The sequence below is a fragment of the Lotus japonicus genome, chromosome 5 (assembly GCF_012489685.1).
Source record: "Lotus japonicus ecotype B-129 chromosome 5, LjGifu_v1.2".
Classification (NCBI taxonomy): Eukaryota; Viridiplantae; Streptophyta; class Magnoliopsida; order Fabales; family Fabaceae; genus Lotus; species Lotus japonicus.
Window position 1 is genome coordinate 13,089,746 of NC_080045.1, and position 122,276 is coordinate 13,212,021.

General features: G+C 36.9%; 8 protein-coding genes, 1 long non-coding RNA gene and 1 pseudogene across 16 annotated transcripts; 7 read left to right on the forward strand and 3 right to left on the reverse strand.

Annotated features, from left to right (window-relative positions):
• The first annotated feature begins 4,127 nt into the window (after positions 1-4,127).
• Positions 4,128-5,692, forward strand: LOC130718957 (uncharacterized). The gene has a single exon (XM_057569613.1). The coding sequence runs from the start codon at positions 4,484-4,486 to the stop codon at positions 5,681-5,683; it is 1,200 nt and encodes a 399-aa protein (XP_057425596.1). The 5' UTR covers positions 4,128-4,483; the 3' UTR covers positions 5,684-5,692.
• Positions 5,693-9,853: 4,161 nt separating this feature from the next.
• LOC130719984 (uncharacterized) lies at positions 9,854-15,439 on the forward strand. 2 transcript variants are annotated; one of them, XR_009012913.1, is made up of 3 exons: positions 9,854-10,069; positions 14,582-15,206; positions 15,303-15,439. It is a non-coding gene; the product is annotated as an uncharacterized LOC130719984 (long non-coding RNA). The 2 variants fall into 2 exon arrangements; XR_009012912.1 differs by having other exon boundaries at positions 14,585-15,206.
• LOC130719983 (putative white-brown complex homolog protein 30) lies at positions 12,571-30,832 on the reverse strand. 2 transcript variants are annotated; one of them, XM_057570570.1, is made up of 14 exons: positions 30,456-30,832; positions 29,420-29,493; positions 28,465-28,629; positions 27,810-27,873; positions 27,595-27,741; positions 22,435-22,469; positions 20,905-20,978; positions 19,673-20,601; positions 16,538-16,834; positions 15,897-16,376; positions 15,407-15,555; positions 14,871-15,160; positions 14,641-14,774; positions 12,571-12,962 (listed from the first exon to the last, which is right to left on the reverse strand). In XM_057570570.1, exons 1-14 carry the CDS (start codon positions 30,656-30,658, stop codon positions 12,806-12,808), a joined length of 3,198 nt encoding a protein of 1,065 aa, XP_057426553.1. In that variant the 5' UTR covers positions 30,659-30,832; the 3' UTR covers positions 12,571-12,805. The 2 variants fall into 2 exon arrangements, with proteins under 2 accessions (XP_057426553.1, XP_057426552.1); XM_057570569.1 differs by having other exon boundaries at positions 28,354-28,629.
• Positions 30,833-38,785: 7,953 nt separating this feature from the next.
• Positions 38,786-44,181, forward strand: LOC130717488 (serine/threonine-protein kinase PCRK1-like). Of its 2 annotated transcripts, none has more exons than XM_057567729.1 (5): positions 38,786-39,210; positions 39,659-40,075; positions 42,594-42,854; positions 42,946-43,068; positions 43,516-44,181. In XM_057567729.1, exons 2-5 carry the CDS (start codon positions 39,680-39,682, stop codon positions 44,020-44,022), a joined length of 1,287 nt encoding a protein of 428 aa, XP_057423712.1. In that variant the 5' UTR covers positions 38,786-39,210; positions 39,659-39,679; the 3' UTR covers positions 44,023-44,181. The 2 variants fall into 2 exon arrangements, with proteins under 2 accessions (XP_057423712.1, XP_057423711.1); XM_057567728.1 differs by having other exon boundaries at positions 38,786-39,148.
• A 3,312-nt stretch (positions 44,182-47,493) lies between these two features.
• LOC130719093 (uncharacterized) lies at positions 47,494-48,690 on the forward strand. The gene has a single exon (XM_057569737.1). The coding sequence runs from the start codon at positions 47,494-47,496 to the stop codon at positions 48,688-48,690; it is 1,197 nt and encodes a 398-aa protein (XP_057425720.1).
• An 11,456-nt stretch (positions 48,691-60,146) lies between these two features.
• On the forward strand, positions 60,147-65,529 carry LOC130716918 (OVARIAN TUMOR DOMAIN-containing deubiquitinating enzyme 12). 2 transcript variants are annotated; one of them, XM_057566958.1, is made up of 11 exons: positions 60,147-60,436; positions 61,237-61,635; positions 61,734-61,888; positions 62,441-62,514; positions 62,755-62,809; positions 62,922-62,996; positions 63,103-63,176; positions 63,277-63,325; positions 63,751-63,835; positions 64,288-64,344; positions 65,143-65,529. In XM_057566958.1, the coding sequence occupies exons 2-11, from the start codon at positions 61,308-61,310 to the stop codon at positions 65,202-65,204; spliced, it is 1,014 nt and encodes a 337-aa protein (XP_057422941.1). In that variant the 5' UTR covers positions 60,147-60,436; positions 61,237-61,307; the 3' UTR covers positions 65,205-65,529. The 2 variants fall into 2 exon arrangements, with proteins under 2 accessions (XP_057422941.1, XP_057422942.1); XM_057566959.1 differs by lacking the exon at positions 60,147-60,436 and adding an exon at positions 60,648-61,015.
• A 335-nt stretch (positions 65,530-65,864) lies between these two features.
• On the reverse strand, positions 65,865-66,695 carry LOC130716919 (transcription factor TCP11-like). Its single transcript, XM_057566961.1, has one exon. The coding sequence runs from the start codon at positions 66,617-66,619 to the stop codon at positions 66,011-66,013; it is 609 nt and encodes a 202-aa protein (XP_057422944.1). The 5' UTR covers positions 66,620-66,695; the 3' UTR covers positions 65,865-66,010.
• A 4,077-nt stretch (positions 66,696-70,772) lies between these two features.
• Positions 70,773-82,296, reverse strand: LOC130719094 (transcription factor TCP11-like; annotated as a pseudogene).
• A 9,595-nt stretch (positions 82,297-91,891) lies between these two features.
• On the forward strand, positions 91,892-97,350 carry LOC130718905 (RNA polymerase sigma factor sigF, chloroplastic-like). 2 transcript variants are annotated; one of them, XM_057569549.1, is made up of 9 exons: positions 91,892-92,198; positions 93,047-93,198; positions 93,825-93,949; positions 94,063-94,269; positions 94,390-94,660; positions 94,734-94,964; positions 95,213-95,353; positions 95,732-95,932; positions 96,723-97,350. In XM_057569549.1, the coding sequence occupies exons 1-9, from the start codon at positions 92,105-92,107 to the stop codon at positions 97,008-97,010; spliced, it is 1,710 nt and encodes a 569-aa protein (XP_057425532.1). In that variant the 5' UTR covers positions 91,892-92,104; the 3' UTR covers positions 97,011-97,350. The 2 variants fall into 2 exon arrangements, with proteins under 2 accessions (XP_057425532.1, XP_057425533.1); XM_057569550.1 differs by lacking the exon at positions 91,892-92,198 and adding an exon at positions 93,628-93,690 and having other exon boundaries at positions 93,065-93,198.
• Positions 97,351-114,934: 17,584 nt separating this feature from the next.
• Positions 114,935-118,078, forward strand: LOC130721538 (uncharacterized). Of its 3 annotated transcripts, none has more exons than XM_057572340.1 (4): positions 114,935-115,218; positions 116,342-116,426; positions 116,517-116,601; positions 117,335-118,078. In XM_057572340.1, the coding sequence occupies exons 1-4, from the start codon at positions 115,167-115,169 to the stop codon at positions 117,398-117,400; spliced, it is 288 nt and encodes a 95-aa protein (XP_057428323.1). In that variant the 5' UTR covers positions 114,935-115,166; the 3' UTR covers positions 117,401-118,078. The 3 variants fall into 3 exon arrangements, 1 of the variants encoding a protein (XP_057428323.1); XR_009013496.1 differs by adding an exon at positions 116,061-116,235 and having other exon boundaries at positions 114,963-115,218; positions 116,517-118,078; XR_009013495.1 differs by having other exon boundaries at positions 114,970-115,218; positions 116,061-116,426; positions 116,517-118,078.
• The last annotated feature ends 4,198 nt before the right edge of the window (positions 118,079-122,276 follow it).

The following is a 122,276-nucleotide window of genomic DNA, read 5'->3' on the forward strand; positions in this document are numbered from 1 at the left end:
TTTGGACCATGTCCATCTCTCCCTCCATTGATATGATTCTGCTTTGTTGAAACTGGCTACCATTTGGACCATGAAGGGGTCAGACTCAGATCGGGTAGCAGTGGTGGTGGTGGTAACAGCCGTAGCCAAGGCGGCCGTGGTGGATTGAGGGTGTAGAGTTCACGTGGTCCTGGAAGAGTCGCGAACATGGGATCGAAGCAGATTTTTTACTCCCATTTGCTAAAGCACGGACACGATTGAAGCTTCATCGTCATTATGTCGCGACCCAGTTTGAAAAGAGCAAAAATTCCACCAGTTCAAGAGGTATTTTGAATCTGCAACCCTTCAAAATTTCTTCTTTCTTATTTTCAATATGAAGATTCTTCTAAGCAGATATAAAAAGAAGTGTTTTTTCTTCTTTTTTCAATGAAACTACATGGGTATGATCAATGGATTGAGGATGGTTCTCTGCGCAGATTGGAGCCTCCAGATAAATTTTAAAATTGGATCTGTTATTCCATTTATGTGTCCCTGACGGATTTTATATGCGGTTTGAACTGTGTAGACTCCCTCTGCATTGGCTGACCAGACCCAAGTATCAGGTGCTGCTTCTCTTAATGGTGCAATTCCAGTTATATTTAAAGGACATGAGTTCTACATTGTCATATGCTTATGCTAGAAACATTTGTTTGCACAAATTTATCATAGTGATCAATCTGTATAGGATTATTGTAATCTGCTTAAAGTAATGTGAACCAAATAAGTAAACATCTACCTTTGACTGTGTTTTGGTAGAACTGTGTTTTGTAATCTGCTTATGCTAGAACTGTGTTTTGTTTTGACTGTTTTCCATTAACCAAATGTTGTTTGTAGTTGTTATTTGGTTTATTTTAGATACATAATGTTGATTTCTATGGGCTACTGTTTTCTTTTCTAATCTGAGGGCCAAGATACAAATATGACTTTGCTTTGAATTTTATGTAGCCAGATGCAATTCTTTGCTCTGTCAGTGACGTGAAAGCACATGATTTCTATGTTTCTAATTTTTTTTTCCTTATGAATCTACCTAAAATCACTGTAAAATTTGTTATAACAACTTCCCTGTCAAAATTTGAATTTCAAACCTCCTTCAAATTAGGGAATTTCAAACCTGCTTCATCTCAGGATTCTTATTTGATAAAATATCTGAATTATCAGACTAGAAAACCCTATATATATTAGTATATTATGTGAACTTAAATAGCTATTCTTCCCTGAACACAAATAACTCCTCTTCTGTGAACGCTAATAGTCATGGCATATTTACCTATTTCAGACTTAACAAAATCATCATCTCGTTCTGCCACCATTGTTGCTAAAGTGGTATACAGATGGTTTGTACCAAGCAACGATGGCTCAAGGCTTTCGCTGTTGATGGACTTCGTCTTAATGGATAATAAGGTTTGATAGACTTCTGATTTAAATTTATTTCTTAAGTTCTTTTCATGGGAATAACTTATTCTATGTTTCTTTGATCAGGGATCTAGAATTCATGCTTCTGTCAAACGGGAACGCGTCTACAAGTTTGAGTCAGCAATTGTTGAAGGATCTGTGTATTCAATAAGCAAATTTATTGTTACTGATTCTACTGGCCCATTCAGACCTGTCCGACATGCACACAAATCGACTTTTGAATTGGATACAAAAGTCATCCCTGTGCCTGCCAACCGGGTAACACATTCTGTGTTCAACAGTTTCACAAGCCTGGAAGATATTTTTTCTCCAGGATTTGATGCCAATTATTTAGTTGGTAAGTCTAACTACATTCGTTATTTCCATAAACATTGATCTTACACCTTTTCCATCTCTAATTATTTTATTGTGGCAGATTTCATGGGTGTGTTAATAGGATACGGTACGAAGAAGACATTTGAACGTTATGGGCAAATTAATAAACAGAATCATATTGAGATTGAATCTAACGGGTAAGGGATTTGGATTTATGGCATGTGTTTGCTTTCATATGAAATATCTTGACTTATATTGTGAGTTTACGACGATCTGCAGAAAAACAATTAAATGTACGCTATTCGGATCGTATGTTGATTCGCTGAATGCTTTCTTAAGTTCTGGAAATGGTGACAATGCTGTAGTTGTTCTTCACATGGCCAAAGTCAACATTTTTAATGGTATAGTTTCAATCTATTTTATTTTTACAAAAGTTTTTCCATGACATTGTATATATAATATTTATGTTATTATTAACCTTTTTAAATTCATAGGTAAGATCAACTTGCAGAATGCATACACTACCAAAAAACTTATGTTCAATCCTGATTTTCCGGAGGCAGTAGAGTACAAACAATGGTATCAAGCTTTTCTCTTTCATTATTTTTACTTTTGATATTATTTTAAATCACTGACAAAGTAATTTTCCTTTTCAACTTCCAGCTTCATAGACAATTCAGAAAATGTCTCTAAGTCTCTAACTCAATTGAGTGATCCGGAAAAAATTTCAAAGGAAGATGAGTTTCTGAAAGGAGGACCCAGAAAGACAATTTCTGAAGTTAAGCAATGGAAGATGGTAACGTTTCTTTGTTCACAAAGCTTTTTCATTAATATTGTATTATGTTTGCTATGTAGATTATAACCTTCATCAATTTTTCCAGCGTTCTACCTGCATTGTCATAGCCACAATCAGCGATGTTGATGAAAGTGGTTCTTGGTATTACATTTCTTGCAAGTGCAACAAGTCTGTATCAGAGGACTCTGACCAATATTTTTGTGCAAACTGTAACAAGCACGTGGTCAAAGCCAGTGTCACATCTAGGTATTTACACATGTCTTTTTGACCTTCTAAAACTTTAATGGTTTTCATTCCTGCTTTGTCAGCAACAGTTTCAAATTATATGATGCATGGTCCATGTGGGTTTGCTAACATGAATTCTGCCTGTATGAAAAATGGAAAGTGTGAGAAATTTTTCCCAAAACAATTTCAGAACTCAACTACAATTGATGATGAAGGCTATCCTAAATACATGAGAAGAGATACTGGAATTAGTGTTACAAAGAAAGACATTGTGATGGATAATAGGTATGTTGTACCTTATAATCCAGATCTCCTCATGAGGTATCAGGCCCATATCAACGTGGAGTACTGTAACAAGTCAAACTCCATAAAACATTTGTTTAAATATGTAAACAAAGGTCCTGATAGAGTTTCTGTTAAAATTTCTAATAGATATAAAGATTCAAATAAAGAAAAAGGTGTTGATGAGATAAAGCAGTATTACGACTGCAGGTATTTGTCTCCCTGTGAAGCAGCGTGGAGAATATTTGCATTTTATATTCATGACAAGTTGCCTCCTGTTAACAGATTATCATTTCACCTTCCCAATGAGCAGTCTGTTACTTTCAAGGATCATGAATGGATTGACACTGTAGTTGAAAGGAACCAAGATATGGACACTGAGTTTACAGCGTGGTTCAAAGCAAATCAGGAATCCGAACTTGGGAAGGACCTAACATATGCAGAGTTTCCCCAAAGGTTTGTTTATGATGAAGACAAAAGAATATGGACTGTCCGAAAGAAAGGATTTTCAATTGGGAGGTTTAATTATATTCCCATGGGTACCAGAGAACTATTCTATATGCGGGTCCTTTTTACAATTCAAAAGGGATGTACAAGTTTTGACAGCATAAAAACTGTTAATGGGATACTGTACCAGACCTACAAGGAAGCGTGCTACATCTTGGGTTTGTTGAAAGATGATAGAGAATACATAGATGGAATAAAAGAGGCAAGTGATCTTGGGTCTGGACACCAATTAAGACGATTATTTGTCATGTTATTGTTAGTGAATACAATCAGCAAACCAGATGTAGTGTGGGAAGTTACATGGAAATTGCTAGCAGACGAAATTTTATATCAAAGAAGGAGACTTCTTCAAATACCAGGTATGTAACTTAAGGAACTCATTTAAACCATATGAAATTAGTTTTTTAAATAAGTAACTACTAATGTACATTTCTTCCACAAGTAATTTTATATTCGATTCTTATTTTTTCAGACTTGGAAATTAGTGATGATGACTTAAGAAACATGTGTCTGATAAAGATTGAAAAATTGCTCCAGAGTAACGGGAGATCTCTCAAGGATTTTGATTGTTTACCTTATCCTGAATCTTCTGATCTACATCTATTTGAAAACAGGTTCATAGTAGATGAACTTAACTACGATAGAGATGAGATGTCTGCCAAGTGCACAAATTTGCTAAATTTAATGACAGATGAACAAAAGCATGTCTATAATCAGATATTGGAATCTGTTTTGTCTGACTGTGGTGGTTTTTTCTTTTTATATGGATACGGAGGAATAGGGAAAACATTTATTTGGAACACATTGTCAGCATCTCTACGGTCCCGATGATTGATTATCCTGAATGTAGCTTCCAGTGGTATTGCTTCGTTATTACTACCAGGGGGAGAACTGCTCATTCAAGATTGTGTATTCCACTACATGTGAATGATGTATCTACATGTAATATTAAACAAGGAAGCTTACGGGCAAATTTGCTTTTGCAGACTAATTATATGGGATGAAGCGCCCATGTTGAACAAGTTTTGTTTTGAAGCCCTGGACAGAACATTGAGGGATTTGATGAGAGCACGAGATGAAAGCAACGCAGACAAACCATTTGGTGGCAAAGTGGTAGTGCTTGGAGGTGACTTTAGGCAGATTCTGCCTGTTATCCCAAAAGGGTCAAGACAAGATATTGTTAAAGCTACCATCAATTCATCTCAATTATGGAAGCACTGTAAGGTGTTGAAGTTAACCGCAAATATGAGATTAAGAACTGCTGGATCCTCAGAATTTGCAGCAGATATAAAGGCCTTTGCTGATTGGATTCTTCAGATTGGCAATGGTGAATTTGAATCAGATGAGAGTGGAGAAGCTGATGTAGACATACCTACTGATCTGTTAGTTGAGCCAGGTGATAATCCTGTTCTTGATTTGGTTAATTTTGCATATCCAGATCTCTTGACTAACATGAAGGATTACAAGTTTTTTGAAGAGAGATGCATATTGTGTCCGACTCTTGAATCAGTTCAGATGATGAATGATTTTATGCTGAACTTAATTCCCGGTGAACCAAAAGAGTACTTCAGTTCAAATACAGCTTGCAGGTCTGATGCGGATTCAGAGATACACTCTGAGTGGTTTACTTCTGAGTTTTTAAATGATATAAAGTGCTCTGGAATTCCAAATCACAAGTTGAGTTTGAAGAAAGGGGCTCCAATAATGTTATTGAGAAATATAGACCAGTCGGCTGGGTTATGCAATGGAACTCGCCTCATAGTTAATGATCTTTCACCGAATGTTATTGGTGCCACTGTGTTAACAGGAACTAATATTGGTGAAAAAATATTCATTGGAAGAATGAGTATGGTGCCTAATGATTCGGGCTACCCATTTAAATTTGAAAGACGACAATTCCCAATTTGTACCTGTTTTGCTATGACGATCAACAAAAGTCAGGGACAATCTTTATCACATGTTGGACTCTTCCTTCCTCGACCTGTTTTTACGCATGGGCAATTATATGTGGCTCTCTCACGGGTGAAATCAAGAAAGGGTCTCAAAATTTTAATTCTAGATGAAGAACAGAAAGTAATGAATTGTACCAAGAATGTGGTGTACAAAGAAGTGTTTGCAAACATTTGACTATTGTGCTAGATACAACAAATTTTCTACCACTCTATACAGGTAAGATTTCATCTTCTCCTTCTTATGATTGCTGGAAAATTGTTCCACATGGTTCTATCCTACATTGCAATGACAAATTTAATTTACATCACAGGTGAGGCATTAAAAGGAATAGTTTTTAGGTATTTATGTTGTTGTTTGATCTCAAAGAAATTGGAAAGGCTGGGAGAGTTTGATAGAAGCATATATGTATTGTTATGACACTGAATATGCAGCGTTTTTTACAGCAATGTGAAGTATGTGGAAGGGGTAATTTGCTACTGGTTTAGAGGTGCTGACGCGTGGTTCATCACTTGAAAAATATGACATTGACTTGGATTAAATAAAGGCGTTTTGCGGGGTGCTGTTTTACTGTTTTTGATATTCTATTAGCTTTGCTTTAGCTTTTTTTTTTTCTTTCATCTTTTGTCTATGTTCTTGCTGTGAGTTTTTTATGTTGTCTATTATGACTCTTTCTTTAATTCTCTATTTTGAACCTTTGTTTTAAAGCTTACTTGGGAGAGCTATGTTCCCAAGACTCTTTTATTCTATCTAATGTGATCATATTTTTTAAAAAAACATTAACTTTTAATTTTAAAGACAAAATGTCTAATTAGTATTAAAAGCTTAAATGTTAATAAGTGTATAATCACATTTCCAGTATTTCAGTCAAACTTGCATTATTGCCTACATTTTATAAAATAAATCTATAATTTCAAAACCATATCAAATAAATACTAATATATACCAAATGTCACCCGTGAATGCACAGTTATAAAACTAGTTAAGAGGATTTGGGAAACCGGTTCCAAAGAAGAATGAGAATAACCAAGCGAGAGACAGCGCGTATAGAACACGGACAAAGCTAATGAAGAGAGAGAATAAATAATTATAAAAAGAATGACGTGGAAAATTATGGAAGAGTGTGTGAAATTTGAGTGTCTCACTCTCCAGAGTGAGGTCTCAAAATTATTAGATAACAGGGTGGATTGGGTAAATAATTTGGCTCCTTAAATATTTATAAGTTTTAGCTGTTAACTTTAAAAAGTAATTAAGTTTAACTGATATTGGCCCGTGTAATTCACCGGGTTGTGTTACTAGTTTGAAAAGGGAATTAGTTTTGGTATCACCTTAATCGATTTTCATATCATCCTCTTTTTTTACTTACAATAGAAAAATATTAATTTATTTTTAATGTAGGCAATGGAATGTGAAAAATAGTGACATAATGATACGCTCTAATTGATTGTAGATTTTTGAAAAAAAAATACTAGAAAGAAGCAGATGTATTTTCATAATTTATATACAGCTTAGAATTACACAATCATAATTTTTGAACAAAAATGTAGTTCTTTTTACAATATTTGGAGAAATCTCCGTACCTAAAATTTCATTTCGGAGAATTGAACCTTCTCAAATGGTTTCTTTTTGAAGAACCAAAAATATTTGTGCGAAAAGAATAGATGCCAAGAAGAACAAGAGACCTTGCACACATAACAGATCTATAAATTAAGGTGATAGACGAAGGTGTTGGTCCATCAGTGCCTTAGGGGCAATCATCTGTGCCAGTGTATAAAAAGAGATTTTCAATTTTTACAGTAGCGATGAGAGCTTATGGACATTAAGTTAAGATTACGGCCGCTTTTGCCACTTGTGATCAGTGTTCACAGGAGCTAGACAGTTCAATGTCTTACAATGTTCAAGGAACATTCTTGCCTAAAGGATTTTTTTAGGAAGTCCAGACACCTACCGAACATCCCTGAAGGATGGAACAACATGATGAAGAAGGTGGTGAGAGTTTAGAGGAAAATCTCGGAAGAGAACAAGGAGATCCCTAAAAATGGGAGGCAAGGAAGTAGTAGAAATATTGAAGAGAAGACAACCCACTCTTGAACTTAATATTATGCGCGTCGCGTGCTCGATCTAGCAATTGTTTTGATGAACTGTCATTCAAAAAGAAAGAAGAGAAATAAATGGGAGTTAGTGCCTGCATAACAGGTTTCTTCCTTACTAAGCCATGCTGGCTTTTCGCTCTTCTAGTTCGATTCTTTTTATTTTATTATTGACTTGACCCCCCTGGTCTTGCGATAATGGTTCCTCTAGCATTACGACCTTAAACACTTCCACAACAAGTGAGAGAGCAATGTTTATTGTGAGAGATGAGAGCATCAAATCATTACCATACGATTATAAATGGATAGTTGAGATTCAATGTCATTTAATGATCACGTGACTTCTTTAAAAAGTCATGTGACTTTATGTTTTAATCTTGGTCATTCATGTTATATTTAATGATCATAATTTGATACTCTCATCTCTCACTTGATACGCCTCATCCCCATACATACATACATACATACATACATACATACATACATACATACATACATATATATATATATATATTAAAGTCGGTATAGACATTGGAATTGGTTAGTGAAATTATACCCTGATGCATTTTCTCTATTGTTATTTTCAATATTTTAAATGTCTCATTTATCTATTGTCTTATTATTGATATTACAAACAAATCTCCCTTCTTGATTGTTCTTTTAGTATTAAAATTAGTAAATTAAGGTACTAAACACCATAATTTTTGTGGATCGCTTTTACAACTACGTAAGGAATAGATACACTTGTCCAGGAGTTATCACCACTCCTTTTCCACACTTTCTCATTGCACCAACGATCAATCTCCTCCCTACTCAACCTTGTGTGTCACACCAACATGATTATCAGCTAATAGTATGGATGAAAATAGAGGATTGTGTTGTGTTTCCTAATACCTGAAAGTTTACTTTAAAACATACTTTATATTAAAATATTTAAATAAGTCATAAGTCTATTTCTAAATAGGTTTATATTCTTAAATCATTATATAGGTCAACATGTTCGAATCTATAAGTATGTTAATAAGTATATAATGTCAGTATATTATAATAAAATATAACGTAATAATAATAGTAATGATAAATATATTTATGCTAATTATATTTAACTAACTGGGGTGACATGTTGGGCTTGCAAGATTTTTGAATGAGATGTTTCTAGCCTTTTTCAACTAATTAGACTTTTAAAAAATCCTAGACTTTTTTTTTACTTATTATACTGACTCGACATGGCCTAAATTTGATATGGGCGACCATACACCCATACGAGCGGCTGAACTATTCATAAAAAGTACTCATATGGGTTTAACATATCAACTCACACCAACTCACAAATATAAAGATTTAATAAATTCATAGATCCAAATCTAAACAGATAATAAATAGTGTGAATGTGGACGCAAATCAATAAATAAATATATATATATATATATAATGTCTCTCATAATTAAATATTTTTATTAGGAGAAAGTACCGTCATTATAATTCGTATATATATATATATATTTATATTAAAAACTATATCTGACACACTCATGACTAACCTATAAAATAAACTCTTATATCGTATTCTCTTGCAAAAGCTCCTATTAATTATATTTTTCTCGCTATTATATCAAAGAAATAATTAAGCCCAACAATATTCCATCAATCCACAACCCAAACTCAAACCACCCATTTGGTTAAATTTTAACCAAGGTTAGTATATCCTCTAAGTTACCAATATATAAGAAGGCGGTAGGGATGGCAATGGGTCGGGTAGGGTGCGGGTTTTGCCAAACCCAAACCCAAACCCGAAATCAAAAACCCACACCCGCACCCGAACCCGAAATGGGTGGTGAACTTAAACCCACACCCGAACCCATTGGGTTTCGGGTTCACCCGACCCGTACCCACACCCGCACACAACCTCAAACAAACAGTTGAACTCGGAAACCCGACCTGAAAAAGACTGTGAAGAGAGCTATATTATGTAATGTAACATTGTAATTGTCATGTTACTGTTAAATTAATATGCAAGATGCTGCATATATTGTACTGCACAAGCAGAATACTTAGGTTTCACTTATACAGATCCGGGTTCGGGTAGGGTTCGGGTGCGGGTTTGGCCAAACCCAAACCCGAACCCGAAAGTGATCGGGTAAAACCCGAACCCGAACCCGAACCCGAACCCATTTAACTCGGGTTTTCACCCAAGAAATCGGGTCGGGTCGGGTCGGGTGCCCATGGGTTCGGGCTTCTCTGCCATCCCTAGAAGGCGATGTTGGCGAAACATCTCATCAGGCAAACCCTAATAATAATCTCGATCTTTTACGTTTTATCAAAATGGATCTCTTCAAAATTCTCTGAAATCAAAATTGAAAATTGATAAAACGAAATAGAAAAGACACAACAGAAGGCAAGGTCAAGCAGGTCACAACACAACGCAAGCACATCACAGGGATCCATCGGCACAATCGATCTCTGAAAAAAATTGGTACATCTTTATCCCCTTTCTTTTTTACTTCAATCAAAATTGAGATTTTTAAGAAGGGGTCAACTTCTATTGAAACTTGAAATTTAGCCCCATCATCTCTGATCTCTTTATGCAGTTATCATTGGTGTAGGTAGAGAAAACAACTAGATATTTTTTGTCCCACTAAAAAGTGGGTAGAGCATGCAAGACATCGATCTAAAAAGATTATCTAGGGCCAGATTTCCACCCCACTTTGCAAAATTTGTTTTTTGAAAAAAAAACCTTGATTTTCAATTGATGTCGATTTCTCCCATTTAAATCCACATTCATCAATTTCTCGATAAAAATAAAATTTTGAGAAAAGGTTTGAATTTGAAAATCATGAAAAGGAAGTTCCTGAGCGGTGATGGTTCTTTCAGTAATGATAGCAGAGATATTGTGGAAATATTATACGACAAAGCTCAGTGCAAATTTGAGAATTTCCTTATTCATTTCTTAAGGGCGATTAATCCTCCGAATTTTAAGTTTCCTTTTCCTCCAATGATGGGTAATGGGAAGAAAGTAGATTTGTGCAAGTTGTTCTTGGTGGTGAAGGGAAAAGGCGGGTATGATGCTGTTTGCAATCAGAAGCTTTGGAATTTGGCTGGGGAGGAGTCTGGTTGTGGTGATAGTGTTGGTTCGACAGTGAAACTATTTTATTTAAAATACTTGAGTGCTTTAGATGCATGGATGGAGAAAAATGTTGACAGGAAGGAAGTCATTAACTTGGAGTGTAAAATGGATACATATGGTGTGTTTTTGATGGATTGCACTGCTCAGGCAGAAAAGTTGATATTTGACCGTGCTCCAAATGAGGTAGCTGGGGAGGAGCTCAAGCGTGAAGGCTATGATGATGAGTGCAAGAATTAGAGTGAGTTGAGTACTGCTAAGAGTTGTGTCAGCTGATGAATGAACTTGTTTTTGAAATTTGTAGGGCACTGATCATGGAAGTATAGAAATAGTTTGATGGAAGGGAAATGCTTGTAGAGCAATAGTTTAAAATGTTATCATTTTCACAATATAATGAGGTAAACAAAAAACTATGGTTAATTGTGTGGTTAGGAGTTCTTGCTATTTAAATGCTTATTTTATTTGTGTAATGTTTAAATTTTGCTTAACATTGAGGAAAAATTATTCAAAATTATGAATTATTTCATATATCTCTTCACTTAAGCGCATGATCATCATTATGAAGATAAATTTTGATATTTTTAGGTACTAAATTTCTCTCGCAATTTGACATGAATGTTGTGAAAACTAGAGGTGTAGTGGGTACAATCCAGACCATGAACCCGGTCAACCCGAAGAAACCCAATCATATTTTGGTGGGTTTGTTGGGTCTTCGGACCAGTTTGGATATTTTTTCACTCACCTGGTCACCATCGATTCTAGTATCGGGTTTGTAGATTGAAGACCTAACCCAACCGTTAACTCGATCAACCCGAACCAACCCAAATAACATAACTTAAAATATTCGAAATAATGAGCGAGTCTCTTTCTACACTTTTTTTATAAGCCAAAGAAAGTCTCTTTCTACACTTAACCTTTATGTTTTGGTTGAGTTTTAGCCCAACTGTCACCATCTCACAAAAAAATCTAGCAAAAAGAACCAATCTCTCTCACTTCATTGCAAATGCCATGGCATACCACTGACCTTTGAATGTTCCCATGACCTATCCATCACATTTTTTTATGATTTCCCTTTTCAAGTTGTGATTCAAGCTCTTTTTGTGACTAGCCCCTTTTTTCCGTTTTTTTTCCTGTTTTTGTTTGATTTATTATGTCCTTTTTTAATTCTTCTTTCAAGTTTAGCACAGAGTTCTTAAAAATATAATATTTAATTCAAATTCAATCACCTGATCTGAACCTACCTATTTAACATCGAGTTAGTTCGATTCAGGTTCAGAACCAACCCAACCTGAAGCTCATTGATTGGTTCGAACTTATAAACACCTCAAATCCGACCCAAGCCAACCCAACCCAACCCAATTGCACCCTAGTGAAAAAATATCTCCCCAAGATTGTGCCTCCTAAGGGTTGTACTTTCAACCTCGGGGACCAAACAACTACTTTTAACCATAATGATAGACCCCCATTGGTACGGAGCTAACTTTTAAATATTATATTATTGTTATTATTAATTTTTTCACAAGATTGTTTTTTCTAAAGTTTGAAAGAAATTATTATTATTATTATTTTTGTAAGGTCTTAAATAGTAAACTTATTTTAATAATAAAGCCGACCTAAAAGCCTCATGCATTGCACAATTCACCAGCACTAGTGTTATATATTTTTTTTTGAGATTATTACCTAGACCTGATTGATAGATTAAACACCTGTAGATAATATTTTCGTGAGCATTGAAATAACTAAATTGTCATCCTAATTGACAAGAGGATTCCAAGACTATTGTACCCTTAGTACTTCTCTTAATATCATCTTTGGCTTACCTAAAAAACTAGATCAATACTGCTGTAAAAAAATTTACAAACTAATGTACGTATATCTAGGTGAACAAGGGTAAGAACAGAGTAAATTTTACTTACACACAAAGCAGGCGTTAGTAGAAAAAAGCACTTAACCCTAAAAGCACTTAAACCCAAATATTTGACAGAACCTTGGATCACGTATAAACTATCCCTATTTGCTATGACACCTAGGGGAATGACAGGTTAATCATGTTTCTTTTGTACACTAGGATCACAGTAGTATCCTAAATCACTTCTTTTGGGTGATCATCAAGCAAAAGAAGGCCACAACTCGGGCAGCTATACCATAAAAAATGAGGATAACCAGACATATAGGATAATCACTGACATTATAACCGCTATTCATCAGTGAACTGCAACGAGTTATCAGCCACACTCCAGTGTACCTAACAAAAATAGAAGATTTGTAAGAATCATATGGAAAATTTAGTAACATGAGCAATGGGTTTTCAAGTTTGTCAACATTTTCTCTCAGTGGTATTGTTAGCATGTTTGGATTCACATTCAAATCTTCGGGAATCAATTATGCTACCACAAAAGCTACTGGGAGTAGCATCTCCCAGACTCAATTCTCCAAACGTGAAAATCTAACATGTATCCAAACACGCACATATAGTGTTTTCCTATGGGGATATCATTACCCAAAAAGACATGAAGAAATACCCAGAAACAGTGTGTGGTAAGGGCAGATGCATGAATTACACAGATAAACAAGGAAGTTCCATAATATATATCATATCACCTAGATATAAGTTCTGAGCTGCTTAGTTTTATTCATGTTAAACCGCATTGAAGGGAAGAAGATTAATTTATCTTTTATCAATTTTTCACTTATATAATTTTTATTAACAATTTGAACCTTGCCACTTTTGATAGTCAGCACCTGCACACAATATGAAAGGGTTCAGATCCTAATCTCAGAGTTCAAGTTGTTCTTTTTAGTGTCAGAAACTTAGAATGCAATGAATATTTTGCATGTTATGTTTCTCCTCAATGTTATGCTTGGTACATAAGACAGACGAAAGCAAGGGGATTGAGAGGGATGAAACAGTTTTAATTAACACTTTGTGTAAGAAGAGAAAGAGAAAAGCTAGGTACATGAAAATTGTTCTGTGTGAGCTATTGATATCACATCCTCATCTTATTTTGGGATGAAGAGTATTACAAATATAATTGAATTAAACCAGGTGCAATCCACTTTCATATCATCATCTTATCTTAGCTAGGAATCATAAATTGTCTTTCATTCCTCATCTTCAATCCCCCAGTTTAATACAATAAAACATGCAAGCCTCAGGATTAGGCACCGAAAAAGCATTGCAACAATTATCCTATACCTGAACTTGATTTTCCTCATTTCAGAAAGTAGCACTATAGCAGCTTATCACAAGGTCTCTCATTAATTACCAACTTCATCATCAGTTAAAAAGAATAACTAATTGAAGCCTTATAAAACAGTGTAACTAATTGTCCCATAAATTCTTGTATTTGGTAAAGAATAATTGAGATCTAGCCCTAATGAACTCCGTACCATCCTAAATCTTCTAGGACTTCATACGTAACACAAGGTGAACAAAAGGTATATAGTTTATTTCAATTACCACAAGTCAATAACATACACAACTAATATAATATAGTAACATAACATGCCTTGAATATTATATAATGAGGTTATCTAAATCACCCGAGTAAATATGGCGCAAAATCACCCTGCCTTAGGTGGTCCAGTAATATCTTGACACGTGTCATGAGCTGAAATTTCCCAAGACACGTGTCAAAATATTACTAGGCCACCTAAGGCTAGGGTGTTTTCTTCTCATATTTACTTAGGGTGATTTAGACAAGCACTTATATCATATATTAGTTATTTGATTATACCATTCTTTCACTTGTGAACTAACCTTGTTTCAATAGTATTATGTCACTAACCCAGTGTATACAGAAATGTGAATACGTATGTGTGTGTACATTTGTTTTCAAATTTACATGCATGAATGCATTCCAGCAGCAATCAATACTCCATCAGAAGGAAGGGGGAATAAGAAGTCACAAGTTAAAACAGACCTTTCAGCATTTGCAGTGATAAAGGCCTCCAAAGCCCAATTTGGGTAGCACAATTTTACCAGGATCTTCATAAGGGTGGTATCTCTTTTCTGGTTCGCAATGAGAGTCATAACAACAGGGAGAAGCACTGACCACTACAAGTGATGGAAAAAGACAAAAAAAAAAAAAAAAAGTGTGTTTATCAGCAATTCCACGTCCGATAACATGTTTATATATCGATATGATCATACCAGCTGAGCTGGAGCAGGCTCAAAGTAAATTGCTATTGCATAAGCAATGCCAGTCACACAGTACACAAGGCAGACCAGAACCATGTAATTACTTCCGAAGCTTGACCTTGGATTGCTAAAAAAATAGAACATGGACAGATACACCACGGGTTTGATGATTGTATTGAACAGATCAACTGTATCTTTGGACAAAAAATGAGCAAGACTGCTGATCCCAGATGCACTCTCCCTCCAGTATTGCAATTTATCCAAAGAAAATGATCTCAGAGCTGCAATCTTGCATAGTAGAGCTGCAAGTAGGCAACATAAATGAGGGAAGAAGACACAAATAGAAAGGTTTGTCTGATGAAAATTAAATAATACTTTTTGCTTCTTTTAAGGAAGTTGTAAGAATAAAATTTACCATGATTAAAACAACTGAATTTTTTTTAGGAATCTAAAAGTAGATGTTCAATTAACCCAAGAAAGAAAAGAGTGGTTCATTTCTAGGAGAAGAAAGAGGGCACTCAAATTCAACAAGGATCTTTCAAACTTACAGACAGCAATGACAGTATATGTGTATCCAAGAGACCCGAATGTTTCATCATTTACTTTGGTAAGAGTGCCTAAGATAGCACCAGCAACTAATAAAAGGAGATAGTCAACTGCTTGTGATTTTCCTTCTCGCAACTGCTGCTTGGAAATCCTGGAAGTAATGGACCTAGTTAATAACCAATTCATGTAATCAATGGAGTACATTATCTATCGCAGTTCAAAAGGATAAACAACTCAATTAGTTCAAAAAAAAAGCTATGAAACTTAAATTTTATGTTTCATGCAGAAAGCTCTAAATTAAATCTCAAAGATATATATATATATATATTTTAAATACACATGTTAGTTAATTAATTTACTGTAATTTTCAATTTTTTTATTGTCAGAAGACAGAGCTGATAAGCTTTGATTACAAGAAACTAGAAATCCAGCCTTGTTAGTTAATTTGCTCTAAGGGAAACTGAATATGTATCAAATCATGGGACTTCATACCGCCCAACGTAGTATCTGTATTGCCGGGCTACGCCAGGGGTTCTTCGGTTTGATAAATCCTTGGTCTTTAAGAAGGTTGCCTCTATATGATCTTTATGGTTCTGGACATTACTCTTCATATCCTCCCAAAACTCACCAGCAAAGGATTGTTCTTCATCAGGACCCTTTATTGCATCATTTGTATGTGAGGAAGATGATGCAGCAGCAATTTGATCAGCATAATGAAGCATATCTGGTGGTACTGGGTAGCCATTATGAAGCATCCATCTGACAGGAAGCTGTTCATGAGTCACACCAGAACTCGGTTTAACTAAACCTTCCAGAATGTCAATGAAATGGTCTGGAGGATTCACACGATCAGGTACAGTGATTCCAATGCTAGCAAAGTATTCTTCTACTTTTTTAACAGGACCATGATATGCAGTAAGCCCACCTTTGGCTAGAAATATTATATCATCAAACATTCTGAACAAGGTATAGCTGTATCACAACAAAATCAAAATAAGGTATGAAGTCTATGCTGGAGTATTTGAAAACATGTTTTATTCTCCCTAATGTTAATAGTAATACTAGCAGGTTGTTAGGTATATCTGTACTTGATAAAATAAAACTAAGAGAGAGAGAGAGAAATGTACCATTACCTTGGTTGGTGAAGTACCATGCAGATGTTTACCCCTTCGAGAGCTTCACGACGAAGTGCTTTAAGAAGTAAAGTGGAAGATGCACTGTCCAGACCAGTTGTAGGCTCATCTAAGATTAATAATGAAGGCTCCATAACCATCTCCAACCCAACATTTACACGTTTACGTTGGCCTCCAGATATACCTCGCTTCTCTACTGTCCCAACAAGGGAATCCCTTACTGCCTGGAGTCCCAAGGACTCAATTACTCTTTCAACAATCAGAACCTTATCCGGTTTTGGCATGTCCGCAGACAGTCTCCAGTAATAAGAAACAACCATTTAAGTGAAATAACAATTAGAAGGGGACAAAAATTCAAAATAATAAACAAAATCAATAGAAAAGTCAAATCACTTAGTAATTGGTAGATACAATGGGGAAACTATGAAGGGACATAGGGGGCCATGGCCCCCTCAAAATTATAGAATTTTTTTCTGTGATATATACATAATTTTTTCATATAAAGTTTGGTATATATAAATAATGTTGCACTGTAAACACGATATACTGCATATCTCAACAGGCGGTCACTCTTACATTTTGGAGGACGGTGAGTGTTCGAATCTCGATCCTCAATTTTTTCATATAGAACTTCTCTTTTATGGAATGTAATTTCACTCTCTTTCAATATTTAATTTGGATCTATATCTATATATTTTGACGTTAACTTTTAGAGTGTTAATTATTATTGTTATTATTACAAGTACGTGGCCAAGAGTAAAAGAATTAAATAAATTGCATTTTTTTATAAATTTCTCTTTCTAAAGTGAAAGAGTTGTGAGAATAGTTATAAAAATGTTATTTAAAGATTAAAAAAAATACTTTAAAATTCCAAAAAATTTAAAACATGAAAAAGTAAATTTTCAATATTATAAATTCCTTATTTTTATGTTTTATATGTATTTGTTTCAAAAAAAAAAGTTTTATATGCACTGAATCTTATTTTATTTTGGCCCCCTCAATTTTTCTTTTCTAGTTCTGCCGCTGGGTAGATACTTAGCGCGCATGTTCATATACAATTAAGTAATTGTAAGTTTTGTAAAACATGTAACCATGTAAATGTCTTGTAAAAAAAGGCAGCCTGGTAAAGCTTCCGCTATGCCGCGCAGGGTTCGAGGAAGGGTCCGACCACTTGGTCTATTGTACACAGCCTTACCTTATTTTTTACACAAGAAGCTGATTTCAGGACTTCAAACTGTGACCTCAGTCACATGGAAAAAACTTATTACAGCTGCGCCAAGGCTCCCCTCACATTGACCGGAGATATGGCCAACTAAGACCTTATATAGGGTAAAGCAATCATCTCCCCTAAGCTAACTTTTGGGGTAAGGCCTAGCTCAAATTCTAATATGGTATCAAAGCGCATCCTAGATCCGTTTTTTTTGGAACCACCCAGATATGGGCCACCCGCAGATGTTCATTACTGCCAATTTCCACGCTTCATGTGTCTAGCCCTAGGCGTGGAGGGTGTGTTAGGAAGTCCCACATTCACTAGAGATATGGCCAACTTTAACCCTATTTTTCTCACCCCTAAGCTAGCTTTTGAGGTAGAGTTAGGCCTAAGCCCAAATTCTAATAAGAGTAAATTACATACGCTCTTTTCAGACAAAACTATACAGAGAACACTTTTTTCTAGTATATTAAAAATACATAGACATCCTATATATTCAACTTTTAGTTGAAGTGTTGTTAACTATTATCGAACTCAAAAGAATTGTACAAGACAGTTATAAGACCAAAGATGCTCTATGGTAGTGAAGAATTAACAAGAGCGTGGAGATGATATTGGTAAGGTGAATGAGTGCATATTTAAGAATATGCAAGAGCAGGAACAAATGTATCCCAAAAGAGGTTGGAATCAATATTTGGAAATAGGATAAGATCCGACTGTTTCATCTAGTAAAACCACGAACCAGTTAGGTTTCTTGTTCAATTGTTCCTTAGTAAATGTTAGAAACCCGGTTTTTCAGCAAGGAAATGTAGAAACAATGTTAGACACTAGGAATAGAACTAGAAAATAGAGGTGGAATTGCATAATATCACTGAACCCTCTGGTAGAAACCCAGAAGCAGTGCTGCAGAAGATTACAGAGAAAAGGAAAAATGAAAAGATAGCAGAGGCAAATTAGAGAGTGCCTCTATTCTCTCCCAAGTCCAAGCCTAATCCCAATTCAAGCCTACCCCTCTCTCACACAATACTTGCTTATATAATCCCCAATCTCTCTCTCTTTCCCACTACCTGCACAGCTCATGCCACCTCAGCAGGTGGTTACACCTCTCATGAGAATTGATTTGGTGCATTGCACCTCTTCCTCTTACTTCCATGGACTCTAGTAGTATTGGGCCTATCCCTAACAATTGGGTTCCTATCAGTATGTTATCTGGTTTAACCTTGGTTCAAACCATGACCTAGAGGTCTTACTAGTTCGGTCCCCATTTGTTTTTTAAATCATTGGTTGGAGTAGAACCTATTGTGGAGAAGGTGATGACTGATGAGAGCTTGTTTAAGGTGATTTAGTTAAGTACGAAAAAAAAAACAGCAGTTCAAATAAGAAAAGTGGATCAAATGGAAGATAATTAGATTAAAAGGGATAGACAAGACCTAAGTAAGCTTTAAGAGACACCATTAAGAAACACCTTACTCTAATGGGAAGTTGTCGTATTGGGAAGTTACCATAATTTGAACCTAAACTCAAATCATCAGCCACACCAATCATCAAAGCTTCGACTCTTAATTAAGTTTTAAGAAAAAAATGATAAAATGAGGTTAAAGACAGAAAAACCTATGTAATTTAAGAAATAATAAAGGGTCGTACTTCTGGCACTTTATCATATATCTAGTTGACAATAATAATAACTCCAAAACAACCTCAAATAATATGAAACAAAACTGTGAAACAAAACATACCATTTGTTAATGATAAAAATAAACATAAAATTAGAAAAATGTTGCTAAATATATATAATAAAGTGTCCTAGTTTTAATAAGCTTTGAATCAAGTGACATGAATTAGAAGCAATATCAAAGAAAATACATGAATTTCAAGCACTCAAATAAAAAATGCACAAAGTAAGTTCAGCAAGGAAAATCGATTACCTGCATCTTGCACTGAAACGAAGATTTTCCTCCACTGTCAAGTTCCCATGCACAATATCATCTTGTGGCACATAACCAATAATTTTCTGATAACAGTGAATTGATTCAGGTTTTCCATTGATTAGAATTGAGCCTGACATAAGGCATCCTCTTGCTTTCCCTGCCAAAGCAGAAAGAAATGTAGTTTTGCCTGCTCCTGAGGGACCCATCACAGCTGAAACTCGACCAGGCATGATTTTACCAGTCACACATCTGAGTAGATGTTTTCTTTTCCCTTTCAAAGTGAGAGTTAAATCTTTGAAAGCTACTTCAATCACAGGCCTAGTTGTAACCTCACCATCAGTAGCCATTGAAATCACTCCTGAGAAAGTCAAGTTTTTGTTTTTCTCTTGTTGAGCTTTCTCCTTCTCAATCTGACCATAAGCATACCTTAAAATTTGGCTTTGTGTGTGTAAATTTTTTCCCTTCGGCATCTGCTTTTTAATATTTTTATCTCCGATTTGCAAATTGAATCCTTCATTGCCTTGAGGATCATTCTCAAGGGAATTCATCATTTTAGTAAGATTGCTAGGTTCCTTTTTTTGGGCTTTTGTAGCTGCAGATGACTGCTCAGATTTGTTTGAAGAATCAGGAGGCACTGGTGGCAAAAATGTATCGCCCGTAGCAGGTTTAGATTGATTGAAAACCTTTGATTGCTCTGCTTCCCTTACTGACTTTCTGCGAGAAAAAGTGCGGGATAATTGATCTTGCAATCCTGACTTGCCCTTCTTAGCAACATTTTTTGCTGCTTTCCACCTTTCTCGAGCTTGTACAGTTTCCCTTACTTGTCTTGCTGCAGCTTCCCTAGATTTAGCCTTCCTTCTTTCTCGAGTGGCTAGAATTTGATCAGAACAATTATAAATGATGATCAGGAGAGTACTCAATGCAACCTACAAGGGGGAATAATATCAACTATGATAAACTGGGTATAGAGAGGAATGGTCGGAAAATATTTGAAAGTGTTTCATTCTCTTTCAGAGTATATGAAAAACAGAAAGCATGTAAAGTGGCATGAAAAATTGGCCTTAATCACTCAAAAACAGATGGTAATAAAAACTTTGATTGAGCATGAAAAGAAAACTAAAGTTCAATGAATGTTTTACTTTTCCATACCACATAACTAATGAACCAAAATGAAATAAAGGGGGAATGATAGCATGACCTAATCCAATACCACATGAGATTCTACTTACAATAAGTAAGGCGCCATAAGCATGCATATTTTGGGTTGCTGTGCTTGGATTGCAGGAACTCAACTTAGAGCATCCTGCAAAAATGAACAATACAAACTAAGGTTCTACTTGATGTCCTCCATTCTCAAACAAAATTGTTGAAATTATAGGATTTACTCTTTTAGTTTTATGAAGAGAGAAATTGTAAGTATTCTAAATAACTGTTAATATCTTATTGATAGTTCGTTCATAATACTTGATTCAGAAGTACAATATTTATATACTAGATTCGGAGAGGTTTCCTAGTCAAATACTAACTCTAAACAATAAAATTGTGTTTTATCCTGATCTATCATAACAAAATCAAAATAATATAAATCCATATCCTAACAAATCTAACTCACCAAGATATATCCTAATAGATATCTCTTAATAGGTAATTTAGAAATCTCAACAAAAATAAAGCGTGTAAATGAGACAAAAGCTAAATCCAATTATTTATAGATAATCTTCTGGATCTAATTCTAAGGTCTCCCTAATATGCACCACTTTTACAGTGGTGCAATTTTACACCACTTACTTTGATCGGTTATAACAGGTTTACACATTAATTTTTTTTTTAAAAAAATATCATTAAAAATTTATTATATATTAAATTTCTTTAAAAAAAGATGTGTTGACCTGTTATAGCAGGTTAAAAAAAGTGGTGTAAAATTACACCACTCTAAAAGTGGTGCATATTAGAGGTCACTGATTACCCTAATTCTAACCCATTTTATCGTGTTATCTATGATGTAATGTATTCGCCCCTTATGAACAAAGTTAAAATACAAAGTCTTATTTTATAGTCAGTAAATTTGAATTTTCAGTAAGTTTCACAAAATATCTGAGTATAATTTTTTATGCTTAAGATTTACAATCTTAAATGTAATTCTTTCAAACAGATGTGAGGCTCATACCTAAATACTAGTTGATTATATAAAATCCAGACATAAGGTAAGTCTGTTTTACAAACTGATATGGTAGTCAATCCGAGAGGGAAATAAGGGGAGGGCAGTGAGAGGAGCTGACTTGTTAAAACCTCACTTCTGTGGCAGGGAAGGTGAGAGGAGGGGAAATGTTCAAAGCAACAATTAAAAGGACGGTGAGGCATGAGAGAGGGCATCTAGTCATTCAGTGGTTTTTTTGTGGGGCATTCAGCCAGGGAGGTTGCAGACCCTTCAAGTTCTGCAAGTTCTTTTCTGGTTTTGTGAGCCTGTAATTGGGGTTTATCCCCATTCTTCTAAAATATAATTTTCAGTTGTCAGTCTAAGTTACAAAAATTGATGAGGACCTTCCATCGAACTTTTTCATAACTAATGGTAGAGGAGTCGGTGGAATTAGAGAAAGGCAAAAGAGAGCATCCAATATGGTTGGTCAAGAAATGGTAAAATAAGTCATAATTCTATGATGGATAATTCAAAAAGCTATGAATTCATGAGGGATATTTAAGGACACAACGATGGCATAAATTAGACTTATAATACATACAAAATAAAAAAATTGACTTACGATTTTGGTGAGTAGAGCCCATCCTGCAGTAATATCTGAAATTGAAAAAAAACAATGAGCAGAAACACTCAGCAATGAGTACAAAGGTTAGTTGTCAACTTGTGATGGACATGCGATGTAATAGAATGTAATAGTGAACTTTCAGAGGACATAATCTTGTGTTGAGATATGTAGATAAAATAAATAGGGAATAAATATATTTAGTATATTTTATCTTTTATTAGGATAGATCTTTTCCTTATTTAGCTATCCCTAAACTCTTGTATATATATATGTACTCAGCTTCATGGAATAATCAATCAGAATATTTCATTCAAGTTGGTACCAGAGCTTTCTGATTCAAGTCTCCCTCTGGTTTACTAGTTTAGTTTAGGGTTTCAGCCATCGTAGGCTAACCCTTATATTTACCAGTTAGAATTCCGGAAGCAACCACCGGCCGCCACCACTGCTGTTGGCTGCTGCTACCATAGTCCGCTGCTGCCACCACTGTGTCGTGATCAGCCGCCACCGCCAGCCGCTGCCGTCGCCGCCGGTCGCCGCTGACAATTTTTCTGGGTTTGCTTGTTTTTATTCCAGGATTCCTCTTCTGTGGTTCGTTTCTGTGTTTGAGGTCTCTTGTTTCTGTTTTTTGGCCTGTTCCAGTCAGTGAGCCTTTCGTTTGAAGTGTGTTTGGATTTGTTTGGTTGCGGTTGTTTTCCCTGTCTCTGTTTGTTCTTTTTCTTCATGGAGGATTTGCTGAAGGATAAGTCTCCCAAGGGTGAGAAGAAGAGTCTCATCTCATTTGCTTTTTCTGGGACTCCTGTTATCACTTCTGAGAAGTTGAATGAGGCAAATTATCTAGATTGGTCCAATGCTGTTGAGATCTGGTTTTTGGGTCAAGGTTTGTCCGAGCACCTTACTAAAAAGTGTGCTGATATTGATGCTTCTGAGAAGAAGGAATGGGAGAAGGCTGATTATCAACTTGTTTCTTTATTATACCAGGCAATTGAACCTAGACTGATTGTTCACTTTCGTCCCTACAAAACATGTTATGATGTGTGGAAAAAGGCACAGGACATCTATGCTAATGATATTCAGCGGTTGTATGATTCAGTACGTAATTTGGCAAATCTCCAGATGACTGATCTTAATTTGCCGTCTTACCTGAATAAGGCACAATCTACCATTGTGGAGCTGAAGTCAATGCTGGTTAATGACGATTTGAAGAAGGTGCTGGAGAAACTTGACAATATGTTCATGGTGTTTGTTTTGCATGGTCTCCATAAGGATCTGGAATCTGTTCGAAACCAGACCCTTACTAATCCCAATATTCCTACAGCGGAGGAGCTTATTAATCGTTTACTTCGTGTTCCTTCATCTGCCACTTCAGCTAGACTTGAATCTCATACAGCCTCTGATTCCTCTGCTCTCATATCAAATTCTTTTGAGTCAGGGGGTCGAGGTCGTGGTCGTAAAGGTGGTGGACGTGGAAGAGGAGGTAGAGGAAATCTCCATTGTTCTTACTGTAAGAGGGATGGACACACACAGGATCGTTGTTACTCTCTAGTTGGGTTTCCAGACAAAACTGCTAATGTCGCACAGTCTATGGAGTCCAAGGTTGAATCTGATGGTGCAAAGAACCACTCATTCTCAGCTGATGAGTACAAGGAATATCTCCAGCTGAAGGGCGCTCAACGATCATCTTCGTCAGCAACTGTTGCTCAAACCGGTAATTCTACAGTTTGTTACTCTCATTCTACACCTGTTGGATCCTGGGTTTTGGATTCCGGTGCCTCAGATCATCTCACTGGTAATCCTTCCTTTTTCTCTAACTTATCTTCACCCAAAACTACACACCATGTTACCCTTGCAAATGGCTCGAAAGTACAAGCCACCGGTGTTGGGCAGACATCTCCTCTTCCTACACTACCTTTGAGTTCTGTTCTATTAGTTCCGGGATGTGCTTTTAATCTTATTTCTATCAGTAAATTAACCAAATCATTAGGTTGTGCCATAACTTTTACCTCTGATTCCTTCTTTATACAGGACCGGAGTACGGGACGGATGATTGGAGCAGGATCTGAATCACATGGTCTCTATTATCTACAACAACCATCTTCTGCAATTTGTGCGGCTGCTGCTGAGTCTCCGAGTTTACTTCATCGTCGTCTGGGACATCCGAGTTTGGACAAATTAAAGAAGATGGTGCCTTACTTGTCGCAGTTAGAGTCTTTGGAATGCGAGTCATGTCAGCTTGGGAAGCATGTTAGGTCGTCTTTTCCTAGTAGTGTCAATAAAAGGGCCCTACATCCATTTGATGTCATTCATTCTGATGTTTGGGGTCCAAGTCGTGTTTCTTCTATCTTAGGATATAGGTATTATGTCAGTTTTATTGATGATTTCTCCAGGTGTACTTGGATATTTTTAATGAAAGATAGATCTGAGTTGTTTAGTATCTTTCAAAATTTTTGTCATGAAATTGAAACTCAATTTGATAAGAAAATTCGTGTTCTGCGAAGTGATAATGCTAAAGAGTATTTTTCTGATTCCTTTAACTCTTTTATGAAGTCTCATGGCATTATACATCAGTCTAGTTGTCCACATACACCCCAACAAAATGGGGTAGCTGAGAGAAAACATAGACATATTGTGGATACGGCTCGTACTTTATTGATCAATGCTAATGCACCTTTAAAGTTTTGGGGTGAAGCTGTTTTGACTGCAGGATATTTGATAAATCGGATGCCATCATCTGTTTTGGGTAATCAGATTCCTCATTCCATGTTGTATCCTAGGGAATCTTCATTTTGTGTTCTGCCTCGTGTCTTTGGTTGTACTTGCTTTGTTCATGATCTTTCACCAGGTCGTGATAAGATGTCTGCTCGGGCTGTCAAATGTGTCTTTTTAGGTTACTCTCGTGTTCAAAAAGGGTATAAGTGTTACTCTCCATCCACACATAAGTTCTACACTTCTGCAGATGTCACGTTCTTTGAAGATACACCTTACTTTGTTACAACTGGTCAACAATCTGATCTAGATATCTTTCCTGTGGTTTTACCTGTTCCTCAAGTGTCTATGTCACCATCTTCGGTCGTTACTCCTCAAGCAGACACTTCCACTCCATCAGCGCCAGCTCCTGATATGTCTCGTTATCGCATTACTTATGAGCGTCGCCCACGACGTACTGTAACGGATGAGCCCCACGACTCAGTTTCTGCAGGAAATGAGACATGTGATTTGGTTCCTCATCCAGCCTCCTCTCCTGCTTCGGATCCTGTTGACTTGCCCATTGCCCTTCGGAAAGGTAGTCGTTCTACTCGTAATCCCCATCCTATTTATAATTTTCTCTCATATCATCGCTTGTCCCCTGCATACTACGCTTTTGTTTCTACCATATCTTCCATTATTGTACCTAAGACTATACAGGAGGCCCTATCTCACAAAGGTTGGCGTCAAGCGATGATTGACGAGATGACAGCTTTAGAGTCTAATAATACATGGGAGCTTGTTCCTCTTCCTGCAGGGAAATCTATTGTTGGGTGTCGTTGGGTCTTTAATGTTAAAGTAGGCCCTGATGGACATATTGATCGATTGAAGGCTCGTCTTGTTGCCAAAGGGTACACTCAGGTTTATGGCTTGGATTATAGTGATACTTTTTCACCAGTTGCAAAGATGGCATCTGTCCGTTTATTTTTGGCCATGGCTGCTATGCGACATTGGCCCTTGTTTCAGCTGGATATTAAAAATGCTTTCTTACATGGTGATTTGGAAGAAGAGATCTATATGGAGCAACCACCGGGGTTTATTGCTCAGGGGGAGTCAGGACTAGTTTGTAAATTGCAAAAGTCTCTGTATGGTCTGAAACAATCACCCCGAGCTTGGTTTGGCCGTTTCAGCAATGTTATTCAGCAGTTTGGGTTAGTTCGTTGTGAAGCGGATCACTCAGTCTTCTTTAGGTGTTCATCCTCAAAGACGTTCATTTATCTTGTTGTCTATGTGGATGATATTGTAATCACCGGTGATGACCAAGAGGGCATACAAGCTCTTAAGCAGCACCTGTTTCAGCATTTTCAGACTAAGGATCTTGGATCTTTGCATTACTTTCTTGGGATTGAGGTAGCTCAGTCAAAGTCTGGCATTGCTATTTGTCAAAGAAAGTATGCGCTTGATATTTTGGAAGAAACAGGCCTTCTTAACTGCAAGCCTGCGGATACTCCTATGGACCCTAATGTGAAGCTTCTGCCTAACCAGGGGGAGCCTTATTCTGATCCAGGAAGATATAGGAGGTTAGTAGGAAAGTTGAATTATCTCACAATGACCAGGCCTGATATATCATTCTCTGTTAGTGTTGTCAGTCAGTTTTTAAACTCTCCTTGTAAGAGTCATTGGCAGGCTGTTATTCGGATACTTCAATACATAAAAGGGTCGCCTGGAAAAGGTCTTGTTTATACTGATAGAGGTCATACTAGTATTACTGGATATTCAGATGCGGATTGGGCAGGTGATGCAGGTGATAGGAGATCCACCTCTGGTTATTGTGTTTTTATTGGTGGAAATCTCATCTCTTGGAAGAGTAAGAAACAAAGTGTTGTTGCTAGATCAAGCACCGAAGCTGAGTATCGTGCTATGGCTCATACTACGTGTGAGCTCTTGTGGTTGAAGCACTTACTTCAGGAGTTGAAGTTTTGTGCGATTACTCCTATGAACTTAGTATGTGACAATCAGTCAGCTTTACATCTTTCTTCTAATCCGGTTTTTCATGAACGAACAAAACATATAGAAGTTGATTGTCATTTTATTAGGGAGAAGATTCTTTGTGGTACTATCAAGACTTCTTCTGTTTGCTCTCAAGATCAGCTGGCTGATATTTTTCCAAGTCTTTACGAGGTCCCCGGATAAAATATATATGTGACAAACTGGATGCATACGATTTATATGCTCCAACTTGAGGGGGAGTGTTGAGATATGTAGATAAAATAAATAGGGAATAAATATATTTAGTATATTTTATCTTTTATTAGGATAGATCTTTTCCTTATTTAGCTATCCCTAAACTCTTGTATATATATATGTACTCAGCTTCATGGAATAATCAATCAGAATATTTCATTCAAGTTCTTGCAACAAAGAAATTGAGACAATATAGAAGGGATCAAAACAAGGTTTGGGATAAATCAATACCCACTATCACAAGAAACTTTACGTGTTGTAGTCGGGCAGTATGATCCTGGAGAACAGAAGATATCACTATTGTTCACAACGCCAGACCAAATATCAGCACTGCCACAAGTATGATTTGTTTCTCCCTGAGGTATCTGGTAGCTATATCTGCAAATTTGTTTTTTAGTAATGAAGCTTAGATAACATGGAGAAAAATTATCAAGTGTGGAACTTACGGGTCACATGTTCCAGTCGTATGGTTCAGTTTTGCCATTGGACAATAAGAACCTAGTGGACAAGCTTCATTGAGAAAAAATGAGAAAAGTTAAAAAAACAGGATACTTGAGCAGCTAATTTTGCAAGAACTGCAACATATGATGCTTGTAAGTTGTAATGCATTTCCTCAAATTTTGCTTTTTTTTTTCATAGACATTTTTTTTCGCAATGATGCTGTTAACAAATATTATTTTCTTGAGTCTTTACAACTTTGATTATACTCCAGATTATTGTCAGTAATCCTACATGTCTAGCAATCAGTGTTACAAACAACAAGTATAATTAATTAGGTATAAGTGTATCCTTTCATGCAATAGTCACATCCGTGATATAATGAAGGATCTATGTCAATTTCCTCATATCTTTATAAATGTATTATGAACTGAAGCAGTGAAGCTTGAAGATAGAGGTGATAGATGCATCAATAACAAAATATGCTTGAAATTCATAATTCCATGCTATATTCCTAATTAAAGGTGAAATATTAATATATCACATACTTACGTATCATGCAAGTTAGTCCTTGAGGACAGAAAAAACCCTCGCAACAAGGTTGACAATTTTTGGTTCTATAAGGAATTTCCTTAAAGTCCTTTTTCAAGTCAATATTCTTGCCTGCACTACAAGACCAACCAGGTTCACAACCAGAAACCCATGAGGTCAAATTGCAATTCTTGTTTGGTTTTGCGTAATTGGCTGAAGATGCTCCTCCCTGTTCCACGAAACCATGAAAGTAGTACCTTATTTCAGTTGCTGTACATATTCGATCTCTGAAATCTCCTGTCAATCAAATTACATCATATTTAGGAATAAATTTGCTTCAAGCAAAAAGAAAATCGGACAAGAAAAGAACTATGCAGACTAAATATATGCTGCAGAATGCAGAGTCCTAAGCCCACAAATTTCAATGCCTCAATTGCACAAAAGCATGTTTTTGGAACCAGGCTCTGGATAACAAACACCATCAGGAAAGTCTGCGGAAGTTGAGCAGGTCGGTGACACAATGCCATGCAACACAAATATAAGAGAATTGTAGCTTGCTTTTATCAAATGCTAGAAACACAAGTTAACAAGTAATACACTAGCCTCTAAACACAGTGAGTTGTTTCTGTTTGTGTGAGTTTCAAATGAAAAATTCTACACACTTTTGAATTATAATCCCAAATGGACAAACTTCTATTTTTACTTCTCTATCATCCTTCAAGGACAAAAAACCTAGTGAAGTATCTAAACTTCAGTAGTCACGAACATTCTGTAAATGATACTTTTAGATATAAAACTATCCCTAAACTTTCATCTAACACTTTTGGGGAGTTGGTTATTTGAAAGATGTAAAGGTATTAGAGCTTCTATAACCAAGTAGTCATGAGTTCGGTCCTTATTGTTCCCATTCTTCAAAATAAAAGGTGAATTTCAGTGCAAGACTGGTTGAAATAATAGGCTTTCATTTCGTGAGGGGGTGTTACTTGTTAGCCATTAAATTATTTGTGACTTTTCACCAACTAACTTAAGCTTTTGGAAGAATGATAGGACACAACAGTTACTAAACTATAAATATGAGAGCGCATACCTTTTTTCTTAACACAAGAATCAATGAAATCCAACTTCCCCTTAAAGTCAAACGCTTCCTCCCAATCATTTTTCCTGAAAGACAAGAAACAATACAAACATCAAGGAGACATGGACACTTAATAAACTTTGTTGTTCTGAATACTATAGAATGCATACTATATTGGACACTCCTAGAATGCATACTATATTTTTTTTAAAGATAAACCATGTCATTATCATAGATCATAAGAGAAAAAAGCATGAAAACATCCTTCTCAAGTAAGTCCCTTAATTACACCTTTGTTTCAGCACTACAAAACCAAAGAGAATTGACTCTATTACAACCTTTCTAGGCTAAGTAGTCTGCAATAGTGTTAGTTTCCCTATAAGCATGTTTAGGGTCCGACTCCTCTAAAGTGAATTACAGGGTAAAGTAAGCATCACAACCATTGATTGAATTACTTTATTGACTTTATCAGAATTAGTAATCATTATTAATGGTTATGATGCTTACTTTACCTCTAAAACGAGTGGAGCCAAATCTGCATGTTTAACCCCTAAGCAATTCACCTCTCCTAGCAAAACATCAATTAGGTTCAAATCATTGAGCAACTTCCACGGCCTATTATTTTTAGAATTTACCAACCCACTGCGAAAGAGGAACCGCTCTCAGTGTTGAAGTTTCTAACCATAAACTGTTTAGAATTTAAGCTAACCTCTAAACACGGCCTATCATATTAAATTGTTACAATAGTTGAGTTGGGGCATATAGTCTATAATAACTAATACAAACTTACTTTCAAAACATTAAAGTGTGTGTTTGGACACGAGCTTAGTGCAACATGAAGGGACTTTCATAGTGAGTGCTAGTTGCACCTGTGCGAACGAGCATCCAAACATAACCCAAGTTGCAAATGCACATGTATTATGAATTATGCTAAGTCTTAAATACAAATTTAGGATCATGTGTTTAGGATTATGCTAATCTTATGTCAAATATGCATGTAATGTGAGTTAAGTAAACAAAAGGCAATAGAAGAAAACAAGAGACTCACACATTCTTTATGCAGAAACCTAAATTTGCTTTGATATCCTTGTTCAAAAGGGTAGCGATATTCTGAAGCTCCTTGTAGATTTCTTCACTGTAAAAGGATGGGGCGAAAGCGTTATCAGCGCATTGAATCCCCTGGAGCAGAGTGAAATAGAGCAAGGAGAGAACAATGGGGATTCTGGAAGCATGGTTCTTCCTGGTTTCCATGATTGGGTGGTGGGCACTGAATCAAGCACCATTTGAAGAAGATCGTGGTGCCATGGCATGGGTTGCAGAAGGAAGAGAATTGATGGAGAGAATGAGAATGAGGATGAGAAAGTGGGGAAGGAGAGGGTGGCGTGGTTTTTGGAGGGAGAGGTGGCCGAGAGAAATGGGTGCCAAGATTCAAGGATGTGCATTGCATTGTTTCCTCTCTTCTCTTTCCTCTCAGCAGCATGAGCAAGTGATTGTATTGTATTATTGTATCAATCGAACAATTGTCATGCATCCTTAAAAGACACAAAGACAAGCGGTTTAAATTTCTTAAAATTTGACTATATTGTCTAATGATTGAAATTTTGATTTTAGGCTTAATTCCACTTGAGGCACCTGATGTTTCAGAAATGAGCGATCGGTGCCCCCGTGTTTAAACGTAGCGGTCAGGCACCCCAACGTTTCAAAAACGTGCGATCCAGCCCCTTCTGTTAAGCTCCGTTAGTCGACCAAACGGAGACCCTTTCATTAATTGACGTGAATTTTCTTTTTTAGTTTAACATTAAATTTTCCCAAACGCATTCCCCCCCAAATCAGAAACACGCGATTTCGAACCCAATTTTAACCTAATTAAAGAAAGGAAGAAGAAGAAGAGAAGGGGAGAAGAAGAAGCTCGAAGAAGAAGGAGAAAGGAAGAAGCTCAAAAAGAAGAGGGGAAGAAGCGCGAAGAGTAAGAAACGAGGAAGAAGCTCGTTCGATTCAAATGTCAAGTGCAAGTGGAAGCTCCAACACCCATGGCTCTGTTCGAACAAGGTACTGCGATTGTGGTGTCGAGTCGAAGCTGGTTACATGTTGGGTAGGTGATAATGCTGGGCGTCGATTCTACGGTTGTGGCAAATATCATGTGAGTTTGGTTTACTGGATTTGCTATCTAATTTCTTCACTGACATTTTCTCCACATCTGCCATTTTATTTGCTGAGTTTGGTTCACTGGGTTTAATTTGCAGGTTTATGGGAGGAGGATGTGCGGATTTTTCCAGTGGTATGATGGGGAAGGCAATGCACGTGAAAGGAAGGTTATTTCTGGCCTAATCCGCAAGATTGAAGTGCATAAGAAGAATGAGATGTATTTGACTAGGTGTTGTTTAATTGGGTGGGGACTTTGTGCAGCTTTGTTGCTTGTCATTGTAATGTTGTTGGTGAAAATTTATAGGACATAGGCTAGGAATGAAAGAGAATGATGGAATGTAAGGAGAATGAGAAAGACTATGTTATGTTTTCTGGGTCCATTTTCTAATGCAATGAGAAAGGTTTTTTGCTATCTAATGTTATGATGCTAGTTATCCCTGCTTTGCTTTCATTTCTTTCTCCTTTCACATAATGCAATATGTCACAATTAAGACATCATAACACTTGAACACAAACTAGACTTGACAACAATTATACGTCAACCTTACTTAGCTTATCATTCAATACAACACAACAAAATAGGGTCAGAACATCACATAGGTTCAGAACATCACATAGGTTCAAAACATCACACAGGTTCTTAGACATCACAACATGAGTAACTTCTCAGTCAATACACAGAGGTTCAAACTACAAAACAAATTACAAGTTCAAAGACATAAAAATAGGTTCTTAGACAAATGATGATCTTGAAGTCTGACTTCATTGAGTCCCCACAGCAGCCAATGATGCTCTTGTTCTCTTTCTGGTCCTTAATGCTCCTGTTTCCCTTTCATTTCCACCCTCAGTTATTGCACTTCCTGCTTGTGATGATCTTTGCTGACTCAAAACACCATCATTGAACACCGAACCCTGAGTAAGTGGCTGATTTGGTGGCTGAGATCCTCCTTCATTTGCTCCATGAGTTCCACTGCCACTTGCCCCCTTACTTTTCTTCTTATTTTTCTGTGAACATGCAACCACAAAGGTTCAAAACATTGAATAACATTAAACCAATGTTAAATTAAGCACCAAGATAAATCCATTACCTTATTTCCTCCTTGGTTTGGTGGCTGATATTCTCCTTGGTTTGGTGTCTGAGATCCTCCTTGGTTTGGTGCTTGAGGTGATGCTTGCTGAGCTTGTCCTTGTTGAGCTTGTCCTCCTTGCTGAGCTTGTCCTTCTTGTGTTCCAGGAGTTGTTCCACTTCCACTTGCCCCATTAGTTTTCTTCTTGCTTTTCTGTGAACATGCAAATCAAGGTTAAATAGATTAACATCATGAATGAACTAAAGATAAATGACTGAACCAAATATTACCTTATTCCCTCCTGTGGAATAACAATGTCAGCAGCTGTTTTAGCCCTGCATGATCTGATGTTGTGGCCTGACCTTCTACAGTTTTCACAAAATACTGTGGATTGAATTCTACTCAGCTTATGTGGATCTCTTGGCTCATCTGTTGCCTTGACCCTTTTTTTCTTTGGCCTTCCTGGTGCCCTTCTCATTTCTGGTGGTACAATTGGCAAGACATTGTCCCCTGGGCTAGGCCACAAGTCAGGACCATTGCAGGGCAATATGATGTTCTCATATGTCCTCAAAAATGTACTTTTCCTATATATGAATGTATTCTCATATTAGACAACACAAAATGTATGCATATACAAGCACAATATGAAAAACAACATGGCAGCAAGGAAATGAATGCACAAAATGGGAGCAAGCATGATGCATTTACCAGTAATAGGAGTCAACATACTTCTCAGGCCTAGTGTTGTTATACCATGAGCATGAAACAACATGGCAGCAAGGGATGCCAGTTAGGTCCCACCTTCTGCATGCACAAGTTTTTGCAGCCAAGTTCACAGCATACTTCCATGTGCCATTTGTGACCTCAAACAGAGCATTATTTTGATCACCAACATTCACTGGAAGCCAGGCAGCAGCATCTCTCTTAGACACCTCTAACTTCTTTTGAATGGTCGGACATAATATCCTTCTTATTTTGCAGGGCATAGTCTCTCACAGCATTTTTTTTAAACACAATTTCCTTCTTATTTTGCAGGGCATAGTATCTCACAGCATCTCTAAACAAATTTGGATCAGTAAATACATGGCCAACCTCAAATTTGATCACAGAACTTTCACCTCCCACCTTGAATTTTGGAAATTCCCTCCTCCTTAGCTTCTCACAGTCCTCATCACTGTCATATGGACTTTCTAGGTCTACAGAACTCTCATTCTCATCTTCAAAAAAAGAAACAACTTTCTTGGGCAAACAACAAGAGGAGCTTTGTAATTCATAGGAAGAACTTGACTCCAGTCATAGCCTTCTTCATAATCACTGTCATCAAGGCTAACTTCACTGTCAACCTCATCATCTGAATTACCAATGTAATCTTCATCTTCACTTGATGGCACAGGATCAACATCAACTGGTACAGGTTCAACATCAACTGGCACAGGTTCAACTTCAGGTTGAGCTGGCACAGGTTCAGCTTCAACTACCACAGGTTCACCATCAACTTGCACATGTTCAACTTTAGCTTCACTTTGAGGTTCAGGTTCAGGTGGGAGATGAGATATTGGTTGAGCATCACATTCAGGCTCAAGATAACTAGGTTGAGCAACATAGCAATAAACTATCTCTACATCATCATACACCACATCATCATCAATTACCAGGTTATCTAAAGATCCAGGAACATCAGTGAGTTTCTCAATGTAGAAATTCACAATATCACTCCCACTGTGCTCATTCAAGAACCTCAACACATCTGCATCATCACCAAAAGGTCTCAAACCATTTTGAAGACCAAACCCAGGTTGAAGGTACCAGACTTTAAATGAGCTATAACCTAGACCCTTTGCAATACAGTTCAACCCAATTGAGTTTAGGGTATCAATATCACATGTTTCGAGCTTCTCACATTCTCCATCAATATATTCAAACCTAGGGTGAGTAACAAACTTCCCTCCATGAAATATATTCACAGGTAAGTACTTAGAAGCCAACAACCACAGTAAAGACCTTCAATAAATTAACACCACCAACATATTCTATGTAGGAAACGACAGAGAAAATGCCATAAAGGTACCTCGGAGGAGTGACCGATTGGACCACAACAGGAGCTACAGGGACCGTTTGCCTTGGATTCTCTTCGACAGAAGATCCTCGCCGTCCACGACCTCTCCCTCTCCATGCCACACGCACCATCTTTGGCTGAGCACCGTTGGATTCGAAGCTTGAAGAAAACCAGGAACTTCAGGGGTTGAAGCTGCACCAACCTCTCGATCTCTCTTCTGTTGCTTGCTAAGTTAGGAATTGAGGTGAAATTAGGGTAAAATTTGGGGGAATTGGGTTTGTGTATTGAGTGGGAAATTCCTGGGTCAAAAATTTAATGTTAAACTAAAAAAGAAAATCCACGTCAATTAATGAAAGGGCCTCCGTTTGGTCAACTAACGGAGCTTAACAGAAGGGGCTGTATCGCACGTTTTTGAAACGTTGGGGTGCCTGACCGCTACGTTTAAACACGGGGGGGCCCGATCGTTCATTTCTGAAACATTAGGGGTCCAAAGGGGAATTAAGCCTTGATTTTACAATTAAGTAGTTAACAGATTAAAAAAAAATTATGACAATGTTTTTCTATATTAGCTTTTTTTCTTTCTCTTTTTGATTAGAGGAATAATATGATCTCATATGAAAAATCTTTTATGTTTTATCATATTAAAATGTAGGTAGCTTTTTATAATGAAACCAAACAGAATGAGACATAAAGAATGGAACGTAATGTAACATAATGGAGCAAAACAATAATAATTTATAAATTGTTCTTTTAATTTGTTTTCAAAGTTGTAATGGGTGTGGGGAGCTCATAAATAGCGACAAGGAGGTTATCATTTTTCAAAACTTTCAGAAAGGGACTGTCTCATTATCTCTCCAAGATCCAATAAAACTCCCCTTTAAATAGATAGGAATTGTTGTAATGATCTAGCTAGAGTAGCTCGTCCGCAACGTAACTGCCATGCTTTCCCATGACTGTTTGAATGAGTTGGCAAACTCCAAAGCAAGTAAAATTACTTATGTGAAGGTTCAAAGTGATTACCAATGGTCAGAAGCCGTCGATAATTAGAGTTTTCTTGTAGTGTATGTTCCCATTTAGAAGATAAACCTTCAAAAATTTTAATACATAGAGTATATTATAGGATCATCTCATTATAAAATTGTATCATCAAAACTCAACTCGGAGATTTTTTAGATTTAACAACAAATTTGCATCGGACCCCGAACTTGGGCTAGCTCAACAAACATTTCAAATTACTTAAGGGGAGATGATGTATGAGTGATAGTCAACTTAAGAGTTTAATCAAATGTCACTCGTATAGCAAGAAAGCTCATATGCTACAAATCAATGAAATTATAACTTTCGCTTAGAAGCTCAGACATTCTTAGTTCTTGGATACCCGACCTAGGGGTAATTATTACAAAGTCAACATTCCTAGGTCCAATCCACCAATATCATCAACGCAACCCATAATATAAAGAGTTATTAGGTCAAATAATACACGATTCGAGATCTTTGAGACCTCATAAACTCGAAATGGAAATTTGGGTTTAGTTGGATTCACAACAGAATTAAACACTCCATTGTTTGTATAAACAAGTGAGACTTATCATTCTAAGATATGCATGAGACTATAATCCTAGTTCTTTCTTAGCCTAACTGACTTGAGCGTTAAAATGTTTTTTTTTTGCAAGTGTCTACCTGAGTTGCATCACCATCCACCAAAGATGAGAGAGACGATCGAAATGAAGAAAAAGTATGAGTCAATTAATCAATGTATATCGAACCGAACAATCCTATTGCTTTGGTAGTTATTAGATGATTGAGTAATGATATATACACACCTCATTTTTAAAACACTTCATTTCCACCCCTTTTTGTTTCTATCTCTCTCCTCTTATCATTTATCACATCTCATATTTTCTCTTTCTTACTTTTTTCTTTCTTCCTATCTCTCTCCTCATTCCACCTCTTATACCTCAAAAAGAGGTGTGTATGTATAATTATTGGGTAAATGGTCACATTGGTCCCTAAATGTTCCCACCGACTTTAAAATCGTCCCTGGAAGAATTTTATTAGGCTCGCGGTCCCCAAATGTGGCAAAAATCAGTCATATTAGTCCCTGACGTTAAAAACCTCTAACGGACGTTAATCCAATTAATAAAAGTCAACATTATCTTTCTAAGTTTCTTTCACTTTAGTCCATTTCTTCTTTCTTTCATCATCTTCATCCCCCTTCTTCCATCATCTTCACCAAAAACTCCTCCCCTTCTTCATCAACCCATTATGAAACAAAAATAATAAAAAATCAAATAGAATTAAAAACCCAGAACCTTCTATCATCCTCTCTTCTTCTTCATCATCCATCTTCTTCTTCATCATAACAACTCTCAAACTCTCACACAAAATTATTTAAATCCATAAATCAATAAAAATCTTCAAACTCTCTCCTTAAAATCTCACAGATCAGATCTTACTGGTCTGAGGGTTGTGACTATGAGGCGGTGGTCGGTGGTGAGGCGTGGGTGAGGCCGTGACCTGGAATTGAGATTTGAGAGAGACAGAGAGTGAGCCAGTGAGGCGTGGGTGAGGGCCTGGAAATCTGGAATTGAGAGAGGCAGAGAGTGTGACTGTGTGAAAGGTGAGCGTGAGGGCTTGGAATTGAGAGAGCTGGCACGGCAGAGAGTGAGGCGTGGGTGGGTGACTGAAAATTCTGGAATTGAAGGCTTGCAATTGCCCCGTTGCTTGAGCAGACTTTGTTGGTGATTTGAAGCTTGTGATTCTTGAAATTTGGAATTGAAAGCTTGTGATTCTGCGACCCCCCTGTCTCTCCTTTGGTTTTTTTTTTTTTTTTTGTTATTTTTGCTGCTGTATATTGATGGCACTATTGAAATTGAACTCAATAGGCGTGGATGGCACTATTGATTCTCTCTCAATTGTATTATGATGGCACTATTCAAAATTGAAATGTAAATTCTAGACTATGTAAATTGATCTGATCTGGGAGATTTTAAGGAGAGAGTTTGAAGATTTTTATTGATTTATGGATTTAAATAATTTTGTGTGAGAGTTTGAGAGTTGTTATGATGAAGAAGAAGATGGATGATGAAGAAGAAGAGAGGATGATAGAAGGTTCTGGGTTTTTAATTCTATTTGATTTTTTATTATTTTTGTTTCATAATGGGTTGATGAAGAAGGGGAGGAGTTTTTGGTGAAGATGATGGAAGAAGGGGGATGAAGATGATGAAAGAAAGAAGAAAGGGACTAAAGTGAAAGAAACTTAGAAAGATAATGTTGACTTTTATTAATTGGATTAACGTCCGTTAGAGGTTTTTAACGTCAGGGACTAATATGACTGATTTTTGCCACATTTGGGGACCGCGAGCCTAATAAAATTCTTCCAGGGACGATTTTGAAGTCGGTGGGAACATTTAGGGACCAATGTGACCATTTACCCTATAATTATTCTTAGATGATTTGTTGCAATTTCTTCACCAATGATTCCATCTTCTTACCCTTTTAATTCTTTGACATGAAATGTCTCTCCGACATCATTCTTTGCCTTGGCAGCTCTAACGGTCTAATTTTAAAACATAATAATGGTTAACGGTCAAAAAAATGTATTGTATAACTGTAATAATAAACTTATTACAATCACCCGCGCCACGTGAGGCACAGGAAGGTTCATAAATGGCTAAAAGCATTCAATTTCCCTTTCGTCGAACTTTCTGATTTATGCACAAACACATTTTCACTGTCAATAATATCAATCATTACAGAATATAAGAGCGATCTGGGACATTAGTTTAGTTGGTAAAAACGAACCACTTCTCTTTAGAAAGTTGTATGTCTGCTTTTATTTAAGGACTGTGTAGATCAGTAATCTGTAAGTAACTCTATAAACAAACAAATGTTCCAACAACATGTGTTTGTAGTAGTGACCGGAGCCGAACCTACTCAATTTTTTATCCTTCTAATTTTTTTCTTAATTTACTGCAACATCTATCAAATCCAAAATGATGGAGACAAGACAAATCTGTGCCACCTTGACTTGGTAGATTTTGCCACATAACAACGACAGCACAAGCTGGCTGGGCCTATATATTTCTATCTTTTCTTCAAACCTTTTATCATTATACTTTGTCAAACACACGTTCACACCACACCCAGTTTCGATTTTTTGCAGCAAACAACAACAATATTAACAAATAAATATTCACAGTGCAATTGTCAATTAAGGTGGTTGTTTTGTACTGTTGTTTGCTTGATTTGGCTTCCAATTTCAGCTGCCGTGTGGGGACTTCTTCTTCATTATCATCATCTTCTCTGTGGAATTTCAACTCTTTCTCTTCATTCTCCTCTGTTTTGGATTCAATGGCTCAAGTGGGGCTTCTCTTTCTCAGAATCTAACTACAAAAAAAAGGGATTTTTGTCATTTTGTTCAGTTCAGAGAACCTGAAACTTTTGTTATAAAATTTTCTATTTGGATTAGAGGTGAGTTTCAATCTCAAGATACAATTTTTTTCACTTCAAGGCCTGCAATTGATCTTAAAAAGGTAATAGACATTTTGGGTATGTTTCCTCTTTTGGATTTGGTGCCATTTTTTACATTATTTCCCAACACACGTGGTTTCTGTTGCTATTTCTGTGATGTGTTTTGTAGTTTAAAATTGAATTGCTAGATTACTAAAATAGAGCAAAATTGACTTGCCAGACTAGGGTTTGTTCACTGAAACATATTAGGTTTCATTAGGTTAAGGAAAATTATGTCAAGGGTTATATGAAATTTGAGTTGTTAGGAAGGGGAGGGAGGGTTTAGGCATCTATGGAGTCCAATTGTGCAATGCTCATATGGTAACTCAATGCGATTTGGTTTTTTTCTTTCTAAACCAGTGAATTATTTGGAGGGTCTTCACCATTTATTAGTCTACAACCTTCAATTTATATGCCATGTTGCTTTTTAATGAGGTTTCTAAATTTTACTTCAACTTTGTGAAATTGCAGGGCTGTTACAGTTTGGTTAGAATGAAAATGAAGTGGTTTCTTCCATTCTACTATGGAGAGAAGAAGGAAGATCCTAAGAGCTTGCAATTGCCTTCATTATCGGGTCTGTCCAACATTTCTACTTATGATGAGGGTGAGGTGAAAAGAACTGGTTCTGAGTCAAGTTCCCTGGATGCCTCGAGCCATAGCACAGATTCTCTCAGGAGGAATGCATTTCCCAGTTTGTCTGAAAGACCCAGCAACCTGAGAGTATTTACAGTAGCTGAACTGAAATCAGCCACAAAGAATTTTGGTCGCTCTGTTATGCTTGGGGAGGGTGGGTTCGGGTGTGTCTACAAGGGAATGATCAAGAGTGTAGATGATCCTCCCAGAAGAACTGAAGTTGCAGTTAAACAACTTGGCAGAAGAGGAATTCAGGCACGTTTTTTTTCTTCAACATTTATTTTCCTTCATCAGGAGGTATCTTAATATGATGAGGGGTTGTCATGTATGTATAGTTATCTATCTCAGTGAGTCTATGGTAAAATGTGTTTTAGTATCATAATGCAAGTTAAAATAAGCATGATGTTATAAAGCTTCATAATTGAATTGTCACAGAAGCTGCTTCAAGTAGAGACCATAACATGTTAGTCTAATGGATGTTTTTCTTCCCAAACTTCAAGATTTTATTATATTTGCTAATCTAATACTCCTCAATAGACTTTTGTTGTAAAGTAGGATGCTCTGATTATTACAAACAGTGTCTAGTTTACTATTTAACTTCAAAATGGATACCTTACTTTTGGCTTCTAGGGGGATGAGGAGTGTGTGGGCGGTGGGCCTCGCCCATATGCATTGTGCTTCACTCTTAGTCTAGTATTATACAGTCTCAATTCGTGTACCACAAAACACAGTAACAACACCCATATACACCGCTTTCCTCTTCATATAATTTGGTGTCTACACCAAAAAGAGTGGTTCACCAATCGTTATTGAGTATTATATATATCAGGGGGACTGTTACAGTTTCCCAATCTCTCTCCACCCCCCCTCTGATTTCAATTCTTTTCCATCTTTACACGGTATCAAGAGGCTATTAGGTTTAGATCAACCCCTTCTAAGTCATCTTTCCAGACAAAAATAAATAAAAAATCGGAAAAAAACCCTCCCCGCCTCTTCAGGGAAGGTCGACCAAGGCTATTCGGGGTCAAAAAAAGTTATCAACAGCTATATCTTGGAGAAATCAGCAGAACTACGAAATTGTCATTTTTATGCGCATATGCAGTTCTTACTTCTGCATATTTAATTAATCACATGCCATCAAATATATTAATTGGTGTTGTTCTTTATTCAACCCTTTTCCTTTCTTGTTGTTTGCTTCCCCCAAGAGTATTTGGATGCATATGTTTTGTTCTTGATGTCAGGTGTCAGGTGACTAAGTTGGATCCAAAGTCTTTGAAGTGTGTTCTTTTGCTATTCTCGCAACTGTTGTTTCTCCCCAGATCTTGGTCACTATCTTGTCTCTGCTTATGTTACATTCTTTGAAGACCGCTCCTTCTCTGACACATCATCACCCTTAACTTAGACCATTACTTACCCTACTCCATTACTTACTTAACTTATATCTAGGTCTTGTTTTCAAATATTTAGTGATGTGTTTATGGAGTTTGAGCTAAGAAGAAGAGAGAGTGATTACACTAGTTTTTCAAATAAACTAACAAGGGCCGCATCTTACTAGTTGTTTATGTTGATGGTTTTGTGATATCACTGAAGGAATTAACAACTTGAAAACTTACTTTCACACCAAATTTCAGACAAAAGATCTTGGCATCCTTAAATTCTTCTTGTGCGCTGAAGTTACATACTCGAAGAATGAGATCTTTATATCACATAGGAAGTATGTTCTGGACTTGCTAGCTTAGTCTAGTTTTATGGGATCCGAAGCATGTGAGACCCCTATAGAACCAAGAATGAAACTTACACCAGAGGAAGTTCCTGTTTCTGACCCACAAAAGTATAGAAGACTAGTGGGTACGCTGAACTATTTAACTGTCACGGCTATATATTGTTTTCCCAGTGAGTGTTGTAGATTAATTTGTCCTCCCCGATAGGAAAACATAGGGAAACACTAATTCCTGTTGTTAAGTATTTGAAGAAAACTCCAGGAAAAGGTATTGTATACATGGATCATAGACATGTACAAGTAGAGGCCTTTTCGAATGTTGATTAGGCGGGGTCCCCTTTGGGTAGAAAATCCACCACATGCTATTCAATATTTTTGGTAGGAAATTTGATATCATGAAATGAAGAAGCAAAATGTGAAGGAATCGTCAGTAGCTGATTACCGGGCTATGGCTCAAACTATGTGTGGACTTATGTGGGTAGGAGAGATCTTGGGTGGACGAGAGTTGAAAGCACATCTCCGATGAAAGTGTGGTGTGATAACCAGGCTGTTATACGTATCTCACTAAATCTTGTCTTTCATGAAATGACTAAACATATTAAGGTGAATTGTCACTTCATTCGGGAGACGCATCGACATAACCTTATATTTACTTCCAACGGTAGGACAAATGACCAGCTAGCTGATGTGTTTACAAAGGCTTTGAGTCGGGTGTGTAATGGTTTGATTTGTAACAAGCTGGGCTTGATCAATATCTATGTTTCGTCATGAAGGGAAGTGTTAAGAGTTAGGATTTGAGTTAGATGCAGATTATTGATGGTGTATGTGCCTGAACTATATGTACTTGTATCTCGTACTTTGTACTACACATAGTACTTCATTCTTTAACTAATATTATATATATATATATATATATATATATATATATATGGGAGGCTACACGTAGCAGGGCATCCCATTACACTTTCTAATCTCTCTCTCTCTCTATTTTAATTATTTTCTATCTTTACTACTTGTTAACATTAAAATGTGTATGTTACTTTTGGCTTACAGGGACACAAGGAATGGGTAACTGAAGTGAATGTTCTGGGTATTGTTGAGCATCCCAATCTTGTAAAACTAGTTGGCTACTGTGCTGATGATGATGAAAGAGGAATCCAGCGGCTTCTGATTTATGAATATATGCCCAATAGAAGTGTCGAACACCATCTCTCCCCACGGTCAGAAACTCCTCTCCCATGGAGTAGGAGATTGAAAATAGCCCAAGATGCAGCTCGTGGCTTAACATATCTGCATGAGGAAATGGATTTTCAGGTATAGGCATATAGAATAACTTTCCCATTCAAGGATTTTTTGTTGTTGTGCAGCTTGTTATTCCAGTGCTAATTATGTGTGGAATATTCAGATAATTTTCAGAGATTTCAAATCTTCAAATATTCTGCTGGACGAGCACTGGAATGCAAAGTTGTCGGACTTCGGGTTAGCAAGATTGGGACCAGCTGAAGGGTTAACTCATGTCTCAACAGCGGTATGGCCATGTTTATTGATCTCTGATTTCACATATTAATCCATTGTTCACTTATGAAAAGATGTTATAAAGCAAGAAGAATTTGATATAAGAATAGTACCCGAGTCTAAAGGCATCAGTTGACGATTTTATGGGACTAAGAATTAACAGTCATGTCAAATATGTCATTATATGAATCATGGTCTAGTACTGGAAATCATAAGGCCTCTCATGGTTTCTTATGATATCTATCTTTCTAAGACTAACATACATGTTAAAAAATGAATTCATATGTGTTATGAAAAATTAGTCTAAGTTCAATGGTATTTTAACTTAGGTATTGATGCTTAATGTTACCCCTTTATAAGTAATGGCATCATGCTACCCAAACACAGTAGCCAGTAATTTATAGCTGAGATTCTTGAATCAACATACAGTTTATGTTTATATGACTGGTATGTTCATCAGGTTGTAGGAACAATGGGCTATGCAGCTCCTGAATATATTCAAACTGGGCGTCTCACCTCGAAGAGTGATGTATGGAGCTATGGTGTTTTCCTTTATGAACTCATTACTGGCAGGCGCCCTCTGGATCGAAATCGCCCCAAGGGTGAGCAGAAGCTGTTGGATTGGATAAGGCCATACCTTTCAGATGGGAAGAAATTTCAAATAATATTGGATCCAAGACTTGAGAGGAAACACATCTTCAAGTCAGCCCAAAGACTCGCGGTGATAGCTAATCGGTGCTTGGTCAGAAACCCGAAGAATCGCCCTAAGATGAGTGAAGTATTAGAAATGATGGATCAGGTTGTGAAGTCTTCAGTGAGTGCTAATCAACAGCCACCATTGAGGAGTGTTGCCTCAGCAGAAGCTTCTCCGGACACTGACATTAAGAACAAGAAAAGGACCATAGATTCAAAACCAGATTGTAATTGGTTTAGGATTTGGAGACCAAAGCTTTTGAGAACATTTTGATTACTTAGCTTTAAATGTATCAACTGTCAAGGTTATGAATTACAGGTAAAGTTTCATTATAAGAAGAATCATCTATAATTGTTAGGCTTTAAATGTATCAACTGTCAAGCTTTTGTTAATGCTATGCCGTCATAAGAAAAACTCTAACCTATTCATCTCTTTGCATATTGTTAGGGGAGATGAATGAATTCAGACTCCCTATGGCCAATAAATCGTCATGAATTCTTCAATTTAATAAGTTAAGTTTTATTTGAATTATCCATGCCATTGATTATAAAAATCTATGGTCTATAGTTGTGTAGAGGAAGTTAGAATTTCTGCTGCAGAGGATGTATGAAAATTAAAAGGGTGTAAATTTATTAGTCTAGACACACACAGACACACATTCACTCACTATAAAGAGTTCCTATCTTCTTCTTTTAATAATCCTTAATGGCAATAGCATTGGCATAAAGTTGAAAGTTCAAAAATTTATTATCATTATTGTACCAAAAAATGGCGACAATATTGATTCCTAGATGAGATTCAAACCTCTGTTCTAGTGTGGGTCGTAGTGAGCCCTCCAATTGTCTAGATCAAACACCATTCCTGCAGACAAGGGAATGGTAGATCTCTAAGCCTTGTCATTTGTTCTGTCTCTCCCCGACCCCGAGTGTGGTGTTGGGTCCTATGACAGCTTGTCGTCGACCTCTAGAGACGCCGGCCAACATGCTTCTTGAGCCGATATTTGGCGTTGATGGGATATTGGTCTGTAGGTCTAAATTAGATCATGGGGTCAGGGTGCGCTATTAAGTAGTATAACCCGACGATGATGGGTTTAGTCGTGCATCTAAGTCGTCCTATGTTGATTGTAAACTTGGCCAATGTACATGGTGTTAAACCAAATACTGAAATAGAAAGATATTTCATTACTTCAGTGATTGGCATTTTTTTTATATTACCAAGACATCTCAGACTGGCGGCTATGAGGTTAATTCTCTCGAGACTCAGACATCACATTAAGTGAGTATGTCTCTCCTAACAAATCTTTCTCCATACATGCTGCATAAGAATCGAATCCTCGACTAAATAATTAAAGAGTTCAGTTATCTACCAACTGTGTTGAGACTTGTTGATTGATTGAGATTATGATTAATGTCTAAGAAATCTTAATCTGTGAATATTTCATTGGTTACCAGAAAAATTAAAGGGTATAACCTTTATTATTCTAGTCATAATACAAGAGTAAGTTGAAACAAAAAAATACTAAGTTCATTCAAATGGTGAAACAAAACCTGGAAATTAGAGATGTTAAAGTGCATCTTCTTTAATGTGCTCATGTGAAACTGCCCCTCTAATTGTTAATCTGCATAACAATAAATAAACCCATAACTACAATACTACTACTAACTTGTTTACATTAAACTGCTCATTTAAACGTACACGCATGTATTCAGTCGTCACTTTTGGCACATTGTGTTATTTTCAACATCTGACGCTGAAGAGCACACGCACTTATTTTATATCATGAATCAACGGAGGCTTTTTTCCTTTGAATGATTGAGGGGTTGAAAATATGACAAAATTTTATGATGTAAATGGAGGAGTATTGGAGTTTAGGAATACATTTGATTGAATGGGACAGGATAAGAAATTCTTTACCACACAACTGTGGTTATAGAAATCAAACTTTGAAATCAAATAAACAAAAAATCTTCTAACAATATAATGATTTGTATACATACGTTGTATACTTGTATGTATGTCGACCACCCATGGATATAAGCGACGACACAATCAATAAAGTATACCAAAAGGAAAATTGTATTGACGTCCTCTCCAAATTATCATTATTGTATTTTCCCATGTACCAAAAAAAAAATTATCATTATTGTACGGACATCCCTTTTATTATTTTAGCCGACACTAACCACTCTCATTTTATTAGGGATATTACACTGATTTCCTCTGAAGATTATTTCATTTACCTCCCATAAGATTTATAAGTATAACACTAAATATACTTCAGTCCCTAAATTATCTAAAGTGATAAGAGTTAGAGACATAAGGTTGTGATGGATTGAGGGTGAAGGGGTTAGGGTTCAAACCCTTGTGAAAGAACTACTAATTTGCTAACATTATTACTAACAACTAATATTGACCTATAAAAAAAATAAAGATTTCTCTATTATTCTAAATAGCGTATGAAGGAAGGTGGGTCAGTACATTCAGCAAAATAGATGAGAGATTAATGTAAAAATGATAAACCTCATAAGAGGTAAGTCAATTTACCCTATTACAAAAGGGGGAAAATGACGACTTTAAATTGCTGCACTAGTCACTAATCGCCATAAAGTTGCACATTTATTTTCCTAAAATTGCCTTAAACTGCACTTATATTTTTACATTTATGCAGTTTGTGAGACCATCGAAATACATTTTAAGGATTTGTTGACTTCCTAATTTGTGACTGTAAAAAATCACTACAAATTACGATAGATATTTGTAATAATCATTTTCTATATCAAAATCCACTTTAAACCTTTGTTTGTTACGAAAGAGATAGCCAAGAGAGAAACGTCAAAGAAAGAAGTATCGAAGACTAACTTTCCACCCTTGTTTGGATCCCACCTACCATGCGAAGAGAGCAATGAGAAGGTGGGTTGAGACAATTTTTTCTCCTCTCTCCAAAGTCCAATTTGAGAAGAGATAGCATGTGGGTGTGTGTTCAACATTTTTTATTTCTATTTTCCTTATTTCTTGTAGGTTAATGGTCAAATTAGTCCCTGAGTTTGTAAGCGAATTTGATTTTAGTCTCTCTAAGGAAAAATGACGTTTAGGGCGGTCATTTTGTACAATTATTGACGTTTTTTTTACCACAATTAAACATTATTTTTCCTCAGATAGACTGATATTAAACTCGTTTACAAACTCATTAACTAATTTGACCATTAACCCTTCCTTGTACTACAAACCGCTGGAAAATAAAAAAATTGGGCTAATATGTATTTTATAAAAATTATATTTTAATTCTTTTAATTTTTATTATCTACTTTGTTTTTTCTCTCTTCTTTTTCTATTATACTAAACAACCCATAGAATCTATTATATTTCTTACATTTTTTCCACTCATCTTTTATCTTCTTTCTTTCTCTCTTCACTATTTTTTCTTCTAAACCAGATAAAACATACCTATAAGCCTTTTGGTGTTGGTCTGATATGGGCGAACCAAGTTATCATGTAATTGGGCTAACCCAATATTCTGTACTTAATGGGTCGGGTCACCCATAGTCTATTCGGACTAAAACCCAAGCTATAAATAAAAGGCACTACCCAAGCGGTAGGGGGACCTATCATTTTACGCATTTTCTTAGTTTTTCGTTACTTCGCTTGCTCTCAGTTTGATTAGCCTAAGTCTGAGGTTCCATACCGGAACATTGGCGCCCACTGTGGGGCCGAAGGAACTTTTCCTAGGCTTCATACGCAGAAACAATGGTGACACGATCTGGGGCAAACGGAGAGAGGAATCATAATCCTCCTGATGGTGTTTCTCCCGACGTTCTCCAGCGGATCATGGATGATCTCAACGATCTCCGTCAACACAACCAACAACTTCAGAATCCACTTACTGATCTCAACCAGACACATGGGCAAAGAGAGGGCGATCGAAGGATGGCGGAAACGGTAGTAGATTTCCAACCCTTCACAGAAGAAATAGCAAACACTACCGTTCCAGACAACCTGAAGACGCTTGTTTTGGATTCGTATTACGGCGATACTGATCCTAAGGACCATTTGGTGTATTTCAACACGAAGATGGTTATTGTGGGAGCATCAGATGCACTCAAATGCAAGATGCTTCCTTCAACTTTCAAGAAATCGGCAATGATTTGGTTTACCACTTTGCCTTCACGTTCAATTGTGAATTTCACAGAGTTATCGGCGAAGTTTTTGTCTAAATTTTCAACCAGCCGTGCTCAGAAGGTTACACCGGCGACATTGTTTAATGTTCGTCAAGGACCAAATGAAACTTTACAGTCATATATGGGACGATTTAATCAATTGTCTGTTCATTTGGAGGATAAGATGCCAGAAATTTGCATTGCAGCGTTTGAGTTAGGCTTAAGGCCTGGGAGTTTGAACAGCAATTTAAGCAGAAAGCCGGTAGAGACGATGACACAATTACGTGTGAGAGTTCAAGGATTTATAAGAGAGGAGCAAAGTGATCAAGTCAAGAAAAACTGCCCGAATGCGGCGTATACTGGACAACAACAACAGTTTGAGGCGAAGAAAGGAGCGGTTACCGATCAGCGTTCAAAAGGATCGGCCGAACGTGGGGATAAAGGATACAATTACAGGAACCGTTATGATAACCGTTCTCAATTTAAACATCGTGCTCAACTGTATGGGACTCGTGGGTATGGACATTCGATGACGTGGACCCGGAATCAAAATGATCGTGTAACACCTTTGGCGGTTAATTTAACCGAGGCTTTACACACGTGCTTGGAGGCGAATGTAATCCGTTTTCCCCGGCAACCAAAACAACCAACAGGCAACAACGTGGATAAGAGAAAGTGGTGTGAGTATCATAGAATTTCGGGACACGACACTGATGATTGCTTCACTTTGCGAAAGGAGATTGAAAAACTGATAAAGGCTGGATGCATGCAACATTTAGCTGGGTGAAACAATTCAAATGAGGCAGAAACTTCAACAAAGCGTGATGAAAAGGGAAAGGAGATTGATAATGATGAACAAAATAAACAGTCAGATGGAAAAGCAAAGGGGCGGATTCATTCTATATTTGGTGGGTTTCGTGGCGGAGGAACTACTAATTCAGCTCGTAAGAGGTACGTACATTCCATTAATGCTGTTTATTCTAATGATTGGGGAAGTTGGGCAGCCAATCAACCCGATATAACTTTTACTGTGCGCGATTTTGAGGGAGTTCAACCTCATGAAGACGATCCAATTGTTGTAATGTTGAGAATTGCTGATTACGAAATTGAGAGGGTACTTCTGGATCAAGGAAGCTCGGCGGATTTGATTTATGGCGACGCTTTTGAAAAATTGGGGCTAACTGAATCTGATTTGTTGCCTTATGATGGCTCTTTGGTGGGTTTTTCTGGAGAAAAAGTATTTGTTCGAGGTTATGTGGAGCTGAAGACTGTCTTTGGAGAAGGGAAAAATGCGGAGACATTTGTTATTAAGTTTTTGGTAGTAAAATGTACTTCGCCTTATAATGTACTCATTGGTAGGCCTTCACTAAACAGATTAGGTGCGATCATTTCTACACGACACTTAACAACTAAGTATCCGTTGAGCAAAGGAGGAGTTGGAATTTTAAAGGCTGATCAAGTGGTTGCCATAAAGTGTTATTCAGAAAGCTTCAAGCAGTATGGACATATGGGAAAGAAGGCAGTGAAAGAAGGGCATTGAGTATATGAGGTGAATGTAGATCAGACAGACATTAGTTTGGATCCTCGTGATGGATTCATTAAGCACAAGATGACATCAGAAGAGGAAACTAAGGCGATCCAGATTGGTGAGCGAAACTTGAAAGTTGGTGTCAATTTAACTACAAGTCAAGAGAACAGGTTGGTAAAGTTGTTATCTGAGAATATGGATTTATTCGCATGGAGTGCAAAGGATCTTCCAGGAATCGATCCGGAATTTATTTGTCACAAATTGGCTTTAAATCCCGGGGCGAAACCTATTGTTCAATTCAAAAGAAAGATGGGCGAAGAGAAGGCAGAGGCAGTGAAGGTGGAAACCAACAAGTTACTGGAAGCTGGATTCATTAGGGAGGTTAAGTATCCAACATGGTTGGCGAATGTAGTAATGGTGAAGAAGGCTAATGGAAAGTGGCGAATGTGCACAGATTATACAGACTTAAACAAGCATTGTCCTAAGGATTCTTATCCTTTACCGAATATTGATAAGCTTGTGGATAGGGCGTCTGGATTCGGAATGCTTAGCCTCATGGATGCATATTCAGGGTATCATCAGATAAGAATGTACCAGCCAGACGAAGAGAAGACAGCTTTTATGACGAATCAGGCGAACTATTGCTATCAGACTATGTCGTTTGGGCTGAAGAATGCGGGAGCAACATACCAGAGGTTGATGGATAAGGTGTTTGACAAGCAGGTGGGGCGGAACATGGAGATTTATGTGGATGACATGGTGGTCAAGTCAGAGGAAATAATGGCACACTGTTCTGATCTTGAAGAGGCGTTTGGCGAGTTAAGAAAGCATAACATGAGACTTAACCCAGAAAAATGTTCGTTTGGGATTCAAAGCGGGAAATTCTTGGGCTTCATGATCACAAAGAGAGGAATTGAGGCAAATCCTGATAAGTGTAGGGCGATGATATGCAGAGTCCAACCTCAGTTAAAGATGTGCAGAAATTAACAGGAAGGATAGCAGCTTTGTCCAGGTTTCTTCCGTGTTCTGGGGAAAAATCAGCACCATTTTTTCAATGTTTAAGGAAGAACAAAACTTTTCAGTGGACTGAAGAATGTGAAAGGGCGTTCAAAAGCTTGAAGGATCATTTGTCCAGCCCGCTAATTTTAGCCAAACCAATTCTAGGTATTTCACTGTCAATGTTTATTTCCATATCTGATAATGCAGTTAGTTCAGTTTTGTTGCAAGAGAATAAAGATGATTTGAGGATCATATATTTTGTGAGTCACGCTCTTCAAGGAGCTGAGGTTAGATACCAAAAAATTGAGAAGGCTGCATTAGCTTTAATTATATCCGCCAGGAAATTAAGACCTTATTTTCAAGGCTTTCCAATTGTGGTAAAAACTGACCACTTCGCCAAGTTTTGCAAAAGCCTGATTTGGCCGGAAGAATGGTCTCCTGGGCTGTTGAATTGTCGGAATTTGGAATCACTTTTAAAAGGAAATGTCTGGTTAAAGCACAGGTATTGGTGGATTTTGTCAATGAAATGTCTTCCAGTGAGAAAACTATGGAAGTTGGAGAATGGAGTTTGTCCGTGGATGGTTCATCCAATGTCAAGGGTAGTGGAGCCGGAATAATTCTAGAAGGACCAATAGGCGTGACAGTTGAACAGTCACTTAAGTTTGACTTCAAAGCAAGTAATAATCAGGCAGAGTATGAAGCTATAATTGCAGGTTTGAAGTTGGCGACCGAGATGGGAGTAAAGAGCATAATGATTAAAACAGATTCTCAGATAGTCTCCAGGCAAATTCAGGGTGAATATCAGGCGAAGGATGCACAACTGGCTAAGTATTTTCTGAAAGCTCAAGGGTTGATAAAGCATATAGGCAAAGTGCAGGTCAATTATGTTCCGAGGGAGGAGAATACAAGGGCGGATATTCTGTCGAAGTTAGCAAGCACCAAGAAGTCGGGGAACAATAAGTCAGCCATCCAGGAGGTTTTGAACAGCCCAAGCATTGAAGAGGATGAGACAATGATGGTGTTGACTGTAGCGGATTCAGATTGGATGGGGTGTATCAAAAAGTGTTTGGAAGCAGAAGGCTCTGATTTGCTGAAATTTTCTAAGGACCAAGTTCGTGAGGCAAGTCATTACACATTGCTAGGCGAACAGTTGTATTGAAGAGGGATTGGAGTTCCTTTGTTGAGATGTGTCCCTAAAGATGAGGCGAAAAGAATTATGTTTGAAGTTCATGAGGGCGTGTGTGCAAGTCATGTAGGAGGCAGATCTTTGGCGGCGAAAGTGCTCAGAGCAGGATTCTATTGGCCAACTTTAAGAGGGGACTGTATGGACTATGTGAAGAAGTGCGAAAAATGTCAAATTTATGCAGATTTACATAGGGCGCCACCTGAAGCTCTTAGCTCAATGAGTTCATCATGGCCGTTTGCAATGTGGGGAGTGGATATCCTGGGACCGTTTACTCCAGCAGGTTCTCAGATTAGATTTGTTTTGGTTGCGGTAGACTACTTCACTAAGTGGATCGAGGCGGAATCGATGGCGAAGATAACAGCAGAAAAAGTCAGAAAATTTTATTGGAGAAAATTGATTTGCAGGTTTGGCGTACCAGCAACTATCATCTCAGATAATGGAACACAGTTTACTAGCAGGAGTGTGAAGAATTTTTGTGCAGAAATGGGAATTGAAATGCGCTTCACCTCAGTGGAGCATCCTCAGACAAATGGTCAGGTAGAGTCAGCAAATAAAGTCATTCTCAATGGAATTAAGAAGCGGCTAGGCGAAGCTAAAGGATTGTGGGCTGAGGAGTTGATCACAGTGATTTGGGCTTACAACACTACCACTCAATCCACTACTGGCGAATCACCTTTCAAGTTGACTTATGGGGTAGATGCTATGATCCCAGTAGAGTTGCAAGATGTAACTTTCAGGGTGACGACTTATAATGAAAACCAGAATGAAATGAATAGATTGGTTAATCTCAATTTGGCAGAGGAAATGCAAGCAGAAGTTCGTTTGAGGAAAGCTGTGGTAAAACAGAGATCTGAAAGGCGATACAATTCCAGAGTGGTTCCGAGGCAAATGAAAGTTGGTGATTTGGTGCTGCGTTGAAAGGCAAAGGGACCTGATGATTCGAAGTTATCACCTAATTGGGAAGGACCGTACAGGATTCTTCGAGAGCTTGGTCAAGGGGCTTATCTTTTGGAGGAATTATCAGGGTGAAGGGTTCCAAGGGCTTGGAACGCACAACACCTCCGCTATTACTACAGCTGATTCGCCATTTGTGTTCTGTACAGTTTGTGTGTTTGTTAAGTTTGTAGCAGTATGTTGTGTTCAAGACTATGTTGGTTTTCAGTGTGTTGTTTAAGACTCTGTTATGTGTGTAAGACTTAGTGGGATGCACTCTTTTCTCTACCCCAGGCGGGAGAGTTTTTAACAAGGCATAACCTTTAAAAATGTTCATGTGTGCAACATTTTTCATTTTTGTTTTTTTGATTGGAAACATATCAACTTAGGTCTATCAATTGGGCGATGCCAGGCAATTGAGAAAGAGTAAGACTCTTAAAACTAGAGCATTTGACCACGAATTCATAAGCACAGCCTTAAGTTGGATTAAGCTTGTCCAAATTAAGCACAAGTCTCCACGCGAGCAAAATGATTGAATCAAAATGAGAATTTTCGATTCAACATATAACTAAGTTCAAATGAAATTTTTTGACTAAGTTAAAATTACAAAGGCCTTATGATTCCAATAGAAGTTGATTACTTAGAGATTTCTCTAGAAATTTCATAAACTTGCTTATGCAATTTCCCATTATACATGAATAGTATACTGGGCGAAGTGAATCAAATGATTTACCATTATGTCGAAGTTACACGATTTTCAGATTGGGCGAAGAAAGTAAAAGCAAGTCCAGAGTAAAGGTTAGTGAATTGTAATGCTTTTGGTTTAATATTAATTTAGTCATTAGCCTTGAAGCGTTGGAATATGTGGTAAGTAACTTAGAGTATTTTATGTTTCATGTGTTCCAGTATCAGAATAAGAGTTATAAGTGAAAGTATGACTAGGCAAAGCGAGTATAGTCATAGATTTCATAGATAAGATTTTAAGTTATGAAGGTTAAGATTTTTTAGCGAGATAAGAGTTAGTGTGAAGAATGTTCTGTTAGGACGAAAGCTGAGGTAGAAGTTTAGATTTGGATTCGATCAAAAGTATTAAGTTAAAAGTCAAAAGCGATAAGGTAGTAAACTGGGAAAAACATATTTCATTAATTAACGGGCGGAGCATTACATAAGGGCTCATAAGAATTACATATTAAGCAAAGTACTAAGGGCTGAAACAAACAAGCAAGAAACTTAAATACTAAAACATTTAAAGACTTAGATATTTAAAACACTTAAGTTCAAGATGTTTCTCCTTCGCCTTCTTTTCCTTGAGTGTCGCCCCCATTGTTCTTTTCCTCTTCATTCTTGTCTTCTTCTTCTTCTTCTTCTTCTTCTTCTTCTTCTTCTTCTTCTTCCCCTTCGGCATTATCGGGACTGATCAATTTGCCATCAACAATCCTCGCATAAGGATCGGAACCAACAAGATTGATAGAAATATTAGGATTAAGAAGAAGGATTTGTTCTTTAGCCTTGGCAAAACCAACCTCAAGTTGGTCAAGTACAGAGTTCTTCAGTTCTGAAATCTCAGAGTGTAGTTTGGAGTTTTCAGTTTTCAATTCAGAGTTTGCAGAAGTCAATTCTGTAATTTCCGCCTTAGCTTTCACGATTTCTTCACTTTGGGATCGATGGGTAGTGCACATTTCTTCCAGATTCTTTTGTAGATTCGCCTTCTCTGAGGTCAGATATGCAACTTTCTTCTCGTTAACTTTGTTAGTATTGTCCACGAGTTTCATTGTGGCTTTCAACTTGTTGATTTCTTTTTCCTTTTCTTCAAGCTGTTTGGCAGCAGCAATCCCATCAAAACCAGCAGTTTCAAGATCCACCATTTTGGAAATGGCGGCGATTTCCAAACCCTTAGTCATAATGGCATGGCAGGCTTCTTTAAGCCCAATTTTTCGTATTTTTTCACGGTCCGCCTCGAAGACTAGGTTAGTTTCCACCAGGGTGTTGAAGTCAATCTTAGAATCCCACAGCGAAGTGACTTCTTCAGAAGTCAGTTCTTCAAACTCCTTAAGCAAGTTTTTCCATGACGAAGGCGGGGCACTTGAGGAACAATTTTTGTTGGCAGCATTTGGGGAATGGGTTTTCACCATAAATTTCTCCATGGAGGATTGGTTGACATTCTTTCCTTTGTTTGGGTCTGACACGTCAGTTTTCCTCTTTTTATTTTGTGGGCGATTGGATTCAGTGCCCGAGTGACTTCCATCAGTCTCAGTCAAAGCTTTGGCTGGGTTTCTTTTCTCCCTGGCCGCCTGTTGCTCGCGGCGAAAACGCAAAAGATCTTCATCTGAAAGGCCAGTCATTTTCGCTGAAACAAAAAAGGAATATAAGGCACGGAAATAGAAAAGGAAATGCATATGAGCAAAATTCAAACATATTACCTATATACGCGCCCAGTTTATTTTCAAAATGGGCATCGAGAAATTCAGTGAGATTCAAGTCAATAGTAGATAAAAACTTGCAATCCACCATTTCTTCGGGGGTCAGTGAATCATCAGGAAGTTTGATCACGGCTTCAAATCGGTTAGTCTAGTAGAAGGGAAACTTTGGTTTTCCGTCGTCAAAGTAGAAAACATCTTTGCATTTATCGGTTTCATTTAGCCTAAAAAATTTCCCTTTAAAATGCTTATAGTGGCTTCTGAATAGGGTAAATAGACCTTTTCCCCTAGCGGCAGCCAAAGAGAGATATTCCCCTTTAACACTCCTACCACTAGTCTCAAAAAAATAGAAAAATTTGTTGCTGGTGGGTTCTATGCCTAAGTTTTGGCAGAGGAGTTCGAATGCTTTAATGTAAGCCCAACTATTGCAGTGAAGTTGAGTGGGCGCAACATTTAGAAGGGTAAGGATAGAACAGGTAAAGTCTGATAAAGGAAGTTTGTACTTAAGGTAAGAAAAAATGTTTTCAAAGAAGTAAGTGTGATTTCTTCCTTTATCATTACTTTGGCCAAAGCAGCAAGGCTCGTCAGGAGCGCAAGGAACAATGTCAAGATAAACGTCTTGACCGTCAGTGCGAAAAGTGTTGGAAGTAATTAAGTCCATTACCGTTTTAGTACTGCAGAATTTCGAAAACCTAGCTTTAACTTTACTAGAAACCCATAAATCAAGAGCGAGGGGAGGAAGATTAGAGGCTTTAGGAGTTCTACGGGTACGTTTAGCATCCATTTTTGGGGCAAATCCTGAAATTATAAGAGATTATGGTCATGACATGTGGGTTTTATTAAGTTGATTTTTGTGTGCAAGCTCTTTTTAGGAAGAATGGTGTAAGAGTATGATTCAAAGAAAAGATGGAGAAAAGGAATAAAAATCACGCATGGAAAGTAAGGAAGACAAGTAAATTACCAGGAAGAAGTGGAGGAGGTGGACGGATCTTCAAGGAAGGAATCTCTGGAGGTGATGTGATTTTGAAAATTTCCAGAAGATGAGAAAGAGTAAGAGTAAACTGGTGTGAAATTTGAGGGAAAGATGAAGGTAAATGGGAGAGTGGGGTAGATGGAATTTATAGCAGAGTGAAAACAGAAGATGAAAAGGTGAAAGAAAGCGCGTGTTTTGGGTGGAATCACGCGTCGTTCTGAGCCACACATTCAAACGTTTTGAATTCATGGATCGACGCGCCTTTAAGAAGGGTAAATGGTAAAACAGAGGACGCGACGTTTGCTTTTAGATTGTGTTGCTTTAAAATTTTTCTTCCTTTTGTTAGTGAGTTTTAAATGAATAGTGGGATGCAATGATGAGGGTGACAAATGTTACCGTGTCGAGGTTTAATGTCGTTGTGAGTTTCAAAGTATATTTATTGTACAGATATAGTAGGATGGTTATAGCAGGTAATGATGATTCAGAGTGCACCATGATGCACAGCGGATATGAAATGAACGAAATGACGTTTTGATCAGAAGCACATGGGAGAGAGGAAAGAAAAGTTGAAAATTCTTGGTGTCGTTGATGCTCGCATATTGTTTAACTTAACTTATCTATCATTATATCTAGGCGAATCATTATTTGCAGGTGGGTTAGGGCAAAAAATCGCCCTGACTATTGCTGGAGTTTATTATTCTATTGATTGTGTGTAACCATTTACATCCATATTGGAGCCTGCGCGCCCATATCATTTTTATCGTCGAATCATTGTGGGCTTATATAAGACACTTTCGCCTTATTTCTAAGTCTTAGTGTCTTGTGGGCTTGTGGTCTGATATGGGTGAACCAAGTTATCATGTAATTGGGCTAACCCAATATTCTGTACTTAATGGGCCGGGTCACCCATAGTCTATTCGGACTAAAACCCAAGCTATAAATAAAAGGCACTACCCAAGCGGTAGGGGGACATATCATTTTACGCATTTTCTTAGTTTTTCGTTACTTCGCTTGCTCTCAGTTTGATTAGCCTAAGTCTGAGGTTCCATACCGGAACAGGTGTGATGAATAAACTGCCAATTAGCATTTTTATATTTTGAAATTACAACGTGAATGATTCACAATCATCATCATGTGTATTAAGTACTCCCTCCGTTCCAAAATGGTTGTTGTTTTAGTTTTTCACATATATTCCAAATGGTTGTTGTTTTAGAAATTCAAGATTTGTCACATCTTCTTTCATATACACCCTCATTTAATATTGTATCTTTCATCTACCACCTTCAATTCTCACCAATCACAATGTCCACCAATCACTTAACCAATAATTATCATTCTCTATCTTTATATAACTCAACTTTAAATAGGGGTGTTCTAGTCAAATATTATATCAATTAATGAGCTCTTAAACTATGTGCATTACCTTAAATAACAACCATTTTGGAACGGAGGGAGTATTAACTAAGTTTTTTTTTGGTAGTTATGTACAATTAACTATATGTAAATAAATAAAAAATCATGTATTAACTATATATGGCTACTTGGATAGGTGTAAAACCAAACTGATAATCTTGATCTTAATCTTTTAATGCATGACCAAGACTAGAGTATTAAAAAAATGAAGTTGATTGATTGACATAAAACGAATATGGTACACTACCGGACAAAATAAACCTGAATATGGTACCCGCCAATCCGGACCTCATATTAAATATATAGATTCTCGTTCAATTAGAAAATGGAAATACGTGCTCATAGGAGTGCGAGTGTGACCTAAAACAATATATAAAAACGGATTTGGATCCTCTTCATTCCCTCTCCGTCCAAAATCTGAGCCATCAATTTTAAATTTTAAAGATGAGGATTAATTCATATTTTTTCTTTCTTCTTAAATTGATCCAAGCATTTAAATACAATTCATTTTTTCTCTCTCCTTTTAAATTGATCCAAGCCTTTAAATTTCAAAATCATGGCTCAGATTTGGATGGAAAGAGGATGGATGGAACATGGATGGAGAGGTTCCAAACCCGTATAAAAACTAGTACTAACTCAAAGAGTTTTGTGACATGGTGGGGTTCAATATTTCTTCCTTTAAGTAAGTAGTTAAATATTTGAATTTAAATGTTTGTGAATGGAAAAATTTCTTTAACCATCTCATATCATTTAGTGCGTTAATCGTGAACTCATGAATTAATCTCGCAAGTCACAATTACTAAATGTGAGTTTAGCCAAGACAAAGAAAAATAATAAAAAGTTAGGCAATTGTACATAAAATAAATATCTTAAAAATAGTTACTGAGACAATTTCTTTCATCTGGACCAAAATAAAAATAATGACTTTAATTAATATCTTAAATTGTGTTAGGCTTGTGATATTGGATGAAGTGTTAGGCTTGTGATAAAGCAATGACTTATGCACCAAGTTACGATAGGGAATCAGACACATGACGTGTCCTTGTGCTGCAGGTTTTCTGCACTTAATCGTTCCTTAAACCGACCAAACTCACCAAAGCATGTTGTTTTGCACTCTGATGCCTAGCTTACCTCTCATAAACTAAATCAATAAATAAAATGAAAAGCTAATAAAGAGTTTACAGAATTTTATTGATACTCATATCTGATGAAAAAATCTTTATATTAAATTTAGTTGTACTTTTGCTGTTATAGTAATGAAGTTGTAATTTTAATCCATATTTATTCAACATACATTAGCTAGACATCCAATCACCACATGCAGATTATGACAATTCTTAACTATTATTATCTGTAAAATTATTAAAAAAACAATATGATTGTGAGAGTTTTAAACGGTCACAAATCACATATTTTTTCTTGTTGGAACTTTGTGACGATTCTAAAACTTTGTAGATTGTGGTAATCTACTTATGTTGATTTAGTATCGATCCGTCAAAATGTGTATGTTTAGATAATGCAACAATTTTGCTTGTTACAATTTTACTCTCTAGCTTAATTTAATAATTTGCCTCATTTATTTTCTCATCGCAATTAAGGTTTCGATAATTGCGACCCACATTTCTTTACATGTGTAAATGTGATCACAAGCTCAACACTTGCTACTTTGTGCAAGTGTCTAGCTACTCAGGCTCAATCTCCCCCTCCCCCCCCATTTTCGGTGGGGGCTTCCCTCATGTCTCAATCGCAGCTTCCCTCTCCTAATTATGGGGCTCCTTCTTATGGGATATTTTTACTCACTTTAGTTGGGTGGGCGACCGTGGCATATTTGTTAGGACCGCCATCCCTACCCGCTCGTTATTGGAAATAGTTGTGGAAAGCGAACGATCTTTGCCTCTGTGCAAGGAGATGACATGACATGCTTGCATGAACCTCCTTTCAGTGCTATCTAACCTGATTGGCCAAGGGAAGGAGATGTACCATTGTGGATGCGGTGTCCTTCTACTCCTGAAGCAACACATCATTCGCTTTTAATTTGTCCTATCTTACAACCCTTGTGGTTTCCTTGATGTCTTGGTCTTAGAGTGCACTATATTAACTATATTAGGACTTTATGTGAGATTTTTTTGACCTTGGATGATGGTGGGCATGTACTCTCATCTCCTTGTGTTTATTCTATTTGGAAGAATCGTAAGAAAGTTGTTCTCCCACCAACCTACTGCATCACTAGATTCTCTACTACGACGTGGTGTTTCGCTACTTCCTTCCTTTGTGGTTGCTAATCCTCCAATCCGACCGACTTCTAGGGAGCTTTCTTTAACATAGGCACAACCTCCTCCAAATGTGGTGAAGGTCAATTTTGATGCTTTTGTTATCGCATCTAGCTTAGTTGGTTTCAATCTTATAGCTCAGGATGCCTATGGTCAGGTCCTTCCACGAAAGCTTGTATTCTTAATTTAGGATGATGTAATGACACTGCACTTAAATTTGAATAATAAGAAATGAAAATGGAATAATTAGGATTTGGTTTAAAAAATGTATGTATAATGGGTCCAAAAAAGTGTGTTAGTCTCGTGTCATAGATTGCCTACTGAAAAAAGGACCTTTAGAAAGAAAAAAAGAATAGATTATTCAAGGGTGGAGTATGTGACCATTCTGCACCAATCACAAACAAACATTGTTTTTTTGATTCCTTCTTCACTCAGCAACCAATCTGAGCCGTGAACGTCACAATCTCAAATCAACGGCCATCTATACAAAATCAAATCACCCAAACAGCCAAACTTGATGATGATCAGTGAGTGTCTTAATAATCCAAATGGGGGGCGTGGGAGATTCATGAATTTGATTTTTGCGAAAATTCAGGATTAAAGAAATGAATGCCGCCCAGTGCTTCAAAACGTGAACCTCTTCGTATATAAACGCGTGAACTGCGCCTTTTTCTCTCTTACCGTATATATATAAACAACACAACACAACACTCATTGCATCATCATCCTCGTTTGTTACATTGGTACCTCCAATTGATTTCTCAAGCCCTATGTTGTTGCTCTTGTCGTCAATTACGTTGGTGCTGAATCCAAGGTACGAGTTCTCTAATTTCATTTTTTGTTTTGCTTAGTTAATTGGTTGTAATAACTGATGATCTCTGGATTTCAATTATGCTTCCAACCCTATTTACGGTGTGGGAATTAGAGTCATAGCCATGAGCCAGTTTCTGCATGTTTTCCTTTTTATAGATGGGATTGGAGTTTCTGTTTCTTTATCAGGAATGAGGATCAAGGTAATGATCAGCCCAGATATGTTTTGATTTGTAAACTGTGGCAGTCCGCCCCCCAATAGATGACTTTCTTGGGGTTTGAACTTGTGTTCTCGCCCTTATAGAGATCTAGTTTGCTTATAATTAGACCAACGCCGTATTGGTGGAGGGTAAGAGTTGTTTGATATTAAAAATAAGAAATCAAGTCTTGATGGTTTCTCCTTTTGTGTTTTATGCCATCATACTTTTGTGAGGGAGATTTGTGGAATGATAAGGTTGCAGCCTCATTTTTGTAAGATCAAAGATGTCCCTACATCCTTTGGGTGTGAGACTAATATCCACTTGGCTTTGACTTTGACCTGGCCAGAAGATGGTTCTGGTGGGTTTCAAGCTCCTGCGAGAAGGTAAAGTTTAGCAGCCATTGGGCCAAGTCATGGAAATTGTCTTCTGCCTGTGTGCATTTGATATCCCCAATTCCTCCCCAAAGCCTAAAATAATAGAGCCTTTTTGTGTTGTAACACACTTTTTTATATTTTAATTTGTTCTGTTGAAAGGAAGATCAGAATATCGTTTTCTTAGTTACAGCTAAAGCTTCAATCTCTTAATTCAGAGCTTATTTTGGCAGGTGCATTCTTGCTTGTGTGGACTCATTTCAAAGAACACTTTCAGATTAGTGGTCATATTTAATGCTTAAAGATGGTTTTATATGAGCATCCAGATGTTGTTCAGTGGGGTATTAATCTTTTCGATGGTCACCCCAGTTATAGTCCAGGATACTATGATGATACAGTTCAACAGGAGACCGGTGATGTCTACAATGGACACTATTTCCATAGTCATTATGAACCTGAATGTAACCAAGTAGAGAATGATGAGATCATTGCACGGACTCTTCAAGAAGAGTTTTCACAGCTAGATATTGCTGAGGGTTCAAGATATTCTCAGGCAGATGAAGATCAGTTCCATGCTTCCGAGCCCGCATATGATTGGCATAACCAATCGTTGATGAACTATTGTTCAGGAGGTATCAGGAAATGCACAAAGCTTCTTTGCGATTGTTTATAGTACTAATTTATATTTTGCTAAAATTCGGTTACTTCAATCAGCATGTTACACATGCAGGTAATGATTATGCACACGAAGGTGCTGATGACATAGAACCCTCTAGTTCATGTTGCAGTCCTTCTGAAGTGGGGGAATACTCATTGGAGCTTATTGACAATTATCCACTTGATGATGAAATAGGGAGGAGGTTGAGTCAGATGATTCCAATTCCTGTATGTTTAGCCCCTATATTTAGTTATTGATTCAATAAATATACCTAGCACGTTTTAGTTCTCATTTATGTACTAAACAGTTTATTCACTATGTTCTATTTTTGCCAACTTAAAGTGATATTCATCTTTCTGAACTGTTGTCAACTTTCATTATTTGACATTTAGAGTAAGTCATTATTGTTTCTAAACTTTAATTGTGGATTCCCGAAACATTTATTGCTACAGTTCACCAGTCTTCATAGTTCATACGTAGTGATGGATGAAGCAGATTCAGTTTTGAATCTTCCACTCTGATATACAGTTGTTATTTTGTGAGGGAGGGGGTAGGAAACCAGAAATATACTAAGATTATTTTTTCCCATTCTTGTGCAGTGCTTTCTCCAAGCACTAAGTTTTAGAATTTTTATATGTTGTTATGTTTTGCTATGATGGGCTTTAACTCCTTATTTCCGTCCCATAGCCCTTTACATGACATATGACTTTTGGAAAGTTCATGTCTTTTGATCAGTTGTGTATGACTTGCCTAAAATTTGCTTTTTCCCTCTTGTGTAGCATGTTCCAAAAATTAATGGAGAAATTCCTTCACTTGATGAAGCAACTTCAGATCATCAAAGGCTTCTGGATAGGTACTAGTCATAAGGATTATTCCTCCTTGAGTTAAAACCTAATAAAAGCACTACCATGATGTGTGAATCGTTGTCCAACAATTTAATAATTTCCATTACAGTGAAACTATTGTCAACATAACGTAGTGTGATCCATATAGCTGACCTCCCTTAGTGGGATAATGTTTTTTGTTGTTGTTGTTGTTTCTTTTAAGACTGATACTCTTCATGTCAAATTAAACCACTCATATTTTTAAACAGATTGCAGTTATATGACTTTGTGGAGCATACAGTACAAGGTGATGGTAATTGTCAGGTCTGTTGCTTTTACTATTCTCTTTCCAATTTTTTGTTCACCTGCAGGTGCAGAGATTTTATTTATAATAAATATCAATTAAAATAATTCTATTATCTCTATTCCTCACCAGTTCCGTGCATTATCTGACCAATTGTATAACACACCTGATCACCACAAGTTTGTGAGACGAAAAGTTGTAAACCAGGTTTGTTGTTTATGAGTTAAGTCCTATTATGGTTGCTTAATTTTATCACTGCTTTATTTTGTACATCATTCTTGGATTTTGATTGTTCAGTGGCTTTTTCTAACAGCTGAAGTCTCATCCAGACATTTATGACGGATATGTTCCCATGGAATATGGTGAATATTTGGAGAAGATGACCAAGTAATAATTTGTACTCTTTGCTCTATCTATCCACCTATATATACAATTTTCTTATGAGCTAACTAGTATCTCATTTTCCTTTTATTGTTGATGAAACTAGGAGTGGAGAATGGGGTGATCATGTCACTCTTCAAGCAGCTGCAGATTCAGTATGACTTTCCCACTTACGATTTCTCTTTTACAAAACTTTGAATAGCTACCCATTTGGATGCAAACCAAAGAGCACTTATTTGAATGGAGCTTATTTAGTGAATTTTCTAGTAGATAAGCTCCAATAAGCCTGTATCCAAACGGGCTTGATTTGCTGTGAGGGTTTTATGTTTTTTAGAACCTAGTCACTGCGACTGAATTTTATTTGAATAGGTTGCATTGCCTGGTTTGAGTTTGTTAACCTTCTTTAGTCTTTCCCCTTTTGATTATGCGTGAATCTCATTTTCTTTTTCCATTCTCTGCCTGCTTCTTATGATGAAGCCAATGTCAAGTTTATAATAATATTTGAAATTGGTAGTAACATAATATACTTTTTTACCTATGACTACTGCCTCTGAACTTTTTGTTTTCCTTTTTTCTCCAGTATGGTGTGAGAATATTTGTGATGACTTCTTTCAAGGACACCTGTTGCATAGAGATTCTTCCTCATTTTGAGAAGCCAAAAGGAGGTAAGATTTTCTTAGTAGAGGGGGGCTGAAGTGAGGATTTAGTGTCCTATGAACCCTAGCCAACTTTTCGCCCAAGATTAGATTCAGTGGAAGTTGATTTTACCTCTGCTTCATGTTCTAAATTTTTCTTTTATCTTTTTTGGTATCTGACTCTCTTTAAACATGTTTGTTGTATTAGTAAACTCTGTTTACATCATATTGTTTCTTGAAATATTTCTGAACATTAGTATCAGTTTCTATTTCATGGAGTTCCATAGGTAGAAACCTGAAACCTAATTGTGGAAAATGTTTTAATAAAATTTGATAGGTGACCTATGATCTATATTTTGTATTATAAAGTGTGTGAACTTTAGGATCATTCATAGATTTGCCATTTTTGGGGGTATTGATTGCTTTAGGACCTTCTTTTATTGTTCATCATAAATCACTAGCATAATGTGCTTTTATTGCAGTGATTTTCCTCAGTTTTTGGGCAGAGGTGCATTACAACTCCATCTATCCTCAAGGAGGTACTTTACAAACTTTTCACATATAGCTTGAATAAGTTTGAAACAAAGCTCAGCAATAGTTTGAATAATTTAGTTGAAAATTAACATGGTTGGCAAATCAAATTTCCCTGTGTTGGCCGAGTTGTCCGCAAAATGAAAGAGAAATTTCAACACTTTTGATAAACACATTTAGACTAGTCAATCTGGCTCTTTTACCTTACTTTTGAGAGAAAACTAAGTAGTTAACTTATTATCATCATTAGAAAATCAATAAGATTTAGATGATTTCATAATTTAGCATACATGGATATATATGATCAAAATCTCATAATCAATTGCTGTAATTGCTTTCCTTTTGCTTTGAAGTTATCCATCATTGTAGAGGAGCCGAAGCGGAATCCATTTTTTTCTATAAATTTTTGGTATTGGGTAAATTTTACATCACTCCCACTAAAAAAACTGAGCAAACTGGGTTTTTTCAAGTCTGTCTGTTTTTCCTTTGGCTCCCTCCCCAAGTCCATTCACACACATTCCTGAGGCTAAAAAGCCAACAAATTTGAGAGGTTGGATTGGCTAAACATCGGTTTACATTCACCAAACATTTAAATAAACACACACTAAGACCACATGAAATTTGCCCAATAATACAAAATGCTCTCAAATGAGATTTCATTTTGACAATAGGTTGCTGATTTTGGCTCCCTGAGCCAATTAGAATTCTTCTCTTTTGATTTTATTTGGAGGTTCATTCCTTCATTTACTATTTCCGAAATATAGGGTATGTGTTGGTTTACTATATTCTTGTTACTCTTGATCCAGATATACCTTCAGACGAGTCAAGAAAGAAGAAAAGGTGGTGGAATTTTAGGACCAAGCACTGAAGTGTGGCTAGCCTAGAGGATGGACCCAAATTTTTGGTGCCCCTACATTTTGGACCATTGAATTCTGTCTCCAAATTCATCCAACAGCCAATAAGGATGCTTTCCAACTCAGCAGGGATACCAACCCTTTGGGGTGCTAGAGAATTGCTCTTAACTATATATTCCCATTTCTTTGATGGTCATTGTTACTTTGATTAAGTTGATTTTCCGTTGTATTAGATATAAATATAAATCTGGGTGTGCTGACCCAGCTACATCCCATAGGAATTTTAGACATTTTCCAAAAGAAATCAAAGTTTATACATAAAGGTAATGGTGTATTCAACCTGGTTTGTTTTCATCTTGATTTACAAGGCTCATATTAAATTTCTTTATAAAGTGAATAATCTGAAGCCTTTTTAGCCATAATTCTGGCCTAAACACTCAGAACAAACTTGTGAAATCAAAAGTGACAGAACTTTTGGGCAAAATCATTCATTCTGTATTGTTAAACATGAATAGGAAAATGGTTTTCTCTTCTCAATCATCACTGAATTCAATTAATTAGAAAATAGTCTTTTCTTCCCAAGCAATCATCACTGAATTTTTCAATTGATTGATCAATGGTGGGTCCAAATCCAAGTCTTGTACATATTCAACAATCAACAGCCAAAACACAAGAATCCAAATATAACTTCATATTTATATAACAAAACATCCTTCATATTCATATTCATATTCATATTCATAATAATTTACATGTTTCTCTTCCTACCCACAAAAACAAAGTCACATTAATTCCACACAGCTCTGAAAGAGAAACACGATTACTGTTTGCTGAGAGCCTGCTCTTGCTGATTCTCCTCCGCCGCCGTCGCCGGCTGCAGCAGCAACGCCGTGAACGGCATGTTCCGGTAACCACTCACCGCCGGGTAATCCATCCCCGCCGGCTGGCACAGGTCGAGCCGGCAACTCGGCTGCACGCTGAACATGCCCATGCCCATGCCGGCGGCGCTCACCTCGGAGACTGCCTGAACGGGGCAAGAGACCGATGGCGCGGGAGTGGAGGAAGAGGGAGCGACGGTGGAGATGGGAGCAGCAGGGACAGTTCCGGTGCCGGTAACGGCGATGATGGAAGGCTCAGCATGACGGAGGAGCCACTCGATTGTCTCGCCATCGGAGCGGTGGCCGAGTTCTCGGGTAAGCTGGAATATCCGGGCGGCGCAGAGCGGCGGCATGCGGACGCGGCGACCGCGGCCGTTAACCTTGGTGTGGCGGTCCTTGGTGGAGCGGGTGGTGGTGGCAGGTTTTCTGGTGACAGCGAGTTTCGCCTTGGAATTGGAGGCGGTTCCGGTGGTGATGGTGGTGGTGCCGGCGGTGGCGACGGTGGTGGTGGTGGGGTGAGGAAAAGGGTGAATAACTAAGTCTGAAGTCATGTTAGGGTTTGGGAATTTAGGGTTTTCAGTGAAAGTGAGAGAGATTGATTGTGATGACCCCACCTACATAGAGTGGGGTTTATATAGAAGAAGGGAATTGAGCTCAGAGGGCCTACTAATGATGATGAAAATAATATATATGAATAAATTTGTTGAAGATATTAAATAAATATGACTTTGGGTTAAAAAAATTAATGCACTTAATGATGTTTAATATTATTAAAAAAATAATTTATTAGCTTTCTAAATGTAATAAAAAAGTTTACTAAGTTTAATTCACATTAATGATGTAAATTTTAATTATTAAATTTAGTCAAACTTGCTTTTTAAATTTTTTTATGAGATTAATTTTTATGTATTGATAGAGTAAAAACTTTTATACAATCATTCAATCAAATTATTTCATTTTCTATTTTAAATATTATTAAATTCAAAATTAATTGTGACCTGGTAAAATAAAGAGATATGATTGAATGACTGTCTAAAACTTATTTACAATGCCAGTGTATAAAAATTAATCTCATTTCTTATTTGCAACAATAATAATTAATTACTGATAAACATTTATATTATTTAATATATAAACTATTTGTTATAAACTTATTTCTATAAAAAAAATTCAAAAAATAGAATAAGTTGAAATTTAAATTATCAATTCCAAGATGTCTATTAAAATTCAAGAATAATATAATGACACTAAGTAATATTATATATATATATATATAATTAAAATTAGGCAATGAACCTTTGAAAAAGAATTAGTCAATAACACGATCTTATTTATTAACAAATATTTTAGAACACTTAATTTTAAAACATCTAAATGGAAATATATGTATTTACTATTTTTTTAGGGGCAATCTGTATTTACTATTAACTTTATTGTATTTTACATTTTTATATTTAAAAACTTTGAAAGTAAAATTGTCTTAAAATTATATATTATTATAAATTTAAATGTTACAATTATTTCATTATTGAGGCTTAGCCCCCTCCATTAAAACAAAAAAAAAATATTTTTCCCTCAAGATATTAAAAATATTATATATTAATAAAACTTAATTGTTGATATTAAAAAAATATTACTTGAGTTGAAATATAAAGTTTATATTTATAAACAATCCTTCACGGTAAAGAGCTAGGTCTTGTTTGGGAATGTTCCGATGAGTAGGTCATTGGGAGGTGTGTGCAGTATCTCAAACGTACCCACCCCAATAAGTATGGGTCCCCTTGAGGCATTAGTTCTTTGTGAGTTTGGTTATTTTCCTTTCGTTTTGTTTGTTTCGATGTTGCATTTAGGGTTGTTTTAGTTGACTTATTTTCGTAGGTTTGGGTTGTTCATGATTTACTGTATTGCTTACCTATATGAGAGGGTTGGTCTCATAGCTATTAGTTTCATAATTAAAGTTGTGCTTTCAAGAAAAAGGAATAAACAATCAGAAATAAACTCCATAAGAACAAATCTCTCATATTCATATTCATAGGGTTCCTTAAAATTTACATGTTTCTCTTCCAACCCACAAAAACAAAAATTACATTGATTCCACGCAATTCTGAAAGAAACTAACTTTAAATCAGAATAAAAAAGAGATAGTTCATCAATGACACCCTAACATTCATAAACATGATTACTGTTTGCTAAGAGCATTTCTTGCTGATCCTCCTCCACAGTCGTCGTCGGCTACACCAACAGTGTCTTGAATGACTTGTTCAAGTAACCATACACCATCGTGTACTCCATCCTCGCCAGCTAGCATAGGTCGAGCCGGCAACTCGGCTACACGCTGAACATGCCCTTGCTGCGCGAAGATTGGATAGATGGGGCAAGAGACGGAGGGCGCGCGAGTGGAGGAAGAGGGAGAGACGATGGAGATTGGAGGGGCAGGGATAGTTCCGGTGCCAGTGGCGGCGATGATGGATGGCTCGGCCTGACGGAGGAGCCACTCGATGGTCTTGCCTTCAGAGCTGTGACCGAGCTCGCGAGTGAGCTGGAATATTCGGGCGGCGCAGAGCGGCGGCAGGCGGACGCGACAACCGCGACCGTTAACCTTGGTGGAGCGGTCCTTGGTGGTGCGAGTGGGGGTGGCAGATTTTCTGGTGACGGCGAGTTTCGCTTTGGAATTGGAGGCGATGCCAGTGGTGGTGGTGGTGGTGGTGGTGACTGTGGTGGTGGTGGGGTGAGAAAATGGGTGAATAACTAAGTCAGAAGTCATGTTAGGGTATGGGAATTTAGGGTTTTTGGTGAAAGTGAGTGAGAGAGAGACTCGATTGATTGTGATGATCCCACCTACATAGAGTGGGGATTATATAGCAAAATGGAATTGAGCTTAATGGGCCTACTAATGATAATGAAAATAATATATATGGATAAACTTGTTGAAGATATTAAATAAATATGATTTTGGGTAAAAAAAATTAAAGCACTTAATGATGTTTAATATTATTAAAAAAATAAATTATTAGCTTTCCAAATGTAACAAAAAAAAATTTTTAATTCACTTTAATGATGCAAATGTTAATTATAAAATTAAGTCAAACTTGCTTTCATTTTTTAATTTTAATGAGATTAACTTCTAGTCTTCTATGCACTGACACTTTAAAAAGTTTTATACAGTCATTCAATCACATCTTTTTGTTTCCTATTTTAAATATTATTAAATTTAAAATTAATTATGAGCTAGTAAAATGAAGAGATGTGATTGAATGATTGTGTAAAACTTATTTACGATGTCGGTGCATAAAAATTAATCTCATTTTTTATTAGCAACACTAAAAATCAATTACTGATAAACATTTATAATATTTAATATATTAACTATTTATAGTAAGATTATTTCTAAAAATATTAATTAAAAAATTCAAATAATAGAATAAGTTGAAATTTAAATTATCAATTCCAAGATGTCCATAAAAATTTAAGAATAATAAAATGACACTATGTAATAATATTATTATATATATATATATTATTAAATTTAGTCAGTGAACCTTTCCGAAAAGATTAGTCAATAACACGATCTCATTTATTAACAAATAATTTAGAACAAATAATTTTAAAACATCTAAATGAAAATATCTTTTATTTACTATTAACTTTATTTTATTTTATATTTTTAAAATATGAAAGTAAAATTATCTTGAAAAATAATAACTAAAAAGAAAGAATATATTATTAAAATTATATAATTATAATATTAAATGTTAAAATTATTTCATTATTGGGGGTTAGCCCCCTCCATTCAACAATTTTTTTAATGATTATTATTCTTTCAAGATAATGAAAATATTATATATAGGCTAAAAAGCATATTTGACCCTTGATGTTTTAAGTTTGTGCAAATTCTGCCCCTACTCTAGTTTTGTCGACGTTTCTACCCCTTGTGTTTTCAAACAATGCACTGTCTACCCCTCCGTCAGTTAGGCTTTCTCAGGACAGGTTCCTGAGTGGATTGGAGAGATGAAGAACAGTATATGAAGTTAATGATGATCAAGGAAATGATATAAATTAAATTTGCTTGATGTATATATCAATTATGTATGTAACTGAACTGGTTAAATGCATGTTTTGTTACTTACAGGTCTTGAGTTTGAATCTCCCATGCCCATTTTTTCCAATTTCACTTGTAATTTCAATGTGGCAGGTCCAAAAAAATAAATAAATAAAAAATGTCAAATAAGTTAATTCCGTTAGTTTTTTAACGTCTGACTGACGGAGGGGTAGACAGTGCACTGTTTGAAAACATGAGGGGTAGAAACATTTAGGGTTGGGGTAGAAACATTGAGGGCTCAGTTCGTTGTGATTGAGGTTGTTTTTCTTTCGTTTTGTTTGTTTTAATGTTGCATTTAGGGTTGTTTTAGTTGACTTATTTTGGTTAGGTTTGAGTTGTTCAGGATTTACTATATTGTTTACCTATATGAGAGGGTTGGTCTCATAGCTATTAGTTTCAAAATTAAAGTCGTGCTTTCGAAAAAAAAGAAAAAACGATCCTTCATATTCATATTCATAGGGTTCATAATAATTTACATGTTTCTCTTCCGACCCACAAAGACAAAAACTTGAATTGATTCCACGCAACTCTGAAGGAAACTAACTTTAAAATCAAAATAAAAAAGAGACAGATCATTAATGCCACCCTAATATTCATAAACACGGTTACTGTTTGCTAAGAGCATGCTCTTGCTGATTCCCCTCCGTAGTCGTTGCCGGCTGCACCAGAAGCGTTGTGAACGACATGTTCCGATAACCATTCATCGTCGTTTACTCCATCCTCGCCGATTGGCACAAGTCGACCTGGCAACTCGACTACACACTGAACATGCTCTGGCTGCACGGAGACTGGCTGGACGGGGCAAGAGACAGAGGGCGTGACAGTGGAGGAAGAGGGAGCAACGATGGATATTGGAGCGGCAGGGGTAGTTCCGGTTCCAGTAACGGCGATAATGGATGGCTCAGCCTGATGGAGGAGCCACTCGATGGTCTTGCCGTCGATGCGGAGGCCGAGCTGGCGAATGAGCTGGAATATTCTAGCGGCGCAGAGGGGCGGCAAGCGGACGCGGCGATCGCGACCATTTACCTTAATGTGGCGGTCCTTGGTGGAGCGAGTGGTGGTTGTAGGTTTGCTAGTGGCAGCGAGTTTCGCCTCGGAATTGGAGGCGATGTCAGTGGTGGTAGGTTTGCTAGTGGCAGCGAGTTTCGCCTCGGAATTGGAGGCGGTGTCAGTGGTGGTTGTAAGATCAAGTTTTGATCTAGTAGTACAACTCTATGTTTTGATGATTACAAGTTAACCTTTTGATATGAACAATTATGGTACTCTAACGTGTTTTTCTGAGTGTGCTATTTACAGGCTCTGACCTCTATTCAATCTCACACAAATCAGAAGCACTGTGCTTAAAGAGTGACCCAAGCAACGCTTTCGCATTGTCCATGTTCAGTCTGAACAGTGGAAAAGCTTCAGAAGATCTGAAGTAAATCAAGCTCTGATAAGGACTCAGCTCACTTGAAGTTCTGAAGATCCAGAAGTTCTGACAACCAAGAAACTCTGAAGGTTCAGATGTTCTGATGGTGTAGAAGACTCTGAAGATCTAGAAGCTGGATAGTGGAAACTCTGATGTCCAGAAGCAAGAAACTCTGAAGACCATGTACTTCCCTCTGAGTTCAGAATCAGAAGATACATCGGTCAGAGGATCTGTGCTTTCCCTCTGACTCTGATCAACCGGCTTCACAAGTTCCAACATGAAGCATTCCCCTGATCAGAAGTCTCCTAGGTTTAAAGGTCAAGTCGCTATCCAAGTACAAAAGCATATGTACTATCCTGACGACCTACCTAACGTTCTCAGCCACAGCAGAAGCTGGAATTTCCAGAACTGCCCTCCAACGGTAGCATTTCCATGCAGCGTTCAAACCCTAATCCTTGGAGTATAAATAGAGGCTGAAGATTGAAAGATGCGGTTGGAAGAATTTACACAAGCACAAGCTATATTCAAAAACTTCTAAGCATTCTTTCATCTGAATTCATTGTGTTTACTATTAGCTTTTCAGAAGCAAATCTCTTGTAAACATTCTCTGTTAAACAGTTTGTTTAGTTACCTTTAGGAGATCAAGGTTGATCGGATCCTAGAGAAGACTAAGAGAGTGAATCTTAGTGTGAGCTAAGTCAGTGTAATTGTTAGTCACTTGTAGGTTTCAAGTGCAGTTGTAACACTTTACCTGATTAGTGGATTGCCTTCATTCTAAGAAGGAAGAAATCACCTTGACGGGTGGACTGGATTAGCTTGAGGGATTTATCAAGTGAACTAGGATAAAAATCCTTGTGTGCTTTTCTATCTCTTATCTTTAGCACTTAAGTCTCGAAAAATTTGTTGAAATCTTTAAGGTGGAAGTTTTTAATTGAAAACGTTATTTAAACCCCCCCTTTCTACCGTTTTTCATACCTTCAATTGGTATCAGAGCGCAAGTTCTGATTACCACACCTAACAGTGTTCAGTGATCCGGGCCGGTGTGAAAAACAATGGCTACCACCAGTGAAACTCAAAGAGATGGTTACAATGCAAAGCCTCCCATGTTCGATGGTCAAAGATTCGAATATTGGAAAGATAGACTTGAAAGTTTCTTTATGGGTTTTGATGCAGATCTCTGGGATATTATTGTGGATGGCTATGAGTGTCCAACTGATGAAGAAGGCAAGAAGATCCCAAGGTCAGAGATGACTGCAGATCAAAAGAAGCTTTACTCACAACATCACAAAGCTAGAGCAATTCTTCTAAGTGCTATTTCCTATGAAGAGTACCAGAAGATTACAGATCGTGAGTATGCAAAAGGCATTTTCGAATCTCTGAAGATGTCTCATGAAGGAAACAAGAAAGTCAAAGAATCAAAGGCATTGTCCTTGATCCAAAAGTATGAATCCTTCGTCATGGAGCCAAACGAGTCCATTGAAGAAATGTTTTCCAGATTTCAGTTGCTTGTAGCTGGAATACGACCTCTCAACAAGAGCTACACAACTAAAGATCATGTCATAAGGGTCATCAGATGTCTTCCTGAAAGCTGGATGCCCTTGGTGACTTCAATAGAGCTCACAAGAGATGTTGAGCGTATGAGTTTAGAAGAACTCATCAGCATACTGAAGTGCCATGAGCTGAAGCGCTCAGAGATGCAAGATCTGAGGAAGAAGTCAATAGCCTTAAAATCAAAATCTGAGAAGGCTAAAGCAGAGAAGTCAAAAGCTCTTCAAGCCGAAGAAGAAGAATCTGAAGAAGCATCAGAAGATTCTGATGAAGATGAGCTGACTCTGATCTCCAAAAGACTCAACCGAATCTGGAAGCACAGGCAGAGCAAGTACAAAGGCTCTGGAAAGGCCAAAGGAAAGTCTGAATCCTCAGGTCAGAAGAAGTCCTCACTTAAGGAAGTCACATGCTTTGAGTGCAAAGAATCTGGGCACTACAAAAGTGACTGTCCAAAATTGAAGAAGGACAAGAAGCCAAAGAAGCACTTCAAGACCAAGAAAAGTCTGATGGTGACTTTTGATGAATCAGAGTCAGAGGATGTTGACTCTGATGGTGAAGTCCAAGGACTCATGGCTATTGTCAAAGACAAAGGAGCAGAGTCAAAGGAAGCTGTTGACTCTGACTCAGAATCAGAAGGAGATCCTAATTCAGACGATGAAAATGAGGTATTCGCTTCTTTCTCTACCTCTGAACTGATACATGCTTTGTCTGATATTATGGATAAGTATAACTCTTTGTTGTCTAAGCATAAGAAGCTGAAAAAGAACTTATCTGCTGTTTCTAAAACCCTTTCTGAACATGAGAAAATCATATCTGAATTGAAAAACGATAACCATGCTTTAGTTAATTCTAACTCTGTGCTTAAGAATCAAATTGCTAAGTTAGAAGAAGTTATTGCCTGCGATGCCTCTGATAGTAAGCATGAGTCTAAGTATGAAAAGTCTTTTCAAAGATTCCTGGCTAAAAGCGTAGATAGAAGCTTGATGGCTTCATTAATCTATGGCGTGAGCAGAAATGGAATGCATGGCATTGGCTATTCTAAACCAATTAGAAATGAGCCTTCTGTGCCTAAAGCTAAATCTTTGTATGAATGCTTTGTTCCCTCTGGTACCATATTGCCTGATCCTTTACCTGTTGAAGTTGCTAAACCTCCTCTTAAAAAGGGATCTTTCTCTATGTCTAAATATCATGCAAAAATTCCCTTACATTATCATGTTGAGAAACCCAAGGTGATCAGAACCTCTAGGGTAACTAACAAGAGAGGACCCAGAAAGTGGGTACCTAAGGATAAGATTATCTATGTTGCAGATATCCTTGATAGCTCCACTGAAACACCAGTCATGGTATCTGGACAGTGGATGCTCGCGTTACATGACGGGAGAAAGGCGTATGTTCCAAGAGCTAAAACTTAAGCCTGGAGGTGAAGTTGGCTTTGGTGGCAACGAAAAAGGTAAAATTGTTGGTACTGGTACTATTTGTGTAGATAGTAATGTGTTATTGGTAGATGGCTTAACTCATAACTTATTGTCTATAAGCCAATTAGCTGACAAGGGTTATGATGTTATCTTTAATCAAAAGTCCTGCCGGGCTGTAAGTCAGATCGATGGCTCTATTCTGTTTAACAGCAAGAGGAAGAACAACATTTATAAGATCAGATTATCTGAGTTGGAGGCTCAGAATGTGAAGTGCCTTCTGTCTGTTAATGAAGAGCAATGGGTATGGCATAGACGGTTAGGGCTTGCCAGTATGAGAAAGATTTCTCAGCTGAGCAAGCTAAACCTTGTCAGGGGCTTGCCCACTCTGAAGTTCGCTTCAGACGCTCTTTGTGAAGCATGTCAGAAAGGCAAATTCACAAAAGTCCCTTTCAAGGCAAAGAATGTTGTCTCAACCTCAAGGCCGTTGGAACTTCTGCATATCGACCTTTTTGGACCAGTGAAAACTGAGTCTATAGGTGGCAAGAGATATGGGATGGTCATTGTTGACGACTATAGGCGCTGGACATGGGTAAAGTTTCTAACCCGCAAGGATGAGTCTCATGCTGTGTTCTCTACCTTCATAGCCCAAGTGCAAAACGAGAAGGCTTGTAGGTGTAACACCCCGATTTCGGTGGCGTCACTTTAGTAACCAAAAGAAATACTTAAGCGGAAAAACGTGAATTATTTTTTTTCGATAATGTAAGTAAAGACAGAAAGAGATGAAACTCTAAAACGAAGATAACAGAACTAATATACAATATGATTACAGCCCCCACTGTAAGTTGTAAACCACGTCACGAGTAAACCTCCAGTGACGGAAAGTAAAAGAGAGTAACGCCCGTAGGCAAAAGTACAAACCAAGGTAAAAATACTGTGTCCGCAACACTAAACCTCAAAATCTGAGAACAAGTTGGCCCAGCGGCCTAAGAAAAGACCCCCTAAATCCAACCAGCTCTCTGTGATCTCCATAGGAAACCACACAAAAAGCTAAAGGTCGGGGACCTACCCTGCCCAAAACGGAAGACTGAACATCAGAGCCAAGACGCTACACCTACACTAATCCCAACTATGCATCCCCAAGATCGTCGTCTGAATCTGAATCCAAGACGATTATGTCGATGACTGCATCAGTCTCCACAGCTGGTCGCGCGGGTTCTGCACCCGATCCCAAGTCAATAGCAGCCGCGACAGTGGGTGAACTAGTGCCTGAAGAAGTTCCTCCCACAGGCACCTCCTCCGAGGGGTACTCGTCGTCCGAAGGCGACGGTGGTGGTGGTACTCCCAGTCCAGTCCCGCAGTGTACACCCGGTGGCAAGTTGAAGCTGACAGTGTAGTGCCTCCAAACTCCGTGCGTCAGGCTTGGTATCCGGTCAATGCGATCCTCCATTATTCGCCCCGAATAGATAGCTCGGTGGCCGGCGGGGTCGACCACCCATGAGCCCGGGGTGTCTTGGTCCAACATCTCAAACCTGGTCCCCCCCGAAGGGACGACCGTCTCGTACCAGTCCGCCATACTCAACTGACAATGGCGTAGTCCGCCCAAACACACACAGAAGACGCGAGGGTCAACTCCAAAGAATTATATAAATAATAAAACCAGATATATAGGGTAATAATTATTTAGCCTCTCAGGCTTATAAGTTTAGGGATAACATCCTAGGGTTGCATATTTCACAATGAATATAAAAGATCATAATAACAAGTAGCATGCCTCAAATAGGATAAACAGGTACCAATCACACTCAGCAACTAAGTCAGCATGTATGTTGCATGAAATGCAATGTTGGGTAACAAAATGCATTCCGGAAGAAGGATGGACACCATCGAGTCAGCCCTAACACCGGCCAAAGTGGGACCATTCCGCTCGGGCGTCTCTTACACCACACAAAAGTAGTCAGATCAGCAGTGAACCCGTAGGTCTGCCATTCCGTCTGCTACTGAGGACCACCGTAGTGTCCTAAATATGGAAATCCGGGTCTTATGACCATTTTGGAATCCACCGAGGTCCGGTAATCCGCCGTGTATTAACCTCAAAATGAGTGCATGAATGCAAGTGATTAGCCAAACAACGTCTCCGACCTCACTCGACACGTCGTCACGTGTTCTAGCTAACTTATTGTCTCTAAAAAGCCTACCCTAAGGCAAACGTCGATTCTGCGACAAAATGAATTAATCAAAAGAAGAAGAATGTACTTTGGAACTCATGGTTCCCGGCTAAACTTTAGATAGCCAATCAATAAACTGCTCATCGAGCGAAAAGGTACCGAAGTACTTGGAAACCTATAGTCTCCGGCTAAACTTTAGATAGCCAAACATTAAACTGCTCATCGAGCGAAAGAGTATAAGCATACTCGGAAACTTGTAAGTTTCCTCAAGACTTGGACTCGACGACACTTCTCATTTCTTCAAGACTAATATTCAGGCTCTAAGCTCTTATCTAAAGTTGTTATCATTGTTCAAGGGGTTTAGAGATTGATTAATGTCTTATGAATTTTCTTTGAGAAAATAGATTTCGTTTAGTCTTATGATACTTCCTACGAGTTTCAGGGATCCCATAATCCCAATTAATTTCTGAGAAGGTCTCGATCCATTAAAACATAACAAGGTCCGAACTTCGTTCGTCCTTTCAAACTCTCTCAAAATCTCATAAAAATTCGGCATGACTTGCCCGTAATCCTCACTTTCCAGAAACATAGGCACGAGTGGAATAGCATCAATGAAACAGCTCAACCAATAGGCATAAACAGCATATTCCAACACATCCTAAGTTAACCATGTAGCACATAGCATGTGAATCATTTAGCACACAATATCATGGCCTCAAGTACTCAACAAGGTCGGCCGAAGCCTCAGAGAACAATTCAGACATTTAGCAATTAAGTGCATAACACATAGATCAAGTCGAACTTGTCGACACCTAAAGCATTATCTAGTAATTCAGAGAGTAGCCCTCACCTGTAACTCCTCCAGCGTTTTCCTCACAACCTCCTTCACGTTCCTCGCCTTGATCTCCAGGAAACTCCTCAAAAGAACCTTAAGCCAAAATCACAGAAATCAACACATTGAGTCAGAAACTCAGCAAGCAATAAGTCCTAGGGTTACACGGTACATTACAAACTCTGTGGTACGACAATCTAACGCGTTAAGACAAGTTTTCGAAAAAGTCGGATTTCCTCCCCCCTTGGTATAGCTCTCGGCCACTTTCCTTAATTGGGAGGGTCGATTTTTCTTCGATCAAACTTGGTTCCTAGGTTAACATAAGCCGTAACTAAGACGGTTCTAAGCTCGGAAAAATTTTCGGATCGAAAACTGATATAGGGGTAGTTTGGTCATTATTTTAAACTCAGAATTTCAAAACTGGATTTTTGAAAAACAAATTGGATGGGGACGTCAACAACGACGTTTATGACGATTAATCCTACTAGCACTAAGTCAAGTCGATAGATTTCAGCTTAAAGGTTGCGACTTTACCGAAAAATGGGTATTTAAGGTAGAAATTGATCCCGGCGGCATTTCGTTGACATTTGACAAAATCTAATCCGCAGAACACGCTCAGGAGCATGCAGGGAAGAAGTTTAGACGCTGAAATCAGCTGATTTGAACAGTTTTTCAAAAACCTCAAAATTTTGAACTCAGAAAGTCGCAGGAGAATGGACAGAAACGACGATTCGAAGGAGAGTATAGATTACCTACCTCGAGGTCTTCGATTAGTGACGATCGGTGAAGCAAACGGGCAAGAAACGACGAAGATCCGGATCTCTCTCTCTCTCTAGGAACTCGCGGTTTTGGGGGTGGGGAAAATGGGTTTTTTTGCAAAAAATCTAATTTTCAAGCTATTTATAGGTTTTGGAAAAAAACGGAAAAATGATTTTTTTGCGATTCCGATTTTTCCTGCGCGTTCCTCTGCGCATTCTAAGATAGGTTCTGGCGACAGAATTCCAGAACTCAAAACAGGATTCTTGGAATTAAACCAAAAGATCCAAAATCGGCATAAGTCGGTGTAAGTCGGTTTATCCCGAAAAACTACTTTTTGCAGTGATCGTCGGATGAGAAAACTTCCTTCTGAAGAAAGATTAGGAATGATGAGAGAAATAGGAGAACGCGGGTGGAATCTTCATTTGCAGCTCCGAATAGAAAAAGTCTTCATCGTCTGTCGATCTTAGGTTTCTCGAACTATCAGGGATTCCGTTTCGGCAAACTTCCGAGAATTGGAATTTGACGTTCGTACTTTCCAGGATTTCGCATCGAAATGGTTGTTTAAGGACGGAAAAGAGAAGTTCTAACATTTCTCTGAGGATTTTTGGAATTAGTTTCCATCGTGTCCTAAAGCGTAAATTAACTATTCACTAATACCTTTGACCTAGGATTAAGCGTATGTTAGTCGTGCTATAACTCTTATCGGTTTTTCGATAAATTCTTGGACTTTTCCTGAACCTTTTTCCTTCACAAATTTATCTTAATCAAATAAACTCTTTTATTTTATTCACTTATCCAAAGCGTTAAAACTTGGGCCTTACAGTAGGATTGTGCGTGTCAGAAGTGACCATGGTGGAGAGTTTGAGAATGACAAGTTTGAGAGTCTGTTTGATTCCTATGGAATTGCACATGATTTCTCTTGTCCCAGAACTCCTCAACAAAATGGTGTTGTTGAGAGGAAGAACAGAACTCTTCAAGAGATGGCTAGAACCATGCTCCAAGAAACTGGCATGGCTAAGCACTTTTGGGCAGAGACAGTAAACACATCGTGTTACATTCAGAACAGAATCTCTGTGAGACCAATTCTGAATAAGACTCCCTATGAATTGTGGAAGAACATAAAACCCAACATTTCTTACTTTCATCCTTTTGGTTGTGTTTGTTATGTTCTTAATACTAAGGATAGATTGCATAAATTTGATGCTAAGTCTTCTAAATGTCTATTACTTGGTTACTCTGAGAGAACTAAAGGTTTTAGATTCTATAATTCTGATGCTAAAACTATTGAAGAATCTATTCATGTTAGATTTGACGATAAGCTTGACTCTGATCAGTCAAAGCTAGTTGAGAAGTTTGCAGATTTAAGTATAAATGTTTCTGACAAAGGCAAAGCTCCAGAGGAAGTTGAGCCAGAGGAAGATGAACCAGAAGAAGAAGCTGGTCCCTCTGATTCACAAACTCTGAAGAAGAGCAGAATCACTGCAGCTCATCCTAAGGAATTGATTATGGGCAACAAAGACGAACCAGTCAGAACCAGATCAGCCTTCAGACCCTTTGAAGAGACCTTGCTTAGTCTGAAAGGATTGGTGTCCTTAATTGAACCCAAGTCAATTGATGAAACTCTTCAAGACAAGGACTGGATTCTGGCCATGGAAGAAGAATTGAATCAATTTTCCAAGAACGATGTTTGGAGCTTAGTGAAGAAGCCTGAGAGTGTCCATGTAATTGGAACAAAATGGGTGTTCAGAAACAAGTTGAATGAGAAAGGAGATGTAGTCAGAAACAAGGCAAGGCTAGTTGCTCAAGGCTACAGCCAGCAGGAAGGAATAGACTACACAGAAACATTTGCTCCAGTAGCAAGACTAGAAGCAATCAGACTGTTGATCTCTTTCTCTGTGAATCACAACATAATTCTACATCAGATGGATGTCAAGAGTGCCTTCCTAAATGGATACATATCAGAGGAAGTCTACGTTCATCAACCCCCAGGTTTTGAAGATGAGAAGAACTCAGACCATGTGTTCAAATTGAAGAAATCACTCTATGGTCTGAAGCAAGCTCCCAGAGCATGGTATGAGAGACTCAGCTCATTCCTTCTGGAGAATAAGTTTGTAAGGGGTAAAGTAGATACAACTCTCTTTTGCAAAACTTAAAAAGATGATATCTTAATTGTGCAAATTTATGTTGATGATATTATATTTGGTTCTGCTAATCAATCTCTATGCAAAGAATTTTCTGAGATGATGCAGGCTGAATTTGAGATGAGTATGATGGGAGAACTCAAGTACTTTCTGGGAATACAAGTTGATCAAACACCAGAAGGAACATATATCCATCAGAGCAAGTACACTAAAGAACTTCTGAAGAAGTTCAATATGCTGGATTCAACAGTGGCTAAAACTCCTATGCATCCTACATGCATTCTGGAGAAGGAAGATGCAAGTGGTAAAGTTTGTCAGAAGCTCTATCGTGGTTATTGTGATGCTGATTATGCTGGAGATAGAACAGAGAGAAAAAGCACTTCTGGAAATTGTCAATTTCTGGGAAGCAACTTAGTCTCATGGGCAAGCAAGAGGCAATCAACCATTGCACTATCAACTGCAGAGATAGAATATATCTCAGCAGCAATATGCAGCACTCAGATGCTCTGGATGAAACATCAGCTGGAGGATTATCAAATCCTAGAGAGCAATATCCCAATCTATTGTGATAACACTGCTGCAATTTCACTGAGTAAGAATCCTATCTTGCATTCAAGGGCAAAGCACATTGAGGTAAAGTATCACTTTATTAGAGATTATGTACAGAAGGGCGTACTTCTTCTGAAGTTTGTTGATACTGACCATCAATGGGCAAATATCTTTACAAAGCCCTTGGCAGAGGATAGATTTAATTTCATTCTGAAAAATCTGAATATGGACTTTTGTCCAGCATGAAGATGGATCAGAACCTCTGACTATGATACTTCTTTATCAGAAGATGTCTAGTTCAGAAGGTAACTCTATCAGAGTGTATGTACCCATTGGTGCTGACTCTGAAGCTGAGACAGTAAACGTGTGTCAGTATCTCTGATGCACAGTTCCTTGTGCCCGTGTGACAGTCTGTCATAATACATGTTGATGTTCTTCTCTCCTGCGTGTGATAAGTGTATTTACTATTACTATCATGTCTTTAATTTTTAACCGTTGATTTTAAATTGCTTTTTGAATCAACAACGGTTATTTGACAAAACCCACTATACACACACGATCTCCTACACTTAACCGCAGATGCAACTAGGTTCCCTCACATGGTAGTAGGTCAAGCTACAGGCCAAATGGGTCCTGAGAATCCGATTCAAGGTCAAGCGTCGGAGAGAATGATCCCAATCGCAGAACGGGTCTGTGCAGTTCACTGCGTGTATGCTCCTGAAGAACTCCAAGTTCTTGCAGAGTGGAGATTCGACCTCGACAATCTTGCTGCAAATGGGTATGACTTGCGTCCTGAAGTTCAAGCTCAGGGATGGGAAGAGTACTTCAACAGGCTTAGAGGACCAATCTATGACAAATTGGTCAAGGAATTCTGGAAGCATGCCGACTGCGACGACACTCAGGTGGTTTCCCACATTGCCGGAAGGAGGATAATCATCACTGAGAAGTCGATTGTGAATCTGCTGGGTGCCAAAACTGCAAATGGGTATCGATTTCAACTGACAGAATCGAAGCTGAAACCCAAAACCAAGGATACAACCAACAAGGCTCTGTACACCACATACAAACCGGGCAAGACTGATTACAAGGTGGTGGATCTTCATCCCAAGCTCAGAATCTGGCACAAGATTCTGCTGCACTGTATCAATCAGAGGCCAAAGGGCAGTTCCCCAGACTACATCAACTTCTGCCAGAAGGCGATGTTATTCTTCATCCAAGACAAGACGAAGATCTGTTTCCCTTTCTTCCTGTTCTCATACCTGAAGGAATGTATCAGGAAATCAAGAACAACTGCCTCCATCAAGTCTGCCATCAAGTATATCCCCTTTGGGAGATTGCTGTCAGATCTCTTCATTGAGAGCAACTTGGTGCAAGATCTGATCAAGGCTGGATGCACAGAGGATCTGACCACCATCGTTAGTGATGTCTTCACTGCCAACTCCTTGAAGAAGATGGGCTTGGTCAAAATGAAAATCGCCCCTGCTCATGAAGACACATCTACTGAGATCATACAGAGAAGGGTACCTCTGAACGACTATCCTTTGTGGACCCAGGCAGACAATCCAGAAGCTATCAGGTGCTATGTAGAAGATCTTAAGGCACAAGGCTTTGAGATTGATGTAGATGAATTCTTCAGAAGATTGCCCCCAGCTCAAGAGTTTGACTCTCCTCCCAAGAGGAAAGTTCAGAGGAAGATGATCTTAGAAGCATCCTCTGAAGAATCTGATGTCCCTCTGAAGAGGAAGGAGAAGGATGACCAGCCAAAGAGGAAACATGATGAAACCACCAAGCCAGATGATGGTGATGATGGTGATAATGAGGATGGTCCTTCTCCTCCCAAGAAGAAGAAGAAGCAGGTCAGAATTGTGGTGAAGCCTACACGGGTGGAACCTGCTGCTACAGTCATCAGGATGGATACTCCTGCCAGAGTGACTCGCTCTTCCGTGCGTACAAGTAAGTCTGTTGTTGACTCTGATGATGATTTGAATTCATTTGATGCACTCCCCATCTCTGCTTTGCTCAAACGATCTTCAAACCCACTCACTCCTATTCCTGAGTCCCAAACAGCTGCACAAACCACTTCTCCACCCCATTCACCAAGGTCTTCATTTTTCCAATCTTCTCCAAATGAAGCACCTCTCTGGAACATGCTTCAGAACCAACCCTCTAGACAGGATGAACCAACCTCTCCCATTACCATCCAATACAACCCATTAACTTCTGAACCCATCATTCCTGAACAACCAGAGTTTGACCAACCAGAACCTGAACCCAGAACGTCTGATCACTCTGTCCCCAGAGCATCAGATCGTCCTGCTGCCAGAACCACTGATACAGACTCCTCCACTGCCTATACCCCTGTATCATTCCCAATCAACGTTGCTGACTCCTCCTCATCCAATAACTCTGAGTCACATCGTAAATTCATGGAGGTCAGAAAAGAAAAAGTGTCTGCCATCCCAGAGTATTACCTCACATGTCCAAGCCCTAGGAGATACCCTGGACCTAGACCTGAACGTCTAGTTGACTCAGATGAACCTATCTTGGCTAACCCATTACATGAGGCAGACCCTTTGGCTCAACAAGCTCAACCTGACCCTATCCATCAAGAGCCAATTCAACCAGAACCAGAACAATCTGTGTCTAACCACTCTTCGGTTAGGTCACCACAACCTCTGGTTGAAACTTCTGAACCACACCTTGGAGCCTCTGAACCTCATGTCCATACCTTTGACATTGGCTCTCCTCAAGGTGCTTCTGAAGCTCACAGTAGCAATCACCCAGCCTCTCCAGAAACCAACCTCTCTATAGTTCCCTACACTTACCTCAGACCCACCTCTCTCTCTGAGTGCATCAATGTTTTTAATCATGAAGCTTCTTTGATGCTACGCAACGTGCAAGGTCACACTGACCTGAGTGAGAATGCTGATTCTGTGGCTGAAGAGTGGAACAGTCTGAGCACTTGGCTAGTAGCTCAGGTTCCCATTATGATGCAGCATCTGACTGCAGAAAGGGATCAGAGGATCGAGGCTGCAAAGCAGAGGTTTGCAAGAAGGGTGACTCTTCATGAACAACAACAGAGACATAAGCTTCTTGAAGCTGTTGAAGAGGCCAGAAGAAAGCAAGAGCAAGCAGAAGAAGCTGCACGTCAAGCAGCAGCTCAAGCTGAACTAGCAAGATTAGAGGCAGAGATACTTGAAGCTGAAGCTGAAGCCCTTAGATGCCAAGCACTTGCACCAGTAGTGTTTACTTCTGCTGCTTCTGCTTCCATTCCGGCTCATCAAGCTGCTCAGTCTGTACCTTCCAGTTCCACACAGCCAAGCACGTCCAGACTCGACATCATGGAACAACGTCTTGATACTCATGAGTCTATACTAATGGACATGAAGCAAATGATGATGGAACTTCTGCGTCGATCTGATAAACCCTAGTCTTAGGATCTCTTCGTTTTTCTCTCTTAACTTCGTTTTATTTTGTTAATTTTTGTTTATTTTCTTTAAGTTCCTTTAGTTATTCTGCTTTGTTCGTTTGTGATTATCTATGCATATATATATATATATATATTTGTCACATGTGTTTGCAAAATTTTCTTTATTCATATTCATTATGCTTTTACATCATACATTTCTTTATTTTCCCTAAACTCTAGAATGGAGGATCCCTCCTCATTCTTCTGCACTCTTGGCACTGCTCTGACCTTTCCCTCTCCAGACGATCCAGTGAATACTGGATGTTGTTGAGATTGACGATCAGCTCATTCCTCTCCAGAATCTCTTCTGTTGTCTTGAGCTTCTTTTCTATCGTGTACTTCTCTTCCAGTAGCCTCAGCTCAAGCTAGCTGAGTTCTTGAACTTCTTCCACGAAGGCAAGAAATTCCTTCAAGTCGTTCTTAAGCTCTGGACGAAGGTCCTCCTCAAGCAGTGTCCTCGTCAGCTCTGGAATGGTCTTTGTACCATCTGGATGCCGGATGTTCAGGAACAAGTCCTCCTCGAACGCCTTCCTTCTGAGCTCTTCCAGTGCTACCATGTATGATGCCATTTTCTCCTTTTATGGAATTGATCGAGTTGTGAAGCTTTACCCTCTTCTAACTCCCTTTTTATAAGCTTCCTTCGCTTCTTGGAAGTTATTGCTCCTCCAGTTTCTCGAGGTTAAGTCCTTGGTAACTGAAGTTCTATTTACTCCCGTGGCCGGTGGTAAACGTTCTTCTCCCGCATTAACTCCATTCTTTACTTCGCGTAACTCTCATTCATGCATCGTTTATTTTCTCCATTTTCTTAAACTTAGACCTTCTCTAAGGGGGAGTACCTTGTACTTCAAGCTAAGTTTTTCACACCCCATGCTTTTTGCTTATGACAAAAAGGGGGAGTACACCCAGTTTTTTATGTGTAAGCTGTGTTAGTGTGATTTATTTTTCTTTTGGAGAATTTAAGAGTTCCACCTTTATGACCATAGATGTGTCACTGGGCAAATACAAGGAATACATTTCACTTCCTCTGAAGTGATTTTAGTTTGACTCTGATACCCAAGACTCTGATACCTTGTCCGTTGACTCTGAATACTTATGCGCTCTGATTACTCTATTTCATCTATGTCATAAGTTTTTCACTCTGAACTCTTATATTATTTAGCTCAGAATCTAGACTTTACTAACGTTTTCATCAAGTATTAGATTCAGGGGGAGCTAAGCTCAGAATCAAGCAGTGACTTGAATTCAGAATGAGCAAGATAAACTACTCACATCAGGATAAGTCTCATTTTATATCCCTAAACTCTGAGTGAATTTAGTTTATTGTTTAAGAATTGTTCATCAAAAATCTTAGTTTTGTCATCATCAAAAAGGGGGAGATTGTAAGATCAAGTTTTGATCTAGTAGTACAACTCTATGTTTTGATGATTACAAGTTAACCTTTTGATATGAACAATTATGGTACTCTAACGTGTTTTTCTGAGTGTGCTATTTACAGGCTCTGACCTCTATTCAATCTCACACAAATCAGAAGCACTGTGCTTAAAGAGTGACCCAAGCAACGCTTTCGCATTGTCCATGTTCAGTCTGAACAGTGGAAAAGCTTCAGAAGATCTGAAGTAAATCAAGCTCTGAAATAAGGACTCAGCTCACTTGAAGTTCTGAAGATCCAGAAGTTCTGACAACCAAGAAACTCTGAAGGTTCAGATGTTCTGATGGTGTAGAAGACTCTGAAGATCCAGAAGCTGGATAGTGGAAACTCTGATGTCCAGAAGCAAGAAACTCTGAAGACCATGTACTTCCCTCTGAGTTCAGAATCAGAAGATACATCGGTCAGAGGATCTGTGCTTTCCCTCTGACTCTGATCAACCGGCTTCACAAGTTCCAACATGAAGCATTCCCCTGATCAGAAGTCTCCTAGGTTTAAAGGTCAAGTCGCTATCCAAGTACAAAAGCATATGTACTATCCTGACGACCTACCTAACGTTCTCAGCCACAGCAGAAGCTGGAATTTCCAGAACTGCCCTCCAACGGTAGCATTTCCATGCAGCGTTCAAACCCTAATCCTTGGAGTATAAATAGAGGCTGAAGATTGAAAGATGCGGTTGGAAGAATTTACACAAGCACAAGCTATATTCAAAAACTTCTAAGCATTCTTTCATCTGAATTCATTGTGTTTACTATTAGCTTTTCAGAAGCAAATCTCTTGTAAACATTCTCTGTTAAACAGTTTGTTTAGTTACCTTTAGGAGATCAAGGTTGATCGGATCCTAGAGAAGACTAAGAGAGTGAATCTTAGTGTGAGCTAAGTCAGTGTAATTGTTAGTCACTTGTAGGTTTTAAGTGCAGTTGTAACACTTTACCTGATTAGTGGATTGCCTTCATTCTAAGAAGGAAGAAATCACCTTGACGGGTGGACTGGATTAGCTTGAGAGATTTATCAAGTGAACCAGGATAAAAATCCTTGTGTGCTTTTCTATCTCTTATCTTTAGCAATTAAGTCTCGAAAGATTTGTTGAAATCTTTAAGGTGGAAGTTTTTAATTGAAAACGTTATTCAAACCCCCCCTTTCTACCGTTTTTCATACCTTCAGTGGTAGGTTTGCTATTGGCATGCAACGAGTTTCACCTCGGAATTGGAGGCGGTTTCAGTGGTGGTGACAGGATGAGAAAATGGGTGAATAACTAAGTCTGAAGTCATGTTAGGGCTTGAGAATTTGGGCTTTTCAGTGAAAGTGAGAAAAAGAATCAGGTTTGATTGATTGTGATGACCCCAACTACATGGAGTATATAATGAGGAGGGGATTATATAGAAGAATAGAATTGAGCTCAGTGGGCCTACTAATGCTAACAAAAGTAATATATATAAATAAACTTGTTGATGATATTAAATAAATATGACTTGGGTTAAAAAAATTATTAAGTTTTATTCACATTAATGATATAAATGTTAATTATAAAATTAAGTCAAACTTGCTTTAATTTTTTATTAGCAAAAATAATAATTAGTTACTAATCATCATTTATATTATTTAATATATTAACTTATAGTAATATAATTATTTCAAAAAAAAATTAATTAATAATAAAAAATTCAAATAATAGAATAAGTTTAAATTTAAATTATCAATTCTAAGATCTCTATAAAAATTGAAGAATAATAAAATGGCACTAAGTAATATATATATATATATATATATTATAAAAATTAGTCAACTAACCTTTCAAAAAATATTAGTCAATAATATATTCTTATTTGTTAACAAATATGTTAGAACAAATAATTTTAAAACTTCTAAATGGAAATATTTGTTATTTACTATTAACTTTAACATATTTTATATGTTTTTTATATTTTAAAATATGATATTGAAATTGTAGAAATAATATATTATTAAAATTATAAATTATTACAAATTTAAATTTTAGCATTATTTCATTATTGGGCTTAGCCCCTCCATTCAATTTTATTTTATTATTCACCGAAGATAATGAAAATATTATATATTAGTAAAATTTATTACTTGAGTTCGAAAGTTTTAAAGACACTTAAATGATATTTTATATCAGTAAAATGTATTTGCAAATATTATATTAGTGTAAAATAATAAATATTAAATATTAAATTAAATTGACCTACTTTTTTAAGCATATACTATCATAATATTTTATTTTTAATGCTAATGTAATTGATCTTTCAATTTCATTTTTCTTAAAAATTATTATTATAATATTTCAATATAAACTTATTTGAAAAAGAATTGATGATGATATTAGCTTTTTTTTTGTTACATTTTTTTTGGTTACATGATGATATTAGTTTACTACTACTGGTATGAAAAAAATTACGCGCTTAAGGATAAAGGTACTTTTTTTTTTGTTACATCGGAAAAAGGATAAAGGTACTTTTTCCTTTATTTTCTATTTTTTCATTCGTACATAAGTTTTGTTTTTTAAAACAATTTTTTTATTTATATAACAAGATCTTGAAAATAACCCTCTCAAGCTCGGAAGAACACATTAGTCATATCTAAGACATGAAGTGGAAGCATCATTTATATATAATAGTTTAGGGTTGTGTCTAATGCATCTTAATATTTTCCACTAACTTCACCAAGTTACTTGTATTCTACCACGGTCTCTTTAGACTTACAAAGTATTCTTTCAATAACATCCTCAAGCTATATATATCAACCAAAAATGAGTTTTATGTAGAAACAACCTTCTACAATTTCTAACGGTCTCAAATTTTGAAACCCAACAAGGCAACAAAGGAGAATGAGATTTAGTGCTTAGCTTTGAGAAAGTTTTAATTTTAAGTTTCCTAAAATAAAATGATTGAGAAATATGGACGTTGGAGAGAAGCATTTAACACATATATTGTAAAATTTAATTCGTTGCCATTATTGAACATAAGCATATTGAATTGCAAGAGGCAGGAGTAGTATGGAGCATAATAGGTCTTACTTTTGGAAGATTCTCAAAAGCAGCTCACAAGTGTCATTTCTTCCTTAAAAAACATTCATTGGTATGTAGAAGATTTTTCTTTATTTTTAAAATATCCAAAGATCGAATAATAAGTTTCAAGTAACATGTCTTGTAGTTGAACATCATTCCAGTAGTGTCTTCAGGACCTTGTGACTTTAGTGACATTCTAGATGATGTAAACCATAGATCGTCTTCTGCTTCTCTTAGGCTTGTTGATATTCTATTTAGGCTTGTTGGTACTTGACACTAGGAGTAATGTTACTTACACACCTCTCTTTTGAGGTGGAAGAGGTGGAATGATGAGAGAGATAGGAAGAAAAAGAAAAGTAAGAGAGAGAAAGTATGAGATGTGAAACAAAAAGAGGTGGAAATGAAGTGTTTTAAAAATGAGGTGTGTATATATCATTACTCTTGACACTAGCCTTCATAACTCGATGCTTACTCGCAGTACTTGACACTAGACTGTTGACTTTGTAGTAGCACATTGACCAGCTAATAGAACACGATTCTTCATGATAGCACATGTAATATACTACTCACTCCGTTCTTTTTTAAGTGTCGTTTTAGAACAATTTTTTTGTTCCTATTTAACTGTCGTTTTGATGTTTTAGGTTCCATTTTGTCAATTATACCCTTACTTTTTCAATAACTCCACGTCACTTTTTCCATGAAATTCTTCTTTCTTAATAACTATGAAGACCTTTATGACTTTATGATTGGGTGAGAGTGGTAGGTGGTTTAATGATATGAGAGAGTGGAAAAAAAAAACTAACAATCCACTATCTTGATTGGAGAGATTTATGACTTTATGATTGAGATACGAGAGGGTAGAATGAGAAAAACAACTCTAATAATCCACTATATTGGTTGGAGAGCTTTATGCTAAAACGACACTTAAAAAGGAACAGAGGGAGTAATAAAATAGACTGTTACATTTTCTATTCCTGCTATACTTTCAACACATATAATATAATATAGAACTAAAAAAGCATCTTGCTTAACAGAACATAACTCATGCTGATTTTGACCTGAATGGGTGCTAACCACTCCAACTACAAACTCCATAGCTAAAGGAGGAGTATTGGTTTGCGAGGGATCTTATTGCTCAGCCTTAGGCATATAATCAGGGGGAGAAATCTGGAAGGATCATCAAGGACCAAGTTCTGCTCAGCGAATTAGGCGTCTAATTCTTTATTCAACCACTCTTTGTTACTGATGAAACTGAGGATCTCGAACGATAAGTTGGTGATGAAGTCCAAGTTGATCTAAACAACCTGAAGAAAGCCAAGAAAAAGAAGAAAAGAGACAAAGAAGGAAAGTGAGGAAGCCTAAACATATATAGAAAAAGAGGAAGAAAGACCACCCTTACTCTAACAAGAAGAGTAAGAAAAGAGCAATGTTGATGATGGAGCTTCCCTAAGTTCTTTTGTTAGAGAAACATTAGAAGACGCTGATAACTTCGTTGTTGTTGTTAGACTATGTGATGCTCTTGAAGTTGTTACTCCTTTTACTCCCATACCTCAAAATGAAGGAACAAGTGTTGATCATAGATAAACAAAAATACTTGACCTCAATTCTCCTTCCCATGGATTGATCCAAAGATGGATGACCCCTCTACTGATTGAGATGGTTTTCTATGGATTGAGCAAATCGTCATTATGATGATCCTACATGAAGAAGAAATCTGATGATCTTATGAAAAAAAACTAAGGGGTTTAAGATTCTTTTTATTATGATAACTCTTAGAATGTGTTTTTGAGTGCCACTATTTTCTTTGTATAACAATGCTCTTGAAAATTATTACAATGACTCAAAGAATTAGTATGGGTAGATTATACGAGAGCATACACTTCCCCTTTAAACATGTCCATTTTTCTCACCTTTTGTCACCATTAAAACAAAACATAAAAGATCCTAATATTAGAAATAGAATTGAGCTCTAAGATGCTGGAGGATTTTTTAGATTATGAAGAGCTTGGAAAAGGGCCTTTGTAATTTGTTGTATGCCCATGGCCAAAGTTGTTTGAATAATCCTTCTGAGGTTTTCTTGCTCCCTAATAATATGCTCTTGCTGGTTAAGAAGAAGATCTTCCTTGACAAATGACAAGGCTTGGGGGACCGTATTTCTGTTGGGCCGCAAAAGGATAAACTGGGGATCATCACATTGAGCTTACATGAGTACACAAAAGTGGATTGGACACCACATCTTTCACCCAAAACCTTAAGGCAATGAGTGTATGAGTCCTCTCACTTATAAAGTGCTCATCACACTCCTCTAACGATCCAATGTGAGACTTCTTTACTCACACTTGACATCCCAACAATTTCTACACTTTAGTACTCAATTTGACTGTCACATTCACTCTCCCACATTCCACATAGTTCACCATCAACCAAGGCAATTTCTAGGTTTAAAAATACTACAAGAATGCAAACAATCATTCATCCAAGCACAACACTTAATATGTTCAACATATAAAGAACACATGAAACTTTAAAAAGAGACCAAATGCCAAAAATGTGTCCCTAAAGTTGAGACTAAATCCATTTCCTCTAACCCAAATCCATTGGTGCTTGGAAGTTGCAGTGCATATCAATCTGTTTGGGAGACAGTGAATATCTCATCTTTCTTAAGAGATAACATTTTTAGGATTCAATCTCATGACCTCACCCTTACAGAAATTTAGCTTTGCTACCACTAGACCAAGACTTTTTCGGTGAAGTTAAACTTTTTATATGTGTAATATAAGAATATTTTAGAAAGGAAAACTCTTTAGAAAGTACAAATAGAAATAGAAATTCCAGATGTGTTAAAAATAATACCCAATTTGGATCATTTGAAATTAATGCATCTATATCCAACTGGGCTTTGTAGCCCATATATTGTGGGGGAAAGGGTGACCCAACCTGAAATGGATATATAAAGAAGAACAACCTAATCCTTTGTCGGAAAAATAAATAAATCAGAGGTCTGTAAGAAGCTACGTTGCTACGAAGTCTCTTCATTTTAGCTTTATCCATATCTATCTATCTCTGTATCTGTATCTATCTAAATTTGCACTGTATCATACATGGGAAACAAACTTTCACAGAATGAACACACTGCAACGTTCTACTACTACTACCTTAGTTTAATGTAGTATACATGGTATCCTCCTACTTCAGCTATGGAATCTGCAAGGACCATTTTTTGTGCGTCTCCACCTTTTCCTCCAAGAACTCACCATTGGAACACTCTTCCTTCATCTTCTTACACTTCTGGTACTGTGAAGCCATGTTCTGCATTGCTTTATCTTATTTAATTTTACATTTTTATGTTTCTAGTGTTTGGTATTTGTTTGATTTCTTGCTTGAACTGAAGTTATTGTTAGTGTTGTCTTTCTAGCTCATGATAATTTTGAATTAAGGATTGTAGAGATACAATTGGTATGTGTGGAAATGGAAATTCAGTAATGTAACAAGATACTTTGCTCATTTTCATTGTTATCCTTCTGTAGTTTCACTCGATGTTATTGATATTCAGGGTTTTAAATTGCATTGTGGTTGCTGCTGCGTTGCGCAATTGCAGATAAATGGTGGTTGTTGTGATTGCAATTGTAGCGGCTATTGCGGTTGCGGACCGCAATTTGAAACCATAGCTAGTTTTACTCCATACTTTCTGAAAATAGCCCCACTGTTGTATTCTTTCACATAGGAATAATGAATTTTACAACATCATCAACAACAAAAGCCTTATCTGCTAAGTTAGGTCGGCTATATGAATCACACTATGCCATTGAGCTCGATCAAAGACTAAAATTTCATAAGCTAATTAGTTTCATAGGCTTTTAAAATCCTTGTGCAGCTGGTTCAAGCACAGCCTTCCTTTATCTGTGTTGTCTTTGTCAGGGCTATTTTATGTTTTTGTTTTTTCTTCTTTCAACTCAGTTCAATTTTCTGGTGCCTTGAAGAATTCGATTTACCGATATGTGATTTTTCATAAACTCCTAATCTTAAAACAAATTTTCCTCTTTGGTTTAACTATTGTGTGACTGTGTATGTGGTTTGCCCTCACCAGTGTAGTCTGAGTTGAAACTATGTTATTTATTCCTTTGTTCATAAACCTGCAGTTTTGATGTTTCGCGAACAAGCTGCCCCTACTGTCTCCTCCCGGTCTACTAGTGTTTCAGCCCAAAAATTTCCCACCTCAGTGCTTTTACAAGAGCAGCGTGATGAGCAGAGGCCTCTTTTGCACGTTTCTAAGGAAGACAAGACATGCCAGGTTCAAATTTTATTGATATATGACTTCATCAAGCTTAGGCTTCTTTAAATCCATTTCATGAGATCCTTCATATTTTATTGTGCAAATTGCAGTGACCTCCCCTGAGGTTTATCGTTATTGCACTGACCTCCCCTCTATTATTTAATTAGACACTAACCACCATTATTTTATTGGGGGCATTGCACTGATCTCACATGAGGTTTATCATATTATTAAACTGACTTCCTCTAAGATTATCATTATAACACTCTACATCCCTCCATTAATCTAAATGGTGTATGAAGGAGGGAAAGTCAATGCATTTCGCAAAGTAAAGGGGAGGTCAGTGCAATAATGATAGACCTAAAGGGAGGTAAGTGCAATTTGCCCTATTTTTTTACTTTGTTGTCAAATCAACTAGAATTGATTGATGGTCCATTCTTGTTACAGTCTTGCTGTCAAACCTGTGTTATGGAAGCAACTTATGAGACCAGCTTTTAGTTATGTTTAAATGTAAAGTGCAATTTTTTCTTACATGGAATGTACAAACGGGCTTCTTAAGTTCTAACTGCTAGGTTTTTTCTACTTAATCACTTAATGCCATAATAGGCACGCTATCAATTAATCTTCCCTTTGTTCAACAACAGGCAGTATTAAATGCAAGGCAGGTGGATATGTCCTTGGTTCATGAAGAGAATAACATTGGCAAAGTTGATCAGGTAGTAGATGATTTTCGGCAGCACTTGCATCTCTGGCCCCACTTACAGAACTTGTGAGACAACTGAAATTTTCTTCTGAGTCAATTTGGTCAGATAGTGACTGTTAATTGGAAATCTTGGCCGTCCTGAGTTGTCTCCTGATAGGTGTATAAATGGCTTGTTGCAGATTAACTTCCTCAGAAACCGGAGAAGTTGATGCTTCTTCAACTCTACAGCATGTTACTGTTGCAGAGAGGCCAGCTAATGATGTGCCGTGTAATGCAATTTCTCTTAGTAGGCAAGCTTTGTCTCCCTCAAAACATGAAGCCTCAGTAGCTGATGACTTGAAATCAATTAGCGCTGATGACGATGCTGATGATTCAATTCCTTTTAGGTTAGTTCTATCTTCTTCGCCAACTCTGACATTATTAATTTATTTTTCCTGTTTATAGGTTATTTTCTTTGTAGTGTAATGCCTAAACTAAAAACTTCTCTTCCATCTGACCTTTGCCAGTTTCGCTGACCCATCACGTCGAAGCAATAAAACTGTAAGGTCAACACGGCTTCTAGAGAGACAATCAAAACAAAGAAAAGTATCCAAGTCAAAAGTTAAAGACAATGATACTTACCTTGCAAGAAAGGATGATCCACAGGAAAGGATACGTGTGAAAAGGAAAATAAATGAAGCATTTGATCAAAACGATCCCCAGCGCTTGTTCTTGCGGAGTCCTGGCAAAAAACTTTTGCCTATTGAAGAAGAGTCTCAGTTGATTGTTCAGATACAGGTATTATATTAGTTACTTTCAACTCCTTATTTCCTAAAATGAATGAGATGCTCTAATGTGGACAACGTAATAGGACTTACTGAAATTGGAAGAATTGAAGACCAGTCTTCAATCTCAATTTGGGAGAGAACCAACTATGGCTGAATGGGCTGAGGGTGCAGGACTTAAATGTCGAGCGCTGCAAATGAAGCTTCGTTGTGGCAACAGAAGCAGAGAAAAGCTGATTAAAGCAAATTTGCGCATGGTACTCCATGTTGCTAAAACTTACCAGGGGCGTGGTCTCAGCCTTCAGGACTTATTACAGGTAGCCTTCGAGAAATAAATACCTCCCCCCCTAGCAAAGGCTGTTCTCATTTTTATTTCCTGGTTAGTTATGTTCTATATTGTTCCTCAACATAGAACCCGTAAATAAATGTTTGGCTTGAGTTGGAACATAAATTGGGGGAAAAGTGCCTTGCTTAAAGAGTTGTAATGATGCTCTTCACTTTTCTGTGTTGTGAATTACAGTTACCAGATATATCTCTTACATTTTAATTTCTGTTGCTCTTGCAGGAGGGAAGTATGGGTCTTTTGAAGAGTGTTAAAAAGTTTAAGCCCCAAGTGGGTTGCCGATTTGGTAGTTATGCATATTGGTGGATAAAGCAAGCAATAAGGAAGGCCATATTTCATCATTCGAGGACAATCCGTTTGCCGGTAAATTTAGTGCTTGTTTGATTTCTTTCTCAATATTCTTAATTTAGAAACACTTTTCAGTAACAATTTTCAAAACCTGTTTTTCAGAAGCAAAATAGCAAAAACAGTTTGAACGAGATGTTTTGCTAAACTAAAATCTTGTGACTTGAAAACTAAAAACAGACAAGTTTTAAAAACTGACAAATAACAAATGTTTTGAGAACAGTTTATACCACACAAGTTTTCAAAACAGGCTCTTAGTTGTATAAATTTAAGCTTTACCACCATTTTGAGGTGTCAGTGCTCACGAATTGCATTAGTATATTTTGTAGCATCTTTGCTATTTGCAAATAGAGCATCAATTCTATTTCTGTAACACAACCTATGTATTATCTCCAGGAAAAGGTATATACCCAGTTGGGCAAAATATTGGAGGCAAAGAAATTATACATTCAAGAGGGCAATCTTCGCCCAACCAAAGAAGATTTGGCAAGAAGGGTAGGAATTTCAGAAGACAAGATTTCCAGTTTGCTATATGTTGCCAGAATTCCAATGTCTATGCAGCAAACTGTATGGACTGACCAAAATACAACTTTCCAGGTAGCTATTGTGATTTCCCCCTTTGATATGTTTCAATTTTTAGATCTATAAAGTGTAACAGGGAAAAGGAAAGTTTATTATGAATATTTAGAATATTTGGTGAGTATTTACAAAAGGCAAGCTTCCCGCTTAGTTTAATGAGGGTTTTTCTCAGAGTTTGGGTTAGACCTAACTTAACCATTTATAAAGAGACTTATTTGACCATTATCTCTAGTCAATGTGAGTCTTCTTAACACCCCCCTTCATGCTCAAGCTAGACATCTGAAGCGTGAAGTTTGCAGCAGGACTGGACATCTGCGGGTGACCCATTTATGGGCGGCCCAATAAATAGATCTAGGTTAGACTATGATACCATATTACAATTTGGGTTACGCCCTTTATAAAGATTTATTTGGCCATATCTCCAGTCAATGTGAGACTTCTTAACAGTTTTAATTGAGGGTTTTGCTTGTGCTGAAAATTGAAAAACATATTGGTGAAAGTTTAACAGCCACTGAAAGAATCTTGAGTTTTACTTGGTTATTGCATGCTGTTATGTGTATGAAAGGAAACAAGTAGCCTAAAGTATGCTAGGGCCAGGAGAACCTGGTAAATCAGAATCATATGATAAAGTTTTAGCATGAGATTAGCCTGAGAAGCATAGTTTACTACTTTTCTAGCATGCTTAAATATTTAATTAGTAGTAGCTAGATTAAAAGTCCCAGCCTCTCAGGCATGTGGGCTTTGTTTACTTGTGGAGACAATGAGACAACTGACATATAAAATAACTATCATTTTCTTATAATTGTAGGAGATTACTGCAGACACTTCAATCGAGTCCCCAGATAGTAGCGTTTCAAAAGAGCTTATGAGGCGGCATGTGCTCAATCTACTAAGCACGCTACGCCCGAAAGAAAGGAGGATAATCCGGCTAAGATTTGGTTTTGAGGATGGAGAACAAAAATCTTTATCAGAAGTTGGAGAGATATTTGGTTTGTCCAAGGAAAGGGTCCGTCAGTTGGAGAACCGCGCGTTCTACAAGCTCAAGAAGTGCCTTGCAAGCCAAGGACTTGATGCTTATGCAGACTTGCTTGTATAGATCAGTGAAAACAAGGTTATGCACATGGCTGAAAATCTAAGAGCTTTTTCTGCACACTTTTCTATAGGGAGTGCCTAAATCAAGCTTTTGAAGGCAAAGTTAACACTATACCACTGCAATTGAGTACAAATCAGAGGGCCTAATGGCTGGCGGAAAATGAATTGAAGTGTTAAAAAGTTGAGGCTTATACAAATGAGAACACTTGTAGGTGAGAATATTGATGATATTTATGACACAAAATAAATTGTTTTTTTACCTTAAATCTATAGTATTTTTTGTACGTTTAATATGAATTTGTGTTCTCTTTAATTATAAAAATAAAACCCTATGATTACTCAAATGATTCCATCCTAGTACCTCTGTTCGCAGCTGATCTATGTTTTTTTGGTTGATCAAGTTATCAATTATTTATAGCAATAAAAAACGAGTTATAACTTTTTATATTTGAACTTAAACATTAATTATAGATGTAATGAAATATTTAATTTATCAGTTATACAAAGATATAAAAAATGAATTATATTGTCCATAACTAAACTTAAACATCAATTTTTTTCCTACCAATAAGAGCCTATGCTACTTTCAAAAAAGGCTTAATTGCAATTTTCGTCCCTGATGTTAAGCCTTTGTGCAATTTGAATCCCCTTTGTTTAAAACGAGCGATTTTAGTCCTAAAACTTTCAATTTGTGCCAATTAAGTCCACTGTTAGTCTACCGTTTAATTCAAACAGAATTTACATATGTGGCTGCTCATTAATGACGTGGCTCTGACACATTTTGCCACTGAGATGCCACTCGGACTCAACGTAATAAAAATATAATTAATTAAAATTCTAAAAAATAAAAAATTCATAATTTATTTAACTTTAATCCAATTAAATCATTCATCCCTAATCATGATCCATCTTCATCTCCAGTGAATCAACAACAAAAATCTGGAAATAAATTTCAGAAGTAACAACAAATCAAGAAGCTATAGAAATTTCAGAAATAAAAATAAACTTTTCCCCTTCCTTCACCCAAATCCAGAAAACAAAAAAATATTTCCAGAGAAGTTAGAGAACAACAAATCTGAACCAACAGATCTCTTTCCATTACACATAAACCAACCCCACAAAGCTCTTCCCTTTACCCAGATGGCAACAACCATGAATCATTGCTCCCCTCCATCGTCGCACGACCTCCGCAGCCAAGTACGCATGAAGTCGCTCTCCTTGCTGTGCGTCCAAGATCCTTTCCCTTTTTACCCCATTCTCTCTCTCTCTCTCTCTCTTCGATCTGGATATCTCTAGATCTGGAGACGCTAAGACGCACCACAATTCCAGAGAGAACCTGAATCTGGCTTTAATTTCTCTCGAACCTGAATCTGGCTTTGGTGTGCAAAGAAAAAAGAAGTAAGGATTTGGTGCCACTTCTCTTCTCCTATGGTTTTCCTCTGTAAGGATTTGGTGCCCACTTCTATTATCCAATGGTTTTCCTCTCTCATCATTTGGGCCTGAAAAAAGACTCCTTATTAGAACAGTGGCACAGGTCTGGAAATTATAGAGATTTGAGTTTGATTTTTCTGGAGATCAGGTTTTGATCTTTTTTAATTTTGGTGAAGATGATGGAATAAGGATAACAAAGATGAAGAAATGCAGATGGTAGAAGAGTGATAAGATTTTTTTTTGAAGTTGAGTGATTTGAAATAAAAAAAATCATTTAGGTATAATTTCATTTTTATTTAATTACTGATGTGTCATTTTTGGTGGTGTAATTAGCAAAAAGGAATCCTGATAAGAATATTCCGTTTCAAATTTAACGGAGACTAACGGCTGGACTAAATTGGCACAAATTGAAAGTTTGTGAACTAAAATCGCTCGTTTTAAACAAAGGGGATTCAAATTGCACAAAGGCCTAACATTAGGGACGAAAAGTGCAATTAAGCCTTCAAAAAAATAAGAGCCTTTTTTTGGTCGAAAGTTCATAATTCGTTCAATACCCAAAGAGGATGCCGAGCGGCACTTACATCAGATCATCATACATATTGAATGAAGAAAATTGGGTCATAAACCCAAACTAACTTACAAAGTTCATTAACACTTAAGCATGTGACTCCTTAGAAACATCTAAACTAAGTTAGAACTAAGGGAGATTAAAGGAACTTGCAAGTACAGCCCAAGAACCAGGCCCAAAGCACTGAGCCCATGTAAACTGGGCCAGACAAACCCTAGGTTTCCAAACCCTAAGTGTTAGCGGAACAGTTGCAGTGGTGGACGGGGAACGGCGGCGGCTCCAAAGCTCACTTCCAAACTAGATCTGCTACAAACAGAAGTGAAAATTTGATATTACATCTTTAAATGTCACTTCTTCTTCTACCTTGCTGGCTCTGCCGTCAACAATCTCTGCTACAAGGCTATCATCAACAGGTGTTCAACACCTTTAAAACAGGGGCAAAACCCGCAGCAGACCAGATCTGGAAAAAGAAAAGAAGAGAACAAGATTCTGTCATGAACAATGGAAGCCACAGTTGGTGGAAGTTGGTGGGAGTCACGGTCGTGGCACCAGAGGAAGCAACAAGAAGAAGCTTTGAAAAAACAGAGGCGGTTGTGGTCTTCAGAGGATGACAACGGCGGAGGAAGCGGTGGAGGCACAGGCGGTGGTGGAGGCACAAACGGTGGTGGAGACAAAGAAAACGGAGTAAGAGGCATAATGGTGCGATAGCGGAGGCCGGTGGGTGGAAGTGGGCTGAGAGGATGAAAACAAAAAGAGAGACTAAACTAGAAGAGAGAAAACCCACTTATTGGGTAACAAATCCACATAAAGTGGAAGGGAACCCACCTATTGTGGCAGAAAATTGCTACCAAGAGCAGAAAAGGACCTCCCTGGAGAAGGAAGAGCCCCCCAAATATGCTGCCAACATTTTTTTTTACAACTAAAATCACAAGTTCCATCATAGCAAAAATGGGTCCGAGCAGATTCAACATACAAAGAAAAATGTTTTAAGGATTTCAACAAAATCCAACCATTAAATGACCCCAAAAAGAAAATCCCCCACCCCAACCCCCACACTCCTTTTAGTGGACGATTTTCGAAGGAAGACAGCGGTGGGGTGTAAACATCCATGACGGTTTTTGCTAATTTCGTAGTTGGGGACGATTTTCATAGAAAGGGCAAAATTGGGGGACCAAAAGTGCAATTAAACCTAAGTTTTATTAAATTACATTTCACTATTTTCAACCCAAAAAATTAAGTTTCATAATTTTGTCACATACAAACTTGTGTGACAGGTGTAAGGTTAAATGAAATAATGGATATATTTTTTTTTTTATAAATTACACACATATACTAGAAGAAAGAAATCTTTTATATAGTATTCAAAATGATTTTTTTTTTAGAATCAACAAATATTTTCTGAATGAGACAATCTAGTATGAGTCAAATATGACTACTATAGACGATGACATGTTCCATCTCAGCATAAAGTCGAATAACCCAGCCTTACTAATCAACTCATACACTTAGTGAGTTAAGTGGAAAAAAAAATCATTTGATGCTTATATGTTTGTGCTAGGTGTGTTTTATTTTTTACGTGTGGGCGCATCACTTTGGTCCTTGAAAGTGGTAGACACTGTCACATTCGTTCCTAAACTAATTTTATACATCCCGCGGTTCATGAATGTGACAAACCTCCTTCATATTGGTCCTTCTGTTTTAAAAAAGCTTGACGGGCGGTAACAGATTCATTTTTTATATTTTTTCCTACGTGAAAATCATTAATTTAAATTAAAAAACAAATTAACTTAAAAAATTGATTAATTAAAAAAACTCAATGAAAAATTAAAAACACAAAATCCTATGTAATAAATCTGTGGCATTACTGTAGCATTTGAATTAGCCAATTAGGGTTGTAGACAATCCATTTATATTGGGTGGCTCGGGTTCCGACGTTTCTTTTAACCACAACCTGAAACCGACTACACACACGTTCCAAGACAATTTGAATTAGCCAATTAGGGTTCTCTCTTTTGCCCGTGGGTTTACGGGTCGAAATGGGTCATTCTTGAAAGGTTTTTACCACAACTACTTTCAAATCCCTTTCAAGATTCAATTGTAGTATAGTAAAGGGTTTTTATCGTCCTCAGGGAATTGGAAATACAACGCCGTTCTTTAGCTAAATTACTTAAGCAAAGAGTTCAAGAAACGTTTGGTTGATTGTTTTGAGAAATGTTGTGGACATAAAACAGTAATAAAAACGGGTTTAAAAACAGATTGAGAAAGCTGTTGGGATTGGGGTTCACACATCAACTCTCATATATCCTATAATTCAACACATACAACCTATTCTATCCTTGATTTCATCACATCAGTTCTTATCTATCTCATTAATTTCTTACATGAGCAGATTAACGATTCACTTCTCTAATTATCGATGTCTCGCATAACTAACGAAGCAAAACGTAATGAGTTCAGATGTTAAGCGACTAATAAACCTAACCCTATGTCTAGCAATCAAGTAAATTAGATGATACAACCTAAATCTAATTCAAATATGTAGCTTTCACTCACATATCAAATCTCAAATCATGTTCTAGTTGATCAAGCTAAAACAAGCATTAAAATCAAGATCATATCATTGAAATTAAGAGATAAACTAGATTCATATGAAAGAGAACTAAGATGGATACATTTAAGTCAAGTATTACACCCAAACCCAACAAAGAGAAGTTTAGCTATCCATAGACATGGATGCTATGCTTACAAGAAGAACTAAGACGAAAGTTATGATCCGTGCCGTCCTCGGTGATGATTCCAACTTGATGGATGGTGAATCAAAGCTCCCAAAGTTCCTCCCTTCTTCTCTCTGAAGTTTTCTCTCTCAAAAGTCCAAAATAGGTTAAAAGATGATTAAATTCTGATTTGGTCGAGCTTTTTATAAAACAGGACATCAATCTCGCTTAAGGTGATAAAGGTGTCGCTTAAGCGAGCAGGTTTCTTCACGTTCAGGTAAGGTCTTTGGCTTAAGCGAGACCATTTCTCGCTTAAGCCGAATTGTCTTCCAGAACCACTGCTACTGCCATGTAATTTGGCTTAAGCGAGGCAACATTTGGCTTAAGCGAACTTCAATATTTTTAGCCCCTTTTTATCTTCAAATAGTTGGATCTTCTTGACTTTTCTCCTACAATAAAAACCAAAGAGTCTAAATGATAAAACTAACACATCTTACATAATATCTATATATAAACTATCTACTTACTAAATTAACCTATTTGAGGGATAATTTGAAAGATAACTTACACATTTAGAACAGATAAGTACCCAAATTAATATAGAAAATCAGGTAAATTTGGCACTTATCAACTCCCCCAAACTTGGAACTTTGTTTGTCCTCAAACAAAAGGTATTGGCTAACAAAACATATTCACAAAGGTTCTTGAACAAGCATGGCTTATGAACTACTATCTTTTCACAAGCATGATTCAAGCATCAATTACCAACTAGAACATGTGAAGCCCACAACAAATGGTTACAATAATGATACAAAAACACCAGCATGAAACCATTGGCATAACATTGAATCTAATACTATTCAATCAGGGAACCATTCAAATTCTCATCAAACTGTTCACTACTCTTCAATTCTCTATGAGGTAAGTGTTTCACACTATTCAGCCATTGAATCACAACATGTCAAACTTGTTACCTGTCTCATCAACTATTAAAACTGCATGGAAACTCAAGAATCACAAAGGTCTTTCTGGGTTGTAATGTGGCCAGGGTTATCAAGAAAATTGGTTTTTCTAGATTTTCAGGGATACTTTCAAGTCAAGAGAGCAATTACATTTGGACTCACACAAAAATTATGAATTTTTTTTTCACTCTCCTTCTACCAATCCTCTTTTTCACCCCTTTTACACAATTTCATGCACATAACCCCTTTTCTTCTCATTTCCATTCTTTTTCAATCATTTTCTTTTTTTTTTCTTTTTTTTGTTGTCTTTTTTTTGATAGACTATACACAAGCATTTTTTTTTTCATCAGTATATGTGCAAAGGATAGAAAACTAAACAAAAAGATATCAAAGCCTCCACTCCCCCCAACTTAGCACATTAGCATACAATCCTCACATAAATGCTTTCTTAACTTAAAAAGTACGGGAGAAACATTGTTTTTTTTTTCATTTAAGTTCTGGATCATATACAAAGAACAACAAAATTTTAATTCAAGCTCAAAAGGGGTGCAATTGGAATTCCTAATCAATGGTAGGCTTATTTGGCTAAGTAGTGTATGTACACTAAAGAACAAAATTGCCTTGATCATTTTCTATCATTCCCATGCCATTCAACAGTGAGAGACTCAAACAAGTAAACTGTGCTCGAATCTCACCAAGTGTTTGGCTACACTCCTCACTAGGCTTAGGAGTCCCTGATTTCAAGCTTTTTCAAAATGAGCCTATGACATTCATGTGAATGATGCATTCATATCATATAATGACACCAAGTGAGCGCAATCACAATGAACTATGAACTTTTAAAAACACACATCATGCTCAACCTAGCTTTTCATAGCCCATGCTCATTACCTAAACCAACAACCAATCATTTGCAATTCAGAACAGTGAGCAAAACAAACTTCTAATCCAAAATCCAAACATGTGCTAGCAATTAAGAACACAACAAAATAACACAAAGTACCAAGTTCAGACTAACAAGTACTATAAACGAATAAAAGTAATAAAGCTAGAAAATGAAATGACAGAAAATAAAAGTGAACTTGGATCAGTGGCTGTGGTCATCAATCCTCAACTCCATCCTGCTCCTGATCATCAAACATGTAATCATCAGCTCTCAAGTTAGCTGCTGCAGAAGTAGTAGCTTCATCTCCATCTCCATGTCCAGCAGCTCTCTCCTCCTCCCTGGAATTTGGCATGTCCTCAGGCCAAGCATCACGATCTTGTTTGAGTGTCTGTGCTGCAACATCTGCTCCTGAACAGCCTAGATCTCAAGCATTAGGTGGAAGACAATGTAAAATTTTCATTCATGCATTTTGTCAAACACCTAGTATGCACAACTTTAACATGTGAAGCATTTAACAATTTGAAATGGCAATCCCGTAACCAAACTAAATTCCTTTAGTCCATGAGCCAAGATTCATTATATGATTAATCATTGAAAGATAAAATATCTAGAGCTCCAACCAATCATGCAATTCTTTTCCCAATCAAAACCTCAAATTCCTTTATTCTTATAAGTGTTTGCAGACTCAGAATTCCCAAATTTAAAGCTCTAGAATGTGAAATCAAATTGAGGGAGAAAGGGGAAAAATTTACCTGAGAAGTAGAAAACCAAAATCTCCAATTCACAAGTACAATTGAAAAGGAGAGAATGGAGAAACCGGAACCAAGGAGTTTAAAATCCTGCTCATGTGTGTGCAATGGAACCAAGCTACGTGCTCTTGTGTGTGAGAGGAAGTGATACGTGATTGTGTGTGAGAGTGGGGTTTGTGTTTTAAAGAGTGAGTGATTTTTTTAATTAATAGGTATCTCGCTTAAGCAAGAATTTTCTGGCTTAAGCGAACTTGCCAGTTCTTGTGTGCTATCTTTTCTTCAGAGTGTCGCTTAAGCGGAACTTGCTCTGGCTTAAGCGAAATTGAACTCTGGTACACTGTAACTGCTTTCTGATTTTGGCTTAAGCGATCATTTGGCTGGCTTAAGCGAAGTACCTGTAATTATGCAGCATAATATTGTTAAGTCTTGCCAAAATTCACAAGTCTAACCTCCAAAATTTGTATTTCTCTTCTTCCTTGATTTTCAATCATAATGAGGCATTTCTATCTTCAATTTAAACCTGTGATTCACTTGAATTTCGCATGTTAATCATTAAAGAACATGAATTCAATTTAGCACTCTTTTTGACTATTTACACAAGTGGATACCTCAAATTTTGATTCATCAATTCTCAATGCTTCATAAGAGGATAAACCACTTACTTATCATCTAAGAAACTTGTGTGAAGACTAAAATCATGAAAAAGAGACACAAGATTCTTATTTCATACTCTAACTCATCCTTTACACACAATTCTGCTATTTTCACAACCCAACACCTCAATTTCTTCTTATCACATTTTCCTAGCTTTCTAAGTCCTTAGACTCACCATTCATATCATTTAAAATTTGTGAGAGGCCTTATACTACACAATTGAAGCACATCCCCATAAGGCACACTCAGAGATCAAGAAGACTACACAATGAGCAGTCTTAATGCATTTTCACTTCAAAGCCAAAGAGTTCACATTGGATCCTATTCTAATATTTGAAAACTAACATTGAAACACAAACATGAGTTTGTTCAAAAGTTATGGAAAGCAATTTTTCACAGTTAATGCAGAAAATCACCTAGAGTGACTTGTTTTTCATCATGAGCACACTACTACATACCTCAATTTTCTCAAAACACACCAACCTCAAAAATCATCAATTCATATGCATGGTAAGCATCAAATTAGACCTGCTATAACTTTGAAACTCAGGTTTTAAACAGAAAATCACAGGATGCACAATTTACTCAAGTTCACATGCAAAAACAAGTCACAACCCTATCTTTTACAAATCCATCAAATCATTGATCTCTAAGCCTTTGAACATACTCAATATGGTGACCAAAAGCTGTGAAGCACAGGAAAACACAAATTAAAGTGAAACTTCACAAAATCACCATGTCACTTACTAAAATAACTAGAAAACTGGAAAATCTAACTAAACACTGGGTTGCCTCCCAGGAAGCGCTTGTTTAACGTCATTAGCTTGACACAAAAACTATCATGGTGACCACAAACAAGGGTTATAGTATAACCCCTTCCGCTTCTTTGGCATTTTGACCTGGTTTTCATCAAGTGTTCTATCAAAACCTTTCCAAGCCATCCAAAAATCATTCTTTTTCTTTCTTTTTTCAATCAACCCTAATTCACAATTTAAGCTATATACATTCTTTGAAGTATTCAATGAAATATTTTCATCAAACCTATCACCAAATACAGAATCTATATGTTCAACGATATAAATCATACCATTGCATTGGTGATGCTGAAAATCATCAAAAACTTCAAAGCTCACCTCAACCTCTTCATGTTTTACCTTTGGGGAATTTTGAGGTGAGTTGTGAATTGGTGGATCATTTTTTTCTTTTACTTCTTCTTCCTCCTCACCTTCTTCCTCATTTTCATTCTCAATTTCTTTTGTTTCCACAACAACCTTACCATATTCAGCTATTTGATGTGCTAGATGCCCCACTTGATTTTCTAGGTTCTTGATGGAAGCCTCGGTATTCTTTTGGTTAACTATTGAAATCTGCATGAATTGGACCAAGGTATCCTCAAGCCTAGCAATCTTATCATGTTCTGGGGAGTAACATGGTAGGTATGGTGGTGGTGGAACTTGTTCTTCCTGGAAATGACAATAACCCACATAGTGAGTATCAAAACAAATATCACACCACATTACCTGATCTCTTAGGGATGGTCGTTGCATCTTTGGAAGTGGGTGATTCAGAAGCTTCTTGTTGCTATTTTCTCTTAAGCTAGTCGATTGAATGAACAAGAAAACACAAGCTAACACAAGAGATTAGCAACAACAAGGAAAATTTAACTGAAATTAAAACTATACACTATATTCACAATTGCTCAAAGTAAGAAAACTAAAGCAATGCTTTTGTATTGACGCAATTCCCCGGCAACGGCGCCATTTTGTTGAAAGGTTTTTACCACAACTACTTTCAAATCCCTTTCAAGATTCAATTGTAGTATAGTAAAGAGTTTTTATCGTCCTCAGGGAATTGGAAATACAACGCCGTTCTTTAGCTAAATTACTTAAGCAAAGAGTTCAAGAAACGTTTGGTTGATTGTTTTGAGAAATGTTGTGGACATAAAACAGTAATAAAAACGAGTTTAAAAACAGATTGAGAAAGCTGTTGGGATTGGGGTTCACACATCAACTCTCATATATCCTATAATTCAACACATACAACCTATTCTATCCTTGATTTCATCACATCAGTTCTTATCTATCTCATTAATTTCTTACATGAGCAGATTAACGATTCACTTCTCTAATTATCGATGTCTCGCATAACTAACGAAGCAAAACGTAATGAGTTCAGATGTTAAGCGACTAATAAACCTAACCCTATGTCTAGCAATCAAGTAAATTAGATGATACAACCTAAATCTAATTCAAATATGTAGCTTTCACTCACATATCATATCTCAAATCATGTTCTAGTTGATCAAGCTAAAACAAGCATTAAAATCAAGATCATATCATTGAAATCAAGAGATAAACTAGATTCATATGAAAGAGAACTAAGATGGATACATTTAAGTCAAGTATTACACCCAAACCCAACAAAGAGAAGTTTAGCTATCCATAGACATGGATGCTATGCTTACAAGAAGAACTAAGACGAAAGTTATGATCCGTGCCGTCCTCGGTGATGATTCCAGCTTGATGGATGGTGAATCAAAGCTCCCAAAGTTCCTCCCTTCTTCTCTCTGAAGTTTTCTCTCTCAAAAGTCCAAAATAGGTTAAAAGATGATTAAATTCTGATTTGGTCGAGCTTTTTATAAAACAGGACATCAATCTCGCTTAAGCTGATAAAGGTGTCGCTTAAGCGAGCAGGTTTCTTCACGTTCAGGTAAGGTCTTTGGCTTAAGCGAGACCATTTCTCGCTTAAGCCGAATTGTCTTCTAGAACCACTGCTACTGCCATGTAATTTGGCTTAAGCGAGGCAACATTTGGCTTAAGCGAACTTCAATATTTTTAGCCCCTTTTTATCTTCAAATAGTTGGATCTTCTTGACTTTTCTCCTACAATAAAAACCAAAGAGTCTAAATGATAAAACTAACACATCTTACATAATATCTATATATAAACAATCTACTTACTAAATTAACCTATTTGAGGGATAATTTGAAAGATAACTTACACATTTAGAACAGATAAGTACCCAAATTAATATAGAAAATCAGGTAAATTTGGCACTTATCAGTCATAAATCTGAAGAAGGAAGCGGAAGTAAACACGAAATAAGGGAGCAATGTGAGGGAAGGAAGGTAGTGGGCGACGACGAACGAGCTGAGGACGGCCGCAGACCACGTCGTGATTCCGAGTACGAACGCATTTCAAGAAACGTCTTGGGCGACGGCGAGCGAACCCGCCGCAGGGGACGTTGTGATTCGGAGTACGCACGCGTTTCAAACGAGGGAGACCACCGACCTCGGTCCGAGGAGGACCGCAGTGAAGAACACAGTCGCCGCGCAGGTTACCGTGGCCAAACCACGACAAACCCTAAAGGTGATGCCAAGGTTTCTGCATACGGCCGTCGACACCGACGGTGGTCCGAGGAGGACAGCGGTGGGGACCACCGTCGCCGGGAAGGTTACAGTGGGCTAACCACGACAAACCCTGAAGGTGATGCAAAGATTGCTGCATACGGCCGTCGACACCAACGGTGGTCTGAGGAGGACGGCGGTGGAGACCACCGTCGCCGGGCAGTTAGAGTGGGCAAACCACGATAAACCCTGAAGGTGATGCCAAGGTTGCTGTTATTTTTCAATGATCTATGATTAATGAATCTTCTAACTGTTTTTTTCATTCTTTTGTAGCCTAAACTGCTAGCTTCTGTGAAATTTTTAGCTCACCTCGTCAATCAACGCGTAGCAAATGACATCATTGCTCGAAAGGTGCTCACGCTTCTGCTTAAGAAGCCTACCGGTGACACTGTTGAAGTAGCTGTTGCGTTAGTTAAGGCGTGTGGCTCAAAACTGCAAGAGCTCTCGCCTTTAGGCCTTTATGGTGGGTGTTCCCTTAAACTTTATTGCTTTTGGTTGCATAGGTTGTTTTATATTTGTAAATAACTTATGATCACACTTTGCCATTATTATGTTCTTCTAATTGTGTATGAACGCTATAGCCATTATTGATAAGTACTGGCTCATGAAGTAAGAAAATTATGATTGTCTTAAAGAGAAGGCTTAATCCTCAAATTAGTCCCTGTCTTTGTCTCGCCGTCTGATCTAAGTCCCTCGTCGGAAAAATTTGTGCAAAAGGTCCTCATCAATGCAAAACGTTTGGAGCAAGTCCTCACCGGAGGGCGGAGCTCCGACGAGTGATGATATGGCCTGCTGACTGTGTTAATGAGGCTTACATGGATTTTTAAAAAAATAAAAAAATACCACATCAGAAATTTAAATTTAATTAAAAAAAAACAAAATTAATTAACAAATCTAACCCTAAATTAATTAGAAAAATTAAATCCATCTTCTTCTTTCATCTTTCCAGAACCTACCCTTTCTTTTCCTTCTTCATGAACCCATCAACCTCTCTCTCTCTCTCTGTACACCAAACCAAAGCCTTCACCACCGCCGGCCAAACCATGGAGGCAGGAACCACCCCCATGGCAACCTTAAAAGCTCGAAAGAAAGCCATGGTTCGATTCGTGTCCGCTTGGTCTTGATCTGGCTCGATCTAGCGTGATCTGGGTTCGGATGCGAATGGGTCTTGCATCAGTCTGGGCTTGAGTGGTGGTTATGGCTTGTTGGTTGTCGATATGGCTTCAAGAGGTCGATCTGGGTTTTTCCTTGCTCGTCGTTGGCTCTGGGTTCTTCTTGTTTTGTTCCCTTCTTTCTTCTTCTTCTTAACTGATGGAAGCAAGATGGTCGTGGTGATAGACTCTGTGGACGGCGACGAGAAAGCTTGAGGGAGGGCTTCGATCTGTTCCTGGACGGTGGAAACGGTGGTATCGATTTGTTCCTGAGGTTTTGGTTGTTTGTAAATTGGGGATTAGGGTTATTTGATTTTGGTGTTTTGGGTGTTGTGCTCTAGAAATTCTGGGTTGAAATTGGGGGTGGGGTTGGTGCTGGATAGGAGATCGAAAATGAGCGATGAATAATCTGATGGAAGATCACTTCTTGTAGCTCAATTGAAATTTGGAACACTCAATTCAGCAGCTTTTTAAGGAAAGAATGAGAAGGAGAACGAAAAAGGGGAATTTTTGTGTAATTGAGAGGTGAACCTGGTCGAGATTGAAGAAGGGATTGGTAGCGCGTCGAGGAAGAAGAGAGGTAAGAATTCGAAGAGGAATCAGCGTCCATGATTGTTATCTCCAAGGCACACAAGAACGACATCAAGAAGCCCAAGAGACACCGCCACACTTCCACCCGAAGAAGAGTAAATTGCTGTCGCTAATGGAGCTATTAGGATTCTCAACTTAGATTTCTTATTTAGGCTCTATATGTTTTGTTTTTGTTTCAAACATGTCTCTATATTACAGTCATTTTCATGGTTTGTTCAGAATTCAGACATAATGGTTGCTTTGATCTGTTTCGTTGAAGACATTTAAATTTTTCTGGGTATATCATATGTTTCTGATTTTCTGGATTTTGGGGTTTTATTTTGTGGGTTGGATGTTGTTTTGGAATAAGGTTAATTTGTGGGTAAATTTTTGGAGTTTGGGGGAGGGGTTGATCTTGATTTTCATGTTTTTGAGGCTAGTTGTTGGTTCAAGAACATGAAGAATGTGAGGAAGATGATTTGTTTTTCTGGGTTCAAGTTTAGTTGAGGAAGATTTTTTCCTGGGTTGGAGATCATGAAGGGAAGAACATTGATGAACTCATTAATTTTTTTTTGTGTGTGTGTTTACTTAGGATTAATATTTATGAAATTAGAAATTAAGGATTTTGTAATTAATAATTTTAATTAATTTAATTTAATAATTAAATATGTTATTTAATATTAATTAAAAATGACGTGGATAAAGCCACATCAGCATTCACTGCCACTCAGCAAACTCGTCGGAGCTCCGTCCTCCGATGAGGACTTGCTCCAAACGTTTTGCATTGATGAGGACCTTTTGCACAAATTTTTCCGATGAGGGACTTAGATCAGATGGCGAGACAAAGACAGGGACTAATTTGAGGATTAAGCCTAAAGAGAAGTAAGAAAATTATGATTGTCTTAAAGAGAAAATATTGGGAATTGTTGAGGTAAGAGCATGAAATGCAGGTGTTATTTTGATTTATGAGCTCTGCTTGTCTCAGCTGCTATGCACATTTGGGTTAAGCCATAATAAATTCATATGCATCTTATCATGTGGAAATTCTTGTTGGTTGCTTATAGTTGTAGCAATTGGGTAATGAGAGATAGTTATGTAGCAATTTGACATGAAATTTAAATTTAATATGTATTTTGCAGGTATCTTCGAAGACTTTCACACAATTCTTCATGAAGGAATGGTTGACAAACGTTGCTAATTTTTGCTTGAAGCCTTATTTGAAATAAGGAGAAAAAAATTTGAGGTACAATACTTTATTGTTTAGGGAGAATGCCAAATTTTTGTGTGCAGCAGTTTATGATTTTTGTATTGCAGAGCTATCCTGCTATTAGGCCTGAACTTGACCTTGTGGCAATTGAAGATCACCTGCTATTAGGCCTGAACTTGACCTTGTGGCAATTGAAGATCAAATAACTCATGATGTATGGTATTGAAAAGATGCTGGAAGCATTGCTCAGGTGAAGAATCTGTTGATCAGAAATGCTTTTAAATTACAACTATTCATGCCCATTATATAGCTCATTAAATTCCTTTCTGATGGTAGCTGGTTGGTTACGTTATTTTTTTGGGAAACATGATTGTGAGTTTAAGAAATTCATAAGATTAACTTATATAATAGTATTAGTTACTACTCATTACTATTGAGTATTGAAATGAATCGGAAGGCTATTTGGCTTCAGGAACTGCACTCTGACATGCTTGCGGTTCCGCTAGTGGAGGGTGTAGTGGATAAATGGCTTTGGCTCCCGAACCCTGATGGTGCTTACTCTGTTAGCTCCTCTTATTCTTTTTTGCAGGAACCATAATTGGGAGAGTCTGGCACCATATTTAAGCACATTTGGCACTTAGTGGCCCCTTCTAAAGTTAAGGCGTTTGCTTGGCGGTTGCGTTTTGGACCGGATCCCTGTGCAACAAACCTTCTCAAGCGTGGTGTTCTCCTTTTCGTGGAAGTGGCTCTATGCAAATTATGTGGCCTTCATGCTGAGTCCTGCTCTCTTGCCCCTTCTCAGCGGATATTTGGCGAGCTTGTTATAGTTGGTTGAGATACTCTACTGCACTACCACAAGATGCTCGAGCTCATCTGTTGCAATTTTAGTTTGGCTGGAACTTAGCTCAGAACCGAGGTTTGCTCTCTGTTTGGATGGCCACAATTTGGTCTCTTTGGCTTGTTCGGAACGAGGTGGTTTTTAGAGGGGGAACTCGGGATTTTTCAACAGTGATTAAGTGGAAGTGGAGGTCTTGGCTTTGGAACAAGTCAAGTGTGCATGATTTCAGAAATTCCCTATTTGAGTGGTATAATAACCCTGTGTTATGTGTTCAAGGGCTCTAATTTTTAGCTGTGGGAATGTGGTGGGCTTGTAATTTTCGGTGCAGTAATGGTATCTACTTATATTGTAATTGATCATCCAAGTTAGACTATATCTTTGCTGGGGTAGCTCACGATTTTTCTCTTTTCCCATGTGTATCAGTAGGTGGTTGGGTTTCATGCTTTCTGCATGCTTTTCTCCTTTTCATGTATTTTTTATTTCTTTATGGTAGTAGTTTTCTAGCTACTTCCCCTATCTCTTGTATTTGAAATTAGCACCCCTTTGCTAAAGTTAAATACAATTTGGCTTATAAAAAAAAAACCGGGAGGCTATTTATTCCTTCCTCGTTTTTGCCTTGAATGCGTTTAATTAATATGCATAGGAGCATGTACACGGAGATGTAATGGGATCATACATGCAACCATTTGGTTGATAGCACATGCTATTAAACAAATTGTTTATACCAATCTTTGCATCAAAGTTTTGTCTTTAGTATTGATCCATTGATGTGACTTAACATAAGTGTTTTATTAACATTGTGATATGTAGTTTTGTCTTTAGTATTGAACCATTGATGTGAATTAACATAAGTGTTTTATTTACATCGTGATATGTGCAGGCAGTGTACTTAGAAAAGATTCATCATGATCACCACAACCACAAGCTGCTTTGAGTGGGAATAATTGGCTTGTTTTTTTCGGTACATAACTTGTTTTTCTTGGTACATATAATAATTGGCTTGTAAATTGATCATCTGGGTTAGATTCGCTAAACCTGTTCTTCAGAAGGTCGAAACTAGTTCCTTCCAAGTGTAAATCTTTTAATTTCATATCAGGTCTCATATTGGCTTGGATCTGATTTGATTTTCATTGTGAACAACATCCTATATTCCTATTCTTCTTCCGCTTCTGCACATTGAAAACAATATAAACTAAACTGTAATTAAAATTTACAGAAGGTAATAGCATTATATATACTATATAGACTTGTATCATGGCAATAATATAAAAATATCACATAGCAAAGTAGGCAAAAACTCATTTTTTATCACGCATCTAACTACCTTAACCATTCATTTTTCTCTTCTATCTATATCTACATGTTAACTATATCAATTGACGATAAAAAAACTGACCAATTTAAAACCATATATTGTTAACTAGTTAAAGTTAAAGCAAATCGTGAATGAGAGCTAAACATCTTGCAGCTAAACCCTGAAAACACAAAAACAAAAGAGAAAAGACAAAAACATAGAGCTTTAGGATGTTACCTTCACCTGATCATTTATAGCTCTACATAAACATCAACATGGAACTTGTGACCTATAGCAGAAAAAACTGTTTTCAAAAAGAGACGGAACCATGATATAGTGAAAAGGCATAAAGGACAAAGAGCCACAATAGAAAGAACATAGATAAAAAACAAGAATGATTTTAATATATGTAAAATACATCCTTCCATTCATTTGGATAGTAACCTTTAAATATATGTTAAGAAAATAGGAATTTGAAGGCAAAAGAAACAGAATGCTGGGAAGAAAAAAGTATTTTCATGTATCAATCTGTCAGAACAGCAACACGAATACAAATAAGAGTAGAGAGGAACACAGTAAAGCTTTGTTCAAGCAGTTCGGCCAAATTACTTACGTCAGCGACTATAGAGCAACTATAGTTTCGTTTATTGATTCTCTTCTAAATACAATAATTATGGTTTCAGTGTTACAAGCTTATATAGGGATACTAATGATCCGGATTACAATAATACCCCTGAACTGTACGCGGACCGCGACCCATTGTCTATGAGCCATACTCAACCCAACCCTTTAAATAACAGAAGAACGATGTTCTGGACCTAAAACCTGACAATGTAATTTGCAATGAAGAACGGTTTTTTAGAGGAAGGACACATGAAAATGAAGCCTGAAAATGAATTCGCCGTTTATAGGTCAACATGCATTGAATAATAATTTTATGGACATTGCTCTGATACCCACTGAAAAATAAGAGGGTATCATACCTCTTAGTTCATTTTTTAAAGGACAAAATTGTAAATTCAAACAAATTTGTTATAGAGAAAAAAAAAAAAAAAAGGTACGGAACCCTTCACTATATAACAGGACATTATCCTTGAACCAAAAAAAGAGGATACTTTAGATAAGCCTTAATTGCCATTAATGGTAAATTCTGACACTGTTTGTGTGTCTTTGATTGCAACATCATCCCCATAAATGATAGTTTCTTAAGGTTAGCTTAAGTGGTAAGAGCTAGGGCACATAAGAGTTTGGGGGGAAATGAAGGGTCTAGGGTTCGAACCATGAGTAGGACTAATGGTAATTGTTAAAGTCACCCCTCTCATCTAATTCCACCCCGTCCCGTTAAGTGCGTGTTATGAACTACACACTTATAAGTGAGTGGGAAAAATGATGGTGAAACTAGATGAGAAAGAGGTGGGAAATAACAATTACGATGACTAATTTACTAACATTTCTAACAACTAACATTGCAAATAAAAAGAAATTCCCATAAATGATTAGTCATATCCCCCCTCCTTAAAAGCCATAATATTATATTTTCACCCCCAAATGGATTCTTCTATTCTATTTTCTACCTGCCCTCTTCCTTCGTTAGACCAACGGAGAGACAGAGAGAGACAGAGAGAAGGGTCTGTGGTTTACAGAATCAAGAACTAACATCTCACAATTGATCCTCTTTCTTCAATCTCAATTTTCCAAGGAAAAGGCGGAACCTCCTCCTCCTCGGTATCATGATCAGTGATCACAAGTTCACAACTCATCCTCCTACAATTCTAACAGCAGGTCTGAATTTTCTTGTGCTACTCTTTCTTTCTTTTCACCCCATTTGCTTCATTTTGTATACACAGGAAAATTGAATTCTGGGTTGTGAATTTTTAATGCAAGTTTACAAACTTTGATGCATTGCTATGATTGTGAAGGCAACCTCTTTGTTCTTTGCATGTTAATACTTTCGGATTGTTCTGTCCCTTGGCTGTGCTTGTATGATTATTCATGTCCTCCCCATTGTAAAGTCAGCTGAGATTCTTCAGTGGCAGCATAATTGTACCAATTTTTTTTCTGAGGGTTGTTTCATGCTAAGTTTGCAAGTTGGATGGGACTCAATTGATTCAAGTAATTTTTAATTTTCCAATGCTGATTAACTTTAATTCACAGCCACTGACTAAAAAACTAGCCACAGTTATGGGCATGGTCTGTTCCAGTTATTTGAAATTAGATAGGTGATGAGGTAGGACCATCCGGTTGCCAAATCAATTGGGAATCTCTAACAATTGTTTTTCTAAACACATTGATATTTGATAGTATGCCAATAACAGGAACTTTTTATGCATGCTCTGGAATCTGGATAATCATGGACCATTTATATTATTGCCACATTTTCATAATTTATGTTCCTGCTTAGTTTGTTACATATCGCCCATCCCGATTCCCATTCTATATTTAGCGTTAGGTTATGCCACTTTTAGCTGATTCATCAGGTTCCTAATAGAACAGTGAACTTCAATTTTATTATTGCTGGGCTAAGGCAGAGAACCAATCCCCCCTTGTTTATAGAGAATTTGAAGTTTGATATTTTTGCTACAATATTTCTCTCCTATAATATTTATTTTTTCCAAATTGGCTAGTGGTACAAATGTCTTTAGATTGCTAGCACAAAGACAGATTGCACCTAGAACCAAACATAGGTGGCGCTGGGGAGAATCTTGTAAATCGAAATCCGGTTCTTGCTCCCATCGGAAAAGTGAAGCAGTAATAGATGCAAAGCGTGGTCTTCTCTCATGATACTTACACAACTTCAGTGTATAGATGGATTTATTTCCTTTCTTTAAAGAAATTCAATATCAATGACTAGCATCTCTAGAAGTGCTTGTCAGGGTTGAGGCTGAATCATTGTTGCATTTGTCAGCTAAGTATTGCCCTTTATTGCCTCCACCACGGTCTACTATTTCTGCCGCATTCAGTCCTGATGGAAAAGTGCTTGCATCCACACAGTAAGTTGTAACCGGTTTTTCTCATCTTTCATAATTTGAATTTGAAAACTCTCTTGTGATTGAAATTATCTATTTGTTTGGCATGTGCAGTGGTGACCACACAGTAAAGTTAATCGATTGTCAAACTGGAAATTGCTTACAGGTGGTGGTTGTTCATAGAAGGACACCTTGGGTTGTAAGTTTCAAGTCTTCCTGTTGACCTTAATTTTTTGTCTCTGTATCTCTTCTATTCTTCATTTTCTTCTTATGCTGATTTCAATATATAGAGAATGTCACAAACAAAATATCCTAAAAGCCTAAAGTTATTAGGTGAAGACACATAATAATTTTATTTTGTTTCCCTAGCATGCTATAGAAGTGTGGTGGGCGCATAACCCACATACTACTGTCTGAGAATTAGGCTCAAATACCAACTTGAAAAGTAATGTACTGAATCTTATTTCTTGATGGATGATAATTGTACAATAGGAATTGTTTAATATAAACTAGTCCTTTTTACTACTTTCCTATAGTAGAGCTACATTAAAAGCCGCTTTCTGTTCCAATAAAGGGGAATCTAATAAAAAAAATCTGTATAATGAAATGGAATAATAATAATAACTCTCGGCAGAAGGAATATTTTTCTATCAGTTTTGATGAGATACATTATAAAGATGAAACAATTCTATTGAATGGATTCAAACTTTTCATTGTTAATAAAGCACTATCTAGCTACCCAAATTTTGCACTTAGTATGTACTTAATGAATGTAATATCTTATATTTACTTTTTAAGATGATGTTTCTTGTAAATTGAATTGATTTTTCTTTGCCATTTTCTTTATACTTTATTACTTTTCCTAGCTTGTACAGTTTTTCATTTTAGGCAACAATCTCCAATTTAAGCATATGAAATATTCATTCATGCAGTTAAATAGTTTTTCTTCAACCAAAAACTTTCTTTTGCTCTTTCTGGACTATTGCATGGATGCTTAAATGAAGTAGGTAACGTGAATTATATGGTCTTTCCAAATTCCTGGAATTTCCGATGCCAAGAAGTGGTTTTGGGCCCATTATTAGAGAATGTGAGAATTAGTGCATGTGCCATTGTGCCCTGATGGTGTCTTTTGTGCTTCTAGTCCTAGCACATTCCAAGTGTTGTGGATTAAAAAATTTCAGTCTTAATCAGCGTTAAGGGTATATATAGGAATGCTCATTGGTTTTGATGGTTGTAATGTATTCATAAATTACTTAGAGTCCTTGAATTATCAAGTAAACTTTGATGCAAAAACATATATTACATCATTCGTTGATTTTTTCTTATATGGAGAAGGCTTGCAAGCTTTTTTGGTAGATGGTGAATGCTTTATGTTGTTGATGTTTGTATTTGTTGATTAGGATATTTTGTTGTTAGGACAAGTTTTCGTGTAACAATGATTGGTTGAGGATATGCAAATCCTGATAAATTAGTTTTTTTAATCTAAGGCTTTTGTAGATTTATAAGTTAATATTAGTTTCACACACTGATTCCTAAAAAAATTGAAGGCTTTTTTAAGTTCCCAGCCAGATTCTCATACTTTATGTATGATGATGATTTTTGGGTGCAGCCAGATACTCTTGAAATAACAATACAAAACTCTTAATCGTAATTAAATAATGAAGCAAATCATGAAATGTGTGAACTACTTATAAGAGATCATGTAAGATATTTCAAGATACAATAATGATATTATGAGACATTTGTTTATGAGATATTATGACAGTTGTATATAAGCATAAGATGTTTTTCATAAGCTATCCTGAGTAGCTTATGAGAATAAGCTGAAAATAGCTTATGACAGGTCATAAGCTGTTTGCATAAGCTCTCCCAAACACTGGCATAAGAGCTTGTGCTGTCGGATAAGCTCAAATAAGCTCTTCCAAACTGGGCCTAAATATGGATGTGGAGTTTGGGGAAGCAAGTAGAGAATGAACTCAATTTAAATAAAATTTGGAGTAAAACAGTATTAGTTTTTTTTATCAAAATCTAATCTAATCTTTTTATAAAAAAGAATAATAAAATCTTATCTTTTTTTTAAACTTAATCTAATCTAATAAAAGTCAATATACAAAAAATCAATTTTAAAAAAATATATATACTAAAAAATCAACCCTCATTCCGCTCTATCTGTCAAAAAAATATCACCTCTGGGAAACATTGTTCACATGTCCTCCTCTAAAAGTCTTATTTATTTTAGGGTTAAATATATTTTTTGAACAAGTTTTGGTTTTCTATCGTCGGAATAAAAGTCGACATAAGAGAAATAGCCGGAAATGATCCCGTTAATTAATGAATATATGTGACTTTTTTTTTCTTTATTATCATCCTCAGCAACATCATCATCATCTAATTTCTATATAAAAAAAAAACAAAAACAAAAACGCCATCATCTATTAAAAAAAAAAGAACATCTTCATCATCAATTTAAAAAAAAAAACCACTTCATATCTTCTTCAACTTTTTTCTACGGTTAAAAATGAAACAAACCTCATCCATAATTTTGATCAACCTTAATCAAAGAATAATAATCCGAGAAGAAAAAGCAACAAATTATAAAAAAAATTGATTGTTAATAATAAATTAATGAAAAAGTAAAATATTGTAAGTATTATCTATATAATATACTAAATGAAGGTTTTTTTCTAGAAGGTAAACATATCCGTAAATATTACACGAATAAAAAAGGTTTTTTTTTCTAGAATGTTCTACCACGTGACACCTCCATATCATCTCAATTCCCTCCAAAACAAATAACCAATAACACATTCCTATATAAAAAAAAGGTGTGACAATTTAACCCAAACAGCAGATATCTCTGACCATGTGACGGAGAAACCCGCTTTGGCCTCAATTTTGGAAACCAAACCCATTGAAGCAAGGACTAGGATGGATTTCGATTGCTAAAATTTTTACAGTGTTAACCAAGATATTCTAACAAGCGTTAGCTATAAGACTAATTCATCACCTCACTGTCAGACTGTCAGCGCACTAACAATATGATATTGACCAATGAATTTTTTTCATTCGCAAAACTTGAGAATCGAACCCTCAATCACTTGCTTAAGAAATGAAGCCTAGGTCGCACACTTCTTTCTCCAAACAAGGTAAGACTTTTTTTTTTAACCAAAACACGAATTATCACGCAAACTATACTTATCATTATTATGAATCTACCTTAGTCTTATGAATCTATCTTTTTTGTCTACAAATAAAAGGAATTATATTCCTAATATGTTTAATTTGGGACTTTGTTATTTTAAAAATGATGGGAACAACCTTCACACTTAGGCACTCCAATGAATAACAGTTCTCCGCCTTACTTTACTTAAGACAGTGGTCGAATAACATTTGTAACTTTTTTTTTTGAAAAGAACATTTGTAACTTAATGTTATGTTAATGTTCATGTGATTTTCCACCAAATGATCAAGCCAATAGTACACTTATTGGTAAATAGTGCAATACTTCTTAGTGAGTCCCCGCTATTTAAATATAAAACCGCATAAGAACGATTAGGAGTGAAACAACTAGAGCGCATATATTCATTACAGGGTAAAGTAAATTTTAATAAGCTTTTGAGTTTAAAATTTGAGTGATTTAAAAATTAAAAGTTATTATTTTTAAAATTTTAATTTCTATTTAAATAATTTAGAATTTATGATAAATTAAAAAATATATTATCTGTCCAAAAAATAACATACTCTAAAACAACTATATACAAAATTTTAAAATCTATAAAATTTATAATATTTTCATCACTATAGACAACAAACATTAGGATATAAAAATGTAAGATGTAAGTATAATATTACAATTTTATAATGTCTTCAAAAAAAAATTAGATAGAAATCACATGAAGATAATAGTAATATTTATTTATTATATTACTTTATTTTATTTAATTATTTGAGATTTTCCGAATGAACCAACAAATATGAGAGTACTTTTTACAAACAACATTATACTTTTTTTTTATAAATTAATAATCATGGAAAAATCACCAAATAAATTTTTATCCTTATTGCCAAAGACAATTACTGAGTAAATTTTTATTCTAAACCCTTGATGTAATTTCTTTTATTATTAGAATTTTAAATTGAAATACCTTATGCAAAATATATTTTGGTTTCAAAAAAATTATCATTCAAAAGATTTTTCTCAATTAACATTAACATCCAAAATACTAATATTTAAAACCGATAAAAAATTAACTTTAAATAAGTATTTCTAACAACCATTATATATTTTTACAAATTATAAAGAGTTGCAAAAATATAATATTACACAATATTTAGATTAGATTTTTTATACTAAAAAGTCACCCGTGCATTGCATGGATCACTCCGCTAGTTATATCTATAATCCGATGCCTACATACTTAAACCTATGAAATGATGGTCCCCGTAGAATAACTCAAGTGGTAGGAGCTGGGGGAACATATGGATTGAGTGGGGGAGGTCGAGGGATCGATTCCTGGCGGGTGCAATTTATCTTTCCGATGTATCAAACAAAAAAAAACCTATAAAATGATGGGGTAAAATCACTTTAATTTTATATGAACCCGTAACATTTTAACATATATTGTAGATAATTTCAACTCACGAAACATGTCAAAATATTATTTAATCATATAAAATTATGATGATTTTACCTTATATTTACTCAGGATGGTTTAGACAACTTTTTTTACTAGTTTATGTACTTGATTCTGATGTATTGCTGGCATAGTACTATTTGATTGAGACCTTTTATCGAAAAGATGTATTTTATCAGCTTATAGGTAGCATAGGTATGAACTTCTATCCGTTGGTGTATATATATGGAAATGTGATAGTGACACCTTTGTACTTCTTGCTATGCTTTCTCCTTTGTCAGAACATTGATCTTGACTTTGAAAAACTTCACCAAGAAGCTATTCTGAGCTCTTTGCTTCTTAGTCTTCAACGATTATTATTTAGACTTTGCAACTTTCATCATTTGATAAACCTTGTTCCACTCAGACGATCTGCTTCAATTCTTTTCTGCTTCTGTCATCTTTCTTTAAACGATATTTCTTCATCGTTCTTCTTATTCTTCAAACGATGTTTCCTTGCTTCATTCATTCTTCATGTTGGTCACTAGAAGTTTAGAGATAAGTTTTGACCAATTAATTGCAGCTTCTTTTCTGGAGATGGATTGTCTTGAAGTGTGTTGCCTAGACAAGAAGCTGTATTCCATTTGTCCATTTCTTGTATGAGATAGAAAGATGAAACCTTGATGATGACATCTTTGTACTTGTTTCCTTAATCAACGTGTTTCATAGTATGTCACTTGATTCTTTGCACTTGACTTTCTCCTCAAGCTTGTCATAGATGTATTTCAAATTCCTTTGGCGCTCATTCTCTGATCATTGCTTCGTTCGTTCAGTCCTTGAGATAGATGATGAATGTGGATGTCGAATGCAGTCTTCTCAGACAATCTGATATATTCGTTTGATCTTGCAATAATTGACATAAAGCTTTGACTCTACTTGCTCTTTGATTTTTCTTTTCTTCCTTTGGTCAGACGATCTGGCAGGGTTGACATTCCTTTGCTTGTATAGTCTACCTTATAGCTTTGACTTTAATTTCACAGACTATATCATAGTGATCGTTCTTCTTTTCTCTTACTCAAACGAACTATCACTACAATAGCATATTTGACTTTCTTTGCTTGTCTTGTCTTCCTTTGATGCTTTGTCATTTCTTCTCTTTGGTTGAGCGTCTTTTTGCATGGTCTTATGCTTTGAATATAAGACGATAAGGTATGAGGGGTAAGTGTGATTTCCTGAAATACAATTCACATAATATATTTAA

Bases quoted from the DNA above. Each gene is read 5' to 3' on its own strand.
- LOC130718957 (XM_057569613.1), top strand. From the start codon at position 4,484: ATGATGTATCTACATGTAATATTAAACAAGGAAGCTTACGGGCAAATT.
- LOC130719983 (XM_057570569.1), bottom strand. From the start codon at position 30,658: ATGGAAACCAGGAAGAACCATGCTTCCAGAATCCCCATTGTTCTCTCC. The intron at 14,775-14,870 runs GTATGATCATAT...CATCACTTGTAG, and splicing joins AGCCTGCTCCAGCTCAGCTG to TGGTCAGTGCTTCTCCCTGT. The intron at 12,963-14,640 runs GTCTGTTTTAAC...TATTTTTGTTAG, and splicing joins ATCACTGCAAATGCTGAAAG to GTACACTGGAGTGTGGCTGA.
- LOC130717488 (XM_057567729.1), top strand. From the start codon at position 39,680: ATGAAAATGAAGTGGTTTCTTCCATTCTACTATGGAGAGAAGAAGGAA. The intron at 40,076-42,593 runs GCACGTTTTTTT...TTTGGCTTACAG, and splicing joins TTGGCAGAAGAGGAATTCAG to GGACACAAGGAATGGGTAAC. The intron at 42,855-42,945 runs GTATAGGCATAT...TGGAATATTCAG, and splicing joins ATGAGGAAATGGATTTTCAG to ATAATTTTCAGAGATTTCAA.
- LOC130719093 (XM_057569737.1), top strand. From the start codon at position 47,494: ATGGTGACACGATCTGGGGCAAACGGAGAGAGGAATCATAATCCTCCT.
- LOC130716918 (XM_057566958.1), top strand. From the start codon at position 61,308: ATGGTTTTATATGAGCATCCAGATGTTGTTCAGTGGGGTATTAATCTT. The intron at 61,636-61,733 runs GTATCAGGAAAT...TTACACATGCAG, and splicing joins GATGAACTATTGTTCAGGAG to GTAATGATTATGCACACGAA. The intron at 63,836-64,287 runs GTAAGATTTTCT...CTTTTATTGCAG, and splicing joins TTTTGAGAAGCCAAAAGGAG to TGATTTTCCTCAGTTTTTGG.
- LOC130716919 (XM_057566961.1), bottom strand. From the start codon at position 66,619: ATGACTTCAGACTTAGTTATTCACCCTTTTCCTCACCCCACCACCACC.
- LOC130718905 (XM_057569549.1), top strand. From the start codon at position 92,105: ATGGAATCTGCAAGGACCATTTTTTGTGCGTCTCCACCTTTTCCTCCA. The intron at 93,199-93,824 runs GTTCAAATTTTA...GTTCAACAACAG, and splicing joins AGGAAGACAAGACATGCCAG to GCAGTATTAAATGCAAGGCA. The intron at 95,933-96,722 runs GTAGCTATTGTG...TTATAATTGTAG, and splicing joins ACCAAAATACAACTTTCCAG to GAGATTACTGCAGACACTTC.
- LOC130721538 (XM_057572340.1), top strand. From the start codon at position 115,167: ATGATCAGTGATCACAAGTTCACAACTCATCCTCCTACAATTCTAACA. The intron at 116,427-116,516 runs GTAAGTTGTAAC...TGGCATGTGCAG, and splicing joins AAAGTGCTTGCATCCACACA to TGGTGACCACACAGTAAAGT. The intron at 116,602-117,334 runs GTAAGTTTCAAG...TCATTCATGCAG, and splicing joins ATAGAAGGACACCTTGGGTT to TTAAATAGTTTTTCTTCAAC.